The 143,143-nt window shown below is 39.4% G+C and overlaps 11 protein-coding genes and 1 long non-coding RNA gene across 16 annotated transcripts; 8 read left to right on the top strand and 4 right to left on the bottom strand.

Moving 5' to 3' along the window:
* The first annotated feature begins 6,434 nt into the window (after window positions 1–6,434).
* On the top strand, window positions 6,435–9,182 carry LOC311275763 (G-protein coupled receptor 183-like). The gene is made up of 2 exons (XM_084385005.1): window positions 6,435–6,628; window positions 7,919–9,182. The coding sequence occupies exons 1-2, from the start codon at window positions 6,589–6,591 to the stop codon at window positions 8,893–8,895; spliced, it is 1,017 nt and encodes a 338-aa protein (XP_084241131.1). The 5' UTR covers window positions 6,435–6,588; the 3' UTR covers window positions 8,896–9,182.
* A 14,015-nt stretch (window positions 9,183–23,197) lies between these two features.
* Window positions 23,198–24,148, top strand: LOC311304817 (G-protein coupled receptor 183-like; the record flags this gene model as incomplete). The annotated part of the gene is made up of 1 exon (XM_084432083.1): window positions 23,198–24,148. The coding sequence occupies one exon, from the start codon at window positions 23,198–23,200 to the stop codon at window positions 24,146–24,148; it is 951 nt and encodes a 316-aa protein (XP_084288209.1).
* Window positions 24,149–35,942: 11,794 nt separating this feature from the next.
* LOC311304810 (G-protein coupled receptor 183-like) lies at window positions 35,943–36,893 on the top strand (the record flags this gene model as incomplete). The annotated part of the gene is made up of 1 exon (XM_084432070.1): window positions 35,943–36,893. The coding sequence occupies one exon, from the start codon at window positions 35,943–35,945 to the stop codon at window positions 36,891–36,893; it is 951 nt and encodes a 316-aa protein (XP_084288196.1).
* Window positions 36,894–38,752: 1,859 nt separating this feature from the next.
* On the bottom strand, window positions 38,753–47,049 carry LOC311298115 (zinc-binding protein A33; the record flags this gene model as incomplete). The annotated part of the gene is made up of 6 exons (XM_084420807.1): window positions 38,753–39,926; window positions 41,003–41,121; window positions 43,679–43,701; window positions 43,780–44,010; window positions 44,094–44,189; window positions 46,651–47,049. The coding sequence occupies 6 exons, from the start codon at window positions 47,047–47,049 to the stop codon at window positions 39,397–39,399; spliced, it is 1,398 nt and encodes a 465-aa protein (XP_084276933.1). The 3' UTR covers window positions 38,753–39,396.
* tubb4bl (tubulin, beta 4B class IVb-like) lies at window positions 46,620–55,713 on the top strand. Its single transcript, XM_084420922.1, has 5 exons — window positions 46,620–47,061; window positions 48,681–49,025; window positions 49,895–50,003; window positions 51,606–51,716; window positions 53,895–55,713. Exons 2-5 carry the CDS (start codon window positions 48,969–48,971, stop codon window positions 54,950–54,952), a joined length of 1,335 nt encoding a protein of 444 aa, XP_084277048.1. The 5' UTR covers window positions 46,620–47,061; window positions 48,681–48,968; the 3' UTR covers window positions 54,953–55,713.
* An 885-nt stretch (window positions 55,714–56,598) lies between these two features.
* crb3a (crumbs homolog 3a) lies at window positions 56,599–65,565 on the bottom strand. Its single transcript, XM_084422513.1, has 4 exons — window positions 65,126–65,565; window positions 64,203–64,395; window positions 60,579–60,616; window positions 56,599–58,363 (listed from the first exon to the last, which is right to left on the bottom strand). Exons 2-4 carry the CDS (start codon window positions 64,270–64,272, stop codon window positions 58,154–58,156), a joined length of 318 nt encoding a protein of 105 aa, XP_084278639.1. The 5' UTR covers window positions 64,273–64,395; window positions 65,126–65,565; the 3' UTR covers window positions 56,599–58,153.
* A 1,053-nt stretch (window positions 65,566–66,618) lies between these two features.
* asf1ba (anti-silencing function 1Ba histone chaperone) lies at window positions 66,619–74,882 on the top strand. Its single transcript, XM_084422416.1, has 4 exons — window positions 66,619–67,163; window positions 68,249–68,364; window positions 71,955–72,131; window positions 74,168–74,882. The coding sequence occupies exons 1-4, from the start codon at window positions 67,055–67,057 to the stop codon at window positions 74,357–74,359; spliced, it is 594 nt and encodes a 197-aa protein (XP_084278542.1). The 5' UTR covers window positions 66,619–67,054; the 3' UTR covers window positions 74,360–74,882.
* On the bottom strand, window positions 73,804–89,169 carry LOC311299243. Its single transcript, XR_014629087.1, has 3 exons — window positions 88,917–89,169; window positions 88,584–88,726; window positions 73,804–74,427 (listed from the first exon to the last, which is right to left on the bottom strand). It is a non-coding gene; the product is annotated as an uncharacterized lncRNA (long non-coding RNA).
* On the top strand, window positions 76,194–101,363 carry prkacaa (protein kinase, cAMP-dependent, catalytic, alpha-a). Of its 3 annotated transcripts, none has more exons than XM_084421170.1 (10): window positions 76,194–76,829; window positions 91,885–91,946; window positions 92,350–92,478; window positions 93,300–93,398; window positions 93,859–93,941; window positions 96,225–96,351; window positions 96,460–96,555; window positions 96,644–96,766; window positions 98,674–98,838; window positions 101,104–101,363. In XM_084421170.1, the coding sequence occupies exons 1-10, from the start codon at window positions 76,781–76,783 to the stop codon at window positions 101,227–101,229; spliced, it is 1,059 nt and encodes a 352-aa protein (XP_084277296.1). In that variant the 5' UTR covers window positions 76,194–76,780; the 3' UTR covers window positions 101,230–101,363. The 3 variants fall into 3 exon arrangements, with proteins under 3 accessions (XP_084277296.1, XP_084277297.1, XP_084277295.1); XM_084421171.1 differs by lacking the exon at window positions 76,194–76,829 and adding an exon at window positions 82,986–83,153; XM_084421169.1 differs by lacking the exon at window positions 76,194–76,829 and adding an exon at window positions 89,653–90,020.
* A 4,276-nt stretch (window positions 101,364–105,639) lies between these two features.
* On the top strand, window positions 105,640–115,612 carry samd1a (sterile alpha motif domain containing 1a). Of its 2 annotated transcripts, XM_084432789.1 has the most exons (7): window positions 105,640–106,220; window positions 110,021–110,279; window positions 111,255–111,364; window positions 111,452–111,509; window positions 113,449–113,524; window positions 114,148–114,262; window positions 114,821–115,612. In XM_084432789.1, exons 1-7 carry the CDS (start codon window positions 105,879–105,881, stop codon window positions 114,971–114,973), a joined length of 1,113 nt encoding a protein of 370 aa, XP_084288915.1. In that variant the 5' UTR covers window positions 105,640–105,878; the 3' UTR covers window positions 114,974–115,612. The 2 variants fall into 2 exon arrangements, with proteins under 2 accessions (XP_084288915.1, XP_084288914.1); XM_084432788.1 differs by having other exon boundaries at window positions 105,727–106,220; window positions 111,255–111,509; window positions 114,821–115,397.
* Window positions 115,613–118,757: 3,145 nt separating this feature from the next.
* On the bottom strand, window positions 118,758–134,671 carry tecra (trans-2,3-enoyl-CoA reductase a). Of its 2 annotated transcripts, none has more exons than XM_084421469.1 (11): window positions 134,596–134,671; window positions 128,852–128,903; window positions 128,675–128,719; window positions 127,966–128,069; window positions 123,316–123,431; window positions 123,014–123,119; window positions 121,855–121,927; window positions 121,718–121,761; window positions 121,568–121,625; window positions 121,387–121,475; window positions 118,758–119,286 (listed from the first exon to the last, which is right to left on the bottom strand). In XM_084421469.1, the coding sequence occupies exons 1-11, from the start codon at window positions 134,665–134,667 to the stop codon at window positions 119,113–119,115; spliced, it is 933 nt and encodes a 310-aa protein (XP_084277595.1). In that variant the 5' UTR covers window positions 134,668–134,671; the 3' UTR covers window positions 118,758–119,112. The 2 variants fall into 2 exon arrangements, with proteins under 2 accessions (XP_084277595.1, XP_084277594.1); XM_084421468.1 differs by lacking the exon at window positions 134,596–134,671 and adding an exon at window positions 129,441–129,815.
* Window positions 134,672–134,680: 9 nt separating this feature from the next.
* dnajb1a (DnaJ heat shock protein family (Hsp40) member B1a) lies at window positions 134,681–140,236 on the top strand. The gene is made up of 3 exons (XM_084421681.1): window positions 134,681–135,241; window positions 138,380–138,963; window positions 139,642–140,236. Exons 1-3 carry the CDS (start codon window positions 135,031–135,033, stop codon window positions 139,870–139,872), a joined length of 1,026 nt encoding a protein of 341 aa, XP_084277807.1. The 5' UTR covers window positions 134,681–135,030; the 3' UTR covers window positions 139,873–140,236.
* The last annotated feature ends 2,907 nt before the right edge of the window (window positions 140,237–143,143 follow it).

Raw genomic sequence — 143,143 nt, 5'->3', positions numbered from 1 at the left:
GCCTCAACGCAGCTGCTTGAAAGTTTCTATGCCGTGATCAGCTGGTTCAGGTGTGTTTAAGTGAGTCGGTGCTGAACTCTGCTGGATAGTGGCCCTCCCGGAGAAGGTTTGGACACTCCTGTTTTAGAATATCTTCAAAAATTATAAACAAACTTTAAATTATTATTGTACATTTGTTGTTTTGGGTAAGTTCCAGATCAAGTTTGTAACTTTTTTTTTAAGATTTAAAGTGTTAATTTGATAGAAACTATTTTAACTATTTTAAACTAAACTAAACTTGTCAAATACAAGATGTGCAGAGTTAAACCAAAAAAAAAGGGTCACACTTTAGATTAAAGGTCCAATTCTCACTATTACTGTAACTACGACTTTTGCCTCAGTAAACTCCCAATTACTGCTTATTAATAGTTAGGAAGGCAGTTGTTAAGTTTAGGTATTGGGTATAATTAAGGGATGTTGAATATACTCATGCAGAATAAGGCATTCATATGTGTTTTTTAAGTACTGATAAACAGCCAATATAGTCAAGTCAAGTCACCTTCATTTATATAGCGCGTTTTGGATTGTTTCAAAGCAGCTTTACAGTGATAATAGGAAATTAAAGTAACAGAGATTGTTTTGGCTTTACAGCAGCTCTAGAATAAAGTTATTGTCCAGCTGAAGTTAATTTCGATTGATTCACTTCTGTTGCAAAGATATTTAGTTATACACTTAAACACGAATCTGTGAAAATGCTCAAATCTGTGAAATTGTAATATTCATGCTATACTATTAAATAGTGAGAATTAGACTCTAAACTATATTGTTTCCAAAAGAATTTATTGAAATTACAAAGAATAATCAACTTGTCATCATTGGAGAGTAGGTTAGATTCATGAAAACTGACTTCTGATATAGATTTTCATATGTGCTCAATAAAGCTAAATCAAGCCTAACCACCTTTAATATATAAATGGACACACTTTATCAAATCAAGTGCCTATATTATTGCCCTGAGCTGAAGGAGAAAAAGTCAATTGATTAACAGTGTCAATTCAAGGAATCCTCCTAATCTTTCTCAGCATGCGTGTTCCCACTGGAGAGAGTTTGGCCTGAAGGCAGAGAGAGAGAATAGGTCATGGACAAGTTCAGGGCCACGAGGGCCCTTCTGAGGTCCCAGTGAAGCAGTGTTACAGAGAAAAGCATGTCAAGAACACATGAAGCTTACTGTCCCTTCAGACTTAGCAGGGAGATGCTTCACATAAGCTTGCGCTATAAAGGAGAAGGATGAACCACAGAAGCCCCTTAGTCATTTGCATGTGATGTATGTTAGACATGTTTTGTAGTAGCTAACAGTAAAGAAAATTTTATAGATGAACAGTTCTAAATCTAAATTCTGATTAGACGAGCCACTGTGTATGTTTGATCGTATGTAATTTCCATACTTATCTTTTACAAAACAGTGAACACATCTATAGCTTATACTATCTGTGTAAATTAATTTTAAATTCTAGGGGACCAGATTTACTAAACAGGGCAAATTAGCGTTAATCACCTTGCATGATTCATTTAAATACTCTCCTCCCATAATTTTTGAGTCTGAAAGGGAAACTCGGGTATAAATTGCATGATAAACACAATGCATGCTACAGAGACACATTTTCATGAGATCAGGCTGCAATATGCAATAAGGTCAGCCACAAAAAAAAAAACAATGTCAACACCTACTTTTTCACTGCGTGTTTTTAGTAAATCCTGACAGTTGTTTTTTAAATGGCAAAAGAGTTACTCTGGCACAAGCTGTTAGTAAATCTTGCCTAAAGTGTGCTGTTGCCACAACCTATCCACAGGAGTGAGTTGTAACATTAATAGAAAAAAGATATTTAAATGTTTACTTTTGTACTTCAGATTTGTTTTTTAATCAGTTTCCTTTGATTCGGGAGGGTGGTAGTCATGTATGATAGTGATTTCCCTCCTGTAACTGTTCTGTGTTTAGACTGATGTTACCACACTTATGGTCTCCCCTATTAATGCACCAAGTTGCTATGTTGTTTGTCAACCATTAATGTTCATTGAATGTGATTTGTTGTGCAAAATATGTTAATTTAATTCATGCAACAGAAGCTATCAAATTAATTTTTAAGTTGGACATTGTGAATAGTGTTGCTACAATTGCAATAGCCTCATAGTGAAGTCTGTCCTTATATATCTATGCTGTGGAAACAGGGCGGGACTCATGTCTTGTACTGACCCTGATGGAAGTCCCTGTCGACAGGTGTTTCTGCACAGATGTGTTCCTGTGCCCTTGTGTTTGTGCAGTGACTACACTCCTGTGGGGTTAGCTGATGTATTGTTAGATCACAAAATGTGACATGATCCACAAACTGGCTCTTTTCTTATTTGAAACTTAGTAAACTGGCAGCTCCAGTAGTAATGAAAAGACTGATCTTGAACTCTTTCATGGAAACTGGCATGTTTAAACCTTAATTAAATAATTTAATAATCTTAATAATATACCTGTATGATATTGTAGCCACATTGGTCCAGCGATTTGGAAAATGGATGAATGGATGATTCATGCAGGCGACATCTTCTGGCAAGACGCAGGAATTCATTTAGCATGCTGCCACAGTGCATTATGGGTATCCTCTAGCCATTGAGTGCACATTGGTTGTACACTCGTCATTGCGGTGCATTATTGGATTGAGTAAGTGCACTCGATAATGTCCACTATTTCGGACACTACTACAAATGGGTGTATCCCCAAATAGTGCGCTATTTAAAGGTATAGGGGGCGATTTTGGACACAGCCATAGTGTAGCCCAGTGATTCTCAAAGTGTGGGGCACCCAATTTTTTAAAAAGGTTTAAAGGGGGGCGCGAACGATAAAGTTTGAGAACCACTGCTATAACCATTGGTGGAATTACCCACTTTTTGGCGTGTTCGCATGGACGGAACTGGGAATGATTTTAGTTATAGGATTGCCTTTTGGGGTTACTAAATTAGCTCCTACTTCAGAGTAGGATCTAACCCAGCACTATAGAGGATATGTGCATGACGTCACCATCGGTCCGGAGTGACTGCGGTACTGAGTGGCAAAAAGACTGAGAAGATCATTGGTACAGCATTGATTTGTAACGTGAATGCCACAAAAGACACACAAAACATATCTAAAATAGGAAAGAGCTTTGAGATTGACTGGATTTAAAAAGAAATCTGTGGTATATTTTTATAGACTGCTGAAAGTTACAGAAAAGAGAAGCAACTGGATCAATTCACAGAAACAACTGAACTCCAGGCAGCAAAAGGTGGATTTACAGTTATCATTTTGAGTCAATATATTGAATTTTGGGGTAAAATCATACCCTATAAATTGTATTGTTCTATATTGTATTGACAACTCATCCATTAAATATTTGCCATCTTATATTTTGCATAATTGGATGTTTTTAAATAAACACCGATAAAAATATACAAGTTTTAGGGCAGGACGATATGAAAATCTATATAACACTGTGTAATAATGGATCCATTGGAGGCAAGTTGAAAGATGAGAACCCAAATGCAGTTTATTGTAACAAAAACAAAACATGAAACAAAAACATGGCGTGGCATGAAAACAAAAACCAAAGCATGAACATGAACATTGCACAACAGCAGACTACAGGAAACAATACTTGACAAAGACACATGGCAAACATGAGGGCTTAAATACACAGACTAATGACAAAACAAGGGACACCTGTGAACAATGATCAGACAATAAACCAATGACAAGACATGGCAGGATACATGACAAACAGGGAATCACATGACAGACATGGAAACAAGACATGACACAGAAACATGACAAGAACAAACCCAAAACGTGACAGAATCCCCCCCTCTAAGGGCGTCTCCCGACGCCCAACAAAACCAAAACACAACAGAATTCCAGGAGGGTGGTGGAGTGGAGGAGGTCATGGGGGCGGGATGGTGGGCCAGGCCCGTGCAGGGGGACAGGACATGGGACGTGGCATGGCGTGGACAGGCCTGGGCCGTGGCATGGCGTGGGCGGACCTGGGCCGTGGCCAGGCGTGGGCGGACCTGGGCTGTGGCAAGGCGTGGGCGGACCTGGGCCGCGGCAAGGCGTGGGCGGATCCGGTAGTGCAGAAAGCCAGGGCGAAGCCGGCAGTGCAGAAAGCCAGGGCGGAGCCGGCAGTGCAGAAAGCCAGGGCGGATCCGGCAGTGCAGAAAGCCAGGGCGGATCCGGCAGTGCAGAAAGCCAGGGCGGACCAGACAGTTCAGGTGGCCAGGGTGGACCAGACAGTTCAGGTGGCCAGGGTGGACCAGACAGTTCAGGTGGCCAGGGTGGACCAGACAGTTCAGGTGGCCAGGGTGGACCAGACAGTTCAGGTGGCCATGGCGGCGCGGCCTCCATGGTCCTATCAAGGACCCTACTGCCCCCCCAAAAAATTCTCTTGGGGACAGCTATGGGGTTATGGGCTGGAACAGACAATGGCTCAAGAACAGAAATGACGTGGAAAGTCTCAGCAGTCGTGACGTGAACAGGCTCTGGCTCGGCAGACGTGAAGTGAACAGGCTCTGGCTCGGCAGACGTGACGTGAACAGGCTCTGGCTCGGCAGACGTGACGTGAACTTCAAATGTGTGTACCGACCACACACACCATATGGCTGTGGCCATAACTGTTAGTGTAGCCATAACTGAGGATTCAAGATTAGTGGCAGCCATCCTTGCTGAGGGCTCAGGTTCAGGCGTGGCGGCGGTCATCTCTGCTGAGGGCTCAGGTTCAGGTGTGGCGGCGGCCATCTTGTCAGGAGACACCGGCTCGGCGGCGGCCATCTTGTCAGGAGACACCGGCTCGGCGGCGGCCATCTTGTCAGGAGACACCGGCTCGGCGGCCGGCGTGGCGTGAATAGACTCAGACTTGGCAGGCATGACGTGAAGAAGCCCAGACATGGCAGACATGACATGAAGAGATTCAGGCTTGGCAGGCATGACATGAAGAGACTCAGGCTTGGCAGACATGACATGAAGAGACTCAGGCTTGGCAGACATGACATGAAGAGACTCAGGCTTGGCAGGCATGACATGAAGAGACTCAGGCTTGGCAGACATGACATGAAGAGACTCAGGCTTGGCAGGCATGACATGAAGAGACTCAGGCTTGGCAGACATGACGTGAAGTGGCTCAGGCTTGGCAGGCATGACATGAAGAGACTCAGGCTTGGCAGGCATGACATGAAGAGACTCAGGCTTGGCAGGCATGACATGAAGAGATTCAGGCTTGGCAGACATGACGTGAAGTGACTCAGGCTTGGCAGACATGACGTGAAGTGGCTCAGGCTTGGCAGGCATGACGTGAAGTGGCTCAGGCTTGGCAGATACTGTGGGTTTGTGGGGCTTCTCCTCAAAACCCACAGTCAATGAGGAACCGCTCAATAATAGGGCATAGTCCATGTATTGTGCCAGAGACCAATGAATTTTTCCCCCAGGTAGCTGGTAGCAAACAGGCTTATTCAAACCTACCCTAAAAATGTCTTTGAGCGCCACATCATTAAAGTCCACAAGGTGAGAGAGTTCACAAAATTCTGCCACATAGGATTCTATGGGAAGATTCCCCTGGCGTAGGTTCAGGAGGGCAACCGCTGGGTTCATCGTAGTAGGTCAAGTATTCTGTAATAATGGATCCACTGGAGGCAAGTTGAAAGATGAGAACCCAAATGCAGTTTATTGTAACAAAAACAAAACATGAAACAAAAACATGGCGTGGCATGAAAACAAAAACCAAAGCATGAACATTGCACTACAGGAAACAATACTTGACAAAGACACATGGCAAACATGAGGGCTTAAATACACAGACTAATGACAAAACAAGGGACACCTGTGAACAATGATCAGACAATAAACCAATGACAAGACATGGCAGGATCACATGACAAACAGGGAATCACATGACAGACATGGAAACAAGACATGACACACACAGGTCTTAATCATAATCTCAATCGTTTAGGGAAACACGCAACAGGACTATGTATTAATTGTGACAGGAGAGAAACGGTAGAGCATATATTAATAGAATGTGAAGCATACAGAACAGAACGAATCATACTGTTAGAACAAGTTAAAGAATTAGGTTTCACTCATTTATCAGTAGAGGGTTTACTTTCCTTTTCTACATCAAAACCATCAGCATGGCCAGCTATCATGAGATATCTTAAAGAAACAGACCTATTTGATCGAATTTAAGAATAACAAGAATATATATCTACTATTATTATTTTATTTTATTTTTTTATTTTTTTTTTATTTTTTTATTTTTTTTTATTATAATACATGTTAGTAGAAATCCGCATTGAAGCTCCACACCCCAAACAGTTGGTGGCGGTAATGCACCAAAATGGTATGCCAACCGCCAATAAAAGAAGAAGAAGAAGAAGAAGAAGAAGAAGAAGACATGACACAGAACATGACAAGAACAAACCCAAAACGTGACACACTGATATCAACCGGATTTAGACCTACCTATATTGTATTTATATAAAGCGTTCACTGGCAAATTTGCTTTATGTATTTCCCCTGCGTTGAAATCAGACACATAGATGTGTTGCATGCCAATATCCATGGATCACTGGACCTTTGGTAAGTTGAAAGGAACACTATGTCGAGTCCAACCTTTAGTTTAAACTGATAATCGTTTGTTTTATTCACGTTTTCCCCTATTAAATCCAGTCATGCAGCCGCTCTTCTGGCACTCAGTCCGACTGAGGGGGCATGGTCCGGCGGGAAAGTGACATCAATGCATGACCTCTATAGGAACTATACCAGTGACATAAGTGTACGGTGATTGGCCCAAACGTATGCCATACGAAACACCAGCACCCGCCATTTTTACACACAGTTTACATATACTTACTCCATGAACATGGAAAACAGCGATAAGGCATAAACATTCAGAGAGCTAATGTCAATGACATTTAACTGTCGTCATTGTCTGCTGTGTTGTTTTTTTCTCAGCCTTTTTCTCAAGTAGTCACAGATTTCATCTCTTAGCCCTCCTTTTTGCTCTTCAATCGCATGACTATACGTCTACATTTCATCTCTGTTATCACGAAAAACATGACACACGACAAAAACACAGCTCCGATCATGGCGTCCTACATCCTTCAGCTGTTGACCTTGTTGAACTAGGCTAGTTCCTATAACCGAGTTCCTATAACTACCTGGTGCAAAAGCCTCTCATGTGTGAATGTTTAGACATCTCTAGTTCTCTATGCTTTGGTTAAGTGGTCACTTCTGAGGCTGTGTGTAAGATCAGCAACTTTAAGTACTGCCCACTGATTGCCTTTAAAAACTATACTGCCTGATAAATGTATAATTGCCTTAGTCGGTCTCGCTGACTACTGTACACCCCCGACCAGCACGTTCTCAATAAATAAAAATGCTATATCTTATCTTGTAAGAAAAAGAATTTACCCAAGTTCTGGAGTTTGCACTGAACCCATGCAGCCAAAGGATCCTACTAATGCTGAAGTACCTAAAGGGTACTGGTTTTAAAAAAAAGTGTAATTTTGGGCACAAATGTGGTGTTTTAAACAAAATTGTGGCATCAAAAAATATTTATTTTGCCATCCAGCAAAGTCAGCAGTCTGTGACATTTTCACAGATTTTTTACCTTTGCAATTGCAAAGAAAACTTCTCCTCTGATGAAATTCTTTAGAAATTTTGAGTTCCAGGTAAGAGTATGAATTGCTTGGATTTATGCAGTACACAGAATGCTGTTTCATAGCACGAAATCACTCAAGAAACAGAGAGAAAAATCACACTGTGAACTTGGATTAAGCCAGTCTGATTTTATATTCAGAACTGAATTTGTGAGCTTGCCATTTTAATGAGTTCAAGTAACACAATATTTTTTACTGTTCGTTCTAGAATTTAATTACAGATCCTCAGAAGTCATGGAGGCTCAACTGCGTCACGACACTAGATTCAGCTACAACCTCAGAAGCAACCTGCCCCCATCTAACCTGACGACCGATTCAGTCAATGGGACGCACGCCTTCAGTGTGTTTGATGGGTGTGAAGAAATGGTGGCTGGTGTCGTTTTTGACCTAGCTATACAATGCTTCAATGTGATCATAGGAATACCTGCCAACATCCTGGTCATAGCACACCTAATACACACCCGAAATGAGCCTTCAACTTCTGACATCTTCCTGGGCTGCCTGGCTTTCATGGACACCTACTTCGGATCCATGACTATCATAGTGTTCCTCAATCTCTACCACTGGAGGAGTGCCATGGGTTGGAGGGCTATAAAATTCTCTTATGGAGTTAAGGACACAAGCGGGCCGCTCTTCCTCTCGTGTGTCTGTCTGGATCGATTTATAGCCGTTCTCTTCCCCATCGCATTCGGACAGTTGAAGGACATCAAATACAGGGTCGGTCTGAGCATCGTGGTTCTGCTGCTCACTTTTGCTTATGCTTCAGCCAAATCCGTTGGTGGCCTGCCCAACTTTGAAAAGGTTTTCACTGGTGAGATCTTGTTTGTTTTCACCTGGATGATGGTGTGTAACGTGGCCATCCTCTGGGCCCTGAAACGCTCACGAGGCTCTGGTAAAGATGAGATGCATCCTATGAAAAGAAAGGCGTTTAAGATGGTGCTGTCTATCTTGATCATCATCGTGAGCAACTATCTCCCTCTAGTTGCTCTGTTCCCCTTTGAAGACCACTATCCACATAAGATCTTCACTTGCTATGTGCAGCCAGTGGGTTATGCCTTTTTAAACATCAGCAGCACTATCCAGCCCTTAGTTTATTTGTCCCGCCTAGAGAAAGTACCATTCTTGCCTGAATCTTGTGTAAAGAAGTTAAGCTGCAAGAAGCAAGACAAGCCCTTAAAGGAATGATAACTTCTGCCAGGGTCTGAAATCAATGTTCAGTACTATACTAATGAAATACTGGCATTGATCATTAAAAATAAATTAGAGGCTTTGTTTCCATAGTTCTTCAGTTTTCAAAATATCTTTGTAAATAAGTAAACTTGTTGGATATTTATAACTACAAATCATTATTTTACTAGATGTTTCTAGACTCTTTCTATTTGTAATATGTACTTTGTTTGAAATGTTAAAGTATAAATGTATCTGTTGTAAATCCTGAGACACACCTAAATAAAACATGCAAAGATTAATTTAAAGAGTTGTGGCGCCACCGTGTGTTACAGACAAGAAAATAAGGCAAAACCAGAAGTTGTTTGTAATAGATCTCTGAAATAAATCTATTTATTAAATCTATTATCAAACATTTATTTGTTATCCTTAAATTAAACTACTGTGATCCCATGAGGTAACTGTGACACTTGAGACATCCAATGGCTATATTTCCTGTGTCTCAGTTGTGTGTCAGTTGAAGTGTTATCAGACCTAATCTGCTGGGTGGAAAGTCAGTTTACAGTGGAAGAATGAAAGGTTGTGAACAGACAAGGTTTCTTCCCACATTATCCAGCTGGAAGAAGAGAGAATGGCATTGCTGACTGAATCCCCTCCAAAAAACAGATTATGTGGCAATTACACTTTTGCTTACAGGAGGCATGATGTAGTAGAGGATCACTAAGCTCAAAAACAAACAATCAGCTCTTTAAATTTAAAAATGCCACTAAGTTTTCGTTTAGTTCAGTTGTTATTTTCCTAATGGAGATGCATCATAAATGCCATTTTTTTGCAAGTAAGTGTTTGAATAATGAATAATGCCATTTTAATAGAATTTTATAAAATTAATTCCTGCTTAATTTTATGTCTTGTCTCTTAATCTTTAGACATGATCCGAGGTCAGTCAAAACGCTTCCACCCCACTGATCGAGGTATTTTTGCTGGTTTACAGGCAAACTGGTCTTCCAGAGAGAATTGGTCACACACGTCTACCAGAGGAAAGGAAAGCTGCTGGATGCATCCAGGTTTAATGGCTATCATTGACCAGGTTTGTGATCTACTATACGTGGTTTGTGATGATCTTTCCTGAATTTCTTTTACAGAATGATTTAAAGGGTTAGTGTAGGTGCCAGGTACGGATTGATGTCTTTCATTTTGAAATTTTTCACTTCCAGTTTTTACACCACTTGGTATTGGTTCATATAACCTGTTAGTTTGCGTGTGGTCTGGACAGCATGGAGGAAGGGGGTGAGTAGCTATGACGCTCACTTTCTTGTTGACCATTTCCATTTCAGTTTTGTTTCGTTTCATTGCATTTTTTCTTATTTTACCGTCATCATTCAACGTTCTGCTGTTCTCTTCAATATAAAAAAAAAACACATGGATTTGCGGTTGAAACGCGTCATCTTTTACTCCCTCTACTCAGCCTCTTAACGGATACTGGCTGCCGCTATAGTTCACACAAAATTGCAAATTATCAAATAATTTACTCACCCTCAAGCCATCCTAGGTGGCTCCATGGGGTTAATAAAGTCAATCTGAAGCAAAGCGATGCATTTTTGTACGAAAAATATCCATATTTATAACTTTATAAACTCTAATCCACGGCCGTATGCAAGTCTAGTTCCGGCGGAAGAGTGACCTCTGACCTGACACATGACATATTGACGAACGTGGAAGCGCAAAAGAAAGAGCAAAACAAAATACTGGTCATGAATTAGAAGCCTAAAACAAGAATTTTTAAAGAGACATGTTGGAGGAGCTTTAGTTTGTTGGCCAGCCCTATTTGTTTACACCGCGAGAGGCGTTTCCTCTCACCTAAGCTTACACTACTCCTACATCCTATGTCATCCATCGGGTATATAGACCTAGGATGGCTTGAGGGAAAGTAAATTATGGGATCATTTTTATTTTTGGATGAACTAACTTTAGGGCAGAGGTCTTCAATCCTGCTCCTGGAGGGCCACTGTCCTGCAGAGTTTAGTTCCAACCTGCTTCAGCACACCTGCCTTTGAATATTCAAGTGATTCTGAAGAGCTTGATGAGCTTAGGGTTGGAACTAAACTTTGCAGGACAGTGGCCCTCCAGGAGCAGGATTGAAGACCTCTGCTTTAAGGCTTGTTCACACCAAGAGCGATGAATATAAAGACAACTAGAATTATAATATTAGCGTCCACACCAACGCGCAATATTCTGTTTAAGTACAAATGCTGCAGTTTTGTCGTCTGCCGCTTTAAATGCTCAAGTTCTTTAAAGCAGGGTGGATTCTGATTGGTTGCCAAAGTGGCATAAATATACAGTTAGTTGTATCTACAGTTACAAGTGGGATAGTGACCCAACTCTCAAAACGTGGATTACACCTGTGGTGGGAGATGATTCGAAGGCTCTTAATAAATAGGCCTATAACTACCTCTGAAAGCACAGGTGAATGACTTAATTGAAATCAAATATGGGACCATTGTCATGTGCACACTGATCAAGGCATCTAAAACTTTTAAACCATCCAGACTGCTTTCTACTCGTCCCCAACAGCTGCTGAAAGAGGTTTCTAAGTACCACGTTATGTTCTACAATGTGTACAAGAAAGACATACTAATGTAATGGACGTAGGCCAGTAAGAGCTGTTCATGTAAACCTCACTCCCCTGGCCTCAAGAGGCGTGCTAGCGTCTGACACTAGACTGTGGTCTTCAGCATCCTTATTAGAGTGCCCTCCTCCCACGCCGGAGAACCCGCTCAGAGCAGGTCGAGCAGGACTGGCTATATTTGGTGCCGTGACCTGGATGGGAGTGAGGTTTAGGGGAGTGAGTGTAACGGACATAGGCCAGTAACGGTGCGTGTCCACTACAGCGGCAAAACTCCGCTCAGTGCCGCTGGCAACGCTGTAACGTCTCCGCTTTGGGGTGTGTCTGTTGCGAGTGTGTTTAATCGATGTTTTTTACAACACACGGACAATATAATCATCAGAGATGCACGCAATAGACAAGCTTTGTTTCCAAATGCACCAAGCAAAAATATCCTGTCAATTTTACAAACTTTTATAAACCCGGCCAGTATAATCACAATGAACACTAATACGCTAATCTTTAACATATATATATATAACAACTGCAAAGCCTCTAATTTGTAAACAAAATGATTTACGCACTAAAGCCGCATAAACGCCGGCACAATTTGCATATTCTTAAACTCTCAAGACAGACGTCACATCCCGAACCTCACAGCAATTGGCTGCCGACCGCGTTTTTCGCTTGATATTTGCATAAAGTCGAGAACTGCCCAACCTTTTGACGCTCTCGGTCGCTCTCAACGTTTTCTCCTGTCCGCTGTCAATCCCAAAATGCACTGCGCGAGCGTGAAGCTCGACTTCCATAGGAATGAATTGAAAACGCTCGCTCCGCTCCGCTCGCACCGTGCCAGTGCACACGCACCGTAATAAGAGGTCAGTAAGTGTAAACTTCACCCCCTGGTCTTAAGAGGCACACTAGAGGCTGCAGTCTTTAGCGTCCATGTTAGCGCACCCACCTCCCATGCCGGATACCCCAGTTCAAATGCCGCTCTGAGCTGGTTGAATAAGACTGGTTACACTAGTTCTGTTTGAAGTCAAAGTGCAATACAAAGGTAAGTGCATTATTATCATTGTTGTTAATTTTCTAAACACGAATGACACATTTTCAGATTTTAAGGTGTGTGCGAGGTTTAAAGTCTGTTATTTTCTTGACTGTCCTTTGCAAAAATTTGACATGCTTAGTTTCTACCTGTTTGGGTAGAAACATTTTTGTAATCTGCTAATTTTCTTTAACTGTATTTGCCATGTTTCGTTTGTTTTCCTGTTGTATTGTTTTCCTGGCAGGAGAATTGATTCATTTTTATAATTGTATTTAGTCAAAGCACATCACTAGCATCTAGTATCCTATTAAAAGAGGACATGTATGGCCTCATTAATGCACACTTCCAGCATCTTTGCATAAAATACAATGAACAATTAGTTTGTTTAAGAACACTTTTCATGGCACTTATTCGGGGTATGCTGGCACGGGAAATTTGATTTAGCTGTACGCTTAACTGTCGGGTGCAAAAGCAACGATTTGTTATCAGAAGCCGTCTGTTGGCTTTTATCTAAAAAATACGCAATTCCTCACCTCATTCACCTGCTAGATGATTTTCTAATAATTTCGCCTCCCAACGCCATCCGGCTGGTGCATATCCTCACAGATAAAAAAGTTGTCTCCAAGCTCGGATTCCCCTTCGCCCAGGAAAAAAACATAAGTCCCACCACATCCAAGTTCGCAATGTGCATTATTCCACAAGGCATCTCCTTTCGTATTTCGCATCTACTCTCACTCGCGTCTTTGGTTCACATGCTAAAGGACCTAATTTCCATAACTCAGGCATGCCGCGATAAACTCAGGTTATGGATAACATTCCTAAAACAGTGGAACTCTTTTTTCCATAACAATCTTGTTTCTTCCCCCATCGATATCCAACTATTCACAGACACAGCCCCTTCAGTCGGCTTCTGGGGATTTTGCGAAGGATGCTGGTTTGTGTCTCCATGGCCCCCCAAGCTTCAGGACACACCACAGTCCTCAGCACTATTCAAGCTTTACCCTCTTGTTGTAGCAGCCTTCCTGTGGGGGGAAGAATGGGCTGCAAGCAATATTTCAGTGCATTGCGACAATGAAGCAACAGTTCAGTGCTTTAATAAAATCTCGCTTTCTATCTCGTCTAGGAGAAAGCATTTTGTCCTAGAACCCTCCAGTCTGACGTAACAGCATGTAGATGTTTCAAAGTATTCCACTTTTCGTATAACGCGCCGTTCCCCGATTTTTCTCTCCATTCAATCACCTCTTTTATCTCCTACCTTAACAGCGTTAAGGGCTTCCAAGTCGGGTCCATCAAAGGTTACCTGAGCTGCGTCAAAATTTTTCACAAATTGATTTATGGCGCTCCCTCCCCCGGGATAAATAATTAACAATGCTCCTCCTGATCAAAAGGTTTCAACGATCCCAGCCCACCCGCCCTAACACCTTTTTTGGTTTTCTTAGATGCTTTGAACTCACAATCATGAACAAATTCAATCCAAAAATCCACCCCACCATCTTAGACTTATCAGTAATTGATAGCAAAACAATCTCATATTTGATTAAACAAAGCATGACTATATTTTCATCTATACTTTCAACCTCTCGTCACCAATCCAACCATAGCAATCCGTTCTTGCGTACCTTCATTTAGAAGAAAAAAAAATCCTATAGTCACTCTTTCCGCATCGGGACAGGAACCTCAGCAGCCCAAAAAGGCCTCTCACAGCAGCAGATCCAAGCTCTCAGAAGATGGCCCGAGATGGACCTTCCAAAGCTACATCAGGACAAACCGTTTTCACATAAAAAAAACACCAAACCCTCATCAGTAAAAAAAAAAAGAAAGCCTCTTGCATTTTCCGTCCGTCTGCCGGCGAGGCTAACCCGTCCGATGCCGTGAATATTGAACTCCTGTCGGACGCTGCGAGAGCTCTCCCAGCCGGGCGTTTCAAATGTCTTTCATTTACATTTTACATTGATGCATTTAGCAGATGCTTTTATCCAAAGCGACTTACATTGCATTTCAAGGTACACATTTACATTATTATCAGTTCTTGCTTTCCCTGGGAATCAAACCCATGACTTTGGCATTGCAAGAGCCAACACTCTACTGTTTGAGCTACAGGAAAGCTTTCCCCCGCTGGTGGCGGTGGCGGTCCTGCTAATCGGACAGTACAAATTACGCTGCTCCTCGTTCGTCGGCCAGTAGGGCTCACCAATCTGACGCCGTAAGCTGCTCCCCGATCGGGCGTCCCAAATTATGCGGCTCCGCATCGGATGTTGCATGGGCCTTCCCAGTCAAACAACCAGGCTTCTTCTTGAAACGCCAGCCCGCCAAATCTTGGTGCTCATTTTGGGGGGGTCTTTAGTCTGGCGGCTGTCCTTTGCTCATTTGCTTTTTGGGGGAGTACTTTGAGTTCGGGCCAAATTCCAAGCTAGGAGCCCTCCCCCCGGACAGCAGGTATATACGATGTATATCATATTATACAGTGCGATATTACAATATTACAATAAAATATTATATCGAACTGAAATTTTAACTTTAATTTTTTAATTTGTTTTTGCTGTCTGTGCATTGTGTGATCAAATGCAGTGACAAGTTAGGTCACACCCATATGCAAATTAAGGGGCATGTCTTGGACTTTCAGACATACTAATTTATTTACTTCTAAACAATGTGAGATACTGTTGTTTTATCTGTGATTCCATGTCATTTGTGATTTGCTAGTTTGTATTGTCAAGATTTGCCATGTACAGGTCATTTGTAAAGTGATCCACAATACCCATGGCTGAATTTTTTTTTTTTTTTTTTGTACTAGTGACTTTGCATTGCAGTTCAACTATCTCACAACAGAACTGCAAATCAGGCAAAGTCTGGGATTTTTTTATCCATATTTGCCATACTCAGTAGTCATGATTTAATTCTCTATCAATACCAAAGTCATAATCCTTGGCTGAGTCACGAATAGATGCCATGGTTTGCCATGGGCGTCCAATTCTACTCCTATAGAGGGCCACCTTTTTGCCAGTTTTTGGCATTGGCACGGCAATTATCAGAATAATGACATAATGACACAGGTCAATCATTACTTTGGCAAGCTTATGCTGGAAGTGGAATATATAGATTGTGATTCAAAATGAATATATACATGTGTGATTCATACATGCATCCACTACTACTATGCAGGTCACTGACATAAAAGTAAGCACATCAAAATATGTGATGGACGTCAAAACAGAATGTGCATATTTTGTTTGACACATGCTACTCAATAATCCTTCTGATACCTCTTTTATCAATCAAAAAGTTGTCTGTGCAGAAAGAGGATGGATATCTTTCCCAGATTCTCCCTGAACTGGCACTTCACCTAGACCTATCACATCAGAGCCATCAACATGGACAATCAATCTGACCTATGTGTGGCAGCAGTTCTTTTAGCTTGTGAAAGTCTTCCTCACATTCAGCAAAATGGAGAATGTTTTTCCTGTCAAAAAACAAACACACACTAGAGAATGAGCTCCAAAGAGAATGAGAGAAAGTTCCAAAACATGCAAATCAAACAAAGGTAAGAACTTGCACACTTACTAGATACTCCAAAACTCATTTTTAATAACAAACCATGTGGTTTACGTTTCAACGCATGCAAGTTCTGATGAAGACTCGCATTAGTCAAAATATTAACCACAGGGTTTGTTATTAAAATAGTTTTAAGCATTTATTAAGTGAGAGAGGTAATTCCCTTGTATAACGAATCTCCTGTACCTGCTGATTTGTCCAAAAAGGCTCATGCTTTCCTTTTTTTCTGTGATTATTAATTTGGCTTCCAGCTTTTCCATGTGTGGTCTATTTTTGCCATGACCAATAACGTAACCTCCCTACTACCTTCAGCCCGAGATATGCTATAGGATCCAGCACTCCTCCGTGACCCTACAGAGGATAAAGCGGTATGGAAGGCAGATGAACGGGTAAATAAGGTAACCTACAGTTTGTGTCCATGAGTATTTCTTCTGGTTGATGGTCAGTTATGCCATTTAAAGCCGTTAAAACATCTTTTAGATGGTAGAGAATCTCTTTCCAGGACCTACTGTAGATCACCACATCATCCAGGTAACATCCATTAATATTTAAAAAGTAGTGTCCCATGGACACAAAATGGCATTATGATATACTGGTTAAGCCCATGGGAAAGCTGTACAACAGGGGAACTCAATCCTGATCTACCTTCCTGCAGAGTTTATATCTGACATTATTTAAACACACTTGAACTAGGTAATCAAGGTTTTGCAGTTATAAAATGCAGTTGTGTTAGAGTATAGGGATGAAACTAAACTCTGCAAGAGTGTAGATCTCTAAGAGCAGGATTGATCCCCCATGTGTATAGGAACTACAGTAAGTAAGTGTATGAGTAATTGGAACTTGCTAGTATCCTTTACAAATACATGATAACCTTTGTCACTTATTTCATGAGACTTTCTAGAGTCTTGATATAAATCTGTTTCTCCAACTTGTGAAACCCTCCATCAAGAGCAGCCACATATAATAACACACAGCAGTCATGCTAGTGCACACATACTGGCAGCAGAATCCTGCACCTGTGCTCTCTCTTTGCAATGAAAGAGGGAAAGAGACTGTCATGAGGGCCTATGGGCCGGTGGTATAAAACCAGGACCAGTCCCAAGATGCAAATCAGCCCCCAGACCGAGTTTTGGAGCATGTAAGTCGGAGTCAGGGGAGAGGTGTTGTGCGACGGGCTGGATCATGCCTCACCGAACCCATTTATTCTCTCGGATCTGACTGACTTCATGCAGTCTTTTCACTGTCCTGATTAAAAGACACAGCTAATCATAGTAATCCATTTAATGATTAATTTAAGATTAATGTAAATGATAAAGTATTGTAGGCTACTTAAAATGACAAGACATTTTGTCAATTTAGAATGAAGCTAAATAATGTCTGATTCACTTCTAGGCAGATGTCCTTGTTATGATTCAAGAATAAACAGTAAAAGCGAAATTTAACATTTAAACACATGACATTTTTACTTCGTACTCAATTACTTTTCAACTTGCCTTGTCTTATAAAAAAAATGCATTCAAGCCATTTAAAATCATTATTAAAAGCGCAAAATGATATTATGCTCATTATGAGCATTCATCAAGAAAAAAACACTCACCAAAACAGTTCTGATCCTGTGAGGACAGATGAATCTAGAAAACACAGTCTAATTCACCATCAGGGACCGAGTCCAGAAAGCACCTCAAAAAAGATCCTCCCTCCTACCAACAATTGTAATTCCTCAAGGCCTCGTGATGTTTATAAAGGCGACTCCACAATCTGACCCGCATCTTTACAACTTAAATCATCTATCTGGTAAGAAGAATGCTTTTTCTTGTCTTTTCTGTGTCTTTAATTATAAATTGTCAAAGCCCTGAATACTGTTGCATGATTTTTATAATATCGGTATTTTGTAGGTGCCACTAAAATTTGACATGAAAATGGATGTTCTTGCCGTCACATGGTTGCTTTAAAACAGGAGTATCCAAACCTGCTCCTGGAGGGCCACTGTCCTGCAGAGTTTAGCTCCAACTGGCCTCAACGCAGCTGCTTGAAAGTTTCTATGCCGTGATCAGCTGGTTCAGGTGTGTTTAAGTGAGTCGGTGCTGAACTCTGCTGGATAGTGGCCCTCCCGGAGAAGGTTTGGACACTCATGGTTTAGAATATCTTCAAAAATTATAAACAAACTTTAAATTATTATTGTACATTTGTTGTTTTGGGTAAGTTCCAGATCAAGTTTGTAACTTTTTTTTTTTTAAGATTTAAAGTGTTAATTTGATAGAAACTATTTTAACTATTTTAAACTAAACTAAACTAAACTTGTCAAATACAAGATTTGCAGAGTTAAACCAAAAAAAAGGGTCACACTTTAGATTAAAGGTCCAATTCTCACTATTGCTGTAACTACGACTTTTGCCTCAGTAAACTCCCAATTACTGCTTATTAATAGTTAGGAAGGCAGTTGTTAAGTTTAGGTATTGGGTAGGATTAAGGGATGTTGAATATACTCATGCAGAATAAGGCATTCATATGTGTTTTTTAAGTACTGATAAACAGCCAATATAGTCAAGTCAAGTTGTTTTGGCTTTACAGCAGCTCTAGAATAAAGTTAATGTCCAGACTCTAAACTATATTGTTTCCAAAAGAATTTATTGAAATTACACAGAATAATCGACTTAGGTCAGATTCATGAAAACTGACTTCTGATATAGATTTTCATATGTGCTCAATAAAGCTAAATCAAGCCTAACCACCTTTAATATATAAATGGACACACTTTATCAAATCAAGTGCCTATATTATTGCCCTGAGCTGAAAGAGAAAAAGTCAATTGATTAACAGTGTCAATTCAAGGAATCCTCCTAATCTTTCTCAGCATACAACGTGTTCCCACTGGAGAGAGTTTGGCCTGAAGGCAGAGAGAGAGAATAGTTCAGGGACATGCTCAGGGCCACAAGGGCCCTTCTGAGGTCTCAGTGAAGCAGTGGTACAGAGAAAAGCATGACAAGAACACATGAAGCTTACTGTCCCTTCAGACTTAGCAGGGAGGTGCTTCACATAAACTGTGCTATAAAGGAGGCAGATGAACCACAGAAGTCCCTTAGTCATTTGCATGTGATGTTAGGCATGTTTTGTAGTAGCTAACAATAAAGAAAATTTTATAGATGAATAGTTCTGACTCTAAATTCTGATTAGACGAGCCAGTCTAATGTATGTTTGATTGTATGTAATTTCCATACTTATCTTTTACAAAACAGTGAACACATCTACAGCTTATACTAATCTGTGTAAATTAATTTTAAATTCTAGGGGACCAGATTTACTAAACAGGGCAAATTAGCGTTAATCACCTTGCATGATTCATTTAAATACTCTCCTCCCATAATTTTTGAGTCTGAAAGGGAAACTCGGGTATAAATTGCATGATAAACACAATGCATGCTACAGAGACACATTTTCATGAGATCAGGCTGCAATATGCAATAAGGTCAGCCACAAAAATAACAATGTCAACACCTAATTTTTCACTGTGTTTTTAGTAAATCCTGACAGTTGTTTTTTAAACGCCAAAAGAGTTACTCTGGCACAAGCTGTTAGTAAATCTTGCCTAAAGTGTGCTGTTGCTACAACCTATCCACAGGAGTGAGTTGTAACATTAATAGAAAAAAGATATTTAAATGTTTACTTTTGTGCTTCAGATTTGTTTTTTACTTACTGTTTCCTTTGATTCGGGAGGGTGGTAGTCATGTATGATAGTGATTTCCCTCCTGTAACTGTTCTGTGTTTAGACTGATGTTACCACACTTATGGTCTCCCCTATTAATGCACCAAGTTGCTATGTTGTTTGTCAACCATTAATGTTCATTGAATGTGATTTGTTGTGCAAAATATGTTAATTTAATTCATGCAACAGAAGCTATCCAATAAATTTTTAAGTTGGACATTGTGAATAGTGTTGCTACAATTGCAATAGCCTCATAGTGAAGTCTGTCCTTATATATCTATGCTGTGGAAACAGGGCGGGACTCATGTCTTGTACTGACCCTGATGGAAGTCCCTGTCGACAGGTGTTTCTGCACAGATGTGTTCCTGTGCACTTGTGTTTGTGCAGTGACTACACTCCTGTGGGGTTAGCTGATGTATTGTTAGATCACAAAATGTGACATGATCCACAAACTGGCTTTAAGCTTGAGGCTACCAAAAATGTTATTGCTCAGATGTTGCTTGGGGTTGTCTCATTTAAGTATTTACTTCTCAAATGTTTCTCTAAAATTCCTTAGGAGAAATAAAAATGGACACAAATGAGAACATTGGTGACATCAAACAATGTTGGCAAAATTAGAAAAGGTCTTTTGAAATCTCTATATTTCTTTATATTGCAGACTTTGGTATTTATTGTGGGATTACAAATTTAATAATCTCTTTTAAGATTTGCTGATCCTGTGTTCTGACATAACATCTCATGAAAAAGTAAGGTGAACTACATTGGATTTGGCATTCAGATGGCATCAGTTTACTGGTTAGATTAAATAGTTTCTCAGTTTCCCACTGAGAGTTTGACAACATGGGCTTTCGCACCAGAGGAACGTTTTCATGAGCTGTCATCGAAATCGCCTCCTATAGCTTCATTCACTATTCCCTACATTACTCCACTTATATAGTCTTGAAGGGGTGGATGAACATGTTAGTGAATTTGGATACTGAGTGCGCCAAAAGAGCTGTCGCTTTGCATGTGTAACGGAGGCCAGCTAGTAGTCGCTGTGTGAGTAAACCTCACTCCTCTGATCTCAAAAGGCGCTCTAGCGACATATGCTAGAGGCTGCAGTCTTTAGCCTCCTTGTTAGAGTGCCTGACTCTCATGCCGGAGACCCGGGTTTGAGACCCGCACGGAGTGGGGTGTGAAGGACCCGGTGAAAGGGGTCACATATAGTTTGTGTTTTTATTGCATTTTTAATTATTTGAAACTTAGTAAACTGGCAGCTCCAGTAGTAATGAAAAGACTGATCTTGAACTCTTTCATGGAAACTGGCATGTTTAAACCTTAATTAAATAATTAAATAATCTTAATAATATACCTGTATGATATTGCGCTGTAGCCACATTGGTCCAGCGATTTGGAAAATGGATGAATGGATGATTCATGCAGGCGACATCTTCTGGCAAGACGCAGGAATTCATTTGGCATGACTGCCACAGTGCATTATGGGTATCCTCTAGCCATTGAGTGCACATTGGTTGTACACTCGTCATTGCGGTGCATTATTGGATTGAGTAAGTGCACTCGATAATGTCCACTATTTCGGACACTACTACAAATGGATGTACCCCCAAATAGTGCGCTATTTAAAGGTATAGGGGGCGATTTTGGACACAGCCATAGTTTCCATAACCCAGTGATTCTCAAAGTGTGGGGCACCCAATTTTTTTTAAAGCTTTAAAGGGGGGCACAACCGATAAAGTTTGAGAACCACTGCTATAACCATTGGTGGAAGTACCCACTTTTTGGCGTGTTCACATAGACGGAACTGGGAATGATTTTAGTTATAGGATTGCCTTTTGGGGTTACTAAATTAACTCCTACTTCAGAGTAGGGTCTAACCCAGTACTATAGAGGATATGTGCATGACGTCACCGTCGGCCGGAGTGACTGCGGTAACGCCCACTGAGTGGCAAAAAGACTGAGAAGATCATTGGTACAGCATTGATTTTTAACGTGAATGTCGCGAAAGACACACAAAACATATCTAAAACAGGAAAGAGCTTGGATTTGAAAAGAAATCTGAGGTATATTTTTATAGACTGCTGAAAGCTATAGGAAAGAGAAGCAACTGGATCACTACAATTCACAGAAACAACTGACCTCCACGCAGCAAATGTGGATTTACAGTTATCTTTTTTTTTTTTGTCAATATGTTGAATTTTGGGGTAAAATCATACACTGTTCTATACTGCATTGACAACTCATCCATTAAATATTTGACATCTTATATTTTGCATAATTGGATGTTTTTAAATAAACACTGATAAAAATATACAAGTTTTAGGGCAGGACGATAAACATGCCTAAGACTTTTGCACAGTACTGTACTTACTCCATGAACATGGAAAACAGCGATAAGGCATAAACATTCAGAAAGCTAATGACAATGACATTTAACTGTCGTCATTGTCTGCTGTGTTGTTTTTTTTCTCAGCCTTTTTCTCAAGTAGTCACAGATTTCATGTCTCAGCCCTCCTTTTTGCTTTCAATCGCATGACTATACGTCTACATTCCATCTCTGTTATCACGAAAAACATGACACACAACAAAAACACAGCTCCGATCATGGCGTCCTCCATCCTCCAGCTGTTGACTTTGTTGAACAAGGCTAGTTCCTATAACCGAGTTCCTATAACTACCTGGTGCAAAAGCCTCTCATGTGTGAATGTTTAGACGTCTCTAGTTATCTATATGCTTTGGTTAAGTGGTCACTTCTGAGGCTGTGTGTAAGATCAGCAACTTTAAGTACTGCCCACTGATTGCCTTTAAAAACTATACTGCCTGATAAATGTATAATTGCCTTAGTCGGTCTCGCTGACTACTGTACACCCCCAACCAGCACGTTCTCAATAAATAAAAATGCTATATCTTATCTTGTAAGAAAAAGATTTTACCCAAGTTCTGGACTTTGCACTGAACCCATGCAGCCAAAGGATCCTACTAATGCTGAAGTACCTAAATGGTACTGGTTTAAAAAAAAAGTGTAATTTTGGCCACAATTGTGGTGTTTTAAACAATTTAAACAATGTTGGGGAATCAAAAAATATTTATTTTGCCATCCAGCAAAGCCAGCAGTCTTTGACTTGTGTAGTGTTACATGTTCACTGATTATTTACCTTTGCAATTGCAAAGAAAAATTCTCTTCTGTTGAAATTCTTTTGAAATTTTGAGTTCCAGGTAAAATAAATTGCTTGGATTTATGCAGAACACAGAATGCTGTTTCATAGCACGAAATCAGAGAAAATCACACTGTGAACTTGGATTCAGCCAGTCTGATTTTATATTCAGAACTGAATTTGTGAGCTTGCCATTTTAATGAGTTCTAGTAACACAATATTTTTTACTGTTCGTTCTAGAATTTAATTACAGATCCTCAGAAGTCATGGAGGCTCAACTGCGTCACGACACAAGATTCAGCTCCATCCTCAGAAGCAACCTGCCCCCATCTAACCTGACGACCAATTCAGTCAATGCGACGCACGCCTTCAATGTGTTTGATGGGTGTGAAGAAATGATGGCTGGTTACATTTTTGACCTAGCTATACAGTCCTTCAATGTGATCATAGGAATACCTGCCAACATCCTGGTCATAGCACACCTAATAAACACCCGAAAGGAGCCTTCAACTTCTGACATCTACCTGGGCTGCCTGGGTTTCACGGACGCCTACTTCGGATTTATGACAATCATAGCATTCCTCAATCTCTTCCACTGGAGGAGTGCCATGGGTTGGAGGGCTCTGAAATTCTCTTATGGCGTAAAAGACACCAGCGGACCACTCTTCCTCTCGTGTGTCTGTCTGGATCGATTTATAGCCGTTCTCTTCCCCATCGCATTCGGACAGTTGAAGGACATCAAATACAGGGTCAGTCTGACCATCGTGGTTCTGCTGCTCACTTTTGCTTATGCTTCAGCCAAATCCGTTGGTGGCCTGCCCAACTTTGAAAAGGTTTTCACTGGTGAGATCTTGTTTGTTTTCACCTGGATGATGGTGTGTAACATGGCCATCCTCTGGGCCCTGAAACGCTCACGAGGCTCTGGTAAAGATGAGATGCATCCTATGAAAAGAAAGGCGTTTAAGATGGTGCTGTCTATCTTGATCATCATCGTGAGCAACTATCTCCCTCTAGTTGCTCTGTTCCCCTTTGAAGACCACTATCCACATCAGATCTTCACTTGCTATGTGCAGCCAGTGGGTTATGCCTTTTTAAACATCAGCAGCACTATCCAGCCCTTAGTTTATTTGTCCCGCCTGGAGAAAGTACCATTCTTGCCTGAATCTTGTGTAAAGAAGTTAAGCTGCAAGGAGCAAGACAAGCCCTTAAAGGAATGATAACTTCTGCCAGGGTCTGAAATCAATGTTCAGTACTATATTAATGAAATACTGGCATTGATCATTAAAAGTAAATTAGAGGCTTTGTTTCTATAGTTCTTCAGTTTTCAAAATATCTTTGTAAATAAGTAAACTTGTTGGATATTTGTAACTACAAATCATTATTTTACTAGATGTTTCTAGACTCTTTCTATTTGTAATATGTACTTTGTTTGAAATGTTAAAGCATAAATGTATCTGTTGTAAATCCTGAGACACACCTAAATAAAACATGCAAAGATTAATTTAAAGAGTTGTGGCGCCACCGTGTGTTACAGACAAGAAAATAAGGCAAAACCAGAAGTGTGATCCCATGAGGTAACAGGTAACATCCAATGGCTATATTTTCTCTGTCTCAGTTGTGTCACTTGAAGCATTATCAGGCCTAATCTGCTGGGTAGAAAGTCAGTTTACAGTGGAAGAATGAAAGGTTGTGAACAGACAAGGTTTCTTCCCACATTATCCAGCTGGAAGAAGACAATAGCAGTCAGAAGGAAGAGAGAATGGCATTGCTGACTGAAAAAAACAACAAAAAAACACAGATTATGTGGCAATTACACTTTTGCTTACAGGAGGCATGATGTAGTAGAGGATCACTAAGCTCAAAAACAAACAATCAGCTCTTTAAATTAAAAAAAAAATGCCACTGAGCTTTCCTTTAGTTCAGTTGTTCTTTTCCTTATGGAGATGCATCATAAATGCCTTTTTTTTTTTTGCAAGTAAGTGTTTGAATAATGAATAATATAATTTTATAAAATTAATGAATGCTTAATTTTATGTCTTGTCTCTTAATCTTTAGACATGATCCGAGTTCAGTCAAAACGCTTCCACCCCACTGATCGAGGTATTTTTGCTGGTTTACAGGCAAAATGGTCTTCCAGAGAGAGTTGGTCTACACACGTCTACCAGAGGAAAGGAAAGCTGCTGGATGAATCCAGGTTTAATGGCTATCATTGACCAGGTTTGTGATCTTCTTTACGTGGTTTGTGATGATCTTTTCTGAATTTCTTTTACAGAATGACTTAAAGGGTTAGTGTAGGTGCCAGGTACGGATTGATGTCTTTTATTTTGAAATTTTTCACTTCCAGTTTGTTACATCACTTGGTATTGGTGCATATAACCTGTTAGTTTGCCTGTGGACAGCATGGAGGACAGGGGTGAGTAGCTATGACGCTCATTTTTTTGTTGACTGTTTCCGTTTCAGTTTTGTTTCGTTTCATTGCATTTTTTCTTATTTTACCATCATCATTCAACGTTCGCCTGTTCTTTTCAATATTACAAAAAAACCACATGGATTTGCGGTTGAAACGCGTCATCTTTTACTCCCTCTACTCAGCCTCTTAACGGCTGCCGCTATAGTTAATTCACACAAAATTGAAAACTATCAAATAATTTACTCACCCTCAAGCCATCCTAGGTGGCTCCATGGGGTTGATAAAGTCCATCTGAAGCAAAGCGATTAATTTTTGTAATAAAAATATCCATATTTATAACTTTATAAACTCTAATCACTGGCTTCCGTTAACGGCCGTACGCAAGTCTAGTTCCGGTGGAAGACATATTGACGAACGTGGAAGCGCAAAAGAAAGGGCTAAACAAAATACTGGTCATGAATTAGAAGCCTAAAACAAGAATTTTTACAAGCTTGAGTTTGTTGCCCAGCCCTATTTGTTTGAACCGCGAGAGGCGTTTCCTCTCACCTAAGCTTACGCTACTCCTACATCCTCATACGTCAGGTATATAGACCTAGGATGGCTTGAGGGAAAGTAAATTATGGGATAATTTTTATTTTTGGATGAACTAACCCTTTAAGGCCTGTTCACACTAAGAACGATGACTATAAAGACAACTATAATTATAACTATAATACCAACGCGCAAAATTCTGTTTAAATACATGTTGCAGTTTTGTCGTCTGCCGCTTTAAATGCTCGAGTTCTTTAAAGCAGAGTGGATTCTGATTGGTTGCCAAAGTGGCATAAATATACAGTTAGTTGCATCTACAGTTACGAGTGGGATAGTGATCAAAACGTGGATTACACCTGTGGTGGGAGATGACTCGAAGGTTCTTAATAAATAGGCCTATAACTACCTCTGAGAGCACAGTTGAATGACTTAATTTAAATCAAATATGGGACCATTGTCATGTGCACACTGATCAGGACATCTAAAACTTTTAAATCATCCAGACTGCTTTCTACTCATCCCTGACAGCTGCTGAAAGAGGTTTCTAAGTATCACGTTATGTTCTACAATGTGTACAAGAAAGACGTACTAGTGTAATGGACGTAGGCCAGTAAGAGCTGTTCATGTAAACCTCACTCCCCTGGCCTCAAGAGGTGTGCTAGCGTCTGACGCTAGAGACTGTTGTCTTCAGCGTCCTTGTTAGAGTGCCCTCCTCCCACTCCTACACAATCTGCTAATTTTCCTATTAAAAGAGGAAATGTATGGCCTCATTAATGCACACTTCCAGCATCTTTGTGTGAAATACAATGAACAATTAGTCTGTTTAAGAACTGAAAGGCCGTTTGGCTGTGAAAATAGACGAGCAGGAAATTTGTTGAGTGAAAACTGAAAAGCCATCTTTTAAATGCAATCTTCCCATTCCTAATACTCTTCCTTCACAGACGTGCAATTTAAGGGAGCATGAAACTCATCTCTTTAGGTAGCCTATACTTTAGCAGACATGCAAACTGAATTTAAACCAATAAACATGCACAGACAAACTGGTCGTTCTCACACGTTTTATACAGAATTTTTTTTTTATTCTATACATGTAGCTTTGATAATTATTCTTATAAAGTCAATGAACATGTTGTAGAAGCATGTAAACCAGCTGCTGAAAATGGGCGCAGCGGTTTAGGTGTGCTTTATCTTTTGACCACCAGATGGTACCGTATGGAAAAAACATTTCAATACATGATGTTTTATTAACAAAGTCCGGGAGGAGCATGTTCAGATAATTAACCTAATTAACACGAGAGGAGCGCATTCAGTTAATCAACTCAATTAACAAGAGGTATATATAACAGCAGACTTACCTCTGTTCATTGACAGTTTATCAGCATCTTGGTTGGCAGCTGCCAGCCTGCCCGAACAGCTACATGCTCGCCAACCCTCCCCGGCGTCCTCCTATCGTTCGGCCATCCCAACGAGTAGTAGGATTGAGGCAAGCACTGAATAATTCTGATGTGCTGTTCTCACGGAAGATGAACAAAGCAGAACTGTACGATCTCTACGTTACCTTACAATCAGCCAACCTCTCTCCTAAGTCTACTCCAGTCCCCAAGATGGACAACAGGCAGAGCAAAGCTCACAGTGCCCAGAATTCGCCTCGCTTGACGCCACCATCTTCCTCCCACGCAAGATCCGGCTCACTTTGAGTGTTGGGCTGCAGTGGCAGGCCTTCGGCGATCATGGGCCGCGCCCTAGATTCCACCACAGTAACCCCCAATTTCCACCAACTGCGGAACGGCTGCGGATCCGCTCCGGAACGGCGGCGGAATCAATAGGTTTCCATTAAAGTCAATGTGTGTATTTTCACTGACTGCGGAACGGCTGCGTTCCGACTCCGTCCCAGCTCCGGCGATCCACAGCCCTCCGGAGCAGATACGCAGAGCATCTATTTTTGCCGGATGCCGCAGCCGTTCCGCAGCAATTCAGCACAGGGCAGATTGTGCGGGACAGGTTATATCGTGCGATCATACGTGAATCTCGTGGGTCCTCATGACTTCAGCTGTCAGTCATGGCCGCAGCCGTTCCGCATCAAATCCGGACCTGGTGAGTATTGAAGGACGGCGGAGCATGGAGCCGACACGCAGCGGAGCCGATCCGCAGCCGTTCCGCAGTTGGTGGAAATCCGGGGGAAGACTTCACTCGCCTCCCGCAGCGCTGCATGCCCTCCCTCAGTCTCTTAGTCTTTTCCTCCCACTGTTTCAAACCCTTTTATTTTTCAGTGGCCTATTGCAGACGCTAGTATGCAGTCTCTGCTAGTGGCGCATACCTAAACATTTCAGCACTTTCCTTTGACTGTCACTAACCCCTCCCCCTTTCTGTGGCCTGCAGCTCCAGCAGCTCAAGCAAGCTTGAGGCTGCCTCTGCTTGCAGCACAAGCCCACATGTCTTATCCTCAGCCTAGCTTTTCTTCTCATGCTTCTTTCAATTTCTCTCCCCAGATTCAAGCATTGAGACTGCCTCGACTAACAATCGCAGCCCCGGCTCTTATCCCTTTCAGCTCTCTCATCCAAACAAAATCACATTATTCTATCTTCACAGCAACACTGATGCCCATCCCAGTGGCTCACAACATCCGAGCACAGTTCTACCAGAAAGACTCGGGAGGTAAAATGATGTAACAAAGCATTAATTTATTAACAGCCCAGCAAGAAAGTATTGTGTTATAAAGTTATTTGGCGTAGGCCCCGTCCGTATAGCTCGCAATCTGAGAGTAACGGAATCTACATTTCCTGCCTGAAGACGAAGGCAGGGGCGCAGCCGACCCCCTGGGAGGTATGGGCAGGGACCATCCTGCTGGTGGTGAGGAGGATGGAGGTGAATGTTGGCGTCAGCATCTGCAAACTCAGACATGTGTAATTACCGATCTTTTATACGACAAGTATTAGAACACGATTGGTTAGATGTGAAGGTAATAAGTGACTTGAGTCTTCCTTGCGGAACTTACGCTAAAGCTTTCATATCCTGGCAGGTGCGGACGTAGATCTCTCATCTCTACTTTCTCTGCTTCCTGTATCCGAATCAAACTACAAAATAGAAAAATGCAAGTATTTTTCAGTCACGATTATTTGGAGCTTATAGCTGAGCTTGCGTTGTCTTATGGAGGAGGACCCTCATCAGTAAAAAAAAAAAAAAGCCTCCTCCTGCATTTTCCGTCCGTCTGCCGGCGAGGCTAACCCATCCGATGCCGTAAATATTGAACTCCTGTCGGACGCTGCGAGAGCTCTCCCAGCCGGGCGTTTCAAATGTCTTTCATTTACATTTTTACATTGATGCATTTAGCAGACGCTTTAATCCAAAGCGACTTACATTGCATTTCAAGTTACACATTTACATTATTATCAATTCTTGCTTTCCCTGGGAATCAAACCCATGACCTCAGCATTGCAAGCGCCAACGCTCTACTGTTTGAGCTATAAGGAAAGCTTTCCCCCTGCCGTCAGCCGGCAGGCCCTTCCGATCGGACTTTCCAAATTACGCTGCTCCTCGTTCGTCGGCCAGTAGGGCTCACCAATCTGATGCCGTAAGCTGCTCCCCGACCGGGCGTCCCAAATTATGCGTGTGATTCATATAAGCGCCCACTACTACTATGCAGGTCACTGACATAAAAGTAAGCACATCAAAATGTGTGATGGACGTCAAAATGGAATGTGCATATTTTATTTGATACATGCTTCTCAATAATCCTTCTGATACCTCTTTTATCAATCAAAGAGTTGTCTGTGCAGAAAGAGGATGGATATCTTTCCCAGATTCTCCCTGAACTGGCACTTCACCTAGACCTATCACATCAGAGCCATCAACATGGACAATCAATCTGACCTATGTGTGGCAGCAGTTCTTTTAGCTTGTGAAAGTCTTCCTCACATTCAGCAAAATGGAAAATGTTTTTCCTGTCAAAAAACAAACACACACTAGAGAATGAGCTCCAAAGAGAATAAGAAAAAGTTCCAAAACATGCAAATCAAACAAAGGTAAGAACTTGCACACTTACTAAATACTCCAAAACTCATTTTTAATAACAAACCATGTGGTTTACGTTTCAACGCATGCAAGTTCTGATGAAGACTCGCATGAGTCAAAATATTAACCACAGGGTTTGTTATTAAAATTGTTTTGAGCATTTAGTAAGTGAGAGAGGTAATTTTCTTGTATAACAAATCTCCTGTACCTGCTGATTTGTCCAAAAAAGCTCATGCTTTCCTTTTTTCTTTTTTTTTTGTGATATTAATTTGGCTTCCAGCTTTTCCATGTGTGGTCTATTTTTGCCATGACCAATAATGTAACCTCCCTAGTCCCTACTACCTTCAGCCCGAGATATGCTATAGGATCCAGCACTCCTCCGTGACCCTACAGAGGATAAAGCGGTATGGAAGGTGGAAGAACGGATAAATAAGGTAACCTACAGTTTGTGTCCATGAGTATTTCTTCTGGTTGATGGTCAGTTATGCCATTTAAAGCCTTTAAAACATATTTTAGATGGTAGAGAATCTCTTTCCAGGACCTACTGTAGATCACCACATCATCCAGGTAACATCCATTAATCTTTAAAAAGTAGTGTCCCGTGGACACAAAATGGCATTATGATATACTGGTTAAGCCCATGGGAAAGCTGTACAACAGGGGAACTCAATCCTGATCTACCTTCCTGCAGAGTTTATATCTGACATTATTTAAACACACTTGAACTAGGTAATCAAGGTTTTGCAGTTATAAAATGCAGTTGTGTTAGAGTATAGGGATGAAACTAAACTCTGCAAGAGTGTAGATCTCTAAGAGCAGGATTGATCCCCCATGTGTATAGGAACTACAGTAAGTAAGTGTATGAGTAATTGGAACTTGCTAGTATCCTTTACAAATACATGATATATAAAATAACCGTTGCCACTTATTTCATTAGACTTTCTAGAGTCTTGATACATAATCATACAAATCTGTTTCTCCAACTTGTGAGACCCTCCATCAAGAGCAGCCACATATAGTAACACACAGCAGTCATGCTAGTGCACTCAAACTGGCAGCAGAGTCCTGCACCTGTGCTCTCTGTTTGCAATGAAAGAGGGAAAGAGACTGACATGAGGGCCTATGGGCCGGTGGTATAAAACCAGGACCAGTCCCAAGATGCAAATCAGCCCCCAGACCGAGTTTTGGAGCATGTAAGTCGGAGTCAGGGGAGAGGTGTTGTGCGACGGGCTGGATCATGCCTCACCGAACCCATTTATTCTCTCGGATCTGACTGAATTTATGCAGTGTTTTCACTGTCCTGATAAATATAGTAATCTTTATAATAATGGTACACCGTGCTTTTTTAGGAAGTATTACAGGTTCAAGTTCTTAAATGTTTTGTCAATTTGGAATGAGTAACATTTTGGCTAAATTACTTTCAGACAAATTGATTTTTTTTATTATTCCAAAATGGACATGTGGGAACACTGTAGGCAGAAAATGTAAAAATGTAAAGATCTCTCACTTTTTCTTAGAAAAGCTGCTCTTTCCCATTACTAAATTGGATCCATATGATTCAAAATAATCCAAAGTAATCCTAATAAGTAAGTTCTAAAACAACACACTATGAGCTTTTACCAAGAAAACACCCACCAAAACAGTTCTGATCCTGTGAGGACAGATGAATCTAGAAAACACAGTCTAATTCATCATCAGGGACCGAGTCCAGAAAGCACCTCAAAAAAGACCCTGCCTCCTATCAACAATTGCAATTCCTCCTGCGCTTGTGATGTTTATAAAGGCGACTCCACAATCTGACCTGCATCTTTACGACTAAAATCATCTATCTGGTAAGAAGCACACTTTTTCTTGTCTTTTCTATCTTTTCCGGTTTCATGTTATGGATATTGATAGCCCTAAATACTTTTATGCATGCCTTAATAATGTCATTATTTGTGCCACAGGCTTTTTTACATTAAATGAATGGTTGTTTATCTTGCAGTTGTTCTGACAGTATGTTTAACTATTCTAACTATAAAGAGCTGTTAATATTACAATGTAAAATGACACTGATGGTAATGAGAGATCTTTGGTACATGTTTTAAACTATGAAGTTTTCATATAATAGGATAATTTTTCATCATTTTTATAAAGGTAACTATTAAAATATGTTGATTAAAAATGTTACTTGCTAGATTTAGCTAAATTTAAAACTAGCTACATTTTTTACCATTCAAATACAAGTACAAGACTTGTTGGTGGAAGGTGAAAAAAAGGTCTTTTGGAAAAAGGAAACTGATCATTTACTCATTCAAAGTTTTAATATTTGTCCCATTTGTCCCAAAACATCTTAACAATACTGATGCAGTACATTTTGGGCAAAATTAGAAGATAAATCAGTATGTGAATTCAGTAACTGGTCATACCAGCAAAGTGATTTAGAAATTTTGCAGAGTTTAGCAGCATCATGTTGACTAGCATGTGGGAAAACAGTGTTTGTTTCCATAACTGATTAACATTCCTCTGCTATTATTTTGGTGAGAGGACACTCACTAATAATAATAATATAATATGTTTTTACACATGAGTCCTCTTCAAAAGAACAAAACCAGGAGCCAATTTCTCTCTCTCTCTCTCTCTCTATCTCTCTCTCTCTGCATTGATACTGCTGTGCCTTTGCAATGTATGCCTTTTCTGGTCTACTTTAGTCATGATGGAGTCAACACTCGAACCAAGTGAATATAATGTATTTATCATAACATTAAAGGAGAACTCCGGTCAATTTTAACATTGAGCTAATTTTTTGGTACATTTGGAGTGTACATTCAGCCAGCGCACATACCTGTATTTACATCCTGTTTTCGGTCGAAGTCCACAGTAATCGATTGTCGAGTTCACGCGCATAGGTTTAGTACCTATGATCACGCGCGTGAACTCGACAATCGACTACTGCACATCATTTTTATTCATATCTTTCACATCTACTGCAGTCAGATTCACCCGCGTTCACTCCGAAGGAATCACTCACATGACCTGTGCACTTGTAATGACACATCAAGGATGTTAAGAGGCTAAAAGCAGGTTTAAAACTTGGGTGCAAATTTTAAAACGAGGATAACACGGTGTAGGCAACACCGATTTTTGTCGTTGTTCTCTGTACTGACAGCACTCCAAATGTACAAAAACATTAGCTCAATGTTAAAATTGACCGGAGTTCTCCTTTAATATTACCAACATTATTATCAGTATTATAATCATAAACAGTCAAGCCTTCATTGGGGGTGTCTGGCTCACTTGGTGTAAGATCAGTCACAAGTTGGATTTCAAAGATCCATTAGAAGAGCACACAATACATTTTCAAAAGAGAGTTTGTTTGCCATAACTCTTGCATGGAAAATAAGAGATTATGTGACCGAATCCCTGGCAAACATATTTATTCTTTTTCATTTAATATGAGAAATGATTAGCTTTACATCTGTTGTACGGCACTATTAACAAAGATTCACCCCACTACATTTTTGGCTTCAGCAGAAGTGAAAGGGGTGGTGGGGAGGAAAGTAGCACAGGGAGCTCAAAAAAGTGACCAAAAGGTCAATTCATTCATTTATTTTCAATTTAAGGATACAACCCCTTAAAACTGCCTCAAACTGCTTTCACCAGTTGATGAAATTATCAATCAAAAACACACCTTCTTGCAATCTATACTTTTGCTAAGTTGGTGTTGTGCCTGTCACAGAGAAGAGGGTGGAGGGTTGTGGTTGAAACTTGTTTGGTTATATTTCCCTGCCATAGTGTAATGATTATCTAAATTAAAGTTGTTTCAGATATAGCATACGTGGGTTTTTTTTTTTTTTTTTTTTTTTTTTTTGGAAGCATGCATAAGAGCATGAATATACATTAAAAGGAGTAAAAGGTCAATTCTGTTTTTATGTTGACTTTATCTTGATTTAAAGCAGTGTTTCCCAACCCTGGTCCTTCAGTACCACAACAGTAGACATTTTAGATGTCTTTCTTATCTAACACACCCATTTCATGGAGTCTCTACTTAACGAGCAAGTTGAATCAGGTCTGATTATGGAGACATACAAAAAAGTTGTGTAGTGTTGGGCGTACATCGGGACCACTGTTAAGAACCACTGATTAAGGGTGTGTAAATAGTTCACAACAGACTTCTCAAATAACTTTAACACTTGTCAAAATCAAGTTTCCAATTTCCCCCTCTAGCTGGTTGAAGTCCCCAGAGCTGAAGGAGAAAAACAATTGATTAAGATCAATCCCTGGGAGCCTCCTTATCCTTTAGCAGATGTACCACTGGAGAGAGTTTAGCCTGAAGGCAGAGAGAGTAGGGCCACAAGGGTCCTTCTGAGACCCTGGTGGAACAGTGGTACATAGAATGACATGACAAGAACACATGAAGCTTGCTGTCCCTACAGACTTGACTTAGGGTGGTGCTTCACATAATCTCTACTATAAAGGAGACAGATGAACCACAGCATTTGTAGTTTGACATGTTTTATGTTTCCCAACTTTTGTCCTGGAGGACCCCCAACAGTGCACCTCTTGCATGTGTCATTATCTAACTGTAATACGTATATTTCATGTCTTGAAGTCTATGATAATGAGGTGTTTGATTAGAGCAGGGATGTCCAGTCCTGATCCTGTAAGGCACACTTCCTGCATGATTTATTTCCTACCCTAATTAAATGCGTCTAAACCAGCTTAACAAAATCTTCAAGATGACTAGAAACTTCCAGGTTGGTTTGTTGGGCCAAGTTCTGCAAGACATTCACTCTCCAGGAGCAGGATTGGACACCCTCGGATTAGGGAGACATATCAAATGTGCAGTGTTGGGGGTCACTCCAGAACCAGGGTTGGAGAAAAACAGTGTCAATCATTATTTAAAATCATGCAACAGATGACATTCCTGGCAAATCAATTTTCATGTTAAATCAATTCTATTCACAATGTACAAGTGCAGCTCCCTTGCATAGTCAAGCAGGCCCTTATATATCCAAGCTGAGTAAATGGGGCTGGTCTCATGTCTGTCTATTATAGACCCTGAATTCCCTCTTGACAGTTGTTCTGCACAGATGTGTTTTTGTGTACTCTGTGTACTTGTGTTTGTGCAGTGGCTCCCCTCCTGTGGGTATATGTAGTGGGATAACAGGAGAATATCCCCGGGGGAGACACTGTTTGTCATAGCTCATGTATTGTCAGATCTCAAAACTTGATTGCCATTAAGATTGAATCTGCTCAGATTCCCTGTACCAAATAGAACTCATTACTACTCATGAAAGTGTACAACTCTGCTCCTAAAGGACTACTTTCCTGCATACTTCAGTTGCAACCCTGCACCAAAACATGAATTAATCCTGACATTCTCAAGTAACCTGAACACCTTGATTAGCTGGTTCAGGTTTACTTGATTGGAGTTGAAGCTAAACTCTGTAAGACAATAGCATTCCAGGAACATAATTGGCTACCCCTGGGGAAGACCTTAATGGACTTTCCAAGTCTATGAAGCTTACAGTATAATTCCATGTGTACAAATGCCATGTTGGCCTTACCTATTAAGTGGTCTATGTCAGGGTTACCAATCCTGGATAGCTAGTTTCCTGCATGTTTAAAGGCCCATGCATGCAATGGAGCTAAACCCTGCAGGATTTTCCTGTCCAGGAGCAGGACTGGCTACCCTTGCCTCACTCAGAGGACATAAGACAGGGATGTCCAATCCTTCTCCTGAGGAGCCAATGTCCTACAGAGTTTAGCCTACCCCTACACACCTGTGTGGTTTCTAGTCAATGCATTGATTAGCTGGTTCAAGGATGCATTATTGATATGCAGGACAGTGGCCCTCCAGGAGCAGGTTTGGTCAGCCCTAAAATAAACACTTCACCATTCAAGGCTCTATTTAGTATAAAATAATCTAAATCTGATATCCATTTCTAAAACATATATCATTAATGTTAACAGGAACACCTAATTATATTTCCATGTCAAATATGTTCAATTATCTTTAGAATGTCATTTTCTCCTCCTCCAGAATTTCATTCATTGGTTTCAGTTCCTTAGAAGTCATGGAGGGTCGACTATGTCACAACACAAGAGCAAGATACATCCTCAAAAGCAACCTGAATTCCTCTAACCTAATGACCGATTCAGTCAATGCGACGCACGCCTTCAGTGTGTTTGAAGGGTGCGAACAAATGGTGAGTGGTATCCTTTTTGACCTAACTATGCAGTCCTTCAATGTGATCATAGGAATACCTGCCAACATCCTGGTCATTGCAAACCTAATAAACACCCGAAAGGAGCCTTCAACTTCTGACATCTTCCTGGGCTGCCTGGCTTTCATGGACGCCTACTTCGGATTTATGACAATCATAGCATTCCTCAATCTCTACCACTGGAGGAGTGCCATGGGTTGGATGGCTCTGAAGTTCTCCTTTGGCGTTAAGGACACCAGCGGGCCGCTCTTCCTCTCGTGTGTCTGTCTGGATCGATTTATAGCCGTTCTCTTCCCCATCGCATTCGGACAGTTGAAGGACATCAAATACAGGATCGGCCTGAGCATCATGGTTCTGCTGCTCACGTTTGCTTATGCTTCGGCCAAAACCGTTGGTGGCCTGCCCAACTTTGAAAAGGTTTTCACTGGTGAGGTTTTGTTTGCTTTCACCTGGATGATGGTGTGTAACGTGGCCATCCTCTGGGCCCTGAAACGCTCACGAGGCTCTGGTAAAGATGAGATGCATCCTATGAAAAGAAAGGCGTTTAAAATGGTGCTGTCTATCTTGATCATCATCGTGAGCAACTATCTCCCTCCAGTTGCTCTGTTCCCCTTTGAAGACCACTATCCACATCAGATCTTCACTTGCTATGTGCAGCCAGTGGGTTATGCCTTTTTAAACATCAGCAGCACTATCCAGCCCTTAACTTATTTGTCCCGCTTGGAGAAAGTACCATTCTTGCCTGATTCTTGTGTGAAGAAGTTAAGCTGCAAGAAACAAGACAAGCCCTTAAAGGAATGATAACTTCTGCCTGAAATAATGTCTGAAATATTGCTTGAAATATTTAACATCCTACTGTAGCCTAATAGTACTGCATTTGCATAGCTCTTAGGTTTGCAATAATCCTTCTATATAATCATATAATCTATTATAAATTAAACTTGGATCTTTGTAGCAAAAATAATTATTGTTCTGGAGGTTTTAGACTCTATCTCTGTTATGTCTTTGAATTGTAACACTGAATTCTGAATATCAAATCTTTCATTATGCAAATACACAAGATTTGCAACTTTCCAAGCATTAATATTATATTTTATGAATTCTAAATAAAACAAAAGGTTCATTTAAAGAGTTGTGGCGCCCCCATGTGTAACAGAGCAAAAATTAGGATTTTTTTTTTTTTTTTTCTGTTTTTAATGGACCCCAGAAATAAATTTGTTCAAACATTTTTTCGTATTTGTCATCCTTGACCATTTCCTTAAATCGATGAATGTACGTTTACATGTGATCCCAATGTACCAACATGTGGTTTTGTTGTTTTGACTCATCATCAGTACATCCAGTGGCTCAGGTTTCAAGCTTATTGGGCCCAGTCTTATTGGGCCCAGTCCTCCGCCAGGGTATCCTGGCTCTCCTACTCATTGAAAACTAGGTTACAGGTGAGTTAAGATCTGGATAACATTCATAACTGCAATACATGCACCCAATAAGGGCGATAAGATCTTACATGCAGGGATGTCATGCACCTCGGTTTTTTTGAAGGGACACCAGTTACAGTTCTGGCACATTTTCCTGTGGCTGTGAGTCATGATAGTCAAGTGGTGTACTTTATAGTATGCATGCATGCAGGCTGTGTTCAAATCCTGATATAGTATAAATTCTTATAATAAACCAAGCTAAATTTCAACTGAACTCAACTGCCAGCGATCGTCCTGCAACAGCGGAAATTGACTTTTTGATAACACCATTTGTGTTTCTTCAGGGGAAAAACCCTGCCACAAATAAAAAATAAAAAATAAACATTAGGGCTATTTACTATTTAAAATGATGAACTGAAGCGAGAACAAACAATCTGCATTTGGAAACCCATTTTGTGAATCAGAGACGTTTGTCTGCAGCTCTTAACATAGATTCCCTAGCACGTTTCACAAAAGGGTTGACATTTAAATGAATATATTCTATATATTGTGTCAAATTTTGGATGGATTTGCTCAACAACCAGTAGGCCTATTCAAAAAATCCTTTCTTTCTGCTCAAATAATGCAGGCTAAATCAAATATTTAGCCTTCAAAACGGAGAATTTCTGTTTCTCAAAACAGAGAAAAAGTGACAGTTATGGGACACTATTAATTTTGCATCTACAATAACTGTTGAACTTAAAGGGATAGTTCACCCAAAAATGAAAATTAGCCCATGCCATCCTAGGTGTATATGACATTCTTTTTTCAGACGAATACAATCAGAGTTATATTAAAAAATGTCCTGGCTTTTCCAAGCTTTATAATGGCAGTCCAAGTCCATACAAGTGCATCTATTCATCATAAAAGTGTCCCAAAGTGTTACGTTCTTGTAGGAAAATTTCCATATTTAAAACTTTATCGACTAAAATAACTAGCTTCCGACAGACGGCCGTACGCAAGTTGACTTACGCCAAAAGACTTGACCATGTATGACGTAGGATGTTAGCCTGGAAATCCAGACCTAAATCTGAAAGATTAATGGTCTGGCGTCGACTAATGAAAATCGGCCAGCTCGAGGGGCGGCACCAAGCATGCATTTGAAAATCTCACCGCACGCAATTGGATAACACTTACGACCAATCACAAGAAGTTATCACTGACAGATTCAGAAAACAATGTGCATTTGTTTTAATGTTTTTTAATAGCAATAAAGATAAGCTTGCAAATTAATGTGTAGAAATCAAAATTGTAAGACAAGGTCACAGGCACATTAAAGGAAAACTTGGTAACTTTTTTAACTTAATAAAACTGTCTAGAAATCATTTGGATGGTTAAACAACCTTTTCTGGTGATATTGGTGACTTTCCCCGCTCCCCCCAGCGTTCCCAGGCGGAAAACCAACCTTGCAACTTGGGGACTACCGTCCCGGCAAGATAGAAATTGGAAGTCTCGTGACAAGCGAGAACTAGAACGAGAACGAGCGCGAAACACAAATTGCTTTACGGCAATTCGACATAAACAAACACGCATGTATGATGTATTACCAGATTACCCACCTCGGTAGACATAGCTCCACACGATACAGTTGGCTTGCTCCGATCAAAACAAACGCACATGAGCAGCGGTAGAGAGGGGGAGGAGGCCGCCGCAAGTGAGTTTTTTACGACTGTGTTGTGAAATATACGCCCCCCCCACAGCTGTAGGGGGAGCTCGTGGGGAAAACATGCGACAACAAAAGGGAAAATCAGCGAAGAAGTGACTAGAGTTCGCTAGAGTTGCAGAGTTCTCCTTTAACATGTTTACACGACATCGATGTACTAAAAACTGAGAAGTTTTTCTCTCTCTCATGAAGACACCAACACAGGCTTGGATAGAATTCGCAAAGGATGCTTGCTCTGCGTGTAAAAGTATGGCAATAACTTTTCTGTAAAGACCTGTTTGAAAGCGTATATAATTTCCTGACATGAAGGCTTTGAAAAAATCACTTCCCCTCTGTCCCAGTTCAGCTGAACCAAGACCCTCTGCAGTTTGTCCTCCACTTTTAGAGATGTTGGGGGTGATGCCATAGCCCTGTATTGCCCATCACGAAGGCAGATGGTCCAGAAGCCATTCTCTGGTCTCGCAGGTACTTCCTGATTTCTCTTCACACGCTCGCTGGCCAGGCCCAGGATCCAGTCCTCGTTGTCACCAACCTCGACCTCCCAGCTGTGGCTTGCTGAGTTAAAGGCAGTGCAGCCCAGCACCTCTGCGCTGATGTGGAAACGCTCAGGGTTACTGGGGAGCCCTTGGTTTGGGGTGCTATAGTGGAGACTGGTGAGGTCATCGGAGAGCGTCAAGCAAGGGTGGGCTGTGTTTGGGTCCAGAATTATTGGGCCTGACAAAAGAAGGCAGATGTTGAAAACATACAGTGAGCATGTTTATATATACACACACTCACTGATATGCTGATAACTCACAAAAATCAACTTAATTGAATGAACCAATTGTCCTAGCAACGCAAGTAAAGTGCGTTTACAAGACTTTATTTAAAAATTAGGTTATTGCCTGGTAGTGACATGAAAACCCAATCATTTGTGTTTCTGACTCTGAGTTGTTATGTGAGAATTGATGTTAAATAAGCCAAATTTTCACTGTACGCTTGACAGTAACATTTGATTTGGCATAGGTTTTGTGCCGGATGTCCTTCTTGACACAACCCAGACACAAACACATTTACATTTACACACATTTTTATGACAGTTTGGCATATCCATCTGACTTGCATGTCTCTGGACTGTGGGGGAAACTGGAGCAGCCGGAAGACATATAGTACTTTTTGAAAACCCAGTCATCTTTGTAGTGTTGGTATTTTCAAAACCTTGATTTGGGTTTGTTAAAATTGGCATTGTGAAACTTGACTGAATTTAATTCGGCAGAATAATTGACCCTTCTAATACATTGCTCAACACTTGGCTTTTTTTTTTGTTGTTGTTGTCATTATATACTTTTCAATTTTGAACCGACGTGGGAACACACATCATCTCTGCATTTGATTCTGTTCAAATCATATAGGCTAAATGCCATATTTTGGCTTTAAAACAGAAATTCAATAAAAGGTGACAACTTTGGGACACTATGCATTTTGCACCTTTTTTTTCTTGCACCATGCACCTTTACTAGTTTGGGATTTAATACTTTGAATTAAAGTTTTGAGTCCAAGTTTGTTTTGTTTCAATATTGTTTGATAATGATTCAAACCATTCTTTCTTTGAATAATTTTATTGTAGTTTGATTGAATTATAGCTAATATGACATCACAAAATCCCAATATGCAGTATGTGGTCCTATCATCCATGATTAACCCAGCTTTAAATACTTATAACTATGCAGCAAAATAAATTGACAACATTAACCCAACATAGGGTTTCAAAATAAACCAACATGTGTCCTTTACTTTAAAGAGGTACTTACTGTAAGGTGCAACTGCCTGCATGCTCTCCCAGACCTTGTACTTTAGATTCCCAAGATATTTAGATTCATCCAACAAAGATCCAGACATGCATTCTGGATCCTGCAATGTGCTCCATGTTCTGCAAATAATAATAATAATAATAAAATAATATATATATTTATATATATATATTACACTCACCTAAAAGATTATTAGGAACACCATACTAATACTGTGTTTGACCCCCTTTCGCCTTCAAAACTGCCTTAATTCTACGTGGCATTGATCCAACAAGGTGCTGAAAGCATTCTTTAGAAATGTTGGCCCATATTGATAGGATAGCATCTTGCAGTTGATGGAGATTTGTGGGATGCACATCCAGGGCACGAAGCTACCGTTCCACCACATCCCAAAGATGCTCTATTGGGTTGAGATCTGGTGACTGTGGGGGCCATTTTAGTACAGTGAACTCATTGTCATGTTCAAGAAACCAATTTGAAATGATTCGAGCTTTGTGACATGGTGCATTATCCTGCTGGAAGTAGCCATCAGAGGATGGGTACATGGTGGTCATAAAGGGATGGACATGGTCAGAAACAATGCTCAGGTAGGCCGTGGCATTTAAACGATGCCCAATTGGCACTAAGGAGCCTAAAGTGTGCCAAGAAAACATCCCCCATACCATTACACCACCACCACCAGCCTGCACAGTGGTAACAAGGCATGATGGATCCATGTTCTCATTCTGTTTACGCCAAATTCTGACTCTACCATCTGAATGTCTCAACAGAAATTGAGACTCATCAGACCAGGAAACATTTTGGTGAGCTCGTGCAAATTGTAGCCTCTTTTTCCTATTTGTAGTGGAGATGAGAGGTACCCGGTGGGGTCTTCTGCTGTTGTAACCCATCCGCCTCAAGGTTGTGCGTGTTGTGGCTTCACAAATGCTTTGCTGCATACCTCGGTTGTAACGAGTGGTTATTTCAGTCAAAGTTGCTCTTCTATCAGCTTGAATCAGTCGGCCCATTCTCCTCTGACCTCTAGCATCAACAAGGCATTTTCGCCCACAGGACTGCCGCATACTGGATGTTTTTCCCTTTTCACACCATTCTTTGTAAACCCTAGAAATGGTTGTGCGTGAAAATCCCAGTAACTGACCAGATTGTGAAATACTCAGACCGGCCCGTCTGGCACCAACAACCATGCCACGCTCAAAATTGCTTAAATCACCTTTCTTTCCCATTCTGACATTCAGTTTGGAGTTCAGGAGATTGTCTTGACCAGGACCACACCCCTAAATGCATTGAAGCAACTGCCATGTGATTGGTTGATTAGATAATTGCATTAATGAGAAATTGAACAGGTGTTCCTAATAATCCTTTAGGTGAGTGTATATACACACACACACACACACAATTCATAATGTCACAATGTCAGTTTGTTCTGTTCTGTTCTGTTTAGTTTATCTGTAAATTAGTTCAGTTCTTTCTTCATCCGCCCCTGTCTGTTTGTCTCTATAATGTTTGATTGATTGTTAGTTCAGTTCAGGTGTGTCTTGTTAATTTGCTCTTCAGTTAATTCTGTCTACTTAATCCCTGTGTTCTGTCTTGTTCTTTGTCAGTTCTTAATGTTGCGTTGGTTGTTCTATTCTTGTTCTGAGATAATTTTGTGAAGTTTGAGTTTGTTTTTTAATAAAGCTGCTGCACGTAGATCCTGCTTCCTTCATTTCTGCAACCAATTGTAACACATACAAGATCTTGACCAAAAATGGAGGCACCTCTTGATGGAAATAACATCACAACATTTATTTCCATCAAGAGGTGCATCAATTTTTGGTCAAGATCTTGTATTGACAATGCAAGAGTCCAGCACTCTGTAAAGTCTCCTCCAGCACATCCCAAAGACTTTCAATGAATTTAAGTTCTGGACTCAGACATGCCAATTCATGTGTGAAAATGATCCTTCATGCTCCCTCCTGACCATTCTTTCACAGTTTGAGCCTGATGAATCTTGACATTGTCATCCTGGAATATGGCCGTGATGTGAAAAGCTACACACTCCATCAGTTAGTGTTAGAAGAAATGTTGCCAAACATAAAACATGCTAGAAACATAACAATAACTGCAATAATGATCAAATCATAGACTCTTAAGCATTTCCCTATTTAAATCCAAACACATACATAAAAGAATGACACAGAGAGCATATTTTTGTACTGTGTATGGTTCCCCTCTGTGAATGCAACCATTTTTAGGTTGCGACTCACAATTTTCACAGAACCACTGAATTAGAAGCAATAGCAAAAACAAAAAAGGAGAAAGCAAAGGAAAAAAAGTAACAGGTAACACTTCATTAATTCATTAGTTTATGTATTAACTAACATGAACTAAAAAAGAGAAATACGTTTGTTACAGTATTTATTCATCTTTGTTAATGTTAGTTAATAAAAAATCCAGCTGTTCATTGTTTGTTCATGTTAGTTCACCGTGCATTAACTAATGTTAAAAAAATACAACCTTTGATTTTAACAATGTATTAGTAAATGTTGAAATGAATATGAACGAAGATTAATAAATGTTGTAGAAGTATTGTTTGTTCTCAGTTCATGTTAACTAAGGTAGTTAACTAATGTTAACTAATGAACCTTATTGTAAAGTGTTACCAAGTAACGAAAAGAAAGTCATAGATGTTCTTACCCCTCTATTGTAGCTTTGAAGTTCTGTAAAAGAGAAAGGTGAATGAATGAAGGAACGGAAGAACGAGAACATGTTATTCAAATATATTTTAAAATTCTCACCTGCAGCAATGTTAAATCTTCAGCGTTCATGGTTTGCTCCATTTTCCTGATCATGTCTGTAAGAGATGATATCCTCCGTCCATTATCATCGTCTCTGTTCTTCACGGCCGCGACCCGCCGCTCTTCCTCCTCCTTCAGTCCTGATAACCTGCGCTCTTCCTCCTCATACAGAAACTGATGAAGCTTGAGAAACTCATCCTTCATCTGTCTCTCAACCCGCTGAGCCTGATTCTAAGACAAATAACTGACATTGAAGAAATCTACTGACTGACCTTCTGGCAAAAGTCACTTATCTGATCAAATAAAATATTTACCTTAATGTGCTCCAAAGTAAAGGCTGAAGATTGTCTCGCTTTATTGTATAATTCCAGCTTATGTTGCAGTATCTTCATGGCAGCACACAGTTCATCCTGCAAATGAAATATCTTTCTTTAAAGTAAAACTAAGGATATATTTCTCAATGCCATGTGGGTAATACTTGAAGGGGTGTGCATAAGACTGACATGACACCTTCATAATCATGACATGACACATTTATTGTTTTATGCATGTTTATGATAACTGTCATTAAGTGTCATTCGCTCAATTATCAAAAAAATGTTTAATGCAAATGACATTGATTGAGATGTCTTTGTTATGACAACTTGACATAAACCAATACATCATTACCTGTCAGTGTCTTTGTCATGACAACTTGACATTACCAAGACAACATAACCTGTCATAAATATGTCATAAACATGACATAGCAGATTAATCATCAAACTTAAGAAACTACTTAGCTTTATGGTTTAACATTACATTATATTTCTGACCACTTTTTTCCCCCCGTTTTGTCATTAAAATCTCATTAAGTGTTAATACTCTGTCAAATTATTTTATAACAGTGTCATGAATATTTTTCTTGACCTCAACTACAGTGATATGAATTTAATTTGCCATTAAAATGTCATTAAGTGTTAATACTGTCAAATTATTTTATAACTAATATTAAAAAAAAGTGGTCAGAAATATATTCATGACACAGTTATAATGGCCTCATGACAGCCAATGTCAAAACCAACCACATGACAGTTTAATGTAATGTTAACCCATAAAGCTAAGTCGTTTCTTGATTTTGATGTTTGATGAAGTTTGATGATTAATCTGCTATGTCATGTTTATTGTTTATGACAGGTTATGATGAATTGGTTTATGTCAAGTTGTCATGACAAAGACACTGACGGGTAATGATGTATTGGTTTATGTCAAGTTGTCACAACAAAGACATCTCAAACAATGTCATATTTGCACACACAAAAAAATGTCATAATTGAGCGAATGACACTTAATGACAATTTTTCATTTTTCAACATGCATAAAACCTCCTTCATATTCATGACATGTGTCATGTCAATCTTATGCACACCCCTTCAAGTAAAGTGTTACCGTAATGTGCTCAAACAGTGCTTCAGGAACGAGATTTTGCTTTGGGCATCAAAATTAAAAGTTAATATGTTTATTTATTTCGCTGTCCTAACAATGCCTTATTATTGCCCAGTTTCACAGACAAGGCTTAAAGGGTTAGTTCACCCAAAAATGAAAATTATCCCATAATTTACTCACTCTCAAAACATTCTTCTTTCAGCCAAACACATTCAGAGTTATATTGTAAGGCCCGATATATTGGTCCAAAGCCGGTTGGCCAAAACACAGGGAAGGTTATCACGTGTTCTGTCCTCACTCATGCAAAGTATTGGTTGGTTAAATTTATAATACATTAATCATATGTATTTACTCGTTAATTCATCTGACTCCATAAATGAAAGGTTTTAATAACATCTGTGCCTCACTAAAAGTGAGCGAATGTATGACTATTCCTTTTAACCATTAAATGACCAATGTCAAAATCAGTTAGAATAATCACATGTAACAATTTAATATTTCAGATATCAGAGATCAATTCCACAATCAATTCAAATATCTAGAACATGGTTATACATTGGTTACACCAAATAATCTTACCCAGCTTGTACGAGAGAGAGAGAGAGAGAGAGAGAGAGAGAGACCACCTATTCCATTCCTGTCCAGCAAAGAAGCGAGTCAGAGAGAGGGAGGACACCTTCCTTTATCCTCCTGACCAGTTGACATGGGGGATGGGGGAGACCACCCTCAAATGGCTTAACCAGTTTTCTCTAAACTTCTCTAAACCTTATTACCTTTTATTTTATCTATCTGGATATGAGATATCTGCACCACTCACTTTGAGACATTTCAAATGACACCAAAAACATAACAGTCGAGAGTTATCTTGAATGTTTGGGAGTTGCCACGCCCTCAAGATGCACACCAGTAATGTTTTTGTCTAAAGCAAGTTTATAAAAGCTACTTAAAGACATAAATGTCAAAAAAGGCCTAATTCTGACTTAATCTAAGTCCTGTCTGTGAAACTAGGCCAACATGGTTTGTTGCATTTGCATTCAGCATTGTGTCTTTTTTCAGAACAGACCTACAGCCCACTAGATGAGAACAACCAGTGCAGAAAAACTATATAAACAACTGAAGCACTTTTTCAATACAAACTTCTCTTTCCAGCACTACCCTAATCCAACGGTGCAAGTACACTTTGAAAGATTTATGTCACATTTTGGATGGAGTTGATCACATTTTCCCAGAATACAATAGGACGCACATGCCACAATGGGAGCTCGAACAAGGGGAATGAAGAAGGTGTTGTTTGAAAGCCTGCCATGATCTTTTTGGCCGAACACTGTGATAATGTCAAAGCAAACTTGATAAACAGCATTCTTATGCCCTGCTGCTGTAAATCTTGAGAACAGCAACACAATGTTACACAGTGTGTCGAAACAATGTGGCTCTGTCAAACTCTACCTTGCAGTCCACAGCCGCCTCTTCCGTGGGAGAGCAGTCGTGACCTTTGTGCATTTTTGAGGCTTGGCACACCACGCAGATGGGCTCCTGATCCACCAGACAGAAGAGTTTGAGCTTTTCCCCATGTCTCCAGCACAGGGTGTTTGATCCAGGCGCACTGCCCTGGCCTTTCCCCAGCTGAAAAGCTTCACACAGGTTTTTGAGGGCCCGGTTTGAAAGTGGGCTTTTCTTGGAGGCTTTTCTCCTGCAGACGGGGCAGCTGCGAAAGACTGCGTTCTCCCAGAAGTGCTCCAGACAGCTCCTGCAGAAACTGTGGCTACATGGCAAAAGCACCGGATCCTGGAAGATGTCACAGCACACGGGACAGGAGAGGTCCTCTTCGGGAAGGTTTGCAGACATGTCCTTTAGCAGGTACCGCTTTTTTTTCGGGTTTTAAGAGGAGGGCTTGTTGTCTGCGTTAGACATCTCAGCTAAAGCTTTACAGGTGTTCTGGTTTCATGGAGCACAGCGCTGATAATGTGTCTGTCTTGACATGCAACAGTAGAGAGGGAGGGGTCTGAGCACTCTGAACTAGTAAAACTAGAAGTGATTGTTGAATAATGTAGAGAGTGGATGGTAGCTGATCCACTTCCTACAGCCCGTTCCTATAGTCTAATTCAAATAGTAGGTGTGGTTTCACTATTTAAGTTCTGCTGCCCATACATCGCATTAAATCCATTATTAATATATACACAATAAGGTTCCAAAAGGGGGCTTTTACAGCGATGCCATAGAAGAATGGTACCCCACCCCCAAAAAAAACTTTCAGTGAAAAGAACCATTAGTGTAAAGAACTTTTAAAAAATCCAAGCCTTCCACTATATATAATACAACTTTTTTCCATAATAAAGAACCTTTTGTGGAAAGGTTCAGATGATGTTAAAGGCTCTTTCTGGAACCACTGATGCCAATAAAGAACTTTTATTTTTATGATTATTGTGTATATTAATATAAGTTTTTATTTATGCATTGTGACACACATGCAAATCTCATTAATACAAAACAATCTCTGTAATGCAGAAGAACCATTCTAATTATTTAAATGTAGGCTAATTGTATCATTTTTAATTAAAACATTTTTAATTAAAAATTATTTGCTGGACAAATTGGCACTCAAACCAATCAATTAATCTTAACTCTGAGTAAGCAAGGGATAGTATGAATAGTAGCCTACAGATTATTAGATTTGAATAATTAAGTTAAGACTAAGTGGAAAAGTAATAGAAGACAGTTTGTTTGTTTGTTTGTTTTAAGTGTTGCTATTCTAGCAAAGCAAGATTAATCTGTGGGGTTCCTCAGGGGTCCATTCTTGGACCCTTATACATGATTTGTCAAATGTTTCAAATATTCTTACTCTAATAATGTTTGCAGATGACACAACCTTCCTACTCTCACTCAAATTTTCATTTATTGATTAAGAATGTAAATTATGGTCTAATCACATATGCTAATTGGTTTAATTTAAATAAATTATCTTTAAATATAATATATATTATTATTATAAAAAAAATTGGTGGTAAAAAATTATACCCTGGATTTATCAAAAATTACAATTGAGTGTATTGAGATAAAATTCCTGGGAGTTTTTGTTGATGAGAGCTTGAGTTCACAAGTTCACTACCAGTATAATAAGGAGGGTTAGGCACCTTGTTATGTGAGTGTCTTCTTACTCTTACTACAGTTTAATGTATCCGTATCTCTCATATTGTAATATATAAAGTTTGGGCGAGCACTTTTAACATAAAAAAAAAAAAAATAATTCCTTCATAAACATTTTGTTGGGATTGCAACCCGATCAAATGCATTTACTTCACCTGCTTTGTTATTTCAGACACTTCAGGTTCTGATATTAATATTTCTCAAATGTGTTTTCACTTATAATATTCAAGTAAAAGTAACCAGACCAATTTAAGATGTATTTTAAAGTAAATTCACAGGTTCACTGTAACTTAAGACGCCATTCTCTATTTCCCTTTTCCTATATTTTTCAGTCGTATCTTTAATAGTGGTCCTGGTCGCCTATCCTCTCACAGCATACCCGGTGTCTCCACGAGCTTCTCATTCCATCCAAGCTTCTGGAGCCTTCTCTCCTCCAGCCTCGGTTGCCACAGCGATGACGTTATCTTGCACCACACGTTCAGCCCAGTAACGGAGCTCAGAGGCGGGCGTTATTAGAGAGACGAGCAGAAAAAAAAAGCAGCTCAATCCGTGAGTGTGCAGAAGACAGACAGCCCTCGGTCCGATTCCCGCGGCCCCGCCAGTGTCCCTCCTGCTGCATCATGCGCGAGATTGTGCACCTGCAAGCCGGCCAGTGCGGCAACCAGATCGGAGCCAAGGTAAAATGCACAAATAAATTGCTTTGTTTGAGAACGGACGGCTCAGATTGGAAAAATGCACGCGATGCCCTCCGAGGCGACAAACCCGCCTTTAAAGAAGCTTCCATCAGCTGCATGCAGGATTTAAAGACGCATTTGCCCAATCTGAACACTGGGAGTGGAAACAACTCAATCATTGTACGATGGGGAATCAAACATTCCTTCTGTTTCCCCTTTTTATAATAGCGATAATCGTGCCATCATGGCACATTTATTACAGTTAGACTTTATATACACCCTTCAGGGTAATTGATGGCAATGAGATTGAACTGTTGGATTGGTTCCTCCTATCGACGATCATGACCTACTTAACGCTTTATTAGCATATGGGAATAAAATATTCTACTTTGGTATTTAATATTTTGCAAATAGATTGCATATTCATATAATATAGTGACATATGCATTCGAAACATACATCGCTGAATGAAAATAACATCACATTGTTATAGATATTCCTCGGATTATTTTTGGAACCCGTGAAACTGACGTAATCCTCAAGATTCCAAACGTTCCAAACATAAATTGGAGATACTCTTTTAAAACACACACAATTTATACATAGTGGGATGCATTTAATTTGCTCGTCAGCATTAATCATTAAGTTTTTTTTTTTTATATCCTACATAAAATTGTAACTCTACATATTTGCTGCATTCTTGGTTTTTAAATTTCTAACCAGATAAATATGATTCTTTACTCGGTTTCTATGCCTCTCCCACTCTGGCCTCCGCCCTGTTCTCTCTCTCTCTCTCTCTCTCTCTCTCTCTCTCTCTCTCTCTCTCTCTCTCTCTCTCTCTCTCTCTCTCTCTCTCTCTCTCTCTCTCTCAGTTCTGGGAGGTTATCAGTGATGAGCACGGCATTGATCCTACTGGAACATATCATGGAGACAGTGACCTGCAGCTTGACAGGATCAGTGTTTACTACAATGAGGCCTCAGGTATTAAAAAAAAAGAAAAAAAGTATATATCTTAAAGGTTACAGTCTGCATTTTTATTAAATATTTAAATAAATATTATATTTGGTGACAGCATACATATAGTGGGATCCAAAACCCTGACAGCATTGGCAATCTGGAATGTAAACGTAGCATTGTTATCGTTAACTATAACTGTTAAAACCAACTTGATAAATTAAACGCAGATATAAAATAAAATATAAATATCTGATAAAAATCCTAGACTACATAAAATTAAAAGAAATGTTGCATAACTGGCAACTGCTGAAGTTCTAAAATTACTAAAACTGAAATTCTAAAACTGGGGGAAAAAAAACCTGAAATAATGAATTAAACATTTTGAAATATTTTAAAATAAAATAAAAACATTTAAAACTGAATATAAAAACACAAGCTAATTCAAAATATTTACTGTAAAGCGTGTTACACGTTACGTTACCGTAGTAATATCAGTAAATTATGCATCATTACATGCAACTAACCCTAAACTAAACCCTAATCCTGTAAGTTACAGTAGTTAAATGTATAATTACACTGTAACAAGGAAACCTTAAAATAAAGTGTTACCTATATAATTACATTATACTATGTAAAAGTGGAAATAAAGTGTTTAGATTTAAATTATGAAATGTAATAAATGAGAGCAAATTTTTTTCTCTATTGTTAACTCATTTGCACTAAAGAATGACGAAAACCAAGCTGATGCTCTTCGGATTATTCTTAAATCACGTTGTGTAACATGAGGGGCTTTTCCATAGTTCCAATAACTATTGTTGTCGTTAACCATAACTAAGTAACCGCTTTTTGCCGTGTTTGCACCGCAAGAACTGGGAACGATTTTAGTTATAAGAACACCTTATGTGGCGACTAAATACTTACTTCAGAGTAGCGTCTAACCAGCACAATAGGAACTACCAGTGACGCAAGTGTATGCTGATTGGCCGAACGCATGCCATACGAAACACTGGCACCAGCCATTTTTATATACAATTTACATATACTTACTCCATGAACATAAAATAAGAGCGATAAGGCCTACCTGTCGTCTTTGTCTGCGGTGTTGTGTTCTTTTCTCAACCTCAATGATATATAGCACCGCAAGTTGATGCAGGAGATTTCGTCTCTCAGCCCTCTTTTTTAATATTTCAATCGCATAACTGTATGTCTACTCCATCTCAGTTATCACAAAACCCATGACACACAACTAAAGCACAGCTCTGATCACGGCGTCCTCTATTCTCCAGTCGTTGACGTAATTTTTCGACGCATTGTTCTCAAGGAACCACCCTGGTGGTTATAGTTCCTATAACCCGGTGCGAAAAGCCTCTATGATCATCAGGCTTTACACAAACAGCTCGAGTGCTGCAATCAGTACAGCAAAAGGAAGACAGAAAGACCAGTTGAAATTCATTCAAGGTTTCAGTTGAATTTTTCACTTAAATTGTTATGCTGATTTGAATAAAATGTTGTTTTTTGTAATGCAAAATGTGAGCACTGTATTTAAACCTCGTTGTATGTACAGACATTTTGCCTGTCTGGTCTGGTCTGGTCAGTCTGACCTACTGTATCTGTCTCTCTGTTTAGGTGGGAAGTATGTTCCCCGTGCTATCTTGGTGGACCTGGAGCCTGGCACGATGGATTCAGTTCGTTCTGGACCCTTTGGACAGATATTTAGACCTGACAACTTTGTGTTTGGTAAGCGTTCATCAAATACCAGCACAATGATGGAAATAACAAAAGTAGAGTATGAATTCACATTAGCCGCTTTCCGACCGGAGGAACCTTTTTACAGTTCCTAGAACTATTGGCTAAAGTACCCGGATGTCGGCGTGTTCGCACCGCAGGAACTAGGAACGATTTTAGTTCTAGGAACTCCATTTGTAGGAACTAATTTAGGTCCTACTTCAGTAGGGTCTAAACCAGCACTATAGGAACTATCCGTGACGTTAGTGTACGCTGATTGACCGAACGCACGCGGAGCACCAGCACCCGCCATTTTTAAAACAGCTAGAATGTAAACACGCAGATTATAGCCTATATATTTACTCCATAAACTAACTATACAAACATGGAAAACAGTGATAGATGGGTCTCTAAACCTTTATGCTGAAGAGAAAATCCAACGCAACTTTGAGGGGACCAAGCCAAACATGATTGTTTATCTGCCCAGCTAGCAACACTGGACATCAACCACATAGGCTAATAACCTTTTTTTCATATAACGTTACTGTCTACTTTCTATTACAGTTCTATCTAATAACATATTAAACTGTACTGTTAGACAGATTTCTAACTAATAAACACAGAGAATGCGAGCATTGTTTGCTCTGGCGTTCTCAGCGCCGCCAAAATAAAGGTCCGTCGCGCCGTCAAAATAAAAGTCACCGTGCCTGCGTCACTCCCATACCCCTCCTACCAGTTCCTATGGCCATTTGGCCAGTGCGAACGCAAACAGCAAAACCGAGTTTAGGGGATAGTAGTTCATAGAACTGTTTAGAAGTGGACAGTTCCTAGAACTAAGTTCCTAGAACTACTTGGTCGGAAAGCGGCTATTGTAATGAGTGCAATTAGTAGGTATGAATCCACACTGAATGAATGAAAAATTAATTTGCCTCTTCTATTAGATGCTAGGAGTTCAGATTTGACTTGGTGAATGCCTGCAAATTCGTGTCAGAATGAACACCCCAAAGACTATAGATGTACTTGTAATGCGAAATATATGGCGGAATAAGCCCCGCCTTCTAAATAAAAGAACCAAAAGAGAGCCATAGAAGCTGCAGTTCCCTTAGAAACCTGACGCAAGCTTAGGTCTGCACATGAACAACAACCTGATATACATTGTTTAAACTTTATTTTAGCATTTGACACTCTCATTGACACTAGATTTTATTGCTGATTTGAAATGTTTAAATGCGAGTTTGAACAGTAGGATTTCAGGATTCCCCCATTCAAGTAGATAGGACATGGTCTTGGATGCCCAAAATAAGCCGCGTTTCCACCGCAGGAACTTTCCCCAGGAACTTTGGGGTGGTACTCTGTGTGTTTCCACCGTAGGAACCAGGATCTAAATGAAGTTCCGGGTAAATATTTCTCCCTCAGAGGTACTTTTTCACTTTCGGGGGTTGGATTTGGGCACTGAACACATTGATTGGTTGAGTAAATGCCACATTTTTATTGGCTGACTCCACGCAGCATTTAAATCTGTTGCGTTACATACAGTAAGAGTTGTTTGCTATTCGAATCAACAATGAAGTAAAAAAATACGACCAATAGAACGACAACGAGGTTCAGGCTTTATTAATCTTAAATTCAGAAGATGAAATCCAGCGGGAACGGTAAAGTAGCAGTGCGCAGTCCTACGTCACCGGATTAATTTGCCTAATCTTCACGGTACTTTAGACCTCGATGGAAACGCAGACAGCAACAGGTCTGGGGGAAAAAGTTCCTGGGACAAATTGTTCTGGGTAATTTCGATGGAAACACGGCTATAGCTGCCAGGAGTCCTGATTTTGCAGAGTTAGGCGCGATCCTGGGTCAAGATATTTTGTTCCTGACCATATCCCTACCCCTAAACCTAACCCTACCCATAAGTTATCCCTGAAATCATAGGGAAATGATGGTGAATAACTGGATGTAGAAGCACCTCACCCTGGTTGTAAGCCTAAACTTGACATAAACTGTAAACTTGTCACTCAAACCTGGTTGGTTGGTTGATTGGGAATGTTGTTCCAGGATCAACAAAGATGTTGATCCAGGGACATGTTGCACTTGTTGCAGTTCTGCCCAGAACGCGTTGCAAATATGGCCGCAGAGTAAACTGACTTTTCCCCGAAAGGAACCGTCAATGCTCAACTCATATTGTAATGTTTGCAGGTCAGAGTGGTGCTGGAAACAACTGGGCCAAAGGTCACTACACAGAAGGAGCAGAGCTGGTGGACTCAGTACTGGATGTTGTTCGTAAGGAAGCAGAAAGCTGCGACTGCTTGCAAGGCTTCCAGCTCACTCACTCTCTCGGCGGAGGCACCGGCTCCGGCATGGGAACCCTCCTCATAAGCAAGATCCGCGAGGAGTATCCCGACCGCATCATGAACACATTCAGCGTGGTGCCCTCGCCCAAGGTGTCCGACACCGTGGTGGAGCCTTACAACGCCACGCTGTCCGTCCACCAGCTGGTGGAGAACACTGACGAGACCTACTGCATCGACAACGAGGCTCTTTATGACATCTGCTTCCGCACTCTCAAGCTCACCACACCGACCTACGGCGACCTCAACCATCTCGTCTCCGCCACCATGAGTGGCGTGACAACCTGCCTCCGCTTCCCCGGCCAGCTCAACGCCGACCTTCGCAAACTGGCCGTCAACATGGTGCCCTTCCCACGTCTCCACTTCTTCATGCCCGGCTTCGCTCCACTCACCAGCCGAGGCAGCCAGCAGTACCGCTCGCTCTCAGTTCCCGAGCTCACGCAGCAGATGTTCGACGCCAAGAACATGATGGCCGCCTGCGACCCGCGTCATGGCCGCTACCTGACCGTGGCCGCCGTCTTCCGCGGACGCATGTCCATGAAGGAGGTGGACGAACAGATGCTGAACGTCCAAAACAAGAACAGCAGCTACTTCGTCGAGTGGATTCCCAACAATGTCAAGACCGCCGTTTGCGACATCCCACCACGCGGGCTCAAAATGGCAGCCACTTTCATCGGCAACAGCACGGCCATCCAGGAGCTCTTCAAGCGAATTTCCGAGCAGTTCACCGCTATGTTCCGCCGCAAAGCTTTCTTGCACTGGTACACCGGCGAGGGCATGGACGAGATGGAGTTCACCGAGGCAGAGAGCAACATGAACGACCTGGTGTCCGAGTACCAGCAGTACCAGGACGCCACCGCCGAAGAGGGCGAGTTCGAAGAGGAGGGCGAGGAGGAGGTCGCCTAAATCGTAACCACCACCCAAAATAGTGTTCTACTCCATCACCATAATTTCATCCTTCTCACCACAAACCGATGCTCTCCTGTGGTTTGGTTTTGTGTTTCTAAGTGTTGTGAATGCAACAACGCAAGTGATTTTAACTGTGAAGCCTTCAGATTCCATAACGATGAAACTATTGTCCATGTCAATCTGAATAAAGGCAAATTCTGAATCTGAAGTGCTTTTGTTGTTGTTGGGTTTTTTTTTCTAACGTCACAGAGGTTTACATGAATGTCTAATTTACATCAGTGGTCCTCAACTAGGGGGCCAGGATGACTTAAAACGATTAAAAATAAAACAAAATAAGCTTTAAAATCAGCTTAAACCAGCTAAAAATCAAGATAGAAATCATGTTTTTTCGTTTTTATTCGTTCCCTCAACAACTGTCATTTTTATGGTTCCCATGGTCTAGGAAAACTTGGATATGAGGAATTTTAAAAGTGTGATTTGTAGACCTGAAAAAGTCATGGTTTATTAAATTGGTTAATTAATTGGTAGTAAAAAGCATAAACTCTGAAGAACATTTTAGTAGTTATTGAAACTATGGAATTTATTCATTTATATCATTTTAAAAATATTGCCACTCCCCATTTTTGTGAAAAAAAAAAAAAGTTTCATTGGCAGGTTTCCAAGGAAAACATTTAACATTCATGGAATCTTTCCATTCAACAAAAAGTTAATTATAGTGGAAACAAGGTTCTTTAGATTATTAAAGTTCCTTCACACTTAAAAAAAAAAAAAAAAAAAGGTTATTTTAAAAGGTTATTTGGGGAACCAAAAAAGGTTCTTCTATGGAAAAACTGTGATAAACCCCTATTGTAACCTTTATTTTTACAAGTGTACAACCTAGAAGTTAAAAAGGTTGAGGACCACTGATTTACATGAACAGAGTTTCTTGATATTATCATTCAAATGTATATATATATATAATTTTTTTTTGCCATTTTACTAAAGCAAATGAATTTAAAAGCAAAAGACTGAAAATCTTAGCAACCACTAGAGAGCAGTGTTCCTGAAAACAACCTACTGAACAGGTCTTTCTTAGGTCTAGTCCACATAATAAATCTTGCTTTGTTCTTGGCAAGCAAATCTGAGACCCAGCCTTAAGCAATGCTGTCTAATTGCAATACGCTTCCTAGAAAGACACTCCTCCATGCACACCCAAGATATTATTGTATTATTGTGTAAGTGTCAACAATCATATGACATTTATGTAACGTTATAAAACCTCAAAGTAGCCTACACCTTTCCAGCTACAAATTCAGAGACCTTTACTAGATATCTTTAACAGGCCTTGTAATCCACCTTATTTATTTTTTGGGGAATTAGGAATTAAGAGGAATTCTAATATATCTGGAAATAACTTATTAAAAATAAGTTATCAAGAAGAATCTGATACTTATGAGTTATTAGCCACTATAGGTAATTATCAAGAGGAATAACAGGCAAACAGTAAAACTATATGCACTACCAACTAATGTGTTTATGATGACGATAATAAATTAAAATACTATGACGATCGCAAACACCAGTTTGCAGTGTAATGGACTTTTTGTGTACAGCTCAAACAGGCTGACACCGGAAACCTTGCACATTCATTTCAAATTAAAATTGGCTGTTGATAAAACATATAATTCCGGTTCTGACTTCCGATGCGTTAATACAGCATTCAGCCGTAACAGCAACATTATATCACGGCACAACTCCCATAGAGAATCAGGACTATATATTCAGCAGAAGAATAACACTTAGCTCAATCATCGTGTTTTATTGAAAATGTGTGTAGTGTCCTCAATATTTTTAATATGGAGTAACAGCAAAGCCACCCAAGGACATTCTGAATTATAAATATAGTAACTCTGCTGAGCGTTGTGCCTAACAACACCCTTCAGCCATGATTATATTTGCAATATAGTACAACCTCTCATGCCTTTTTGCTTAAATATAAACTGCACAGCTTAGCAAATTCTAAACAGCTGAAATTTGAAAAGGCATTCAAGTTAAATAGAACGCATGAAATATTTGAGTGTAAACATTCACGCTATCATAAAAAGAATCAAAAACGATTCTAAGTAGAATTCATTGTTGCACTGATCAAATTTCTGGACAATTAATATTAGTTACAAATATATAGATGTAGAAATGTAACTGAGGTAAATCAAGACAAATGAAATAATTTCTGAAATGATCAAAGTGGTTTCAACCAACCAGATATGAAAGTAAAAACATCCAATATTGTGAGCAAATGGGTCTCAATACATATTTAAAGGTGTAGTGTGCAAAATCTAGTGTCAGGAAACAGACGCACCTCCCAGCTTCTATTACTCAGTCAAACAGATAGTCCCGCCTCCAAACTCACACCATTGGTTGAGCTGATGCTGTTAAGTTAACCAAAGATGGTCCAGTCATTTTACTATGAATAGGAGAGAGTGAAACACACAATATGACGGAATAAGCCCGGCCTTCTAAATAAAAAAGCCAATTGGTAAAGAAACAGTCAGTGTTTCTTTACCAAGAGGCGCACTTATGACTGCACATGCGCATAGGCTGGTCCTTGATTTGAGTGTTTAGAAACAGAGATCAGATCAGATTTCATTAGTAATTTGAAATATGATATTAATCGTAAGCTTGGTGAACAGCTTTTGGAGAATTTGATGTTTCCCCATTCAGTGAGATTGCATGAAATCGTTGCCCAAGAGGCGTTTCAAAGATGGCCGCCGAGTGAAATGACTTGCCTTAAAGGGACTTTGGTCTGGCCCTTTTATGGATGCAAAAACAAACAGATTGCACTTTTGTTTTGTGCCACTAGGAGTGGAGAAATTACAAACTTCACCTTTAAACATATCTTAACATTACATACAAAAATCTGCATTTGTATGTGTAAAGGAACAATTAAAACACAACGAAAAATGAAATCTTCAGAGAAAAGCTACCAGTCTAAAATAAGAATGTCCATGCTAGAGAACAGCACATGCAGATCTATACTGTGAAATGTGTTTCCTTTTTGGAGAGAGTAGTTTTCCTTCAAGTTTCTTCCAAGTAGTCAGATTCGCTTTGTTTAGCCAAACCATATGGCCAGTGCTCAGAAACAGTGCTTAGTCAATGTTTATCCATTTTGGAATTGATTCACCATCATCATGTGCTGCTGGTTAGTTATAAACCAGTGTGTCAAATCAGTCTCTCCTCCTTGGGTAGTTTGAGGGCGTCTGGCGTCTCTACACCACGGGTTCCTGTTTGCTCCTCTGAGCTGGGGCGATACGTCCCCTCCGTCTGTCTCTTCTTCTTTACCACGCAGAACAGGAACACCAGAATCGCCGTCAAAATAGCCAACCCTCCCAGGACCACAGTTGGTACAACAATGGCCACGATATTAGGGCCCTGGGACAAAGAAAAATAGGAATGTTAATCATCCAAACGGAAGAAGTACTACAGGACGCTGCACTGCATTAAGCACTGACTTGTGGCATTAACTACATTTACATGCACCCTCATAATGCAGTATGACGACCAGATTTAGATTTTTTTTTTAAACGTTCATGGCCCCCAGAATATTTAGTTATATTCAAATAACTGAATATTCCGGGATATTCTATGCAATATATCAAAAGAAAGAACTGTTCAGAATTCAGAACTATAATCAAAACATAGATGGAGTAGATCACGTCTATCAACAGTCCTGTATCTCTTCATGGGTCGACATTTCATTCGATAACGTCAGGCAGTTTTGATTTAAATGCCATTTAATGTTAGATGATCACGTTTTTTTTTTACACGTTTCGATTGCTTTTTCCTGCTTCTTCTCCTTTGTTTTGATCAGGAGATTCTGTACTCTTTCAGAAGATGTGTAATAGCGCTCCCTACCATTTTACAGTGAAAACATGGATTGCCGTGAAATTCCGTCAATGGCGGGGAAGTGTTGTGTCATAAATGATGGAAAACTCCATCAATGGCAGGAAAAGAGTTAAGCTCATAATCGTAGTAACCGCAATAGTAGTAAAATACGGCATATGCCTAATTTAAATGTCCTGCCAGTATTCTGCTCTGACCAAAGTGCGCAAGTGCTTGTGATGTATACGAATGGCAATTTGTAAACATAGCGGTAAAGGAGTCACATTTTTGGGGTGCTGAAGAAGCCGAGTTCATGTTGACAATGTTGTGCGACGAATATAACGGAGTATATTGATGGTCGAAAACAGACATGCAGACACTTTATGCGCAGCACCGGAAAAAAAAAATCCAATAAATCCGTAGAAATGTGTTTTGCATTTGATGCAAGTAGATTAAAACAGTAACACACCTACAGTGCTGTGCATTGGGGTATGTGAATAATGGCGGTAAAAATAACCATAATTCTTAGCGAATAATCAGAATAATCACATTATTGGTGCACATGTAAACGTAGTCCTTCTCACTGCAAGGCATGCAATCAATGACGGTCTGGCCCAATTTTTGCATTTCAAATGAGTGATCAAGAACAGATCGCTTCGTTTCAGTAAAATTCAGAATTGAAATGAGAATCCCCTTTACATTCAATGCCTGAATTTAAGCAGAGCTTAAATGGAGGTAGCAAACTGGGTTTGAGGATGTCTTGAAATTGAATGAAATTCATTTAACTGCTGCAGTTGCAGTTGTTAATAATTACAGTATTCTTTCAGTATGAATTACCCATAAACAAACTATTAATATTTGTATTTTTTTTATTTTGAAAGAAAGTGATACTTGTATTCAACAAGGATGCATTCAATTCAATTCATCATGTTTAAAAGTAACAGTAAAGATGTAACAGCACAACTGTTTTCAACATGGATAATGACAATAAATGTTTCTTGATCATCAGATCATCATATTAGAATGACTTCTGAAGGATCATGTGACACTGAAGACTGGAGTAATGATGCATCACAGGAATAAATTACATTTTAAAACATATTAACATAGAAAACAGCTATTTTAAATTATAACAATATTTATTAACGGTTTTGATCAAATAAATGTAGCCTTGAAGAACATAAGAGACTTCTTTCAAAATTCATTAAAACAATTCTTACTGACCCTTAACTACTGGCCATGGTTGCAGAACAATTACTTATGAATACCACGAAGTCCTGCATATGACATGCGGACAAAAATATATATATATTGTGGTCACAAAGTAAGAATTTGTTTCTTTGTTTTACTAAATTGTGCGCACTATAGAATAATTTGTATTTAATTATAATTAGCGATTTAGTAAATCATGGCCACGTTGTACTTATTTTCTCCCTCATTTTGATTGAACTACAATTAAAAAGGGAACAAATTATAATATCGTACGCACAATTTATTTCAAACAAGGGAATGAAATGTGCTGACATATTCGTAAATCGTGGGAACAATTTGTTCATTTGTGGCCTCGATATACATATTTTTTTCCTGCATGTCATGTGCGGCTCATTTTGGGCAATTCTGAATCTCATTGAGCAAATGAAGAGAACGTTCTCCAACAGTTAATCAGATACTTATAGGAGAAATAATATTGACAGTTGATGCCCTTCAGGCTAATATAGAGAGAGGAAAGAAACACACCACAACACCTCAAGGAATCTCTACTTACTGGGCTGGGAGTTGTACTGGGCATTGTGGTGTTGTCCTCTGCAAATAGAAAACATTACAATGAGATGGCAATTAATTGTACAGATTATGAATAATAGACTCTAATATGACTTTTGTACTCATCCTAGCTAGAGGTGGCTCACAAATCACAAAATGGTTTCTCAGTGACAGTGTTGCAGCTCAAAGTAGCATGTGTTTTCTCTGTGGTTCTTTAATATTTGATCTGAGGTGTGTTTCAGGATCATTTCAAGGCACATCACTATGACATGCACCACTGTCACAGAGCTCGCCACTAACACTATAGTTTGTTAACAATGAGAAAGAAAAAAAAGAAGCAGAGATATGAGGACGAGAACTAAACATTACTAAAAGAGGAACTTGAGAGTGTTGGGGTTTTTTTCATGTCAAATGGTGTGAACTGTGATATGTGCGGTCTGTGATGGTGTAATCTCACAATTTAAATGATTTACAGCAACATAATGAAACCAAGCACATACTCAGAGTGCTGGACATCTGGACCTTAACACAAAATTTGATATAAAAAATATAGCTGAAGTTGATTTAGAGCTTATTGCGTGATTCTATATTAATACACATCTGAGAAGTAGCGGCCTTTGCTATGTTTCACTTGAAACGGGCCTCGAAATAGAGCCCAATCCCCCGCCATTACGCAGAGCACACACGCAACAGGGTCTTGGGGCAAAAATGTCACCAGACTAAATAATAATGCAATCAAAAAACAAGATATGGTGCAAAAAAATAAAATAAAAAATCTACATCCTAGCGCACTCCAAATAGTTGACAAAATACACTTTTAGCATACATACATGGTTAAAATGTACAGTTTCTTCTGGGAAAACTGACAAAAAATATTTACTTGCACATACACAATTTGACTAGAGTGACAATGTCCCTCCACCCAATGCCACAGAATAAGCTAGAAGCTATGAATGGTTACTATAAACTAAAGGATATTGGCTATTTTAAACCATAGGGATGAGCCTTTCGATACGTCCCCCTTCCTGTTTCAATACGTCTACACAGGAAAGAAAACGGCACGTGTCAAGTGATTACATGGTCTTTGAATATTTTGTGTGGTACTGTATGACGTCATATTCAGTGTATATGCATTGATGATTTTGCTGTTGAACATAACATTTTGAATTCTCAACATGAATATCTGTTATTAGCTTTTCTAAGTACGGTGTCTAATGTGGCGATCCATACAATGGCAGTTGCTGTTAGTAAGTTAAATTAATTTCTGTGAATTATAATTCAAATTCAGTTATTCTTTTTCCATCATCAACTGCGTAATGTTTAGAAAAGTCTGTATGTCATTTTTCATTGGTAAACGGTTTAGTATAAAATCTATGCCACCAAACATTGCTGTTTATAACTATGAACTGTTGTATATAAGATGTTTTTTTTGCTGTACCACCAATCCCTATATTGGTAAGCTCTATCACAGCCTCAGAATTTGTATAAATTACCTTATACTTTATCATAGTTGTCTCCTTGTTTAAAATTAAAGAAGGACCAGTAAAGTATCAAATGGTGCATTGGTGCCCCCATGATTAACCTCAATTCTCTCTAAGCAATAACAAATCCCTCAAATAATCTCAAAGTTTGGCAGCTTTGTAAAATCTCACATTTGTGATTGTTGCACTTTGACAAACCATAGTGTGCTTTTGAAGGTCAGAGAACAAGTAATGGTACAAAAACTATTGACTTGATTTGAAATAAATGTTACACTAGTGGTGTTACACTTGCAAAGTGGTGATTTAGGGCACGTTTACACAGCAACAATGTTAAAAATGAGAAAGTTCTTCCGTTTTTCGCGTACAGAGTGACGACAACGTAGTCAAAACAGTCCCCGTTCACACAGATCCGCAAAAACGACTAAAGCAGATGTATTATTCATGCCAGGCCTGTAGATGGCGATGCCACTTTGTAAAAGAAACACTATGACGTAATATGCATGCATTGACATCACCATTTTCACAAATCTGTGTTTTTGTAGTTTACACTGAGATAACAGTATCGTTGTCAAAAACGTGCACTTTGAAACCTGTTTTCAAAAGTTTGCATTTTCAAGCCCACAAAACTTTGTTGTCGTGTAAATGAACAACCAAAATGAATACAAAGGTTTCAGTGTTTAGCTGAAAATGGTGTTGTGTAAACGGGCCCTAAAAGTAATGTTTACATGCTATGAAGGCACAAAAATACATAGAAGAAAGAGAGAAGAAGGGAAAGAGAGAGAGTGGGAGAATACATATGAAAAAGCTAAAATGTTAATCATTTACAAGAGTAAATAATCCCTCAAGGACAAAGATAACTTTAAAGAAGGAACGGAACTTGTTGCAGGACTAATCATGAAGTACGTGAACGCAGTTTAAGTATGTAGCGGGACATTTTTTGGTTGAACGTTTTCTTTAAAAGAGTGGCAAAGAAAGTGTTTTAGGAAGATGGAAACTTTTGTTACTTCTTTAATTAGTTTAACTTAGTTGAGTTTGTTCCAGTGTTTGTTTTGAAAGAATGTGCTTATGTTGCAATAAAGAAACATGTTCAAGAAAGGGTATAAAAAGGCTATTTAAAAAAAAAAAAAATAGCAAGGAAACTGAGATGAGCAGAAAATGCTAGCTCAAGCACACCTGGTGCAACTAATGAAGCCCTTGATTAGTTGCATCAGGTGTGTGCGCGAGACAACACCTGTTTTGCAGATTCCTGCTGTTGTGAGGGAGTTTGTTCAGGGGGTTGAATAGTTTTAAATAGAAAAGTTGCATTTTCAGTTGAATTTGGGGAAACCACTCGAAACATTTGTTGTGTTGTTGAGCTATTTCAATTGCTTTTGTTTGATTTGTTCATTGCAAACAGCTAAAAGTCTGTCAATTTTTGCAAAGGGGGTTGAATAATTTCGATAACAATTGTATGTATGAATCTCAAAAAAATGTTTCATCTCCAAAATGAAAGAAATTGCATGTAGCCTATTTTGAAGCATCGTGACATTATTTTTTGACAATTAAGCACAATTCTGTGCCAAATTCTCACTTTTTAAAATCAGCATCAAAGCATGTACAACAAATACTATGATGATGCATTTAAATAATATATAACATTTTCACTATAAAGTAATGAGAACTTGATATGTTGTATTACAGTGAATAAGCAGTTTGTGTGGGGATATGCACCTACATGTCATGAAAATAATGTCACAATACAGAAAATAGTAATGACCCTAAAAATGATTCCATTTTCTATGTGGAAAATATAATTTATTGTGATTTTGGAGGTAAAATGTGATGAAGTTTATGATTACACAGTTCTCATACCTTTTTTCTTTTTCTTTTTCTTTTATATCTTAATGGCGAGTACAATTTTATGACCGCCCAACAATACCTTAGATGTTTTTGCAGAAAACAGACATGCTTGAGCTTGTTTCTGGGGCACTTCAGGCAATCTAGTACTAACTTAGTACAAATTAGAGGAGTGTTACTCGGCTCAGATTAATCTGACGCAACTCAATTGAGCCGTTTAAAACGCAGTGAGCTTTAACAGTGATTAATAATCCGGATACTCTCAAAGTTCAGTTTCGGACATGACTGCAGGGGTGGAGCGAGTGACTCACCCTGGGCCGAAACATTCCTGAGAAGCAGCAGCATAAAACTCCCTGCCAAAAGTCCAACCTGCCGAATCATCTCCGGGATGGAGTCAATCTGCACCCCTACCCCCGACCAGAAGGGGCTGACGCTCCGGCTAGGGTGGAGCGGAGGTTATCAATAAATCATGTCCGAGATCAAAGAATAAAAAAATCTAACGAGCTGCAAAAGAAGAGTAGAAACGTCTGTTAGGACCTGAAGTTGGTTTGCAGATTTGATCATTCCTATAGTTTAAAACAGTGAGTTTCTTCATAGAACCACAGATGCAAAGTAGTTGTAGAAAGGAACTATTGGTTTTTATAAGTGACTTGGAATAATTTAGCTCACTAATCTTTTTGGCTATGATCTCCTAAATTAAACAAAAAAATATCCAAATGCACTGATTCATTCCAGTATGCCTTATTTTTCTTATCTGTGCAAACTTGGATTTTAAACAAGGTCACCGTGTGTAAATTCTGTTCTGGTAACAAACATATTACAATAAAATGTTATAGTTGTTAACATTAGCTAATGCACTGCGAAGAAACATGAACAAACACTGAACAGCTGTATTTTTATTAACTAACGTTAACAAAGATGAACAAATACAGTAACTTAACAGATGTAACTTATTGCTCATGGTTATGCTGGTTAATAGTACATTAACTAATGTTAACAAATGAGACCTTATTGTAAAGTGTTAGCAGCTGCCAGATATTTAAGAGTGTCCAGATGTATTGAATGTGTTTAACACTTAACAGCTGACTCCTGGCAGGTACTTATTTTTCATTTCTGTTCATGTAAAAGTTAACCTTTATCCAGTTCACGACATGAACATTCCTTCCACCTTATTTGAGTTGCTAAGGAAACATTCATCCATTCGACACGACACAAAACAGAAACAGACTCATACCTGTGTGTCCACCTTCATAATCCACGACGTTTCCTGACGAGCTTTTCTGAATGTATGTGGACTATATGTCCGCAGGTCGCTTCCGCCTCTCACCTTACCGGTCAAATTAAGGATTTAAACCGAAACTAGCTCGTCACTCCGGCGTCCTGCTCATAATAAAACATTGTCCTTCGGGATCCTGCCCTGCTTTCAATGGTGGTCTTGTATTTACTAGAGTGTTGAGTGAATGCTCGAGTTGGGGTTTGTCTTCTTCCTAAATTCTCATCGCTGATCACATGGTTCAGTGTCGTGTTACAACACCTGAATCCAGCAGCTACTACCTGTGGCGCGAGACAGGCGCGCTATTGTGCGCCGAGATCCACCTGCGCACTGGAGCGATGCGCGCGCTCGCGTCCTATCTCAGTAACGGCTTTACTGACGCACGTCATCATCACTGTTTCGATCTTTGCGCCCTTTACTAATTTGAATGTTAAACGGTTTCCATCTGTAATGTACCCGACTGATTTTTTTTTTTTTTTTTTGTGGAAGCTATTTTTAGATTTTAATTTTAGCTTTAATGTATTACCTAACCTAACCTAAATAACAAATAATAGAAAATAAATTAAATAACATAAACTAGCCCTCTCTCTCTCACACACGTTATCAATAATACATTCGGTTTGAAATGTTCTCTCAGTGTTGCGACCTCCAGTGGTAGCGAATGAACTTTTAATCTCATAAGAAAGAAATTCTTGACATACCAAACTTCTGTTAATCCTTTCCTCCTTTTAGGAAAATTATTAACCACTTAGTGTCTGTTGTTTCGTTGATGGTACACACACAGAAAATCAAAAAAAAAAAAAAAAAGGAAATTAGCATAAAACTCACTCACAGTAAAACGTACGACGACAACAACAACGAAAATAATAATATTATAATACACAAATATAGCCTACTACAGTAGTGTTAGCAGTAATAATAATCATAATACATTTACAGGCATAAAATGCAGAAAGTGTTTGACAAGTTAAAAAACAAAACAAAAACACAATACATCAACATCCAATAATCATTCTGATATGCTGAGTTAATATCAATGTTGGAAACAGAACTTGTGCTGCTTGATATTTTTTTTTATAATCTGTGATACGTTTTTTCAGGATTCATTAAAATAGAAATCTTTTGTAACAATATACACTACTGTTCAAAAGTTTGTGGTCAGGCTATTCTTTCGTGGGTTTTCTTTTTTTTTTTTAGAAAGAAATTTATACTTTTATTCAGCATGTTTTAAATTGATAAAATGTGATAGTAAATTTTTATAATGTAGAAAATATTTCTATTTTGAATAAATGCTGTTCTTTTTAACTTTTTATTCATCAGTGAATCCTGAAAAAAAGTATCACATGTTCCAACCCCAAACTTTTGACCTGTACTGTTATACTTGAGCTATGAATGATTATGAAGCCAGTCGGAGGACTCGTCTATTTAACAGCTGTCACTGTCGTCCAATCAGCGTCCGCAAAATCCGGAACCTTTGGTGCACTGACCAATCAGCGCGCAAACCAATCCGCTTCCCCCGACGCGTCACTAGAGCTGTCTGAACAGTCTGGCGGGAGAGAGCGCGGCTCGTGTTGTCAGTCATTTTATGAACGGTGTTCGCGAAATAATATTTGTTTTACATCTACACGTTACTCTAGATCATATCTTGCGTTCTTTTTTCTTTTAATTTGGGAGGAGAGACCACATAGACTTCTCTATCCTCCTGCTTTAACAGTATACAGTCTACGGTATTGGACTTTCACAACATAAAATAGCTCGCAAGCTAACAAGTGAAGTCAAGGATTCGAGCGTTTACTTTAAACCGTCTGTTGAGTATTTAAATTGGTTTTCGGTCTATTGAGTTGTTTTGGGGGCAAATTGTGACAATTTCCGTGTTACTGTAGAAGAGCAATGGCAAAAGTACAAGTGCTAAATGTAGCTGTCCTGGACAACCCAAGTCCATTTGGAAACCCGTTTCAATTCGAAATAACGTTTGAGTGCATGGAGGATCTTCCTGAGGGTGAGTGTTCGAGTTTAATTTAATTTTGAAGCATTTTCTCGATGTCCTTTATTGGCTAACGTTAGCTAGCTAACGCGCTAACTCCCCCAGATGACGTCAGTCAGAATGGCGGGTGATTGAAGCGTGCGAGGAAACTGCTTTAACTCCTTTATTCTACTCCTCTCAATTAAAGACAAGCTCACCATCACTCTTCATCCGACCCTGTGTCGTGTCATATAGATAGAAGATAGCTGTGTGTATCGTTACTTCTAAGAAAAACATCGTATTTAGTATGCGTGGATATAATTATGTTGTGAACTAACTGCAATAATACATGTATATTGATGATATTTAATTATTAAAATCTCCCTTATTAGCAAATGCATTACTGCAATTCCACATGTTTTCTTGGAAACGTAAAGGTGATCTCTGCCCAACAGTATCGGTTTTCCTTACAAAATATGCAAGAATAATCCAAATTAAATCCAGTCCAAATGTCAGTTTTTGATGAAAATACAGATAAGTATTAGTATTGTGAAAAACTCTTGCCATTTAAAATAACTATTTTAAAATATAATTTAACCCTTTCATCAAACCTGAATTGTCAGCATCATTACTCCAGTGTTCAGTGTCACATGATCCTTTAGAAATCATTATAATATGATTTGATAATATTTTTGTGAAAACTTCATTTTTGTTTTTTCAAGATTCTTTTGATGATTCAAGAAGTTTTAAAGAACAGCATTTGTTTAAAATATAAATCTTTTGTAACATTATAATTTTCTTTACTGTCACTTTTGAATGGTAGTGTATCATGGTTTCCACAAAAATGTAAAGCAGCAGAACTGATTTCTGAAGGATCATGTGACGCTAAAGACTGGAGGAATGGCTGCTAAAAATTCAGCTTTATAATCACAAAATATATTATGATAGTAAACTATTAGCTTATTGTATTTAATTAAATGAACGCAGCCTCAGACACATAAAGAAAACCGTAATACTTCATTATTCCAAACATTTGAACGGTAGTGTGTTATAGTTCTTTTTTTCTGAAAAGTGAATTAATTGAGCTTTAACATGCGATTAATTGTGTTTCTGTGTTCTAGATCTCGAATGGAAGATTATTTATGTCGGCTCAGCAGAAAGTGAGGAGTATGATCAGACTCTTGACTCTGTCCTGGTTGGTCCGGTTCCTGCAGGCCGACACATGTTTGTTTTTCAGGTGAGTTCATAACATTGTTAGCCTGGGTGCCAGCCCGAACCCCGCCCACAATATTTTTTGGTCGGGAAGTTCGGTCTGGACTCGCTCCGTTGAGGAGCTATTATGCCCGAACAAAAATTGTTCGGACCAATCAAATTGTCAGGGCGGGCTTTATACGATGATGGACAGATGAGCAATGCAACGTAATCGTCCACGTCACCAAAGAGCGCTTGATTTGAATTAGTTTACAACAAAGACGACTGCTGCTGGAGAATTGAGATTTCACGAGTTCACATTTACAAATAAGTCAGATAGAATAAATGCGTTTATAAGATTTCACACAAATAAGTCGATAGAATAAATGCGTATATGACGTGCTGTCCGAGGAGAGGGCTGTGGGCTCGGTAGCCATACTCCCCCGTATTCCTGGTTGTGAGAGAACAAGACAAGAGTGAGGATTCGGGGTGGTGGAGGGATGCTGAAAAACTGTCAAGGAGTGTTAGGTAAGTTTACAGAGTGAATATGCTTCCTCATGCTGATAGATAGGGTAACGTTAGACATGGTATTGTTTGATGACAAGTTTATATTGGATTGATTATTTGTACGTGCTCCTCCCGAACTTTGTTTATGAAACATCATGTGTAGATTCCGCCATCGCGTCTGTTATATCGACAGCGCATTCATTTTAAAAGAGGAACAGAGAGCCGCGACATTTTGTTGGTTGAAAATATGAATGAAGAACATGCGTCATTTACTCCGTTGCTCTGATTGGTTGTAGGTCTATCCAATTGAGTGCAGAGTTTTTTTTTTTCCTGGTTTGGTTGAGACACGCCCCATAATCAAATCTCTATGGAAAAGTATCAGACTCACATTCTGACTAGAATTGAGTATGACGACGTCAGGCTATAACATTGTCAGTATGAGCCACAAATAATCTTTTAGAAGTTTAACAGACATTTTTTCTAAAACTCAAGTTTATTTATTCAATTGCTTTCCATTAGATTTAAATATATTCTCTATCTCTAGCAAAATTATTATTAAAAATTATAAATAAAAAAAAAGCTCAAATGTGCTGTGAGAATGAACCTCACTGGTTCACGCAGAAGCTCAAACGTGCTGCGTAACACACGAGAAGGAACCTCATTGGTTCTTAAGGAAGCTCAAACTGCTGCGTAACGAAAAATTAACTTCATTGGTTCTTGCGAAAGCTCAAACGTGCTGCGTAACATGAGAATGAACCTCACTGGTTCTTGTGGAAGCTCAAACGCGAGAAAGTTAGATGTGTAACACGAGACAGAAGCTCAAACGTTCTGTGTAACATCCAAAAATGAATCTCACTGGTAGGGTTGGGTACCAAAACCTATATGACCGATATGTACCGGACCGAATCAGAGCGCAGATTTGATGCCACTTAAATGCCTGAGCTGTTGAGCTCTTTGAGTGAGACATTAAACAGTTCATTAACCTAACACGTTGACAAGCTCAGATTCATTCAAAGAAAGATGTAATGAAACAAGGTGTTGAAATTATTTTAACTTTGAGCGCCACTTTACAAGGCTCGGCTGAGAAGCAGTTAGGGGTGCAACGGTTCACAAAATTCACACTTTGGTTCGATACGACACACTGGTGTCACGGTTCGGTACGTTTTTGATACAGCAAAAAAGAAAGAAATGGCAGAGAAATTTCCTTGATTTTTTTTTTATTTAATTTTTTTTATTTATTAAAACTAACATCATAAAGTATGATCTTTTTTTTACTTCGAACAATGATGGAGCTATACTTCACCCGTCGTCTCAGCAGCATATAAAACAAAAACAGCTCCTTATAGAAAAAATGAAATGTAATATTTTAGTAGTTTTAAACAAATACAAAGAAAATATTTTTTTTTTATATGTATCTCAGTGTGCTTTTACTAAACTTTTAAGGGTTTTTTTTTCCCCCCCAGAAAGATGAAGGTGTCCACTAAATGCTGTGGGGGATAGTTTGTTGCGTGTCGTCTTGTTTTCGTCTAGTTCCAGTTATTGACACACTGGGGCGATGTCGGCGTAAATGACTTGTTTGAAGTATTCCCACTGGTGTAGCCTATTGCCATGTATGGCTCCAGACTTTAGAAAATTTAGGGGCACATCAACCTGCAGCGCAGTTATTCACATTTTCCCCCATTTTGACTTTATTACTGACAAATGCCTTGGTAATAAATAGACTTAACTTACAGAAATTACAATGTGCAGTTTTATTTTAAGTTTGCAAGGCTCCAGATTAACATTTGAGGCCAGCATTTTTATTCATAATGTCGAAATAATAATTCAAAAGCAAAACGAAACGGAAATGGCAGCCACCTACTGGTTACAATGGTAATTTAATGTCTTTTTATTTTTTAAATAAGTGTGAGTTGTCCTACATCTTGACACTTTTAGTTTTATAAATAGGGGTATTCGTTGAAGGATGAACAAATAATGTTTTGGTCATCACAGTAAAAATAACATTTAAATATGATAATATTAAACATTTTACTATTCCTGCCAAACTTCCATGGTTACAGTTAGTGTTACTACATTAAATCCATGGTGAATGTTGCTGATTTGTGGACTTAAATATAACTAGTTCATTCATGGCACAATGTTTCTCCTGGTTGCCACGCCACCGCTGTTTGATCTAATAGAGATCTACGCTTAATAATGGAGAAATTTGAATGCTTCTCACTTGATCTTGCTGCAGTGTTAATTACTTATGTGGCGAGTTCAAATACTTAATAATACAAATACTTCAAATCTCTTAGCGCTGTTTAGAAACAGTGCTGTTGATCAAGATCGGCTTGCATTGCACTGACATTGATGGTCCAGACTGATAAACGGTCCGTTTGTAATGCGTACCAAACCGAAAGCCTCGTACCGAACATGTCAGTACGAATATGTGTATCGTTACACCGCTAGAAGCAATGTGTCGCATGGGCTGAAACTGATGCTTCACTTCATATAGATCAATGGCATTGATATAATGCTTTTACCAGTGCTGATGACATTCATATTTTTTTTATGAATGTATGACTTGACCTGAAGGACAAACGCAGGTAATCGCACAGGCTAAGTCGCTCTCTGTCATAATGATAAACAGTTTTGTTATCATTATTAACTTATTTAACATTTAATACACGTGCACAACGTGTAAAACAAGAAGGGCATAACCTTAAGAAAAAGAAAAGAAAAGCGCGGATATCGAGTTTGCTTTCATTCCTCTGGTAATGCCTGTTATTAGTACTGTAACTGTTATTTAGTGTTAAATTATTGTAGTTGGGTAATATCTCTTTAGGTTTGACACTTTGAGCTTTGTAACTCTGCAGATCTTATACTTGCACTAACAGCTACAAAACACACTAAAGAAAAAGGAAAACGAGAAATCGCATCATATGAGCCCTTTAATAATGCAACAACGACTCTTACGTCGCATCTCGTGTGCCACTGCTTGACGCACAATGGGTGAACTGTTCATGTAATGTTGTTCTGTATTATAAAATGTACACATGAAAAGACAATTAGTGCACTTATCCTGTAGTTACACCCAGTTTGAGTCATGCAAGTGTTCTAAGTAATATTCGTCTTTTTTTGCAACAGGCAGAAGCTCCAAACCCTGCCCTCATACCTGAGAGTGATGCTGTGGGTGTTACCGTTGCTCTGATCACATGCACATACAGAGGACAGGAGTTCATACGCATCGGCTACTATGTTAACAATGAGTATACGGACACGGAGCTTCGTGAGAACCCGCCCATTAAACCCAACTATGGACAGGTGAGAGATTCGTTTCTTACAGACCATGCAGTCTCGCAGCTTTCAGTCCATGTGTGTTCTATATCTGTCTACGGGAAATGTACAGTTTTCTCTTTTGGAGAAACAAATTGAGAAAAATATTGTTGACTCATCTTGCACTCAGTACATGTTTAATAAAAATTGTTGTCCGATGATGAAATGCTCTCTAGAATAACAATGTCCTCCCCTTAAAGTCACCATAAAAAAAATGGACATATATTTGTTTATGGTGTTGCAGTATGTATTTTAAATGATTCCTCTGTGCACATCCTTATTTATTTTCATTCATGTGCCCTTGTAATTTAAGTAAGGTTCAATCCCTTTTCTCCAGCAGCCTGTCACTGCATTCAGATCTGCCTCTGTTTAGTTTACAATAACTAAACTTTTCTACGATCCAATCAATTCCTAATGGACAAAATGAAGTCCCATCCTTCTTTTTTATTTTGTTTGTTTAGCAGTTTCGCTTGGATGTGCGTCACAAAAGGGAAGAAGAGTCTGTCTTTGACTTGCAATATCCAACCTTAATTTATGGCTGTCACTTTATTTCACTGTTTTAAAATTGATGAGCCCTTCAATATGTCCTGCCCCATCTTTTCTGTTTCATAGGAAGTACGTCACCACAGGAATGAACACCTGTACTAGTAAAGTTTCATCAGGGCTTTAATAGTTTTGTTAACAGCCACCTTTAGTGTTAATTGAATTTATTATATACAACATGCAGCGATCAGACTTAAGTAATAGTTCAGGTGCTAATAAGTAAAAAAGTATTTATAATATGAGGGTCACCATAGCTAGTAGTGATTTGTAATTTCAATCAAACAAAATAGTCAAATAATAATAATAATAATAATTATTGCTAAATACACATTTTTCAAAGAAATGCCTGAGCAATAGAGACATAGTGATAGATTCCCTATTTGTGTATGTGGGTTTGTGAGGTTGAATTCAAATAAAATGTTAACATTACTGTTTCTGAATAGAATATCTACTTCATAAATCATTTTATATATATGGTTCAAACCATAAATGGAAATGGGTGTGTCCTTATATGGTCACCAGTGGAGTCTGGATGTCATCTAGTGGGAAAGTTTGGTAGTGCGCACAAACATTTTTACTGAACATAAATTTTTTAGATATCAATCTAAAATTGGGCACAGAACTGTTCAGATGTTTGGCTTTTTTTCTTTTCTTTTTTTTGAACATCTTTTGTAAAACAAAAAAAAAAGTTTGTATAAACTTAAAGTTCTATAAAAAATTAAATGTTACCGTTTTTATATATATATATATATATATATATATAACAAATACTTCTACAATAATCTGCCAAGTATCCCCTTTAAAAAGACACCAAACGTATCTCTGTGCTCCGAAATATTCAAGATTAGTTAATAGTTAACGGGTTAAACTACTTTTTATTTTCACAAACTTTGAAAATAAAGAATTGTTAAACTCAGCAAGAGGCTGGCGCTTCAGGACTAGAGTTGAAGAGCTCTGACATACAACAAAGAAATGTTTTGTATTTTGGGTCTGTACAGTTTCTTTTCAACAGCTCGAGATCATATAAAAATCAAAATGCAGATTTCACAACACATCAGCGTGTTGAAGCTTTGCATGCATGTTCAGGACCCTAAATGAGAAAGTCACAACATTTCAAAAAAACAATATAGGTTTAATAGTATTTCAGACAGCCTGAAAAAAGAAATTAAAGCTAATTTTTATCTGTGGCTGACACAACATTTTTTAGTACTGAAATAAGTTAGTAAAAAACTTTTACACAGGTTAGTAAAAAACCAACATAACAAAATATAACCTGAAAAGTTATTATTTTGGGGCTGTGCATTAACCCAAAAACGTAATAGAAACATAATAAAAATGTGTGTATATGTCAAAACACATCAGCGTCAGCGAAACTTTGCATGCCTGTTTGAGAAAGTCACAATGTCAAGGGAAAAAAAACAGGCATTTCATTCAACTCAAAACTCGAAATAAGTGCCTTTCTTCATGTGCTTTTCTCACAGCTCCAGAGGAACATTCTGGCTTCCAATCCTCGTGTAACCAGATTTCACATCAACTGGGAGGGATGTGCTGAGAAAATGGAGGATTCGGAGAACGTGGACCCCGCACCTAACGCCATGCTGCCGCCGTCCTGCACCCCGGGAAAAGCACCTCCGCTGGGACTGGTGCCAGACAACTCCATGGACTGTTTGTAGTGACGCAGGCTCCAGTGAATAATCCTCACATCTCAAGGCTCATCCATGAGCTCAGGTCAATCTGGACACTGTGGAGGAGAGGCGGGAAAAAAACACATCAGAAGGGGTTATCTCATTTTGTTACCGTTGTCAGGCCTGTTTGAAACAAATCAGTGGTGTGACTGTGCACAATATCCTCCGGTACGCAATAAACATATTTGCTTTTCAGTTTGAAACCTTGAATGGAGAGCTGGTGAGTCATGTATCTGAGACATGATTTAGGTATTAGGATGTGCTACATCTAATGCCGTCTGATCCACACCCGATCCATTCTCAAACCGAAAGGCGATGGAAGATCAACTCAGTAGATAAGATGTCAGATGAATAATTCATTTTACAGACACAATCAGCAATACTTGTGTGAAAGGTTGCAGCTACTCTGGATGAGCTTTTTGTGGGTGGGACTGTATTATATTGTGTATAAATATATATATCTGTGTTTTTGTATGCCAGTTCTCCTTGAAATAAATGTTTTGATACGTGACCATGCTCATTGAAGCCGTTTTACTTTGATTTGTGATGTGCACAGAGTGGATGCAGCTGTGCAGTCTTTTCATTCATAAAAACGCTGTTGTGTTGCATTATGCAGGAGTGACAGAAGCTTGCTTGTTGTTGCTTGGCAACATGGACTATTGCAGCATCTGTGACAAGACCTCAGAGTTTGGAGATGCACCGATATGTACATTTTGGTCAATACCGAAAACCGATAATTCTTTATATTTGAATGCTGATAACCGATATATTGGCCGATAAATCGAAATCCCTTTCTATATATATATATATAATATATACAATTTTTGAGAGCCTGAATACAAAAACAAAAGTCTCTCCATTAAAAGCCATGTCCCAAGCACACATTTATAATGTTCTCATAATTTTATGTAGTCTGTATGACTAGATGCTTAACTGCACCTTTTTTTAAGTGATTTCAATCATATTTCAAGCAATTTAAAACCATCATGGCGAACATTATGTATCGCAATGATGAGGGAATTAAATAATGAAGGAAATACATTATCGGCCAAAAAATTTCTTATCGGGGCGATAACAAAAAATGTGCATATATCGGCCGATACTGATAACATGGTGGCCGATATATCGTGCATCCCTACTCAAAGTATCATAATTTTTTCATCGGTGTTCAAACATATCAGTGTCCCCTTATGGAGTTTACTGCTTTATTTTATTACACAGCATTATTAATGCAGTTGCTATGCACAGTAAAGCACGCACAGGTTTCCATCTCTTGCATGGCGAATCCCTTTATTGCAACTGATCGCGCAAATTTGTTGCCGAAATGCAATCCCTGCGTAAATGACCTCGGTGTGGTTGTTTTGCAGAAGACAGACCTCGTTTTAATATTCCATAGACGTAGGGTGTTCGCGCGTGCTTCAAATTCTGACCAACTTTCTAAAAATAGACCGTCTTGACGTCATACAGCCTATCACGGATTAGTCTAGCGGGAGGGGTCTGCGCGGCCATTTCGCTAACAAACACAACCGCAGAGGATCATCAAAGGATTGTGAATGAAACCGAATCCGTATTGAGAGGGCAAAATACCGCAGCCGCTTACAAAGACGAAAAGCGAACAGAGAAACTTGTGTTATTAGAATGAAAATAGATGACGTTATTTGTCAGTTTGCGGGGGTGGGATAAAGTTCTACAGATAGATATCGGTTGGCCAATCATCGCTCTCCCTGCGCTGGATTGATTAGCTCTTGTCCAATCAGCTTCTGACTCTGCTAGCGCGTCATAAGCATTAGCGGCCAATAGGCATCACGTTGGGGCGGGTGTCATTGAAGCAGGAGTTCCCTCTAGCTGTGGATAGAGGATTAATGGAGGGGGTCTGACTGTCGAATTATGCGAACTACATAGTGCACAAGACCGAATTGCTTTATCAACATAAACAAGCAAACGTTAACGCTACCGAAAAGGTACGGAGAAGTGGGCGTGCTGCGACAGGAATCGCGCACGGACGGTGAAAACAAGGGCTTGTGTCGCTCAAGTCGAGGGCCTCGCTGAGGGTTAGCAGAGCGAGGAAGAGGATCGAGAGAAGGAGAAGAAGACGGGCTCTTAGTACTATTTCAACGGACTGGACCCGAAACAGGAGAACTGAGAGACCTTACCGAACCCGAAGCACAGCAATCGGACAGCTAATTACTGTTAGCTAGCTAGCGCTCGCTAGCTAGCTAACCAACTAACAAGCCACTATCAACCTCCAGACTTTATGTGATCTGACAGCATACTGTGATCCAGTGAGTTATGGCCAGACATAGCTAGTGCAACGGAAGCAGAAATCGTATGATCATAAAGGGGACGGAGTCTGAAGACAGTTGGCGTAAAGAAAAGTCGATTTAGATCTGTTATACCTGGCCTGCAATCATGGGCAACGCGCCCACCGCCAAGAACAAGGGCAATGAGATGGAGAGCGGTAAGTGCTTGTGTGTGTGTGTGTGTGTGTGTGTGTGTGTGTTTACTTGAATCAGTCGCACTCGTGTTGTGTTTCAAAGCATAGTGTTTCTGGGGCCTATCTTTTCCATTCATTTCCATTGAATGAATGACTGACATGATCTGACTGTCATCATGGTTAAAGGTATAGTTCACCCATAAATGACCAATCTGTCCTCGTGTTTTATTACTTTCTTCTATTGATAACAAAAGGAGGGTTGCATTCACTTTCAAAGTATCAAAAAAAGAGAGATGATACAATTAAAGTCAATTGTTATTGTTACCGAGGCTGTCAGTTCATAATAACATATCTTTGGGTTGAGAGCAACATGATGGTTAATACATTATAGTATGTTTTCGGCCACACTTTATATTAGGTCTCTTTACCTGCTGTGTGCCTACATAAAAATGTTACTTATTGTGTTGATGTTGTATTGCAAACACTTGTGCTGCTATTGAAGTGGGATATGGGTATGGTAAAGGTTTGGGACAGGTTTGGTGGAATGGGTAAGGGAAGCTGTAATTACATGCAGGTATTTGTAAAATATAAGTACAATGTAAAAACATGTAAACAATGTAAAAATATACATATTCCCCATGTAAACTTTGACCAAATTTTCCATTAAAGTCATGAAACAGATGTTACGATAGTCTATTCTTCCCTATTGTAACGTACATCCTAGTGAAATGGCTTCTCGAACAAGAATAAATGTGGGGGGCGGGGCTTGATTTTGTCCATTTGGAATTTATTAGATGGTTGTAGTTTGCTATTGGTTGATCTGAATGTGAGTGACAGGTTGATCCCGCCCTCACGCCAGTAAACATGTCATCAGAGAAGAGAAGTCGCTGCAAGAGGGAGAAGATGTCATTTTGATTAAAGATTATAAGGAAATTAATAAAAAAATAAAATAATGATGTGCACAGATAAGTTGTTATAAATACGGCAATGTTTCATAAAAAACAAGAATTGTTCATTTTGACTGTTAGCTAGGATCCTATCTATGTGATCTAATAAAGTCACTTTCACTGACTGCTTTGAGATGTTACAGTCAAGTGTGATTGTCAAACCCGGCTTGCCCTTGATTATGACACTGAGAGTGTCTCTAAAAATCAAACAAATTACAAAACACTGTCTATTTTTCACATTCAGATTGTGCACTTCCTTTGCAACTAGTCATAACCATTTAATAACTTCTTTATAAACACCATTCACTACCTTTGGATTTATAGGTGCTAGTGGTAATTATAGTGCTCTAAATTTTCACTCGGTTTAGTATTAGGTTTGATACTGCAGAAATATAATAATGGAGTTACATTTTCTGCCTGAGAAATGGCTTGTAAGAGTGAATCTAGGGAAGTGTTTTCAAGGATTCTTTGTGTAAACACTTGAGATTGTCAGGAAGTTTTGGTGAATCTCTCCAGCCAGCCTCTTGTAGTAATGTTTCACAAGTCAAGAACCTTTTAGGACACATTTGTTGGTTGCAGTGCTTGGCAAACGCTACATTATGCTTTATGTCTAGAAATGTTAAAGCTGTAGGTTTATGTCTTTAGTTCGCCCAAAGAATTACAGTTTTGCCACAATTTACTCACCCTCATATTATTCCAAACCTGTTTCTTTCGTTGAACGCAACAAAAGATATTTTAAAGTATATCCAAGCTGCACTTTTCCATACAATGAAATGAAACGGAGACTAGGGTTGTTGATCTCAATAAATGTCAAAAAAGCAACGTTAATCTAGTCCATAAGATTTGTGGGCTTCTTTATTCACTGATAATCTTCCCTTCTGTCACAGATCTCATTTCTCATTTCACATGGGCTTGTCTTCAAATATACCACATGAAGAAGACACTGTGCATTATGCCAAGCACTGTTGGTTTTACGTGTCGCATTATGGCGCCAAGCCTGAATATTTGGAAATGTGTTATGAACTGTGGAAGAAGGAAAGATTTTGTGCTAATAATCACTTAAATGTGTGTCTTGAAATGTTTTTTTGTGTGTGTGTGTTCCACAAAAGACACAAGTTAGGCGAGTTTATGTAGACTGGTCTTTTTTCTTAATCTTTACAAGAAGGTCATGTTGGTGCTGTTCTTTGATAAAGTATCGTGAATGGAAATCATATATGCAAGAAGATTTGGTGTATGGTTTACCTAAATTGTATGTCATATTTATAGAGAGCAATAGCTGTGAAGGTGCGGTCACATTAGCAACATTTCTTGTGCAAATGGACTCTGTTGTCAATAATGTAGAGATGTATGAAGTCAATTTCGAACCAAGAAGCTTTCTGTTGGTCAGTGCGTCAAATTCGTGAAACTCCCCGATTGCATGTGTGTTTATTAGAATGACTGGATTTCGCCTGCAAATCTGTTTTTCTCATGACCGTGAACCGCACCAACCACGTGAAATCTGATCTTTTCAATTCTGATTTGGGCCACTTCCATACGTCATATGGTGTTAAATCCGCTACAGGTCGGATGTTTTGCAATGCAACCTCAGTCTGAACAGTCATAATCGAACTCAGTGTCATTTACGCCACTCTAGAGCAACATTCCTCACAATTCTGCGCTCATGGGAGTCACTTGAAAGATTTTACATATCCGAAGTTATCGAGACGGTTGCGAAAGGCAGTTAGTGAAGGACAGTAATGTGTCAGAACTCACAAGTATTACAGTGACAAGTACAAGCAAAACAAGAGCGCTCGTATCATGTATCATAAAGCAAAAAGCCCCTTGAAGCCGTGTTTTACAGTGGATTTAGAACAGCTAAGGGGCGTTGTTAGCCACGACGCGGAACAGCGCTAAGCTAACCCCCTTCGCTGTTCTAAATCCACTGTAAAACACGGCTTCAAGGGGCTTATTGCTTTTATAAAACTATTCAAATATTCATTTTAATATTTATTTTATTCATAAAATAAACACCAGCAACAAAAAATATAACGGTATAACACATTTATTCCTCCGCCAAGCAATGTAGCTCCTAAGAGGTTGCTAAGCAACACATGCAGCAACAAAGAATCACAAGCGTCAGTTGCGCAGTAATACTAATGTAATGCGGTCACAGGTGTGCGTTTGTTGAGTAATTTACAACGGCTTCGAGCGCGGCTCAACCAATCAGAATCAAGGACTGGAACTATCCGTTTTACAATAAATGTTTAAGACCTCTGCTCAGTTTTTCGCATACTCGTCTTTGTTTTATTTTGTTTTAAATAAAAGCGTAGCCACTTACTTTAATGTCATCCGTGTTTACTTCCGTATGGCGGTGTGCTGCGTAACGTCTTTTTATCGTTCTTTTGCGCATGCGGGTCAGTTCAGGACCATGATCTGTTCGCACTGGAATCTGATGTTGGCCACGTTTAAACCAACAATGTGAGCAGCTGTACAGAAAATTAATTGAAGCAATAAATCAGAATTGAGCAGTGAGGCTAGCAGTGTATCTCTTGGAACTTGGCGTTAGTTTATTTGGCAGTTGAAACAATGATTAAACTATAATAAACTCTTCTTGATTATCAGTTGAATCCGTCCCTCAATAAATTGAAAAGATCTCGAAGTCGATTAGCCTAATGTCCTCGCCCATTTTAACTTTAACATAGCTTGGCAATGATTGCAGATCATCATAAATGGAGGCTTGTTCCAGGAACAGCTGAGGAAAGGGGCCCTAATTCGGCAGCCACTCTGGATTTCATGAGAAAGGAATCTCTGACCCCTAAGGGTCAAACCAGCAACAATTGTTTGTATGAGGGGGATGTGAGTGAAGAGGACCCGAAACATAAACACAGGCCTGCCACGAGTCTTCAGAGAGCACTTGGGAACCGATGCGAGGAGGAGGTCTGGGCTGGTGAAGTCGTGGAGGCGGGGTCATATGATGCAGTCTGTGTGATCTAGCCAGCCTGGAGTGTTGATGCTGAACAGTCTCTTGAACATCATGTGATGACCACTGTCATGAACAAGACCACTTTGTGTGTGGCCTTCTGTCTGCATCTTCAGGCGATGTAATCTCTTTGCTTTCTGTCTTTTTCTTGTTGGAAAACTTGTTGGAAATGAGATGTCTCCAAGATATTTCTTTATTTTATAAGCGCTTTTTGCCCGGTAGGGATGGGTGGTATGATTATATTTGTCTACACTGTGACAGTAGACCTGTGTTACCTGGTAGAGGATTTGCTGTGCAGTTTACCCCGGTACTGACAACATATCAAGCAAGTCTTTGACTTATTTACATGTGAGAATAATAGGGGTAACATAAAGTAATCCGAAAATACACTGTTACGCGAGGAATTACTTGAGGGGTATTTGTTGGATGTAACAGTTTAGTTGTTTATGGCTGTTGAATAACGTTGCAATTTGCAGCATCAATGTCACATGTTCAATTGGCTTTGAACCCGATTCATCCAATCAGAATTTATGCTGAACTTTCTGTTTTATTATGATATTAGTTTTGCTTCTTTTATTATATTAGTTTGCCTCTGTTTTCTCTTATGCTGATTTAATATTCTATGAATAATCGCTTGAATTGACTTCACTGTATTATCCAATAATAGGCATTATCTGCTTAAAGTGTTTTCATAGAACAGTGTGAAGCTCTATAAAGAAGAACGTTACTGAAGTGTAATTTGGTGGTTTAGTGGGATATGCTATACACTTCATCTAAAACTATAAAAAAAAGAACAAAGAAGCTTTTATGACCTGTGTAATTATTGTGCATACAGCTTTTATGAACTCCTATTAATTATGAGTACTTTTATGATGAATTTTTCATGGTGCCCTGAACTGCAAAAAAATTGGATTCAAAATGGTGACAAACTTAAAACAATCGATGTTCAGTTACAGCACCTAACATCTGTACTTTATACATTAAAGGAATTGTTTACCCAAAAATATACATTTTCATAATTTGGAGCTCAAAAGGAATTTTTCTTTATTCTTTTTTTTTTTTCTCCTCTTCAAAGAAAGAGAAGGTCGAATATGCTAAACGTAAACGATAATTTCGACCTGTTCATCACATGTGTGGAAAAGAGCAGCATGAAGATCCTTCAAAATGTCTTCTTGACAATGGCTGCCGCGCGGCGTGTCCGTTATAAGTCCATGAGGCCGTAGGGTGTCCCATTTGTCATTTTAGGCTTCAGTAGGGTGCTTGCGAGGGCCCCCTTTGCAGTCGATATGTGCCCTTAATGCGCCGAGGCCACGCTGGTGCGAGCTCCGCTGCAGACTTCTTCCCGACAGTCAAAGCGCCGCTACGTCACGTTACGTGCGGACTCGTAGGAAGACAGCGGGTGTTTAGGGTGCCATTTGGGACGGGGCCAATGACTCTTTATTATTAATAAATATTTTTATTTTATTTTTCCTCAGTGCACTATTCCTATTCTTTTTAAATCTAAAGTTTGATGTCGGGGAAAAAAAGGTCAATTACATGTTATTGGTCTACCATACAGTATACAATTTCTCTGCCATATATTTGATGCACAGTTTCATCCAAAGTCAAAGAACCTCTCGAGCCTAGCATGCAGCAGGCATAGTTAGTGTCGTCGGTGAAACAGATATGTGTGAAATGGATCTCAGTGGCATGCTGCTGCTAGAATCTATGTGTGAAGAGTGGATTTCTATTTGCATGTGACTGCATGTCATTTGAATATGCTTGATACATTCAGTTGCAAAAATGGAGTGGATCCTTTTTTTTTTTTTTTTTTTTCGCGGTGGGCTTTTGCACTCCCTCCCCTGGTTGGAATGGGGGACTTTGTTCACGGCGTGCTTCACATCCCTGTCTGCCCCATCGCCGGTGGACTGCCCTGATCCCCAGAGACAGGTGCTGGCTGCCATCCGGGGCCATGAGCAGAGGAGGTCCATATTTTACCGTCTGGGCGGACAATAGAGGACATGGACATTGCAGACAACGCTGTGGATCAGATCAAAGCACAACAGTAAGGGTTAACGCCAAGGTGGGCTGTGGTGGAAACAGAAGTCCCTGACTGTTCAAGGAAGCCCACGGGAGGAAACGGGGTGTGTGAGCCCGGCACAGGAAGGCAAGGAAACGGAGAAGGTTCAGCCCTGCCTGCCTGCCTGCCCTGAGTCCCGAAGACAGAAGAGTCTCGTACAAGTAGGGACACTGACTTCTATTTTGTAAAAAGAGTTTTGAAAAGCAGCTGTATAAAGTCGGATGCCTCTGCGCCACGCTTACTTTCACGGCTGTCTACAATGTCAGTGCTGCAGAGGTTGGCAGAGAGGCTGTTCCAGCGAGCCGGTCCCTGTCTCGGAGACTCTAGCGGTGGGGAGGGCGGCTACTACCAGTCCCAGGAGGAGTCAGAGGCCTCTTGCTGGAGTGAGTGACTGACCTGAGGCATTATGTTGGTTAAGGCTGCTGGCACAGTGAGGGTTTGGATATAGCTGTGGAAGGTGGGGCTTGGCAAAGGGGCGGAGAAACCTGCATGTCTAAAGGTCTTAACTCCCCGTCTGTAGTGCTGGCCTGACTGTGTGCGTGTAAGATTAACTGATAATCATTTGAAATATCTCACATTTGATTATGGATAGCGATAGACTGGTGTATCGACCAGGCTATTTGAGATCAATTGAGGATAAACGGTTTCTTTTTACATTTAAGTAAGTGTTGTTTAAAATGAGTCCAACAGTTCATTTCAGAAAATTGCTTTCGTAACCATTATACAATGAATTTGTTATTGTTCCGATTACCCTTATCTCTGGATGTTAATATTACCCTTTGAAAACCCATATCGACTTGACCACAAATTATAGATGCTTTTCATAATGGGATGTTGTAAACTTAAGTCATGGGTGATATGGAGATTGAGTTTAAATTAGCACCTCTCTGTGTGTGCTTCGTGGATTGATGTGGGACTGCCGACATGCACATTCTGGGTACAAAGCCCTTTTTTATTCCTCTCCTAATGTTTGTGCTGTTGCCTGGAGTTGGCTGCGTCATACAGGAGTTCCAGGGAAGCTGGCTGTCTGTCTCCTGGAAACCTGTCAGTGTATCCCGCTTTGTTGGGGTCCCAGTGTTCTGCTGTTCGTTCCTGCCAGTCTGAATTATGAACTAGGGCTGCACGATTTGGGGAAAATGTCATAATAGCGATTATGGTTTCATGAGTCAACTTGCTTGGTTCTCAAGTAAAATGCACACACAGATTAGTGATAATGCTGAAATGTGTATTTCTTAACTCAAACTAGCAACAACAACTAAATGCACAGTGTTTTCTAAATTAAAATAATATTTTTTACAAAATGAAATAGTGACAACTTTGCATTACTGCAAACTTGTTATTGTCTCAATAGTATAAAATAAATGTCATATTTACCTGTGCCCTTACTGTCTAACAGGTAGGACATATGCAGAAATTGACCAAAGTTATCAAACAGTCTGCACTACATAAATGATAAATTAAATATAGACTCATCCTTATTAAAGCTACAAAAGTTCTTTAGTCAAGAGCAGGGAGGAATTTTCTCTGTTCCCTTTGTTCTTTGATTAACTTTACTGTCAGAAAGCTTTATTGGCTGCTGTCCCTTTAAGACCAGCCGCTGCTGACAGAGCACGCGACTCCATTCTCTCACAACTCTTCACGTTCATCATGAGACTGCTCGTATGTTATGAAGATACTCGACAAAACCGACATTTTGGTATAATTGTGTGTGTTATTGTTCGTTCAAGCATGAAAGAGAACTGTATTCTGGCGTGCTGTCTGTGCGCACGATACTGGCGCGCGTCTTTTTTTGTGTCAGGACATTCACAGGCAGCGCGTGATTGACAAATTAACGGATGCTGCGTTGATTGATTGCATAAAATATTTTATCAATATTTAATCAATTTAACACGTTAATGTTGACAGCCCAAATGTATTTATTCCATAATAAATAAAAAAGCATTTTGCGATGTGATTAATCATGCAGCACTATTATGAACTAATGCTAACAGCATTACCCGTTCATGCGATGATTACTTGGGGTGTAACCGTTCTCCACCCACGGTTCGGCACGCACTTGCACTTCTGTTCATCTAAAATCTGACGACGCATCTATAATAATATGGTTTGATGAATTAACAAAATGTGGAAAAGACAGACAGAGTTCGGCTATTGTACGTTTCTGTTGATGGATATGCATTCTGGCTTCCCAATATGTTACAACAGAGATCTTTGTAAACTTTGTTCATCAGGAGTGCCGTATGCTCTTATATGATTATGACCAGTCATTTACGCTATCATCACCCAGGTGTTGATAGCGCGCAAGCTATCTGTGTCATTTAAGCCTTATAATAATAATAATTCGTTACATTTTATTGTGCTTTTTCTGAGACCTCAAAGCGCTTTACATAGAAGGGGGGAATCTCCTCAACCACCACCAATGTGCAGCATCCGCTTTGATGATGCGACGGCAGCCATATTGCGCCAGAACGCCCACCACACACCAGCTTACTGGTGGAGAGGAGACAGAGTGATGAAGCCAATCAGTATATGGGGATGATTAGGAGGCCATGATGGAGAGAGGCCAAGGGGCAAATTTGGCCAGGATGCCGGGGTTACACCCCTACTCTTTTTCGAAGGACATCCTGGGATTTTTAATGACCACAGAGAGTCAGGACCTCGGTTTAACGTCTCATCCGAAGGACGGTGCTCTTTTGACAGTATAGTGTCCCCGTCACTACACTGGGGCATTAGGACCCACACACACCACAGGGTGAGCACCCCCTACTGGCCTCACTAACACCTCTTCCAGCAGCAACCTGGTGTTCTCAGGGGGTCTCCCATCCAGGTACTGACCAGGCTCAGCCCTGCTTAGCTTCAGTGGGCAACCAGTCTTGGGCTACAGGGTGATATGGCTGCTAATTAGCCTTGCCTATTTAAACATTCAAGCGCAGAAGACGTGAAAGAGCTCGCGCACCGTAAGAAGATTTGTGTGTGCTCTCATCTGAAGCGCGCACACGGAGAGCCATGTCTCAGACAGCATGCAAATATTGAGTTTTCTTTCAAGTCTTGTGCTTGAACGGACAAATTCACACAAAAATGACGTCAACATGCCCGTTTTGGCGAGTATCCTAGCAAACATAGTAGGTTATGTCTTAAGTGAACGTAAACAGTTGAGAAAGACAACGCATGTGTATCAGTGTACTGGATCTGTGCATTGTTCTTAAAGTGACAGCAGCCTAATATTCCTGCTGACTGTGTTTTGAATGTTAATCAAATAACAAAAGACATTGAAATCACTCACTGCTCTTGACGATAGCTTTTGTAACTTTGATAATGATTCATCTTTATTTCATTTATGCAGTGAAGATTATTTGCAGTGTTTGGTCCCGATCAGACAGAACACGTTTTTTTTTGCAGTGAGAGCCTTTTTAAAAATAGTTTTCTTTTGGCAGTTAGTGTTTTGCACACTGTTTATGCTCCTCGTGTTTTAGCCGCCTGCTGCGCCACGCATTTTATGTAGGTGCGTTCTGAGTAGGGCTGCACAATTAATCGAATTTCTAATCGCGATTACGATTACGGGTGCCACGATTACGTAATCGTTCAAAGCCGCGATTACAAAAGAAAATCCACTCTGCGTGCGTGTTGTTTAGATAAATGTTATGTTGAATCACGACTACTTCAGAAAACCCAGCACAATAGGAACTACCAGGCAGTGACGTAAGTGTATGCTGAAAGTCTTTCACCTCAGAAAAACGGACTATATATATATATATATATATATATATATATATATATACAGTACCAGTCAAAAGTTTGGAAACATTACTATTTTTAATGTTTTTGAAAGAAGTCTCTTATGCTCATCAAGCCTGCAGTTAAAAAAAAAAAAAAAAAACAGTAATATTATGAAATATTATTACAATTTAAAATAATGGTTCTCTTTTTTTAATATATTTTAAAATGTAATTTATTTTTGTGATGCAAAGCTGAATTTTCATCTGCAAGTACTCCAGTCTTTGGTGTCTTATGATCCTTCAGAAATCATTCTAATATGATGATTTGATACTCAGTTATTATCAATGATGGAAACAGTTGTGCTGTTTAATATATTTTTTTGGAATACTTTTTTCAGGATTCATTGAGTTAACAGCATTTATTCATAAAAACAGCATTTATTCAAAATAAAAACATTTCTAACAATATAAATCGTTACCATCACCTTTTATCAATTTAACGCATTCTTGTTGAATTAAAGTACTAATTTCTTTAAAAAAAAAAGTTATTGTTCCCAAACTTTTGAACGGTAGTGTATATTGTTACAAAAGATTTCTATTCTAAATAAATACAGTTCTTTTTAACTTTTTATTCATCAAATAATCCTGAAAAAAGTATCTCAGGTTATAAAAAAAATATTAAGCAGCACAACTGTTTCCAACATTGATCATAAATCAGCATATTAGAATGATTTCTGAAGGATCATAAGACACCAAAGACTGGAGTACTTGCTGATGAAAATTCAGCTTTGCATCACAAAAATAAATTACATTTTAAAGTATATTAAAAAAGAGAACCATTATTTTAAATTGTAATAATATTTCATAATATTACCGGTTTTTTTTTTTTTTTTTTTTTTTTAACTGCAGGCTTGATGAGCATAAGAGACTTCTTTCAAAAACATTAAAAATAGTAATGTTTCCAAACTTTTGACTGGTACTGTATATTTAAATGACTGTGGTGGCTCATACCAACATTGTATTAACAAAACATAGTGCTATTTAATAGCTTTAGCATAGGCCTAATTTTTATTTATTAGTAGTCTTTACTATTAGTCATATTCTTACAATTTATGTGTATGTTAAGTAAAGGGGGACAGTACTTGTGTGTGTTCATTTTTGTGTAAACATGTATTATAATATGCCTATATATATATATATATATATATATATATATATATATATATATATATATATATCTCATTATCTATTTATATATATATATATATATATATATATATATATATATATCTGATTATCTATTTATATATATATATATTTATATATAAATTCTAATAATCGTAATTAATAATCGCAATTACAATTTCAAGGGAATAATCAGCAATTATGATTTTTGTCATAATCGTGCAGCCCTAGTTCTGAGCGCCTTTAGTTAAAAAAAATATATATATATATCAACTCACTCATGACGTCATTCGTTTTTTTTTTTTCCCATTGTCCAATCGAATTAATGGTGAGGCGGTCCTTCCGTTGTGATGACGGAAGTTTAGGTGTTTGTTCATACCTCACCCTTGATTAAGGTCAGAGCAAGTGCCCTTTTTTTGTCCATTTTTTTTTAAGTTTCTGCTAAAATGAGTTTACTTCACAGCAAACGAAAGATTCTAGAGCGCTATAATCCGTTACTAGAGTGACAGGACAGCTGATTCGGTGGTTGCCTAGCAACATACAAACACCACAGCGCACTGCTCTTTTCTAAATTAGAAAAAGTAAACCGAAAAAGTCAATGTGGTGCGCCTCGTGGTTTCAAACCTGATAAACATCTTCTGTCTGATCACGGTTTAATACGGCCTTATTTTACATTTTGATTTACTTTTATTCGATTTCCGTACCTGGAAACTACTGTTAGATACCTGAAAAGCACTGTTTATTTTATTTGTATCTTTGCTCTATTTTATTTATTTGTGCTGTTGCTTGTAGTTTGATTATTTGTTCTTATTGTCTTTATTTTTACTTGGCAGTAGTCCAAAACCGTGACCCTAAAACAGTGATAAAAACCGAACCTTGAGCAGTTTGAACTGTTACGCTCCTAGCACTTACCCACTCTCAAATGACTGTTGGGTGAGACTTTTTGAAAGTCTGCCGATTGCACTACAAGCACTTGATTTGTGGTTTGACATGTTTAACAGGTGAAGTCTTCATAGCTCTTCTGTTAAATCAGGCATTTTTTTTGGTTAACTCTCCTAAAAAAAAAAAAAAAACATCACCAGAGAGCATGGACGTTTACTTAAAATACCTCCTACCTTTACTAACTTTGTATCCACAGAGTCAGCCTGTGGAAGCATGCCAAGCATCTGAGAGCTGAAAAGAGATTATACCTAGACTAGAGCAGCACCTATAGTCTTGAGAAATGAGGTCATGTAAGAGACTTACCAAAGGTGTCACTGTCCCTTGAGTCTCCACCTGGTCAGGGTGGCTGGATCTGGCTCAGTCTTTAAATCCATCTGTCCCTGACTCTTCCTGTGCCTCTGCCTCACTCTCGCAGTGCCACTGCATTTAGAGTCTGAAATGCCAGGCCTGAGGCTACATAGTCTGCAAATGGGTGCTGTTCTCATATGAGTGTGTGTTTTTGTGAACCAGCGGCACTCCGGCAGTCGATGCACCACTAGCCGACCCCCTTTGGTATGCGTCAGAGCAAGCAACAGCAGCCGAGGGCCACACTGATTGATCTGACTAATCAATTGTGGACTCTGTCCACTAGAGGACAATGCAAATGTTTGAGGGACCCAACGGGATGCACTTTATGCCATACCCTTCACGTCCACTTTATTTCTCCACACACTGGAGAAATAATAATAGTCTACCATTCCTTTGCTTCTTTAAGTTGATGGGAACTGCCACACTATCTGTTTATTGTCCATGCAACTCATTAGATGCAACATTGCTGTTATAGGTTTGTCCCTCCCCTTAGCGACCAGGTCCCTATTTGGATCAATCTGGTGCGTGTGTTTGTGTATGCGCTTGCATTTTAGGAGTGTGTGTTCCACTTGAGGGTGAGTGGAATGGCACTGTGTACAGAATAAATATTGATACAAACGAAGCATGAGGCCGATTGATTTACCAGGGTGATGTCCGCACGGAAAGCGAGGGCTTTAGTTCAGCATTCGGCGCTCGAGGAAGAGCAGGAGCAGCAGACTGAATCATCAGCCGCGCTTGAAGACAAAAGCAGCGTTGAGAACACACACACACACACACACACACCTGTAGCTTTGAGCTAAAGTGGATGCGAGGGTCAGGTGTGCAGGGACCTCTTAGGAAGAGGCGTAGGGCTATGAGCCTGATGCTGTGAGGAAGAGGAGAAAGGAGGAACCGTCTCGGCAGGGCCCATGTGTGACCGAAAAAGCTCCAGAAGGCATGGTGGGAAGCGGGAATCTCGTTCTTCAGGAGAATCTCGTTCTTCAGGAGGATCGGTGGAAGGGGGAGGAGGTGGTGGTGGTGGTGGTGGAGGAGTGGAGGGTCCCACGCTCCTAGTGGACGGTAAGGGCACGGCTAACTTTGTGTGGGAATCGGTTATTTCCCTCCAGTAGTCATGGCACCCGTTTGTCAGGGAAGCCAGCACAAAGGCAAGGATCATATCCTGAGCCATTAATGAAATCGCAGCTGGGCTATTTTTATCTGTGGTTGATGTAATTCTTTGATTTTTCTTTCGGGTTGTTTATGTGCTGTAGCTGTTGAGGCCTGACCTTTGTTTTGAATCTGTTTCAAGCACCTTTAGTTGTTTTATTGTGTGTTAGATCAACATCGAGTTTAGGTGAACTTTGGACGCTGTCCTCTCTCCTCTATCGTCTACTGTAGTTCCTCTACAGATTATCTAAATGAAGTTGAAATATGACCCTGGAGTGTGTGCAGTCCCATCAACCACTGTGTTTGTGAGAAAGAAAACTCCTGAATCCCTCTCAGAGATAATAAGGCAGGGGAATTGACGGGAAGTTGTGGGGCGAGGCTCTCTCTCTGGCTCTGGCTCTGGCTCTGCCTGGAGCATGTGGATCGAAGATAATGGTGGTAACCTCGCTTTGTGCCATCTGACTCTTTCACCACTGAGAGAGATCGTTTAATGCCCCACCTTTGGATTTTAAAAGCATTGAAAAGCTTCATAAGGGTGTGACGTACAGTAGGGTCCTCAACGGCAGGAATCTCACTGCGCTTCTTTAGACATCTCTGGGCGATGCAGTTGCAACAGTTGGATTTTCTTAGTGGTAGTGACAGCTTGCATTTCCCCAGAGAAAGCGCTGGTGGTGGGGAATGAGGAAGAGCCTGTAATCTTAACGTTCCCACACAGCCCCATGAGAAGAGAGAAACATGCTCGAATGCTTCTGTGCAACTTCATTGGTGCACTTATCAGATGTCTGACTTGACTCTTTCTCGCTGTTTCTGAAGCAGAAATTATGATTCTGTGATACATTTTTTTTCTCGCATGCATGCTAGAGATATATGAAGCGAGAAAAAAGAGTCTGTAGATATCGATTTGGGTCTGAGCTCTTGTTCTGTCATGATGGGCTCAGGAAGTATTAGATAACATGAGCTCAGTCGATGTGGTTTTAACACTGGAAATTAGAACAGGCCTTACCACAGACAGGCAATGAAAGTGATTGCCACAGGCTCTGAACACACAACAAACATGATGAAAAACAGAAGTGGCCAATACGGGGGCAGAAGTTTAGAAAGCCAATTTCTATATAATGGAGATGGTAGTGTAGCGCTTTGCTCTGAAAGTTAAACCAATCTGGACGACTTTCCAGCATTTGTGTCTTTCCACAAAGTCTGTCCACAGATATGCAGAATTTCACTGATTTTATACCTTAAATCAACATTAAAACCTAATGAAAAGCATGCTGGAAGGCCTATTTCTGAGTAGAAATGTAAACATTATTGCTATATTTGATAAACTGCTTATGTGTAAAGTACTTTAATACACTGTAATGAAGATCACTTTTGAGAATAATGGGAATCATTGTATTTATCTACAGTGAAATGTGACATGTTTTCACTAGATTCACTTAGTGTACATGCAGTGTGACGTGTAGAAAAACTAGTCCTTCTCAGCAGTCTTCACAGACAGCACAGCTGGCTGAAATGCCACACGTTACTGTCATAAATAAGGGTAGACCAGCAACTCTGGACTTTAATGTGCTTTCGAGGCTGTAAAAGGTTTATGTTGGCCGCCATACTGCTATGGTCACCTCTGCTGTTTTTACATGTCCTACTTGTGTTGACATTTTAACAGATTCAATAGGCAATGCCCCCTTTAGACATTGCATGTTTCCCTGAGTGCAACATGGTACATGTTGATCTGTTGTGCACATAATCTCACACCATTATTTTCCCCTTTCTCCTTGTACAGTTAAGGAGTTTCTCGCTAAAGCCAAAGAAGATTTCCTAAAGAAATGGGAGAACCCAGCACAGGTCAGTTAATCCCATTTTCTGCACTGCACACAAACACTTTGTCAGCCAGTGAGCTAATGTGAGATGGTGTGCGCCTCCTCCTGGACACAAGGTGAACTGACCAGCTGTTTGTTTGTCTTTTTAAGTCTTTAAAAGAGTCTGAGTTCACAACTTTTGTACTTGTACCCTGAGGAAAAGTTACGTTTTGATGTAAAGTTTGCTGTGTTTCATTACATTTCTGAAAGTGATACCTTGAAATGTAGATCTTGTTGTTAGTGAACATTCAAATGATATAACAAGTAAAATAATCACAGTCAATTAAGTTTGACAACACAAGAACAGTCAGTGTTAAATTTGTCTTTGTACAAGCAAAATGTATTAACCTAAATACCATATTTTCTTCTTTATTCCTCTTGATGAACAGAATACTGCATCTCTGGACCATTTTGAGAGGTTGAAGACTCTGGGCACTGGCTCGTTTGGGCGAGTCATGCTAGTCAAGCACAAAGAATCAGGCCAGCATTTTGCCATGAAGATCCTTGACAAACAGAAGGTAAAGCACTCTAACAGAAATCATCGCTAAAAGGTGTATGTGTGTGTTTACAGGTTTGGCTATACTTTTGAGTGCCAAATGTCCTCATAGTGAAATATTATGACCAGTGTTACCAGTAACGAGAGCTACGTAATCGGATTGCTTTTTCAAGTAACTAGTAAAGTAACACATTACATTTAAATTTACAACAAAATATCTGAGTTACTTTTTCAAATAAGTAACGCAAGTTACTTTGTTTTCTCATTTACTGAATGACAGCTCTTCTGTTTAGAGAAATATTGGGAGTGTGTTATGTTGCGCTGTGTGAACATGATGGTTATTGTAGTTCTAGACTAAATGTGAGCAGGCATTTATTTTTACATTTGCTAAAAAAATATAACTTTTTTTGTTTGTTGTTGTCTGAAGAAGTTAAACAAGCAAGCCCAGCCCAGGTGGGAAAAAGTAACGCTAAAGTAACGTAATACATTACTTTCCATAAAAGTAACATAATTAGTTACTTTTTGTGGAGAGAAAAGCCATATTGTAACGCATTACTTTTAAAAGTAACTTTCCCCAACACTGATTATGACAACTGACAATTTGTTGGTCCTCACTAGTTAAAAAGGCCAAAAATATAAATTGGCCAAAACATGTTTTTATTTAAATCTAATGTTCTGCACAGGTTTCAGTGATTGGTGTGTTTAGGGCTTAGGGGTTGGTTTAGGCCATATATCAACATGATATAAAATCAATGGAAGTCTATGCAATGTCCTTACTAATATAGTGAAACGTGTGTGTGTGTGTGTGTGTGTTTGTTGGGCTCATTTTCTGGTGTCTTTCAGGTGGTGAAACTGAAACAGATAGAACACACACTAAATGAGAAACGCATCCTGCAGGCTGTCAGCTTCCCATTCCTGGTGCGATTGGAGCACTCGTTCAAGGTATTTGCTGTGTGTGTGTGTGTGTGTTAGGACGGTTAGGATTTGGAGAAGCATGAGATAGACAGATTAAAAAGTTTAAAATAATTACATTTCTAATAACTTTCAATTTATCAAAGAATCCTTAAAAAAATCAAGGTTTCCACAAAAATAAGCAGCACAACTGTTTTCAACATTAAGGATAATCAGAAATGTTTCTTGAGCATCAAATCATCATATTAGAACGATTTCTGAAGGAGCCATGTGACACTGAAGACTGGAAAATCCAGCTTTGGATCAGAAATAAACTACATTTTACAATATATTAAAATATAAAACAATTACTTTAAATTGCAATAATATTTCACAATATTACAGTTTTTACTGAGTTTTTGATCAGCCTCGGTGAGTCTAAAATCTTTGTGTGTCTCTGTGTGTATCTAAATGGTTTTGTACTCTTTTCTTTTGTGTTCTCTCCACTCAGGATAATACTAACCTGTATATGGTAATGGAGTATGTTCCTGGAGGAGAGATGTTCTCCCACTTACGCAGAATCGGCCGGTTCAGGTGAGTTTTTCTCCATGCATATCACACTAACTCCATCCAACCGTTAATTTGGTTTATTACTACATGCGTACTACTACTAATTACTACATATTGCTTTCTTTTATTATAGCTACTTGTTGTTTTCTACTGTTTTTAGTGATGTATTACAAACTGTACCACGTCATCTTTATGATGACACTCAAAACTGCATCATATTCAAAATACTACTGGATTATCTGCAAAGTTCAAAGATTTATTGGTCAAATGTGCAGTGCCGACGGTGAAATGTGTTGCTACATTTTGCAGTAAATCTTGCGTAACTACAGACTACATCGACCGAATCCACTGAGTCGCAGTGTCAGTCTCAGATGGTCAACGTCGAGGTCAACTTGTTAAACCTTTTTGAAATGTATTCAGAGTTTCTTTCTGGAGGCACTTTGTAGCAACTATTCTTAAACTGATTCTCATACCTTAATTTTTTTTGTCGGTACAACCTTCCTCAGAAACTGCTGCGCTGAATGATGCTTTGAAATATGTGATATTGGATATTTTACGCCAGTCTGACTAAATTTCTCTGCCAATACTAATTCTTCCTATTAAACCCCTTAATCTATTCCCTGTTCTCTAACTTTTATTTCTTTGCTCTCAATGCCTGGTCATTTTGCTGTCCAAGATGCTTGCTGAGGATGGCAAAGATTGAATGCTGTTTTTGTTTTCGGACGTGAGTGTGATTTCGGTCGCGATTCTGGTTAAAGAGATGGAATGCGTGGAAAGGAATAGATGGCATGCGTTTATAAAAAAATCTATGAAGTGTGAAAATTACAGAACATTGTCATAACAGATAATAAAGTAATTGCAGTCACATTACATTCAGTCTTTTTTGGGGGGCTCTCCTACGTTTTCTTTGAAACAGGCCTCTTCTCTTTTGCACAGAAGGTAGTTTTCATGACAAATTTGTCACAGTAAACAAGCTCCTCGATTAGTGTTTTTATAGCTAACTAACAAAATGTGAACATTGGAGAACTTTCCTGAGGTAAATGCAACTTTAGGTGACATTGTTCACAAGCTGTTTTAATGACGTCTTTCTGCGGTTTAAATACTGATTGAGAGACTACATGAGACCAGATACATTTCAGTAAGTTGTACTGTATCTTTCAACATACCTTTTGATGTTCATGCATGTTTTTTCATGCTGTAACTTGTATTAAAGTGTATTGAACTGAGGCGCTAAAGCGATCTGTCACGTCTTCATTTACGAGCGTCAAAACGCCATTGGATTTTGTGATAAAATGGACAGAATTTGAAAGCTGAGACTTTATCACAACTAACAAAGCACAAAGCTCTTTGTGATTCATTGGATAGGAAGGAAGTGCGATATGTTTGGTGTAGGGAAAACCGCAGACCTGGCAACCCTGGCTTGAACTATGGATGATTCATAGGGTCATAGGAGCCTGATTTAACGTTGCTGTTTTTAAACTGTTAATGTCGTGTTAACTTTGACAGCCCTAAATTCAACATGAGAGATTTTATACACACAGTATGAGTTGCAGTCTTTTTCCGCCCTCTTGGATATAATCAGCCGATGATCTTTTTATCAGTGAAAATAATAATAGTGTTTTAATAGTGAATAATAGCGGCCAATGGAGAAAATAATTGCATTTATCAGCTTATATCGGTTATTAGCTGATACATCGGTGCATCCCTACTACTGCTATTATTATTATTATTATTATTATTATTATGTAATAACTTGTCACATTGAAAAACAGTCATTGTGACTGCAGAACGCAAGTGGATTCTTTTGCATACTGCCCTTTTTTTTTTTTTTTTTTGAACATCCATAAAAAAAAACTTAAAAGATTAAAAGATCTATCTTGATAGTTTTCTAAGTACATGGTTCTCGACCAGAAAACGTTGATAGTCAAAAGACGTAGATGGATTGTATAATATCCGCATATTGGAATCATTATGAGCACAAGTAATTGCTGCCTGACATGTTCGTTGTGTCTGCTGAATACATTGCGTTAACCAGGTACACAACGTATTGTATTATATTATAGCTGTATATTACTGTTATTTTTCAAAAAGGACAAAAACAATGTGCAGTTCAGGTAATGACATATTTTAGGGTAGTTGACATGACGTGTCAAACAGTGGCAACGGTGTCCTGACACGCTGTTTGCCCCGTTTCATTTGAAAACCATTCAGAATGATGTTTTTCTCGTTCTTGAATAGTTACTGTGCGTGCAGGTCCCATGACCTCTGTTTGTTTACGTTGTGTCTGTCTGTCTCTGTCCGGTGCAGTGAGCCTCATGCCCGATTCTACGCCGCCCAGATAGTTCTGACCTTTGAATACCTTCACTCGCTTGATCTTATCTACCGAGATCTGAAGCCTGAAAACCTGCTCATAGACCAGCAGGGATACATACAGGTATGTTACAATGATAGCAGCTACAAGACTGCAAACATGTGTCTTTTTTAATGTCGGATTCTGTTCATATACAATTTTTATCGTCATTCTTCTTGTTTTTTTTCTCAGGTAACAGATTTTGGTTTTGCTAAACGTGTAAAGGGCAGGACCTGGACACTGTGCGGCACGCCTGAGTACCTGGCGCCAGAAATCATCCTCAGTAAAGTTAGTAACAAAAGCTGCGTTACTTGTTTCTCATAGGCTAGTCTATTCCAGCATAACCTTGCCTCCTCCTGTTCTCTCTGTCTCTTAGGGTTATAATAAGGCAGTGGACTGGTGGGCTCTCGGAGTGCTGATCTACGAGATGGCTGCTGGTTACCCTCCGTTCTTTGCCGACCAGCCCATTCAGATCTACGAGAAGATTGTCTCTGGGAAGGTGAGCACAGAATATCAGGATTTCATTCACTCTGCACTGCACACGCGTGTCAGTGTTGTTCATATAAACCAACTGTTTAAAATTGTTCCTTGAAATAAAGGTAAAGTAAAATGTAAATATTTGATGAAAAACTTAAAGGGTTAGTTCACCCTAAAATGAAAGTTAAGCCATCATTTACTCACCCTGGTCTTGTTGTATTGTCGTATGCCCTTCTTTCTTTTCCGGACCACAAAAGGAGTATTTTTTTTTTTACATATAATGGCAGTGAATAGCGATTAGCATCAAGCTTATTAAAAAAAAAGACACAAACGTATCACAGAATGATCCCATGTGACATGTGCTTTATATTATAAGTATTTGGGGGTATGCGATAGGGTTTCATTAAAAACTAACCAAAATTTAAAGTATTATTTAAAGGGGTCATCAGATGCCCATTTTCCACAAGTTGGTATGATACTTTAGTTACAGTCTACTAGTTACTATTCTCAATACAGTCTGTCAGCGGTCGTGGGCGGAGCGTGAGCAATATGACATCATATAGCTCAGAAGATTCAAACGTCTTGATTATTGAGAGTGTAGGCTTTTTGAGGATAAAAAAAAGGAGTGAATGGATTTTTTTTCATTGTATGGTGGTTGTGTCCACACACTGCAAAGACACATATAGAAGTGAATTTTGCATCCGATGACCCCTTTAACAGAAATTCTGACTTTGGTCTTCAGTGCACAGCTAAGCGACGTGTGCGTTCGGTTCGTGTGACTCTATTAGTGTCGCAGTTCACTCTGTCTCACCCAAAAAAAGCACACGAGTTGAGAGAAATCAAGATGAATACAACTGCGACATGAAATACAACGCCTAGAAATACCCCAAAAGTGTCCATGTACTTTCTTCCCTGAGATTTATGTCTCCGGACCGGATCTCTGTTTGTCCGATGAGTCAGAAGGACAGCTGACAGATGTGAACGTGATAACTTTTTGTAACGACAAACACAACGGATATATTCACCTCAGAGAAGAAGGGACATGGATTGTATTTCGTGTCGCGTTTTTGTTTTTTTTAAACTTATTTCAGATATTTGCCAAGGCAACATTTCTAATTTCCGTTTAAGTTGACGTGTTGAAATTACTAAAAGTAAAACTGAAATTAAAATAAATTAAAGCTAAATTGAAATATATATTTTTTGAAAACTAAAAAAAATGATCAAAGCAAATAACAAAATTCCTGAAAACTAAAATGAAAACTGGAAATATAAAAATAAAAGCTATAATATTAAAAATAGTATTAATAAATACTACAAAAGTAAATCAATAATACTGAAATAATTAGTAACTGTTCGGTAACTAAGAGCAAGGTTGTTTAGTAAAACATCTTTAAAAATTGGTGAAAAAAAGCTCAAATGAAATCTAAATACTAGATGGAAAAACTAAACTAAAATTAGGCAACTACTGAAATAAGTTTTAAAATTACTAAATGAAAATTAAAACTAAAGCTGAAATAAAAATAAATTAAACCTAAGTACTAATATTTTAATGGGAAAAAAGTAATAATAAAAAAGTTTATTTAAAATGAATAAAAAAAAGGATATATATATATATACACACACATACACACACACACACACACACACACACATACTTTTATGTCAGATTCAATTAATCGATTTGACAGCTTGAACTGTGTCATTAGGTTTTTTGTCAACAGTTTCCATTGGTTTTATGGTTTGAGTGTGAGATATGCTGCGCTCTAAATTTAAGTATTCAGTCGCTGACAGTTAATTAGGATTCGACAGATAAACTGACATGTTGCTTTGACTCGTTTATTAAATATCATCTGTGTTGATTGTGATAAGACTTTCTGGTGTTGCGTCATGAATCCCAAGCACTGACGGTGTGTCTCGATCTTCCTGTAGGTCCGCTTCCCCTCGCATTTTAGCTCTGACCTGAAGGACCTGCTGAGGAACCTGCTGCAGGTAGATCTCACGAAGCGCTTCGGGAACCTCAAGAACGGCGTCAACGACATCAAGGGCCACAAATGGTTTGCAACCACCGACTGGATCGCAATCTACCAGAAGAAGGTACCTGAATCAGACTGGGTTCTTTCAATGTTCTCACCTTTTCCTCAATCTTTAAGTCAACCTGATTGGTCCCATTTTGTGAACAATCATCAGAACATGTGGATGCTGCACACTGGTGGTGGTTGAGGAGAGATCCCCTGATATGATTGTAAAGCGCTCTGGGTGTACAGCAGCACCACTGGAACTGGGAATGATTTTAGTTCTAGGAACGCCTTTTGTGGGGACTGAATTAGCTCGTACTTTAGAGTAGGGTCTAACCCAGCACAATTGGAACTACCAGTGACGTAATTGTATGCTAATTGGCTGAACGCATGCGAAAATTGTTAAAGAGCTGTGCAAACACAGAGTTTATAGCCTATATATTTACTCCACGAACATGGAAAACAGCGATAGATGGACCGACGCCGAAGTCCAGACACTTGTCAACCCTTTATGTTAAGGAGGAAATCCAATGTGACTTTTAAGCGACCAAGCGAAGCATGATTATGTATTTCTGCTCAGCTAGAGACATTGGGCATCAATCACATGGTGAACGCTATACTTTTACTTTATACATAATACTTTTTCGTTTATGGCTTGCGTCACATTTCAAAGTTCCAACTGGTGGTGCGTAGGGCTGTCACAATTAAGACATTTGACTGCCGATTAATTGTCTGAAAAATAATTGTGATTAATGCCAATTAATTGTCTGTTTTAAGGTTCTGGCTAAATTAATTATAGGGCTTTGCCATACATTTTTTTTGTGTGCTTTGTTCATTAAATAATTGTGATGAATTTAATTATTTTGTAAGTTATCATTTTGCAGTGTAAGATTACAGTTAAATGTAATTATTTTGTAAGTCAGAGAGAGAGAGACAGAGAGAGAGAGAGAGAGAGAGAGAGACAGAGAGAGAGAGAGACATGAAGTATGAAACGCTTCAAAACAGAACAGCACAAACCGCATCCTGGGTGCAGAATGATGCGCTTAAAGCAACATGCAGTCACAGCGCTACGCATTGAAAAGTGCTCAAAATCCTTGTGTGTATCTATCCAGCAGTTTATTGATCTTTTCTTTCTTCACAGTTTTAAATTCCAGTTATTGTGTGTGTGTGTGTGTGATGCCAATTAATAGTCATTATGTTGTGTGATCCAACAGACACCCAGTTGTGAGGACGATATCGTTTAGAAACAGTGATAAACTCCAGCAAGATGAAGACATTTTATGCAAATCCACAGTAGAGAACGCTCCCACTCCACTCCCATCTGCACTTTTTTTGGAATTGCGCTCTCTCTAATTTGCCCTGATTATTAAATCTTGCCCCAAGTATTATAATGGGAATATATTATATTAAAGAGAGTCTCTTTTTGATTGATTGACAGCCGCAGCGAAGGGAAGACGAGTTTCCGTGAACTTTAATTCAATGATGTAATCCAAAGATTCTTTTGTACCTTAAAACAATGTTTCCAAAATCGTTTGAGTGGTTCATCAACTCGTAACAGGGTGAACGGCACTTCTGCATTCGCTTTGCGACCCTCTATCGGCTATAACCACACTATGCAAGTTTGCCACATCGGGTAGCGGATCTGTAGTTCGACTGAGACATAAGAAACTACAAATTTGACTTGCTTTACGGCAAGCGTTACGGTGGAGCCTATATAAAAAATAGCCGTTTCTGATGTCGCAATACATCATACTTTCATAAAATCATGCAACATACTCTACCTTGTCTGTGGACATCGTTATTTCCAAAGCTGGTGCTGGATAAACAAATAGCGTGCGTGCGACGGTAGGCTAAATTATTTACGACAGCGGTAATGGACAGTTCCGCTTCCAACCTGTAGGGGGGCCGAAGAGGAAAGGTGTTGCTTTAAGCTATGGAATGTCTTCAGATGACTTTGAATATAGTGCAGAAAACTTAACTGGTGCTTGTCTAGTCCTCTTGGTCTATGACTCCCCCTTGTGCCGTGCGGTTACATCAAGTTTGTACCATAAAACTGCTCTCCGGTGTGTTCATGTTTTCACTCGCGTCTGACCTCGATGGAACACAAGAAATGAACCGGAGAACATTTCCATGTCAATTAAAGTGGAGCCTCAACCAGTGGAAAGGGTTTAACAGCCGGAGCGAACTTTTCCGGAAAGTTTTGAACTCCCGAAATGAACTTGGTTTTGGCCTGATGAATAACGTTAGTTCTTAGTTCTCTAGGGGCCTTTATGGTAATATTTAATAAAAAAATGTAACAACCTTTTCCGCTGACTCATCTGTGGATATTTGTGTCTGTTTTCAGGTGGAGGCCCCCTTCATCCCTAAGTGCAAAGGCCCCGGGGACACCAGCAACTTCGACGACTACGAGGAGGAAGAAATCCGGGTGTCTTTCACAGAGAAATGTGGAAAGGAGTTTGCTGAATTCTAGAAGCAGCAGCAGCAGTGGAGGAGAGGGATGGAGAGAAATTAGGTGTGGGGCAACAGTGAGAAGAAAACGTTTTCCAGGGAGAGATGATGGACTGGACTGAGCCTGTATCTGGTAACAACAACAACAACAACAACGACAACAACGTAGAGCCCTCACACACGGATGGAGGGAGCAGAAGATCAGAAAGTCCTGAGAGAGACGCCAGCAGTGTTGCCTTTTCAGATCCTTCGTCACTCGTTACTTGTCCATTTTCATGTTTTCCCTCTTGTTTGGTAGCCAGGGTCCATTGGGCAGAGATTCAGTCACTTCTCTGTGACTGGCTGGCATGGGGATATTTGTGACGACTTCTTGCTTTTTTTTTGCTTTTTTTTTCAGAGATATAGAGGTTACTTTCTGGTACTGAATTTTGGCTTCTTCAGAGAAAATTACCCCCCCCTTTTTTTTTCTTTTTTTTTATCAGCAAAGGTGTCCTTGCTCTGTAGTTCTCCACTCTGTCACTTCTTGTTTACTTCCTGTGCACCTATTGGCACCCAATACCAAATCAATCCCACGTACTCCGTTCAAGAGTTCTGGCTTTTTGTTTTAGATGTCACACATTTGCCATTTGAATTTCAAGCATCGCACCACCATCCTTCAAGTTTATCATCACATATTGGTTGGGTTCAATTTCCCACAGTGCTCTAAGATCAGGCAGAATCAGCCGCTTAGTATTAAGATTGTTGATTTGGATCATCATTCTCTAGATCATGTTGTGGCGTTCCTTGCGTGTCCTAAAAGCCCAGCTTGTCATACGAACAGAACGTGTTTTGGCTTTAAAGACCGTAAACACTGCTTTATATAACATGAACAAGCAAACTTAAAGCTCCAAATCCATGATTTTACACTTTTTCTTAGATGGCTTTGATTCAAAGATGTGTTTTCCAGGAGTAAATCAACAGGAAATGGGGAAAAGTGAAGGAATGCAGTGAATTGGCCGAGCGCAAATGCCTCTTGTTTTTAGAATGATGCTTTTAAAGGAAACCGTTCAAGTTTTCTGTGGTTACACTCGGTTCCTGGTGGATGCTGCTGCTGCTGATGATGATGATGATGATGATGATGTTTTTTCGTTGTTATTCGTTTCTGCCGTGTCACCTGCCAGTGACCAAACCCTTTCTGGCATTTCTTTTTTTATCCTTACAGAAGACGGATATTCAATACGTTTTAACTCTCTGCGGCTTCACTTAATCGATCTCTATTTCCGCTTCAAAAAAAAGCTTGTTGTTCGTGTAGACTTTATCGTGCGTTATCAAGACCAGTTAGTGAAGCTCCATTCGGCCTGTTGAAATATCGTCCAACGATTCGATCAACTTTCTCTCTTGCTCTTTAACTCTGTAGGATGCAAGAGAATCTAAATGCAAACGTCCCCGCGAGTTTTGTTGTTTAGTTTGCAGAAGCGTGCAATAGTGCGTAGTGTGTTGCAAAGATTGTATTTCGTTATGCTCGGAAAGCTTCTCGTCAACGAAGATTTAATTAGACGTTTAAAGTGAAGTGCGCCACTAGTGGCACCAAACTGAACTGCAGTCTGTTGAGTCACCAAATGAAAAGGACATAATATATTAGCTTGAATGGATTGATAAGTCATTATTTTTGTTTGTTTTTTCTGCCTCTAGTGGCACAAAATTGACACGCTTCACATTTAAATGTGAGACGCCAATCATCGCTTGTTCTTCAGGAGTCGTCTGCTCATTAGGTGCCGCGCTAGATGCTCCTCTTTCTCATGCAATTTTTTTTTTGGGGGTTTGTTTGTTTTATGATGAGTAGTATAACTTAATTTTGCTGAATGTTACAGATCGGTGCCAGGTTAAAATGGTATTTCAAGCAACTCTCCGTGTGTCTTTTTAATAATGGTAGCATCAATTGGACACTATAGGATGATGCCATTGATTTTACAGTATAAGATCAAATACCTGTTCGTTTGCATTTCCCGCTCAGGAAATGATGTCACTGTAAGCTGCCAGGTGCGCCGCCAAAACGGATCAGATTGGGTCCGTTTTTGATCATTCATACTTTTAGAAACAGAGACAAGTAAAAGGCAGATGTTTGTATTTCACGAAACTTTTGGATAGGTTTAGATTTCCTCTTCCTCACTCTTTTCCCTGCATGCCTAGCTATTGCTGGGACATTTACTCGCCCCATTTCTGGAGACTTCATAAAATGGGTGTACAAACAGGAGAAACGGCTCCACCTTTTGGGTTTCAATAGCTGAAAAACAAAACAATCAGTGTTCAAATGATGCTTCTGTACGTTTCGATTTGCCAGCAGGCTCTTCTGCACTGGTTTTGTGATGTTAGAAGCAACGTAAGACTATCTTTAACTGGTGCACTGAGTTCTAATGTACAGGTTGGCTTTCTTATTAGCTTTATCCTCCTCAACTTTGAGCTTGATCGTGATATGGAAGGCTTCTGTTTTAAGCAACAGCGGTTTAAATCTGTGAAATTATGGCTCACCTTTTTTTATTTTATTTTTTATTCTTTTGTCAGAGCATGACATTCTTGGTGGTATTCATGTCATCCCTCCATGTCTGCCTGATTCTTGGGGCCCCGTCCCTCCCTTTCAAATACATGGGTGTCACACATCCTCCAGTCTCTCACTCATCTGTTCATTTACATTGTCAAACATCGTTGTGTGTGTGTGTGTGTGTGTGTGTGTGTGTGTGTGTGTGTGTGTGTGCGTGCGTGCGTGCATCAGTCCATGATACAGTTTGCCTTTCTACACATCCAGTTTCCTACACTCTTCTATTTGCTTTTTAAAAAAAGAAATCATGAAGAAAACATTTGATTTACTTTTGCATATTTTCTAAGTGTATTTTCAATAACAGGAGTCTCTTTCCTCTCGACATGGGTATGGTGATGGTGTAGTCTATTGTACCTTTTTCGGGAAACAATACTGTATATTCTCTGCCTTTAACAGTCTTAATTATTTTACCTTCTGGAGAAGTTGACGGATACCCGTAGGACACATCGAGTATGTTTAAAAAATAAAAAATACACAGAATAATATTTTGCAACATGTATCATTCCAATAAAGTTTTAATTGTTAAAATTACAATGATGTGGTGACGTCTGAAATGTTATTTTTCTGAAATTTGTTCATAAGTTTATTTATCAGTTAGATGTTTAAAGACGTTCAGCTTAGCACAGAATGCATCATATTTATCATAGCAAATGTTTTACCATGTGTATGTGAAGCAAGAATTGGATTGTTTTTCCCCCCCTTTAGATTCATCAGTGTTGGCATGACTTCATTTTCTTGCAAGTCTAGTCATTAGTCACATGACATTTTGTCTCAAAATGAGCTGGCAGCAGAGCTGAGCGCCCATGAGCAAAGATGGCGGATCACTTATGAATTTCAGGTGCTCGTGCACCAGGCTAGCAAGTTCCTTTTTGAGATGCATGGAAATGCAGACAGCTTTCTGCAGGAAATATGATTAATCTTGAGATTTGCTAGTTTGCAGGATGCAACGGAGCACACCGCACAATGCTTTGAGATTTGCTAGTTTGCAGGATGCAACGGAGCACACCGCACAATGCTGTATCCCACAATGCACTTGACCTTCCATTTCTAGTGTCATCAATTACCTGGAATTTCAAATCCAATCTTCTCTAATTGATTGGATTTCCGGAATTGTAAGATGCTTAACTCATAAAAGCAACCTTTTAAATTATTAAATGAAACTGCCAAACGATTTTGGGATTATATTTATGTTTGTTGCTACATTAAAAGTCAGTGTGAAACAGAACATGCGATATAGTCTTTTCTCCCCTATTGTGGCGTGTGTTATGAAATGGTTTGTGGAAGGAGAAAAAACGTTCGGTTTTGTTCATGGGGAATGGATTGGACGACTGGTTCGCTATTGGTGGATCTCATGTGAGTGACAGGTTGCCCCGCCCTCACGCCAGTAAACGCATCATCAGAAAAGAGATGTCGCTGCAAGAGCCAAGAGGGAAGTTATTTTGATTAAAGATTTTGAGGACACATGAATAAGACAAAAATAATGATTTGCATGGATAAATTATGATAAATACTGCAACATTCCATAAAAAATAAGAATTGTCCATTTTGATTTCATGGTGACTTTAAACATGAGGCATAATAAGCTCATCTGAAAACTCAAGACTGCTTGAAAAGTTTATTGTTGCAAAATGCCTAATTTTGCTAACTTTTTTACGTAGCTATTTGCTTTATTGGATTGCCAAACGTTAACAGATTTTTACTGAACGTTTTTTATTTTATTTCTGAGATGACTGGCTTAATTAAACAAGGAATGTGAAAATAAAACGGGTTTAACCTTCGAATAATGTGGACTTAGCGTATTATTATTATTTTTAAACATGCTACATGCTAGTCGCATTCCAAAACAGAACTTTAAGCAGCGCGTAGAACAACAGAACAGAACAAAGCCTCCTTAAATCTCCTAGTGGCGGGACCCGCATCTCGCGCATTCCACCTTAAGCGCTCAATGTGATCAACGCACGCGTACAGTATGTTTCCGTTTTTTTTCTTTTTCTCCAGCGCGCTCGCGCCGCGACTCGAAAGACTGCGAGCGTCACGTCGAAGGCAACACTGACGCACTTCATCCACTCTATCAAGCTTGAAGCCCATTAGGAATAATGTCTAAGCCGTACCGAGAATGGATCCTGGGCTCCATAGACTCGCTGCGGTCGAGGAAAGCGCGACCGGACCTGGACAGAATTTGCAGAATGGTTAAAAGACGATACGGCTCGGACTGGGACCGAACCCGTTCAGAACTAGAGAAACTGATAGAGGAGCAAACGGTGCTGAAAGTCAACTATAAAGGCTCGGTGTCCTATCGCAACGCGGCAAAGGTGCTAAGAGGCAGGAGAAAAACCGAGCAGAGCAAGTGTGCGGTGAAACAGCCTTCTCTCGCGGACTGGAGCGCCGGCGACAGCGCTCTGGGTCCCGTGGATGAGGATCACATGGAGGATATGGAAGTAAGTAAACCTTAACCGAGCGCTGGCGCACTGAAGAGAGCGGCTGCGCTCCGACAAAAACCACACGCGCAATGGCAAGCATTGGTGTTTTATCACTAGTTTAACTGTTCTGGCGCATGAAACATGAAAGCAAGTGCACGCACAAACACACACACGCGCGCGCGGACTGGCGCAGACGGGGAGCGGCACGAACCTTCATGAGCGTCGGAAAATCGCCAACAATGGAAGCGCTTGATCTGATTCTGCGAGCTCGAGATCTTTCGGAGCGAGTTTTTGTTCGAGCACAGACAGTCCCATAACTCAACTTTAGCGATAAAATCCTTGTCCGTTGATCCAAACTAGCGGGGGAAAAGTCACCAAAACATCACTGATCAGCCGACTGACGCATTTCGCACAAGGAGCGACACTGGAGGCACTTGCAATAACGATTATTTACTACCGGGAGACCGCATTTGTCCACTTGTGCGGGTCGTGACAAAGTAAATACGAGAATTTATAGGGATCATTGAAGCGCAAGTCATTGCACGGGCTGATCTAGAGGATCCTTTTTGTCCGTGCACGCGAAGTGCGAACCAAGTCGTCATTGCGGCTCGTGAACTTGCGCTACTTATTTATCACGTGCACTACGGGGAACGTTAGTTTTGGATGTGTTTTAAAGGCGGAAAATGTCGGCTATAGCCACGTTTAACATTGGCTTGCTTTGGGACGCGCTTCTCTCAGACAGGCAGCGCGCCTCGGAGCGAAGCGGGGCGGGTTTATGAATATTAATTAGGCTGCGTGAAGTTCCTAATTAATATACATAAACTCGCCACGCTTCTCTCTCAGGCCGCTGAAGAACCGCACGCTCACTTAATATTCATGAGCCCTCTCGCTTCGTTCTATGGGGCTAGAGAACGTTACGTAACTTAATATTCATGAGCCCGCTCGCTTCATTCGAACGTTACGTAACTTAATATTCATGAGCCCGCTCGCTTCGTTCTCATGTGCTGTTGGAGAAGGTTATGCTACTTAATATTCATGAGCCCGCCCCATTTCACTCTGAGGGCGCGCGCTGTCTGCCGCCGGAGAACCGCGACTCGCGAGTTCAGCGCGCCTCCGTTCAGCAATCCCACTCTGTAATGTTCCTCATACTGTATAACTAAGTTATTTCGCTATGCTTACTGCTCTGGTAGTAACGTTCCTAATATCATAGCGCCAGTCATCGCCAAAACTGGGGTTCAAAGTGTAGGAGAAGACGGGCGACGAGGAATTTCTGTCTGAATAAACAGTGCGCGCGGCCTTCAGACACCACTGAAGCTCGATTCGACGGTAATCCAGTTTTGCAGTGGGACGGTTTGAGCATAATCACAAAGTGCAATAGTCGAAATATATTAGTTTAAATGTAAAATGCAGGTATTTCTTGTATTGCTAATCAGAATGCAGTCCTGTTTAAAGCCACTGAATGCTAATAGATGCTTTCTTCATTCCTCCTGGCTCCTGCCTGTGGCTGCTTATGATTTTTAGTGAAAATATTTCTGGGCTATTGAACATTCCAGTGTTATTGCCCAGGATGGTTCACTGAACCCTTAGCAGGGCATGTTGGCACATTATATGGATTAAGTTGACATAATGGGAGACTGCCATTAAATGGTTTATTATAGGCGTTTCAGAAAATAAATTACACAATTATAAAACACAAAAGAAATAATGAAACAAAACCAACTGAAAGGGAAAATCCCCCCAATTAAACAGCATAGTATGAACTAGGCCTATATGGCTGCATTTACACTGCAGGTCTTGATGCCCAATTCCGATTTGTTGACTATATCTAATTATTTTGACGACCAGCTTACATCTTCTTTTAAAAGTGACCCATATCCGATATGCATTTACACTATGAACTTGGCGAAACAACCCCAGATAGACGTACTGAACTGGAAGAGCTTAGGCCAAAAAGAAAGTAAAGCAGCTTGATTTGCATTGGAGGAAGACAAAATTACAATAATACAAGCATTTGCTTTCCACAACATCATTAAAGGTCAGCAAAACGTTGGGTTGAGCCTTCGTCCTCCATTGCGCCATTGAAAAGAGTCATGTGATCGCGGTTGGTCTCCACCTGAGTTGACATCGTTCGCAACCGTCGGTTTTCTTTCTCAACTGTTTACATTCACTTAAAACATAACCGACTGTGTTTACGTGAATACTCGCCAAGACTGGCATTTTGTCATTATTTTGCGTGTATTTGACTTTTTAAGCGCAATAAGCAGCGAAAAAGAACTCAATTTAGTACTGAGAGGCTTCTTAATGTGCCGCACCTTTGATGTGAGCACAAAATCTGCTGGAATGACTAAAATTATGCGCAGTATGTGCAATCTCATGCCAAAATTCAAGCCCTGTAACAGCAACAATATTCATCTGGAGCAAATGAAGCGAGTGAGTGAGGAGAGGAGGGTTTGTGTGTAACTTGCTGTCGGAGAGATGAGAGAGAAAGCGCTGCTGGTATCGTGTATCTATTCTGTGGAAAATGAGTATTGGAAGTGTTTCAGATATTTCAGTGTCTGTATTAATTTTTTTTTTTTTTTTTTTTTACCACACTACAGTGGACTTAGTTTATTATTTCAGATTCCTTTTTAAAAGACTACAATTGAAAAATGTATATATTATATATAAAATTCAACCCGCCAAAGTGGCTAGTAGAAATGACTGCATTATACTGCTGAAATACACCCACATTTGGCGGGCTGGCGGATGTTAATGTCAAGCCCGGGTCATATCTGTGCCACATGGCAGGAAAAAAATCTGAATTGGGTCACTTGAACCATGTAATGTAAATTAATGTAATGATATAAAGACCAATATAATGATAATTATTTAGAATCTATTCTGCCCAACTGTTTATTTTCCCTTTAGACATAACTGACTGTGTTTACGTGAATACTCGCCAAGACCGGCATTTTGACACATAAATGTGTGTATTTGACCGTTCAAGAGCAATAAGCAGTGAAAGTGAACTGAATTCAGCACTCGTGCGTGTATGTGCGCCACAGAAAGTCGCTTGTCAGTACTGAATTCTGTTCTCAGTCTAGGTTTATTGTTCTTTTAAAGGGATACTCCACTTTTTTTGGAAATAGGTTCATTTTACAACTCCCCCAGAGTTAAACAGTTGAGTTTTATCGTTTTCGAATCCATTCAGCCGATCTCCGGGTCTGGTGGTACCACTTTTAGCATAGCTTAGCATACATCATTGAATTGGACATGACCATTAGCATCTCTCTAAAAAAAATGACCAAAGAGTTTTGATATTTTTCCTATTTAAAACTTGACACTTCTGTATATTTCCCAAAAAAAGTGGAGTATCCCTTTAATAACTCATCATCAAGCATGTCCCGCTCTTTCTTCTCATTCATCCATGTTTCTTTGCTGCTCTATTGTGTTTAAGCAGTCCTACGCTGCATGGATGTATTTACATACAGATAAACCATATAGAAAAATCTCTTATCGATCGTCATATCGCCCAGCCCTACTCCACACCTTGAAAACCCCTGTAAAAATATGCTGATTTGATGCTCTAGAAACATTATTATTATTATTATTTTCAGTGTTGGAAAAACAGTTGTGCTGCTTCATATTTTTCGTCTTGAAAAAATGCTAGTGTATTTACTACATATATAGCCTATATATAAAGTTATGCAAACTGTTGACAACACAGTTTCAGATGGCACACGTGATGCGTTCTGTTGAAGCCTCATGTTGCACTGGATTGTAGGCAGACTGTGGCCGTGTAACTGATCAAGTAAAATAAAATTCTGCAATCTTTTTAGGACGAGATGTCGATGACGGCAGGAATGGACAGCAGTATGGATGAGGAGGGCGATGAGAGCAGTCTGGACGCCATGTGCGCTCAGAGCACCGCTGACTCGGGCATCAGCATGAGTCCCGTCACCAGCAGTAACACCAGTCTGCCTGTTCCTTCACCCACTTCCTCAAAGAACTCTCCTACCCATGATGCTCTGAGGCAGGACACCGACAGCGCTTACACTCTGCCCGAGCACATACAGCCAGCAGCCCAGCAGGACACGGGTACGTACTTCTCAAGATAAAACCCCAAACTGAGACGCTAATTCACATACATAAGTTAAAATACAGAATCAGTCTTTTGAAACCATACTGCAAATTAACATGATAAAGTCTGCATGAAATGCAGATCTTTTCTTTCCTATTGCGATGTATATCCAAATGAAACGACTTCTCAAACAAGAAAAAATGTGGGGCGGGGCTTGGTTTTGTCCATCAGTAATTGATTAGACAGTTGTAGTTTGCTATTGGTGGATCTCATGTGAGTGACAGGTTGCTCTGCCCTCACGCCAGTAAACACATCATCAGAGGAGAGAAGAGATGACACTGCAAGAGGAGGGGAAGTTATTCTGATTAGATATTATGAGGATATGAATAAAAAAAATAATGATGTTCACAGATGAATCATTTACAATAAACACTGCACTATTAAAAAAAGAAAAAAAAGAATTGTCCATTTTGATTTCATGCTGACTTTAACGTTACGGTTTTCCTGGCAGCCTCAGTTAAAGCTGGCATCCTACTAGCCGAATGTTAGTCCGTAAACTTCATTTATACAATTGTTTGAGAATCAGAGGCCCTGTTTACACCTGGTATTAAGGTGCTTTTTGGTCGATTGGATCACAAGTAGACGAGAGAAACACATTCCCGTTTACACCTGGTGTTTTAATCTGTCTCTTTTGTCCACTTTCAACCACTTTTGTCCTGATTTCTTCTAGGGGAGGGTCTATGTGTCAGTAAATCTATGGGCTTTTTCAGATCTTTTGAATTAATAGATGAAATGAGCTTGCGCAATTTACACATGAACATTATCTGAGATGACGGAAAAGCATACGGAGAGCAGCAGCTTTTGTTTTAAAACTTTGAAGAAAATTTGAAGTAAAAGTCCAAAGAGACAAACATTCAATCACACATTTTGACGGCATAAAGTTTCTACATGAAGAGATTTCAGCTGACTGTATTTGTCATTGTGGCCCACAGGGTCCGTGGAGTCCTTGCAGGAGCCAGCGGCCATCTGTCTCTCCGCTCTTAAAGCCGAGGAGGAGCCGAGGGTGGAGGAGAGCCTGGCCACCCCTGATCCAGTCACGCCGGTGAGCACATCCGTCCTGCTTCCAGTCACAGCACATCTGTCTTGTTCCTCTGCGTCTCTGTCTCATATTGTGCGTGTCTGTCTTCAGGACGAGGCGGTGATGGCAGACGGAGGGCCTCACGCTGTCTCTGATCATGCTGAGGAGGGTGAGGATTGTGCCTGTGCTCCTTAACTTCCATAGCGTGTCAGGGTCAGAAATTAAGTTTTACATTAAAGGTGCAGTAAGCGTTTTCTGAGAAACACTGTTGAAAGTGGATCGGACCAAGCAGCACAACACACTTGTAGCCATGTCACTCATGATGGGGAGGAGAGAGAGTAAGCCAATCAGCAGTAGGGGGCGTGTCCACTCATGATGGGAGAGGAGAGAGAATGAGCCAATCTGCAGGAGGGGGTGTGTCACTCATAATGGGGGAGGAGAGAGAGTAAGCCAATCAGCAGGAGAGGGCGTGTCACTCATGATGGGGAGGAGAGAGAGTAAGCCAATCAGCAGGAGAGGCCGTGTCACTCATGATGGGGGAGGAGAGAGAGTAAGCCAATCAGCAGTAGGGGGCGTGTCCACTCATGATGGGAAGGAGAGAGAGCCAATCAGCAGGAGAGGCCGTGTCACTCATGATGGGGAGGAGAGAGAGTGAGCCAGTCAGCAGTAGGGGGCATGTCCACTCATGATGGGAGAGGAGAGAGAATGAGCCAATCTGCAGGAGGGGTGTGTCACTCATGATGGGGAGGAGAGAGAGTGAGCCAATCAGCAGGAGGGGGCGTGTTCACTCATAATGGGGGAGGAGAAAGAATAGCCAATCAGCAGTAGGGGGCGTGTCCACTCATGATGGGAGAGGAGAGAGAATGAGCCAATCAGCATGAGGGGGTGTGTCACTCATGATGGGGGAGGAGAAAGGGTAAGCCAATCAGCAGGAGGGCGGGGGGCGTGTCCACTCATGATGGGGGAGGAGAGAGAGTGAGCAAGAGGAAGATTTGAAGAAAGACTATAGAATGAGAGATGGCTGAGAGACATTTAAAAAGATAAAAGCTCAGAGGAATATCACCAGAAAAAGAAGGGTTATGATCAGTAAAGAGCTTTAGGACCCATGTTAATATTAGATAAGAGACTGAAGAGGATGCAATGTTCATGCATTTTGGGGGCGGAGCAATGAAGGGAGGGTGTTCACATTTCAAATATCAACAGTGTTTCTCATAAATCACTTACTGCACCTTTAAGGGCCAATATTTCCCCCTGGAAGTGATTTCCAGAGGCTTTTTTTTTTTTTTTTATATATATTTGCCTTATGTATCTGTGTTGTCTTTTTTATGTGTAACTTGTTTATGTCAAATACTTACATTTAGCCAATTACTTCAACTAATTAGAATAATAGACTGTTGCCAATAAAATTGATCACCATCAACAAAAGCCATCATTCAATTTCAAAGGTGGAACAGAAGCTACATATGAATATGAATTAATTCTGCTCATAGGTGGCATATGTGTATTTACCATACAAATGCATAATGAATAGCCTACATGAAGAATATACTACATAAAATAACATATAAAAAAAATAACATTACAGGGTAGGGCTGAAGTTTTATTACAAAAGATTACTGTCGATTTATTGCTCTTGATATTGTAATAATGATAATTATTGTCAATTAATATAATACAGAAAAAAAAATTGTGTTTGGGGAAACAGACTTAGTTTTCATGCATTAGAAAATCAAGACTTCATATTGGTTGTTTTTTAGTAGCATGAAAAACAAACGTTTATTCACACTAGGAATAAAATGAGTTAGTGAGTGTTTGTATTTGTAATGTAATTACATTTATTTTTTTATTGTAATGCTCAAATGCTGCCAAAAAATCGAATCAAAATACAAAATCTAAATGTATGGCCACAATCAACACTATTCAATCATGTTCACGTCACTTCAATCGCGACAGTCATGATAGGTTTAGTTTATTTGTGCAGGGGCATTTTTTGCCCCCTATCTTGAATTTGGGGGCCATTTCAGTGGCATTTTTGCCCCAAGTCCCCATTAATTTCTGAACCGGCACCAAAACTATCAACCAAATTTTTCAAAATTGTGCTTTCACAGGTGAAATGTGCAATAAGGAGCCCAAGAGCACGACAGAGGAAGAAACGATCAACAATGGAGAGATGAATTATGAAAAGTGAGTGAAAGTTAACATTTTCTTTGTATCTTTGGCAATAAACACTGAAATATTGAGACTTAAAGTTCTAGTGTGTCATTTCTGTGGCATCAAGCACAATTGGACAAAAAGTAAATGTTTTCAAACACTTCATCATACCAGCTAACAGGGAACATTCTCAGAACATTGGCTAACGTTCTGGAAATGTTCTCTCAAAGTTATGAAAAAACTTTCTTCCAGTTAACCTGGTCTTTAATAATGCTCTCAGAACGTCGTTAATGGAACCTCTTTACTTTTTTAAAGCATTACTACTTGTTTCAAAACATTTAAAAAGTAACATTCCTCTGATGTTTGTTAAATCATCAAATGGAACGTTCGCTAACTCTTTTTTGCTAATCTTCACATAAACACACACACAAAAAAACATTTTTAAAACGTTTTGAACGTTCTGAGAACATTCAGAAATAACGTTTCCATAACTTTATCGAAACGTGCTTAGAACGTATTTTAGGACGTGCCATTGGTCAGGTAGTGCCACCTCAAACTCACACCATTGGTTAATATATTGTTGTTGTGATATGGAGAAGCCTAGTCTGTATTGCTCATGAACTTTGAGGTTTGAAGCTGTTTTTGTACATTCTCAGTGATGCGGTGAAGGAAGAAGTTGTGCAGGACCCTTTGCTTTGGAGCGTGGCCGATGTGGCCCGTTACTTCACGTCCGTGGGTTTCCCTGAGCAGGCGCTGGCTTTCAGGACACAGGTTAGTGCTGTAGTCAAACAAACCGGTCAAGAACATGTGCTTGTTATAGTTAACCCAAAATCTAAAGAAAGAAAAAGGGTCTTAATTTTACAGTGCAAAATATGCTGTTTTCATGATAATTAAGTACATTTTCCCCCTATTTCTTATTACTATAAATGCCAGAAAAATGCACAAGGCGTTTCTTTAATTTATGCTGATTTTAGACTTGCCACGGCTTTGGAAAAACAAAAATTAGGATGTTTTTAAATTGCTAATTCCAGACCAGGAAATTAATACAAATTTATAAAAATTCTGTAGTGAATATATACATTGTAATAGTTTCTAGCGCTAAAATATTTGATTTGAAATAGAAACATTATAAATGTCTTTACTCTCACTTTTGATCATTTTAATGTGTCCTTGCTGATTAAAAGTATTCATTTATTTATTTTTTTCAAAAAAAAACGTACTGACCCCAAACCTCTGAACGCTAGTGTACACCATCTCTTTTTATATCCAGAAGTTAAATGTCTTGGATCGGTGCCGCGGATCTCTAGTAACCTTTGTATCTTCCAACAGGAAATAGATGGGAAGTCCTTACTGCTGATGCAGCGCAGTGACGTGTTGACCGGTCTGTCAATCAGACTCGGCCCCGCTCTCAAAATCTATGAGAATCATGTGAAGGTACTGCAGAGAAGCCAGTTTCAGGAGGACAGCCGCCTCTTCTCATAGTGCTGGTTTTCAGCCAAACAGACTGATATGCTCCTGGTTCGGAGTGCAGGCCATGAAATGAGGGGAAACTAACTCTTTAAGACTTGATTTGCACAATCCTCCTCAGCCGATCGTCTCTTCTTCCTGGTGAGGACATGCCGCATGATTCAGCCCTGCCGTCTGTTCATCTGTTCTGTCCTGTCGGCGTCCGTCCCTCACAGGGCTGATGGGACCATTCATCTTAGTAGAAGTGTTATTTTTTTCTATGGTGGAGCTTTTCATTCACCGGTGTTTATTGTCAGATATAAGTTTCAGTGTAGCAATATTGTATAAACATTGTTCTTGTCCAATTAAATGTGCGATGTTTTACGGCAGTCTTTAAATGGACATGCAAAGTTAGGAAATAAATTCCAGTTTCAGAATCTGAAACTGCACTTGTGGCATCAATCTTTTCTGTTATGCATCACACCTGCCAAGAAGAGACATGGAGCGAGTTACTAGCTATGTTTCCAACCACCTATTTTTATGTGAATTTCGGGATATTGCATAAAAACTCGCTGGATGGACATGCCAATATATGCATAAATTCTGTAAATTCTAAAAAAAAAAGTATGTGCTCAGATAAAATTGTATCCAATAAGAAGCCCAGACAGCAACATAGTGTCGGCCCAGATCCGGCCCACATCTGGTGCGCGTTGAATACAGTACCAGATGTGGCCCGGATCTGGGCCGACACTATAGGGGCTTTTGTACCGGGTAATTCTAGAAACTTTGTTCACCAGGGTGGTTCCCCGAGAATTAATGGTTCCCTTAGGAACATTTTCCTGGTTGCATTCGCAGCACCAGTAGGAACCATTAGGAAGTGATGAAGCCGCGCTCGTTGTCGTTACTTTTTCTTTGACGGCGTTGAGAACGCCACAGCCTGATACTCACAGTGCTCGCATTCTCCGTGCTCATTAGTTTACGATCTGTCTAACAGTCCTGTCTAATACGTTATTAGATAGAACTGTTATATATAGAAAGACAGTATATGAGAAGGTATTAGCGTTTGCCGTGTGGTTGATGTCCAATGTCGATAGCTGAGCAGAAATACATAATCATGTTTGGCTTGATCCCCTCAAAGTCGCGTTGGATTTTCTCCTTAGCGTAAAGAAGGCTTTTACTGTTTTCCATGTTCGTAGAGTTAGTTTCTGGAGTAAATATAGACTATAAACTGTGTGTTCACATGTCTTTTTTTTTTAAATGGCGGCTGCTGGTGTTTTGCATGCGTTCGGCCAATCAGCGTACACTAACGTCACTGGTAGTTCCTATTGTGTTGGGTAAAAACCATAGACAGTAAGGTAAAAACCCTACTCTGAAGTAGGAGCTAAATTAGTTCCTCCAAAAAAGGAGTTCCTAGAACTAAAATCAATCCTAGTTCCTGCGCTGCGAACATGCCGAAATCCAGGTACTTCCGCTAATAGTTCGGTGCGACAGCCCCTTGTGATCTTGCTGTCTGGGTGACTTGCATAAACTACGATGGAAACACATTTACCAATTAAATGCTGCATTCACGCCATGTCGTAATTACCATAATTTCGTGATGACAATGCGCGAGTTCTACTCTAAGCTGTTCATGTCCTCGGACTGGGAATCAACACCTAAATTTAGGTGCGTTCACGCCATGTTATTACCGTAATTTCCTGATTTGTAAAAAGCTTTCACATCCTGGTAGAGCTCGTAATTCGAGCTTGTAAGATGGGAATTGTCTGAGAGCTTGTACCACGTGACTGCTGCAGGTTCATTTAGACCTGGATAGTGTTGCCATAGGAATGCATAACTCCCAGTCCGAGGACATGAATAGCTCCGAATATAACGCCACGTGTTGTCATCTTGAGACTACGGTAATTACGACACCGTGTGAATGCAGGTTGAATTTGCAGTGGTCAGGTGGTACAAATAGGAGCTCTCCAAAAATTAGCTGTGTTCACGCCATGTCGTAATTACCGTTAATAAAGATCTGTATGCTTTCAAAACGCTCGCGCGGTACTTTAGCGTCATACACCGATCGGTCTGCGCAGCGCCGCGTCAAGTCGAACACACCTTAAATCTGCAGTGGCCATGTAATACAAGCCGTAGCTCTCAGAAAATTACGAGTTTACACGTAATTACAAGTTCTACAAGCATGTGAAGGCTTTTTAGAATCGTTACAATAATTATGACATGGTGTTGAACGCTTTTGTCAGGTTACAAGTTGTAATTACGAGTTCTATGAGGATTTGATCGCTTTTTGTAATTTTGTAAAAGTTCTAATCTCGTAATTACGGGAATTACGACATGGCATAAACACCTAAATCACTCGATGCGCAACAACAAATTCATGTGATTTTGCCTCAACAGAGGATGTGATTGGATAACTGAACTAACCAGCAGACCAATCGCATCACAGTATCTCAAATGTTGGTTTGATCGTTGTGAAATGCCTGAGCCAAAGTCTGTCATGGTTAAGTTCCCTCCCAGAAGCGTCTCACATGATTGCGTTGCCAAACATCAGGCATGTGAATGCAAGATAGCACGACTGTTTGTTGGGTTTCCTCTGCGTGCTCTGAGACGCAAGTCATTCGTGATAGAGGAAAAAAAAGAACCTCCATTTCGTCCCCCAATTGCAGCAACTTCCATTTTTATTAGATATTTTGTGCCAATTTCCCAGGAAGTGACAATTTTGCTCTTGAACACATGGGATGCTTTATTTGTGAATGTTTTATGCGACATTCCAATTTTGCACGTAAATAACGATGCTTTGATTCCAGCACTGCACAGCAAATTCATTTACTGCGAGAGAAGCGTTCATATTTGATGAAATAGCTGGAGAGAAAACATGGTTGATTGTGATTTAGGTGGCCGAATCTCACATAAACAAGTCCAGTCACATTTCAGCCCAAAGAAATCGAGTAAGAAATTACACTACTGTTCAAATTTGGGGTCAGTAAGATTATTGTTTTAAAATAAATTAACACTTTTATTCAACAATGATGCATTAAATTGATCAAAAGTAAAAGAAAATACATTTATGTTGCAACAAAATTTGTCCATTTGAACCTTATGTTAATCAAATAATCCTAAAAAAAAAATGCATTAACAAAAAAATATTGCGCTGAACAACTGTTTTCAACACTGATAATAAGAAATGTTTCTTGAGCATCAAATCACCACATTAGAATGATTTCTGAAGGATCATGTGACACTGAAGACTGGAGTAATGATGCTGAAAATGCACAATAATAAATTATCTTAATAATATGTATTAAAATAGAAAACAGTTGTTTTAAATTGCAATAATAGTTCACAATATTACCGTTTTTACTCTATTTTTTATCAAATAAATGCAGCCTTGGTGAATATGAGGCTTACTGACCGCCAAAAACTTACCACAAACTTTTGAACGGAAGTATATAATTTGCTTTAAAAAAAAAAAGAGGATGATTAAGATGTTTTTCATTATGCCATTATTTTCATAACAGTTAAGCACCCCTAAGAACCTTAATGGTCTTAAAAAAGAGGCTTCACTTTTAAAGCAAAATATGCGTTTCTTTGAAATATGCCCTTGACATGTTCGTCAGATTCACCCAGGTAATGTAAGCCAATCTGATAAAGGTTTACCATAAATTCACACAATAAAAAAAAAAAAAAAAAAAGCAATAGCATAAATTTGTTGCCACGTCAGATGTATTGCTTGGAAATACATCAGTCAAGTGAGGCGATATGTATCTGCTACATGAAAATGAATCAAGTCATTTCTGAAGAATGAATCAAGGCTGTTATATTTGCCTCAGGATAAAGGCACAGAACGGTCTTTAATTTGCATCGTATTTCTCACCACAGACAAAAAGAGTCTCTTTGGATTTCTAGGTTGTAGTACTTTGTCTGCTAAATGTTTGCATTCCTATACATGTGCACAATTTTCTGTATTCATGTGTATGAACAATAAAATATTTTTTTAATTTATGGTTATTAAAATAGAGCGACTTGATATAAATACAACATTACAGTGTCTCAATTTACTGCAGTTATTTCATACAATAATATATATTAAGACTTGCTGTATATGTATAAACTAGCAAAATACTGATTTAAATTTGTAAAAAAAAAAAATCTTGATTTTTCAGTGGTGTGTTTTCCTGCTATAGGATGAAAGGTAGGATTGGGGAGCGCAGCGTGGGATACTCTTTGAACTCCTTCAGGTAGCTGCGATGCTTTCCTTTGGCCCAAATCGTCATCTGTATGAATCCCACCGCAGTGAAGAACAACACGGGCACACACTGGGTCATCAGTGTGAATCCAATCCAGGAGCCCAGCTACAGGAGTACAGAAACCACAGCTTCAGCTTCAGGGACTGTTATGAACTCTGTGTGACCAGTAGAGGTCAGCGTTTCATTATTTGTAATGGGCCGTTCACACGGCAGGACACGTTCTTGTCAAGGGGGTCTATAGTGGTCTATAGTGCGGCAGGGATGATGTATTTTTGTCAGACAAAACCTAAAAGGAGTTGCAATTTAGCACTTATGGTTGAATCAACCGTAAATTATTATTTATTTTTTTGTATTGGGTTTTTGGTTAAATGCATGAAATGAGGTCTGTGGTGATTTTTCATATTTTTCCCGCCCCTTTTTCAGCGCTGCACTCATTGTGTTCTGTCAAAGGTAATGAAGGTAATATCTTACAGATTTATGAATGAACCCCCTGTTTTAAAATCTTCCCAGTCTACTGACATTTGTTATGACATCCGCTTCAAACATTAGAATGCTCATGATAACTTTCGAAGTCTACAGTAAATAAATCCTCTTCACCGGCTAATTACTCCTCGACAGCGTTGCCATTTTATACAGAGCTACAGCAAAAACGGTTCAAAGACAAGAAAAATCTAAAGATGGCTGCGTGCTTGTTTCTCTGGTGCATAAGGTCTTTACAGAGGTTGACTGGGCCATTAAACATCATCAGCCCGAATGGTAAATTCATCTACTCACTACACTTGGATGTTTAAGTCGTTTCAACTTAAATAACATTAAACTGACTTTGATGAATTTGTTGAATCTTGTTTAACTTATAAAAAATTGCTTAACTTATTTTGATGTGTTAAAGCAATGTAAAAACATATGTTGACATAACTTATTGATCATATATTTTCTTACAGTGTAGTGTGCTTTTACAGCCTCATCGTGTTTATAATCGCGAACTTGCGAACTACTCTAATTCACACTTTCAGGGAAAATGTTTTAAAATAAAGACTGAAAGAGTTGTCGAAGCTTAGGGATGGTGATGTTGAAGTCATGTGACCATGGTGTAGTTCGTTTATATTGCAACAGTGAGGTTCTGGAAGTAAAAACTTTTTTGATTTTTTTTTACTATAACTTGTAAATCGTTAAATCCAGGCATACTGGTTGTTAACCAATTATATTTGCTTCTGTTGAAGACGTCAGCCTGCATTATTTCAACTTAATTTTAAAACAATTGTGTTTAATAGCAGAACTCATAAAGGGAAAACTACATTACCCATGATGCTGTACAGAAAATTCCACCAATCAGAGTCACGGCAAGCAAAACGTGTCAAAAGAGCTCTTAAACTCTGCCCACTCCCATGAAGCACCACGAATAACATAATCAAGTTAGTGTCCCTACGCCAGGTTTGCGCAACAAAATTAGCCCTATTGCTATTCAAAACCCGCCTAATCACAGCCAAAACTAAGGCTAAAACAACACTTCAACCTACGGACTAAAAAAAACAACCCGCGGCAACAGTGTAAAAGTAGCTCAACTCCGCACGAAAACGGCAGACTTGGCAACACTGCCCTACGCTTTTAAAGTACTTAAACATTTATGTATATATGCATACTTTGCAATAAAATTTAAATATATTGTTTTTATACATATAATCAACATTTGTAAATGAGTAGTTTTATATTTCCCAATAATTTTCAATTTAATTATGCCATTTGCAATGCTTCATGGGAAGCCGGTAAGTACACAGTCTTAAACATATTTAGTCTGATTTTCAAATACGTTTTTGCTTCAAATCAAAGTTTGTAGTGTTGTTATTCACCCCGTAGCTGATTGTCTTGGTTCATGGCTTATAATGCTTTATAAATTATTTTTTTAATTCCCGTATGGGGAATTTTTTTTATAAAATACGCAGCTGAAAAAGTGGGCGGGCACTAATGCACTCTAGCCTACGTTTCGCTTTTTATTTCTGGCGACTGCATTTAGGCTTCAAAATTCATAAAAGTTGTGTTCAGTTGTGAATATTATCGTGATGACTGAAACGTGTAAGGATCATAAACTTTTTTTCAAAATAAGTGGAAAAATCCTATTGGGTTTTTGTCAAGGGAACCAGGGAGATGCTTAACTTACAAAAACAGATCATCACTGCCACTCACACCTCAGTCACTCATGGGTCTCACCTCATATGTGTAGTTTGGGCATGAAACAAGTGCAAATATCCATGTAAAAGGATTCTTGGTTGGATAAGGAATCTTCTTAACCTTCGTGCCTTAAAAAAAAAAAAAAAAAAAATTTAATGCATTATATTAACAAAACCATAGTGGCTGACTTTGGATTTATGATTTATTCTGTAGCTTTTACCAGATAGTTTGAGATTACGCAGAGCCATGTGAATCGACAAGCTGCCCAGTTGACAGAACTGCAAAAAGCACAAATCAGTAACTGAAGAACGCTGATAAGACAGATACACAACACATTACAGTAAGAGGCAGTGCAGTGGAAAGTGCTTACTAGAAAGATTCCCAGCGCTGCCTTCACCTGCTTCTCCCCATAATCTGCATGTAAACAGACTGACTTTAAAGACAGCAGTTCAGAATACAGTAATAACCTGAATGACAAAGAGCAGAGTTGAGTGATGTATTACATACATGGCGGCGTGTAGAGAGGGTGATTGATGTAATAAGCCATCCATGCAGCAGAGCACCAGTAATAGGAGCCGTTCTGTTGAAGAAACAATTGCAATGTGATTTAAAAAAAAATTTTTTTATTTTTCCTCAGATCTGGCCCATATCTGGGCCATGTGGAATCCACGTGTACCAGATGTGGGCCGGATGTGGGCCGACATTATGTTGTTGTCTGGGATGTGTGATGGAGCATGGTTGAAGCTAAACTCAGGAACTGAGTAGATGGTTAACTAAAGACGGGTAACAACATTGTCAAAATGATCCCCATTCAATGACTAGAAGCGTTGTATTATTAGTGCCAGGCCAGTAGTTGGCGATGTCATTTCGTAAAGAAACACTATGCGCCTATAGACTGAACACGTAATACACATGCGATTGACGCCACTATTTGCACAAATTAGTGTTTTTGTAGTTTACATGATGATAACGGTATCGGTTTCAAAAACCTGCACTCTGAAACCCGTTTTCACAAGTTTGCATTTTCGTTTTCACAAGTTTGCCCCCAAAACACTGTTTTCGTTTCATGCAAGCGTCCCCTAAAACTATAATTTCATTGTTTATGTAACACCCTGACCTAGACTAGGGACTGTAACAATTGGGGATCAACTTAGACCCCAGAAAACTGATTGCTGAGTGCATTTTTCTTTCCTGTACTGGTGCATTTCTAATTAAACAGGAAGTTGGGGGTTGACCACCATAATTTGCATTTGATTTTGCTACAAGTGCAGGATGAGTCATCAATATTCTTGGTTTGTTTTCCTGGAAGTGAAGGCCTGTGTATGTCTGCTTAAAGTTTATCTGTCACATTTTGGAGTACACTGGCAAATAGATGAACTCAAATTTCAAGTCGTTTTGATTTTATGCGGTCTTTAAACTGAGCATGCTAAAAACATGCATCTGTCTTCTTGGAATTAAATAAGGAAACAGCCTGTAGAAATATATTCAAATATGTTTCACTTGTATCAAAACATACACTACCATTCAAAAGTTTGGACTAAGTACTTTCTTTTGTAAGAGATGAATATTCAGCAAGAATGCATTACATTTTATCAAAAGTAACAGCGAAGACTTTTACATTGTTAAAAGATTTCTGTGTACACACACAACTGTGATGCATCCTCACTTTGAAAATGTTGCGCATCGGCATGGTGCCATGGGAGAAGCGGTGGACGAACAACGTCTCCAAGATTCGCTTCCCATAGTGGAAGGAGTGACACATACAGGCTATACTGTGGAAAACAGACTAGTTAGGTTTATTCTTGAGAGACATCAATCAAATGCTTCTCAACCTAATTCCCAAAATACACTTGTGGTTCAGTATGGTTGACCAGTAGGTCAACTGTTAGAAGATACTGTTCCCACTGTCCATGGCCTGAATCCAGCAGTAAAATCACATCTGAGGGCAGTGGGCTTCATGATACTTACTGCACAACCAAATGCTTACTGGCGGTGAACTCATACTTGGGAGTGTAGATCAAAGGGAGTCGAAAATAAAACAGCAGGTATATGACAAGTGGTCCAATGCACTCGATTAGGAACACCTGCAAACACACAATGATAAAATCAACATAAAACAGTGGACACCCATTTTAATTCTATAATGGGAAGTATGTGAAACGACATTCAGAAGGAAAAATGTGGATCGGGAGGATTTGTTTCATGGATGTTATTGAAGGTTCTTCATGGAACCACAGATGCCAATAAAGAATTTGTATTTTTAAGAGTGTATCGTGCAATGAATTTAACATAATAAGACAAGAAGTATATATTTAGTCATATATAGAGTCAGACTATATATTTATACAACAAGTTAGTTCTGGATCTCGAATCTGATTGGCCGAGAGCCTTTTCCAGCCATGCGATTTTCTACTAATATCACACGGAAACCGTTTCACAATTTGTATCACTCCGCTAGTTTCTGCCAGATATTGGCAGCATTTCTCACAGCAAGTGTCAATGGCAGAGGAGCAAACCCACTATATTTTTTACAAATACAACCTTTATTGTGTCACACAGAGTTTTTTAGGTGAGAATTGAGTTGTTTAGACCCTGAATATGTGATTTATATATAAACAAAGCACTTATTTGAAAATTTGCTTTGAAGTTTTCAGAGATGTGTAAGCTCCGGGCCGTCAGCGTCAGTCCAGCGCTCATGTCCCTGCCAAGAACATCTTCATATCAGCCATGTCCTTCGGGAATTTGCTGCTGGCTTCAGAACTTTCTGATTTTGCAGAGTTAGAAACGTTCCTGGGTCAACATATTTTGTTGATCCTGGAACAACATTCCTGTCTGAAAATTTTATCCAGACCATATCCCTGCCCCTAAACCTAACCCTACACATAAGTTGTCCCTGAAATCAGAGGGAAATGATGGTGAATAACACTGATGTAGAAGCACCTAACCCTGGTCGTAAGCCTAAACTTGACATAAACTGTAAACTTGTCCCTTAAATCTAATTGATTAATTGGAATGTTGTTCCAGGATCAACAAAGATGTTGATCCAGGAGCATGTACTTGGTGAAATTACATACAAGGTAAGAATAAAACTAAGAATAAGCAGTTATATCAATGAAAAACCATGTGAGCTATCACAGAGAATTCTGGGAATGTCAATTTATGTGTTTTACTGTAAATTATAATAAGTTGCATTTAACAGTGTTTTACAGTAAAATGGCATCTAATGTGAAATGTCCCGTTAGATCTATTACAGTTTTTCACTGTATCGACTTATTACAGTGTATGCCTCCTATGTGCTGACATCATCCTGCCCCGTATGAGTCAGGACAAGGGTAGGCTACACGTGCAGAAGGTGAACGGGAGGCGAACGGGATCAACACCTGCAGAGAAACGGTGTCAGAGAGATTACATGTTCTAAGAAACAGGATTGATTACTGGGGAGGTGAGAGAAAACTGAACCAGGGGATTGTGCACATACCTTGCAACCACTGAGCAGACTTTTACATGAGCTGGACAGATACAAACAAACCTTTCACCTTCTAACATGCCAGTGAAAGATTAGACAAAGACCATAATACTGAATCTAAATTCTGATTGGATGAGCCACGTTCAAAGCCATTGTAAAATGCTAATTGCGCAGCTGTGAACGCACATTATTAATGTTCCTCTTCCATGTTTTAAAGCCTCTATGACTTTCTGTGGTACACAAAATAAGTTATTAAGCAGAATGTTCAAGCTGCTTGAAGATATTCTGTAAATTCAGTTCCTCACACAATGAACAATTTTGTTGCTAAGAAGAACTTTTGTGTTCAAGACAAAATTTTCATTTAAATTAAAATTAAATTTAAATTGTTTTCCTCCATTTCCGAGTATGAGCTCCATATTCTCCTATAGCTATAACATATTATATGAGCCAAAGAAGCCTGATGTGTCAAATATGATACTCAACAAAACAAGACTTTTTTTTGTAATATTTTGTCTAAAGGTTTATTCAACTTTTTATTCCACATGTCAGGATTTACAGGGTTAATACTATCACTCCTATTTTTTTAAAAATAAAACAGTTTGAAAATGAGCTTCTGTCAGGATATGTTCGGAATGGAATAGTTTGTATCACCTTGTTTTCTTTTGTTCTGTTACTGTTTCCTTTGTTTTGCCACGTTTCTTCTCTTCGTTTGTTGCCATGGTTACCAATTATGTTGCACGCCTGTTTCATTATTTGTCCATATCTTGTGTATTTAAGCCCTGAGTTAAGTTCTGTCTGAGCCCAAGCCAGTCGCAGAGTCTGACCAGGTGCAAAAGCCAGCACCAATGTCCGTCTCTGTGGGAATTTTAGTGGAGATTGAGATTGAGTGTTTCCTGCCACAGATGAGTGTTTGCTGTGTCCGGTCTCTACAGGAATATATGACTCTATTGACAATGTCAGTTCCCTAAGATTCCAGTCTCCGCTGGTTCCGCCCAGTCTCTTGCCTCCTTCGTTGTCGCTGGTTCCACCCAGCCTCCCACTCCCTCCTATTCTGCCAACTCCCTCCAGCTCCTCACCTTTGTCTCTGCTTGCTCCCTTCAGCTACTCGGCTCTGTCTTTGGTGTCTCTGCCATGCTCCTCGGCTCCACCTTGGTCTTCCCTTTCTCCAGCCCTGCCTTGGTGTAAGGATTGCTGCCCAACTTAGGCCTCCAAGCACAAAACTCCACATCAGCCTGTTGACCCATTGACTCCAACCCTCCTCATCTCCACTGTAGACTATCATCCCACTGGCTCTGGCGGGCTCCCTTGTCCCTCCGGACAGATGTCACCTGGTTTCACCACGGGCTTCTAGGCCTTCAGCTGTGCCTCAGCCTTTCACCCTTTTGGCTTCCCTCTGGCTCCATCATTGTCCTCTGTCGCTGTGGCTGCACCATGGTCTTCCGAGTCCCCATCTCTGCCTTGGACCCACAAGCCGTCGGCTCCGCCTTGGCCCTCCAGACCAGCGATGTCCCCCTGTGTCTTTGGCTCTTCGGCTCCGCCCTAATCTCCATCTATAGCCGCTTTCCGACCGGAGGAACCTTTTCACAGTTCCTAGAACTATTGGCTAAAGAACCTGGATGTCGGCGTGTTCACACCGCAGGAACTAGGAATGATTTTAGTTCTAGGAACTCCATTTGGAGGAACTAATTTAGGTCCTACTTCAGAGTAGGGTCTAAACCAGCACTATAGGAACTACCCGTGACGTTAGTGTACGCTGATTGACCGAACGCACGCGGAACACCAGCAGCCGACATTTTTAAAACAGCTATAATGTAAACACACAGATTATAGCCTATATATTTACTCCAGAAACTAACTATACAAACATGGAAAACAGTGATAGATGGGTCTCTAAACCTTTATGCTGAAGAGAAAATCCAACGCAACTTTGAAGGGACCAAGCCAAACATGATTATGTTTATCTGCCCAGCTAGCAACACTGGACATCAACCACACGGCATAGGCTAATAACCTATTTTTCAAATACTGTCTACTTTCTATAACAGTTCTATCTAATAACATATTAAACAGTACTGTTAGACAGATCGCTAACTAATAAACACAGAGAATGTGAGCATTGTTTGCTCTGGCGTTCTCAGCGCCGCCAAAATAAAGGTCCGTCACGCCGTCAAAATAAAAGTCACCGTGCTTGCGTCACTCCCTTACCCCTCCTACCAGTTCCTATGGCCACTTGGCCAGTGCGAACGCAAACAGCAAAACGGAGTTTGGGGGATAGTAGTTCATAGAACTGTTTAGAAGTGGACAGTCGACAGTTACTAAGTTCCTGTAACTACTTGGTCGGAAAGCGGCTTATGTTGGCAGTCCCTTGGTTCCACCCAGATTCACCGCTGAGGCTCTTATTCCATCAGTTGCGTTTTGAGCCTTTGTCCTTATGACTTGGTTCTGGGTCGCTCCCTGGCTTTGTCCTCATGGCTCTGTTATGAGTCGCTTCCTGGCTTCTCCCTCCATCATCTCCATGGCTCCTCCCTCTACCAACCCCACCCTTGGACTCTTCCTCCTGCTCCCTTCTTCTAAAGACCTTTTTTGTTTTGTTTTTCTCCCTCCTCCCACCACTACAGTGTAGTTTCTGTTTACGGTGCCAAGGGGAGCCTTACGGGAGGTGGGAGTTACATCAGCTTTGTTCTGTTTTATGGACTTTTAGTCCACCGTGTTTTCCTGTTTTCTGTTCCTGTTTCCTTTGTTACCCATGGTCTCAGACTTCATTTGTTGCCATGCTTACCAATTATGTTGCACACCTGCTTCTTGCTGAGTTTGTCATTACCTTGTGTATTTAAGCCCTGAGTTTAGTTCTGTTGATTGTCCTGTATTGTCTGCGAGTTGAAGCCAATGCTGTTATGTTTTTGTTCTCCTGCGATTCCTGTTTTGGATTATCTTTGTTTTGTTTATCAATAAAGTTAAACGGCTGATATTAAGATTTACCTCTCCCTGCTCCTTCATCTTCGTCTGCCTAACTCAACCTGACAGCAGAAATACAAAAATATTTTCTGGAGCCTTTGGATATTGTCTTGGAGTCCAAACAGGTTGAGAATGAGAGACACTGATGAATGTGATTGTGTTTCAGTTGTTGTTTGTGTGTTAGTCAGAACACTCACAGTTCCCCAGGTCATCTGGGATCCCAGGTCTTTAAAGTAGAAGGTTGCAGTGGTTCCTACAGGGAGCTCCTGCAGGATATCCTCATCTCTTAAGGGTTTTCCTTCTGAAACAATAAGCGCATTTCTTTAAGAGATCAACAATTGACTTATATTTTAACATATGAATATAGTGAGATAATGTGGGTGTCACTCCTGTAAATAAGTGAACTGTGTGTGAATGTAACCGTATTAAGGACTCAAATACAGGACTGACAACTGTATTCTGCTGCCATGTAAAAGTGACCCGTCAGTTCTCCTCTTCACACTGATGTAGCTCATCCCATTAACTATGAACATGATCCTATACCCTGATAGCACACAAACATCTTAGAGACGTCTATTTAATGTCTGCATTTTAAGATGTTTATCAGATGTGTTTGCACTGCACTTTATTACACTTTTTTTATTTTCATTATAAACACTACTTTTTTATATTCACTTTGAACACTACTGAAATTTGAAAACTATTAAACGTTTTTCAAGAAATGTTTTAAAATAAAATAATAAATGGTTTCCACTTGTTTTGATATTGTTATATAATGAAACGATAATTTGTTACCAATTTCAGTTGCAGGCTAATTCACACATTTTGCCATTTTTTTTTAAAGTAGGCCTAATTTAAAGTGTCCAAATACATTTTAAACAACCGTTACAAAGCAGATGTACTCACTTGGGTCCAGGCATAAAGCCTGTCTGGCAGGATACCATTGTGGATCTGTGGAAATTGAAGCCTGACATGTAAGACTTTGCTCAACCATTATTTCAATGTCATCAACTTATCAGTAGAAAGCTATTTAAAGAAAGGCTTTGCGTTTTCATAGCTTCTTTAGCACAGAGCACAACTTACTTGATTTGTGGAACAGAGACTTAATGTCCAAAATAGTGGCTGTTGGCTCTACCTGCAGAAAGATAGACATGCTGCTAAATATATAGGACATAATAACAGCAACATTCTGTTTTTCAATTATCAAGCATATGTATATATATATATATATATTGTTAACTACTGCAATTTTCCTCCTCACGCAGTCATAAATCAGGTTTACTCTATTCTCGACATGCATGTCTAAGCAATGGATCTCACATAGGAATCTTTGGAAGCTCGGAGGACATGATCATGTTCCAAAAGCAACATGACTAATGCAAAATCTGACCGATAGTGACCACCTTATTACTACAAAGTTACAGCATGAGCATTAGTTGTGCTCTAATTACTGTTGGCTGTAGCGATCTGGCATTAATAACAGCTGATGATTGCAGATGATTTCTTTACTTCTCTGACTGTATTATGTTCAGCCTGAGAGTCGCAGTCTAAACACAATACTATTTTTAAATAAATGCAACAACGACACGACAGTCCTGACACTGTTTGCAAGTAACTGTCTGTCCTTTGTATGGTATTTAGGCTTTTATAAACCCCACTAAAAAGCACATACCTTATCCAGGAGCAGTAGTTTTTCCCGGGTTTTGATATTTAGTATCTCCACCTCAAAGTAAACAATTCGTCTCGCTTTTTTCGGAGGTTTTGGCCTGGGTTTAGAGGGAGTAGGAGCTGCTGCGCCATCACTCTTTCCTGATTTTGCCTCTAAAGCTAACGTATCCATGACACCTCCTCAAACTTTCTGCACGCTGAATCCTGTGTTTAGTCCGTAGTTCAAAGGTCTGTCGCATCCCACATATCACTCATAAATCCTCAAGTTCTTCATAATAAATCCAAAACTCAACTCAAGTTCCTCTCCGTTGAATGAATGCAGAGGAGTGACAGAGAACGAGTGCAGTGTGATTGAAATATCTCCCACCTCTTAACACCTGAGGGGTGACCATCACAACCACTCCTCTGAAGACGAAATATGAGAGTCCCAAGACATAATCCATGGATTTTCATGAAGCTAAATTTGAAAGTAGGAAGCCCCGTGACCTTGTGGGACTCAGGCCAGTTCAGTAGGACATGGTCCGTACCTACACAGCGCCTACTCTAGGGTTAGGCTAGTGTGCATCTCGACAGGATATTAATACATTTGCATTGCAAGCAGTGTCATGCAATGAATCTATTTGAGTTTGTCCATGGCCACACCAGAGATTGGACTTGGCTTCAATAAATAAGCCACTTCTCTGGTATCTAGAGGTTCTCACATTAGGTTTGGGCAAGTCACTGCCGTACACAGCTCATTTGTGTCTGTCAGCCGTAAGCCGATCAGACAAACATACTGAGAGGCAAAGTGTCTTGAGTTATCCGGTATATTTACAAGGGCAGTTAGTTAGTTTAGCAGTGTTATTTTAGTATCATTGAGAAACTATTATGGTTTATATTAATATTTTGAATTAGGTTTTTATTTTTCCTCCATAATTTTTATTGTTTTTGTCATATTTAGTAGTTCTTTTTCATTTTAATTTCAGTTTTAGATATTTTTGTACATCAGTTAAAGTGAGAAATATAGCTGAAATTGAATAAAGTTTTTTAAATTTTATTTTATTAATTATATTTATTATTATTTCTTATTCTAATAACGCTATTTTTATTTCTATGTATTTTGGTACAGAACAGCAGATTATATTTAGTTTGTTTTATATTCTAATCACAGAATATAAATTCAAATCATGAAAGAGTTTATTTCAGTGAGGAAAAAGGGTGTGTTTACACGACAACGATGTACTAAAAACGGGAAATTTCTTCCTTTGCGTTTTCCGCGTACAGACGACAACGCTGTCGAAACGATCCCCGTTCACACGGATCCACGAAAACAACTAAAAACGCTGTATTATTCATGCCAGGCCAGTAGTTGGCGACATCACTTTATAAAGAAACATGCGCGCCTGTAGACTGTGTTACGCATGCTTATGACATCACCGCTTTCACAAATTCACATTTTTGTAGTTTACACTGTAAACATATAACTTACACATATAAGAGTATCGTTTTCACAAAACTTGCACTTTGAAACCAGATTTCAAAAGTTTGCGTTTTCAGGTCCCCAAAACGCTGTTAACGTGTAACGGCCAAAACGCATAAACCGTTTTTAGCTGAAAAATTCGACAATGTGAAATGTTTTTAAACCTCTGATTTTGAGTTGTATTCAGTGGAACGGTGGATATTAAAATGCAAAGCAAAATAATTTTTTAGGAAATATATTCATTAAGAAAGCTCTGAAATCAATTCGCAAGGCATTGTACACATACTCAGATGAAATGAAATGATGTCTCTCTCAGATAAGTTTAGCCATGTGTGCAGACAGCCTATATTTGTTTGCCTACTTTAACTGCTGCTTGGATGATCATGGTGTGCTGACAGCGCACACATGGAATCAAACAAGAGCTCAGATTACGTTTGACTACAACATGTTGCTTTGCAGTTTTACTGTGTACTTGTCTAGATACGAGATGAGAAAAATTGTATACCACTCTTGGTCTGTTTCCACATTTCAAAGCTGATTTAGAACATATACATTTTCAGAACAACATGTTATCATGACACCTCATTTCAGTGTATAGTCTAACGCAGCATCTGTCATGCGACCTCTTCAGTGGTTCATACCATGGTGTGGAATCATGGTAGTACCCTGGTATTTTTTGACATACCTTGCAATGCCATTCTCTAGTATAGGCCTATGTATTACTGTTTGATACCTTTGCTAAATTGCTCTTTTTGTGTGAGACTGAATTCCAGCTATGTTTGAAATAGCATGCTAATACACAATATAGCCTACTATTTCTGTAGTAGGCCTATACGTACTGTATGTACTGTGTTCTCTTTGTACAAAATCTATATATATATATATACAGTATAGCCTATATGTACACGGAGGTCTAATAAATGTAAGCACCGTACTTCTCAGAAATATAGCCTATTTAAAGTAGCCTATACTTGACTTGTACATAAGTATATTTGACCTATACTTGTAGTCCAGTCTCCAGACATACTTAAAAGTAATTAAGTATTCTAAGTATAGGCTACTTTGTTTGTAGTTGTGTTAACTGTTAACTCATTTGTATCTGTAATTATTTTGACTGTACTAAAGCATACAAATATTATAATATGTTTGCAGAGATTTAGGAAACATGCTCACATAGGCTACTCGTTTCTCTGAAAAACAATATGCTACAGCAGCCATTAGTTTGAAATGTGCTTTCCGTGTCGGATGTCTGTTTTTGTTTTGGTCTCTGTGACTCCGTCCACTGCCAATTTACCCAATAGTGTTTCGACACTCTTGGTTGCCAGTTGGCGGAAAACACAGCGTATTGTAGCAATGGAAGCCAGCAAACTGTGTCAGAGATCGCATACTCTCCAAGACCTAACAATCCTCGGCATCCATCTAAAAAGCTCTATGTCCAGAGTAGAGGCATATTAAAACACGGATAAATCAACTCATCAACTTACAGTATGTCTCTGTCTCAATTGTTCATTGCGCTCGTTCCTGTTGCGTAACTTCTCAAACTGGCAACCCCGCGTGAGCGTCGAGTTTGAGGAGGAGGGGTGGGAGAAACAACCCTCCAATATTTTGAATTTGGACTGACTGCAGTACCCATTTCAACCGCTAGCTGTCAATATTACTTCAAATACTTTTTTTCCACATAGTTTTACATATCTTATAAACTTACATTGTTTTAAATATATTGATTTATTAGATAATGTTCCTAATTCTGAGTATGTGAATTACGTAGTGTACTTAGGAATTTACTTCAAATCTAGAGTAGCCTATACACTTATTTCAAGTATAAATATTAATGCCTAAATAGGAACATAGTAGTATCCTCAAAGTGCAAAAATAATATATAAATAGTAAACCATGATGTTATGTTCACTTAAAGAAAACTTACAAGTATATACTAGTTGCAGTATAAACAACAAAACTAGTAGTTTACTGAGATACTTCAAAGTGTACTTTCATAAACTAAAAGAAAAAGTGCTACAAATATTTGACTAATATCTATTAGGGTACCTAGCCTATAAGTTCACTTGTAGTATACTTGCAGTACAAACGAAAAACGTATTTGCAAACTAGTTGTGCACTCAGAGTTTAGGCTACTGTTAAACTTAAATTTAAAAGTTTACTTATATAGACTAAAAAGTGGACAAATTGAGTCCCAAGTAGTATTGAAATAGTATACTTATAGCCTACAAGTAGGCTTATAGCCTACTGATACTAACTACATAAAATATAGGCTACTTAAAATATACTTAAAATTTACTTAAGTAGGCCTATACCAAATAAAATGAACTTGGAGTGGGGAAGCTTTTTTTTTATTACTTTTAATCATTCCCAGGCTACGATTTATATATATAAGTTCGGTTTTCACTACTTAAAATGATCGTTCGTGATATCAGAAATGGAGTAACATGGTAATTCTTGATAACAGGAATTACATTTCCACTAGTACAAAAACATGAATCTTCATATCATGTCATCATCATTCACAGAAATCCAGTTCTTGATATATATTAAAAAAATTACATTTCCACATTGTTCATATCAAGAAGTTTGTGTTTGTATTAGTGTAAATGTATTTCTGACAGAGCGGGACAGTAACGGAGTACATTTACTTGAGTACAGTACTTAAGTACAATTTTGAGGGATCTGTACTTTACTCAAGTATCATTTTTGGGGAGTACTCACGACTTTACTCAAGTACATTTGAGAGGCAAATATTGTACTCTTTACTCCACTACATTTCTATCCATAACTGTGAGTACCCGTTTCTTCTTCAAAAAAAAAAAAAAAAAGGACAAAAGAAACATCTCGGAAACCCTCAATTTGTTATTTCCCTCTCAAATGTGATTGGATTGTGCAGGCGCCACTGATTGGGACAGCCTATCAGCAATCACCTTCAGCTTTCCGCCAAAGTCAACTCCATGGTCAGATTTAGATAAGAGACGAAACCATGGATGAAACAATGGATGAAGACGCAGCAGGTCCATCCCGGGAGTATTTTTTTTATAAAGGATGTTATTTTTTTCCCAGGATGGTAGGGGGAATTATTCATTAGGGAAGTCATCCCCAGTGACGGGTAGGTTTAGGGGTGGGGTTAGGGGTAGGTCATCAGACCAATCAAGGATGACTTCCCTAATGAATATTCATGAGTCTTCCCCTACCATTCTGGGGAAAAAAAATATTGCATCCCGAACCCGTGGCCCCACCTCGCCAGACTATTTCAATTTTCTGAACAAGTTAATGATAGTTTTCGCTTCAAGTGTTTGATGTGTTTACCAATGTAAGCATTGTGGCAGTAGTAATGCAATATTTAGAAAATGTACTCTTGTACTCTTGATACTCAAGTACTTTTAAAAACAAGTACTTCAGTACTTTTACTTAAGTAGACATCTGACTGTAGTACTTTTACTTGTACTTGAGTAAAATTTAGCAAGGGGTATCTGTACTTTTACTCAAGTAATGAAGTGTAGCCTACTCTGTCCGCCTCTGATTTCTGATATCAAGAATTATCATTTTAATAGGGAACATTTCATATAGAAACCTTCTTTTTTCACTTGCTGTTTAAAAATAACAGGAACTATATCGTGTGTACAGTAGGCCTACAATATTTAGTAATTAGTACGGTAGCATTCATTGCTAGCTGTTGCTCTCCCATAGTACTCACCTGCCGCTGTAGTCTGTGTGCAGTGAACACTCCTCTCCACACGAGGCGCTCGTTCAGTCGCAACATCTGCATCTGCAGCACCAGCGAGCAAGTCGTTTTCTCGGACTTTCTGCGGACGGCGACGTTGACAACTTCACTATAGTGTGTGAGCCGGGAACACTGTGTGATATTAAAGTTTTATATCGACACAAGTTAGGACACTCTCGGGAAAATGGGCACATATTTCGGGGATGCGGCAGCGGCTGTGTGCGATAAATGAGGATTTGGATAAATAACTTGCAGTTTGACAGTTTGATGAACTCCATCCGCGCGCTTCATGTTCGATAGGACAGGAGGAGGATCGTTTAAAATTAATCAAATCTTTCAGTATTTGGAGGATTCCTACATATGGAAACAGGTAGTTGAAAGCTAGAGGAGTTTTAGTCCAGTGTTGTGATGGGTAAAGATTATTACAGGGTCCTGGGCATAGAGAAGGGCGCCTCTGATGAAGAGATCAAGAAAGCCTACAGAAAACAAGCTTTGAAATTTCATCCCGACAAAAACAAAGCAGCCGGAGCAGAAGATAAATTCAAAGAGATCGCCGAGGCTTATGATGTCCTGAGCGATTCCAAGAAGAAAGACATCTATGACAGATATGGAGAGGATGGTAAGAGCTGTCATCGTCCCACTATAGATTGATATGTAGATAGACAGATAGTCCTTACAAAGTACTGTGATCATTTTAGATAGTGACAATATGGTTCTTTGATATATTTGGTAGTACTGAATTATTACCGTGGTATTTATCCAAAACAATGCCATGGCACAGATAGATTGATAGATTGGCAAACGGATGGATGGATAGACAGATATATAGACACATATACAGATAGATACACAGACAAATTGGCAGACAGATAGATAGGCAGATTGATAGATAGATAGATATAAATACAAATTGACAGATGGATGGATGATAGATAGACAAATTGACATACAGATAAATAGACATAGATAGATAGATAGATAGATAGATAGATACACAGACAAATTGACTGACAGATACACAGAAAAATTGACAGATAAATAGACAAATTGATATACAGATAGATAGATAGACAGATGATAGATAATTAGATAGATACACTGACAAATTGACATAGGAAGATGGATAGATAGATAAATTGACAGACAGATAGAAAGACAAATTGATAGACATAGAAAAATTGTCAGACAGATAAATAGAGATAGATAGATAGATAGATAGGCTATCCCTTAAAAATGTGTTGAATTGTTAAGTTAAATTGAAAGTACAGACATACAGTCTCACACACACACACACACAGATGCTATTATCTCGTGAGGGAAATTGTAGTGCAGCAGCAGTAGTCACAGCATTGTTGTGGAAATTAATAAATCCTAAAAGAAAAAAAGTCACAAATGATATTGTTTAGGCCTATTATTAAAGGTGTTGATTGTATTTATTGCCGTTTGTCATTTGCTTTGTTTCTGCTTTTCTTTGGTACTCTAAAGGCCCGATATACTCGCGCTGAAGTTCTTTGTCGCTCGAGGGTGAAAAGAAATTTGAAAACACAGAGAAACTGTTTGACTTTTCATTCATTCATGCGCCGCCCTCGTTTTTAGGACTGGGGTTTAACTGAATGTTTAGACTAAATATGTGCGCAGTTAGTAAAAGCATCATAAAGGATGTGAATATGTTCTCACCAGCTCTGCAATCAAGTCTCATTTATTTATAAAGTGCTTTAATACAGATAGCCTAGCTTTAGTTTAAAGCAGCTTTCCACCATCAAACAAGAAACAAACTGTGTCAGTTTTCACTGGTGTTTGACCTAGGTGAACACCAGAACACTAGAAATTAGCCTGAAAAGATTCAGAGCCACAAATCCGCACCTACATTATTAAGTAATCACTACAGAACAATGGCAGTTCGAAGGTATTTTAAAGTTTTCCTGATAGTTTGCGCCGGTGAGCTGTTTCAAACCTTCGAAATGAGCTCCAAACGAACATCGTTTTGGCTAGGGCTGCACGATATTGAAGAAAAATGTGGTATGCAGTTAAAAAATGTGATATTTGATAATGCTTTAAGTGTGTAAAAAAACATCTGAAAGTGTCATTTTAATGTCAGTGTAAAGCAACAAGGTTTAGGGTTTCATGTAGGCCTACGTTAGGTTTATTTAACAACAGAAATTGAATAGGCTAATCAATAATGAATTTAAAATATATACTGATTCTTATTAAAGCTACAAAAGTGATTCAGCAAAGAGCAGTGAGTGGTTTCCTATTTGTCTTTTGTTGTTTGATTAACATTAATCACACAGACGGAAGCAGATTTATTAGGCTACTGTCACTTTAAGAGCTGCACGGATCCAATATATTGTTACCTGCGCACCTTCTTTCTCAACTGTGTACTCCACTTAAGACATAACCAACTGTGTTTATGTGAATACTCACCAACATGGGCATTTTGACATAATTTGTGTGTATTTGTCCATATAAGCTGTGGAAGAGAACTAAATTTGGGAATTTCGGCACAGGTTTGCGAGGATTTACGCGTAAATTGAATCATTCCCTCAGGGCTCGCGCTTATAATGCGGGAAATTCCCGCAAACATTTATTTACTTTAGCGTGTAGGTTGTGAGTAAATTAATCCATGATGCAGATTATAAGATTAAATCAGTCAAAAGTTTATCATTAATGTCTTTTTAAGTCTTGCCAATTTAAACATTTAAGTGATTTTAAATTATTCAGTACTCGCGCGCTCTCTTAGAGAGAGTTTTCTCTGCACACGTACATAAGCCGCCTCACAAACAGCTCGCGAATAACAAAACTGAGTTATTTTTTGCGGTTTACTTGCGAGGATCCTCGTAAACACAGTCAGTTGAGATAGAAAACACATGTGTAACCGTAAAATGGATCCGTGCACTAGCTCTTAAAGTGACAGCAGCCTAATATGTGTCTAATTAATGTTGATAAAACAACAAAAGATAGCTTTAATTGTAAGGAGTCAGGATTAATAGCCTATGTATTTAATTTATACAGGACTAAAAGACTATTCAGTGTTATTTTACATTTAATTGCTTTATTCAGTTTCTGTTGTATTTTTATACCTGAATACTAGTGTTACACCTACCTACCCATTTGTATCTTTATTGTACTGTATTTATTTGTGCTACTTTTTTCAATTCAATTCTATTCAAATATTGAAATCAAGCTTGCCCCATTGTTTAAACACAAATACAGTGAGTGAGCAAACATTTAGGTGAGATAAATGATGCTCCCACACACACAGCTCCCCCCTCAAATGAAAAAAGTCCCCCTGTAAGAATCACCTAAGGGGGGAATCATGCATGTCGCAAACCATTTCGATATATCGTGCAGCCTTCGTTTTGGCCAAATTTAGTTTGAACTGACGTCACACACATTGGTTCTTTGATTTCACTCAAAGTATATCGGGGCCTTAAGTGTGGCATGCATGGACTCAGTGAGCACCCTCAGTAGTGCATACAGTTAAGCTTTAGATTCTTTGAGTGAAGCCTGATGACCTTTGGTGACCGTTTGAGTTTTGTCTGAATGTTGCAAACACAGGAGCATGTAGTGTGGAATCGTCGAGGGACTTTATGAAACCGACTCTGATCTCCAGATTAAGAATTCAAACTGTACAGTGTGACTGGATCGTTCCTGTGAGCTGGTTCTGCTCTTTCTATACACAGAATGCTGTTTTTATATTTCCCTCAATGTTGACTTGCTGTTTTCCACAAACATCTTTTTTTTTTTTTTTTTGCAGGGCTCAAAGGACATGCCGGAGGCGGCCCCAACGGCCCCAGCTATACTTTTCATGGTGATCCTCACGCCATGTTTGCGGAGTTCTTTGGTGGCCGTAGCCCGTTTGATCAGTTTTTTGCATCCGCTGGCGGTGTAGATGATGACATGGACATTGACGACCCCTTTGCAGCCTTCGGAATGGGAGGAATGGGAGGAATGGGCGGAATGGGCGGATTTCCCAGATCCTTCAAGTCTCGGCCAGGCGGTCCGCACAGGGCCCGAGAAAAGAAGAAAGATCCGCCAGTAGTGCACGAGCTCAAAGTGAGCCTGGAAGAAGTGTTCTCTGGTTGCACCAAGAAGATGAAGATCTCTCGCAAGAGGCTGAACCCGGACGGCCGCACCATGCGCACCGAAGACAAGATCCTCACCGTGGACATCAAACGGGGCTGGAAGGAGGGGACCAAGATTACCTTTCCCAAAGAGGGAGACGAGACGCCGACCAACATTCCCGCCGACATAGTGTTTGTGGTTAAGGACAAGATTCACCCTGTTTTTCGGAGGGATGGCTCTGACATCGTCTACCCTGCAAAGATATCCCTCCGAGAGGTGAGTGTCTAGTGTCTGCTGCTGAGATAAAGTTACCTAACGTCCAGTAATATACACCAGTGAACTTCTGTTAAGCTTATTAAAAGTGTTTGAGTACAGTAGAGAGATTTATTAACCCATCTTTTAAAAGCAGAATTATTTACTAGAATTCCTATCATAAAGTAAATCTTATGTATATATTTTTTTTTTACATTTTGGAAACTTCTCTTTTTTGTGTGTGTGTGGAGCAGCATTTACTGCGAATCGAGCCGCTCTGAGACACTGAAAATACCAGATCATGAGCTGCTCACGTGTAAACACACACAGTGCCGCGCTTCACTCTGAAACATGCAGAACAGCATATATTTGTGGAATTAAATTGCAGCTTTTGCGATTTGATAATCATACCAAGCCATATTGTGATTTTGGTTTTATTTCGATTAATTGTGAAGCCCTGGGATAAATACGGTTCAATTTATTAACATTAGTTTATACATTAGCCATCATGAACAAAGAATGAGCCGTGGCAGCATTTATTAATCTAGGTTAATGTTCATTTCTACGCATTATTTACTATTTCAGGTTGATGTATTGTAAATAAATGAGAAAAGTTGATTTAAAAGAAGAGGAGTGAAGGCAAAAGTTAATCTTGTTTCTCTTTGTCTTTTCTTTTCTCCCTCTTTCTTTCACTCTTTCCAGGCTCTATGCGGCTGCACCATCAGCGCTCCCACCTTGGACGGCAGAACTGTCACAGTGACGTCACGTGATGTCATCAAGCCTGGTATGAAGAAGAGGATAGTGGGAGAAGGACTGCCTCTGTCCAAATGTCCTGAAAAGAAAGGAGACATGGTGCTCGAGTTCTTAGTGAAATTTCCGGACAAGTTGGGACCGAGTGCTCGTGATGCTCTGGTTCAGATCCTACCACCTTGATCATTGCGACCTCTGGAGGAGAGAGACTCCCTGATCAGATCCTGTGATCGGGCCCTTTTGATTTCGTATAGATTATTGCACCTGAAAGCATCAGTGAGAAATGTACAAATAAGTCAAGTTCAGAGAAACACAATAGAGCTCCAGTGTATTATTTATATCTCCTTGTATCGCAATGCACTTTTACAAAACACAGTGAAATGTTTCTGAATTAATTTAGTGACTTTCGCATAATTTGCAGTACCCTAAGAGTAAATGCTCCGTCATCCTCCTGTTCACTTCTTCAGGTTTCTTTCCCCTTGAATTTGTTTATATTTTCTTTTATTAAAAATGTATTCCAATTTTAGACTCTGCGCAGTAAACATTTAAAAAAAAAAAACATCACCTCTGAACTTTAGGGTTTTATATATTTTTAAGGACCTCAAATAGTAATTATAAAACTGTCTCTGTGTGTGTGTGTGTGTGTGTGATTGTGACTGTGGGTGTGAAATCCCAATGATGGGGCTGCTGTGAGTTTTGAATTGAGTGGGCCCAATACATTTTCAATGGCTCTCGAGCATTTTCACTGTGCTTCCAGAGCATGTTAAAGGGATACTCCACTCTTTTTGGAAATAGGCTCATTTTACAACTCCCCCAGAGTTAAACAGTTGAGTTTTACCGTTTTCGAATCCATTCAGCCGATCTCCGGGTCTGGCGGTACCACTTTTAGCATAGCTTAGCATAGATCATTGAATCGGACAAGACCATTAGCATCTCTCTCAAAAAAATGACCAAAGAGTTTCGATATTTTTCCCATTTAAAACTTGACTCTTCTGTAGTTACATCGTGTACTAAGACCGACTGAAAATGAAAAGTTGCTATTTTCTAGGCTGGAAATGGCTAGGAACTATACTCTCATACCTGCGTAAGAAACTTTGCTGCCGTACCATATGTCCAGCAGGCGTAATGATATGACGCAGCACCTGAAAATAGTCCCCAGCTCTGTAACTTCCAACGTGACCGGGACTAAGTTTGTCTAATTAGACCTATTTTCAGGCGCTGCGTCATATCATTACTAGATATGAAAAGAAAATCGCAACTTTTCATTTTCCATCGGTCTTAGTACACGATGTAACTACAGAAGAGTCAAGTTTTAAATAGGAAAAATATCGAAACTCTTTGGTCATTTTTTTGAGAGAGATGCTAATGGTCTTGTCCGATTCAATGATCTATGCTAAGCTATGCTAAAAGTGGTACCGCCAGACCCGGAGTTCGGCTGAATGGATTCGAAAACGGTAAAACTCAACTGTTTAACTCTGGGGGAGTTGTAAAATGAGCCTATTTCCCAAAAAAGTGGAGTATCCCTTTAAGGTGCGGTCACGTTTACCAGCTCTTGGCAGAATTTTCAAGGTTGAAAATCCAGTCATTCCAATAAGAATCCGTGCGATTGGGTGTTTCGCATTAGGGCAAACGAGTTCCCCAAGCAGATTTCACTCATGTTCATGTTTGGTCAATTTTTCACATGAAATTTCTCTAATGTGACCGTACCTTTCAAGTGTAGTCACATTTACCAAATTTAGGTGTAATTTTGTGGGCAATAGTGACGTATGAAGCAGCTCTCCGTTGGTCAATGCCAAAGACCGTAATAAAAGACAAGACACCTTGTCAAAATGTCCCAGAAATGACCGTTGACATCTTGCACTGATTACATCATTTGGAGCCAGTGTCTGCATAGTAGTGATAGTGAGGTGAAGCCACGGTATCCAGGTCCCGCCCACACTCATGCTCCCACAGACTCAATCGCAAGCACAGCTGTCAATGACATTACATCTTGAACACTTGAACATACATCAGCATGAACTAAGAACTTCCTAAAATTACAGAAACCATTTTTTTTTTTTTTTAAATGTAATTGGATTTTTTTAGTTTGGCTCATGTCATGTCCCATTCGATTACATGGAGAGGGTGGGGTTTATGGCCTATACTGCAGCCAGCCACCAGGGGGCGATATAAATGTTTTGGCTTCAGGACGTTTGCGCCACACTTGTTCAAGGCAGCGAATTTGCATGACCAAGTTGAACCTGTGGGGAAACCGCAATTGTGTGGATTCCTATTGGAATGCCTCGATTTTTATTTTATTTTTTTGTGGCTGTGACCGCACCTTTATACTGCAGATAACACTCACTTTCTCCTCTTAGGTGTGACCCATGATGGGTTTCTGTGATCTTCATGTCACCACTGTGATCTTGAGCACTTAATTGTTCCTTTGAAACCATCCCTTCTCTAGTTATTTTTTTTTTATAAAAAAATTTTGTTGCTGTATTTTCGTTTCAGGCTTAAAATGCCTGAATGTACTGTTAATTATGTACTAATGGGTAATATTTTTCTTGAGTATTGTGTGAATTGTTATTTTTTGCGGCTAGTGTTGCAAAAATGACACGCTCTACATCTCACTTTCTACATTTGTATTTGCTAACCGGTATTCATTTGTGTGAATTTACAGTTATAAAACACCACAAAACATTAATTACAATTTAAACCACCTGTTGCTCGCAATAAATGTAGCTTTATAATCCTATTCTTTCATGGCCCTGGAAACTCAGCATCCGCATATTTTAGAGCCATATATGTATGCTGTTATTTTAATACACTTATTGAGATGATGTACAGTGATGAGATGGTGGTTTTATTGATCAAATTGGATATTGCATCTTTGAACTGCCATTACCACAAGTACATTTTTTAAAGAAATAACAGTATTGTGCCAAGACGAGGGCACATATGCACACAGTTTAAAGTACCTCGCACACTATTCCTGCAACATCAGCATGCTATTTAAAATTCACAATGAATAAAGTTAAGGAATATGTGTTTTTCTGTTTAAAAACAACTACTACTTTATATTGCTGTTTTTTTAGTGGCATGCCTGACAACTCATTTGCGTCAGTGTTTTTATTTCATGCAATTAAAGGCTGTCTTGCTGTCTTGCAAGTGCTGTCTTGTAATAAGTCTGTTACTGGACTGTATATGTTCCATGGTCATGGATGAGTATTTTTGTTAGCTCTAGAAAGGTTACGAGTTAAAATGTTAAAATTATTGGAACATTTATTATAATTTTGTCCTATAGGTTTCCTCTGCTCTAAATTATTTAAAGGACCTGTTTACACCAAGAACGATGACTATTATCATCCACACTAACGCACGAAACCACGTCCTTTTTATTACACTGAACAAAATTATAAACGCAACACTTCAGTTTTTGCCCCCATTTTTCATGAGCTGAACTCAAAGATCT

Source organism: Rutilus rutilus, assembly GCF_951802725.1.
Source record: "Rutilus rutilus genome assembly, chromosome: 1".
Taxonomy (NCBI): domain Eukaryota; kingdom Metazoa; phylum Chordata; class Actinopteri; order Cypriniformes; family Leuciscidae; genus Rutilus; species Rutilus rutilus.
Note: the sequence above shows the minus strand (reverse complement) of the source record. Positions and strands in the feature narration are given on the sequence as shown.

Excerpts from the sequence above, each read along its gene's own strand:
- LOC311275763 (XM_084385005.1), top strand. The coding sequence starts at position 6,589 with ATGTGTTGCATGCCAATATCCATGGATCACTGGACCTTTG. Across the intron at positions 6,629-7,918 it reads CATGGATCACTGGACCTTTG|AATTTAATTACAGATCCTCA; the intron begins GTAAGTTGAAAG and ends TGTTCGTTCTAG.
- tubb4bl (XM_084420922.1), top strand. The coding sequence starts at position 48,969 with ATGCGCGAGATTGTGCACCTGCAAGCCGGCCAGTGCGGCAACCAGATC. Across the intron at positions 50,004-51,605 it reads TTACTACAATGAGGCCTCAG|GTGGGAAGTATGTTCCCCGT; the intron begins GTATTAAAAAAA and ends CTCTCTGTTTAG. Across the intron at positions 51,717-53,894 it reads ACCTGACAACTTTGTGTTTG|GTCAGAGTGGTGCTGGAAAC; the intron begins GTAAGCGTTCAT and ends TAATGTTTGCAG.
- crb3a (XM_084422513.1), bottom strand. The coding sequence starts at position 64,272 with ATGATTCGGCAGGTTGGACTTTTGGCAGGGAGTTTTATGCTGCTGCTT. Across the intron at positions 60,617-64,202 it reads CAGGAATGTTTCGGCCCAGG|AGGACAACACCACAATGCCC; the intron begins GTGAGTCACTCG and ends TTCTATTTGCAG. Across the intron at positions 58,364-60,578 it reads CCAGTACAACTCCCAGCCCA|GGCCCTAATATCGTGGCCAT; the intron begins GTAAGTAGAGAT and ends TCTTTGTCCCAG.
- asf1ba (XM_084422416.1), top strand. The coding sequence starts at position 67,055 with ATGGCAAAAGTACAAGTGCTAAATGTAGCTGTCCTGGACAACCCAAGT. Across the intron at positions 68,365-71,954 it reads GACACATGTTTGTTTTTCAG|GCAGAAGCTCCAAACCCTGC; the intron begins GTGAGTTCATAA and ends TTTTTGCAACAG. Across the intron at positions 72,132-74,167 it reads TTAAACCCAACTATGGACAG|CTCCAGAGGAACATTCTGGC; the intron begins GTGAGAGATTCG and ends CTTTTCTCACAG.
- prkacaa (XM_084421169.1), top strand. The coding sequence starts at position 89,870 with ATGTGTGACCGAAAAAGCTCCAGAAGGCATGGTGGGAAGCGGGAATCT. Across the intron at positions 91,947-92,349 it reads AATGGGAGAACCCAGCACAG|AATACTGCATCTCTGGACCA; the intron begins GTCAGTTAATCC and ends CTTGATGAACAG. Across the intron at positions 96,352-96,459 it reads ACCAGCAGGGATACATACAG|GTAACAGATTTTGGTTTTGC; the intron begins GTATGTTACAAT and ends TTTTTTTCTCAG.
- samd1a (XM_084432788.1), top strand. The coding sequence starts at position 105,879 with ATGTCTAAGCCGTACCGAGAATGGATCCTGGGCTCCATAGACTCGCTG. Across the intron at positions 113,525-114,147 it reads GGAGAGATGAATTATGAAAA|TGATGCGGTGAAGGAAGAAG; the intron begins GTGAGTGAAAGT and ends GTACATTCTCAG. Across the intron at positions 114,263-114,820 it reads CGCTGGCTTTCAGGACACAG|GAAATAGATGGGAAGTCCTT; the intron begins GTTAGTGCTGTA and ends ATCTTCCAACAG.
- tecra (XM_084421468.1), bottom strand. The coding sequence starts at position 129,608 with ATGGATACGTTAGCTTTAGAGGCAAAATCAGGAAAGAGTGATGGCGCA. Across the intron at positions 128,904-129,440 it reads AACTACTGCTCCTGGATAAG|GTAGAGCCAACAGCCACTAT; the intron begins GTATGTGCTTTT and ends ATCTTTCTGCAG. Across the intron at positions 119,287-121,386 it reads GCCCAAACTACACATATGAG|CTGGGCTCCTGGATTGGATT; the intron begins GTGAGACCCATG and ends GTACTCCTGTAG.
- dnajb1a (XM_084421681.1), top strand. The coding sequence starts at position 135,031 with ATGGGTAAAGATTATTACAGGGTCCTGGGCATAGAGAAGGGCGCCTCT. Across the intron at positions 135,242-138,379 it reads TGACAGATATGGAGAGGATG|GGCTCAAAGGACATGCCGGA; the intron begins GTAAGAGCTGTC and ends TTTTTTTTGCAG. Across the intron at positions 138,964-139,641 it reads CAAAGATATCCCTCCGAGAG|GCTCTATGCGGCTGCACCAT; the intron begins GTGAGTGTCTAG and ends CACTCTTTCCAG.